This window comes from Trachypithecus francoisi, unplaced genomic scaffold (assembly GCF_009764315.1).
Source record: "Trachypithecus francoisi isolate TF-2019V2 unplaced genomic scaffold, Tfra_2.0 Contig01554, whole genome shotgun sequence".
Classification (NCBI taxonomy): Eukaryota; Metazoa; Chordata; class Mammalia; order Primates; family Cercopithecidae; genus Trachypithecus; species Trachypithecus francoisi.
Window position 1 is genome coordinate 950,222 of NW_022681439.1, and position 144,179 is coordinate 1,094,400.

Genomic DNA, 144,179 nt, shown 5'->3' on the forward strand with positions numbered 1-144,179 from the left:
AGAGTTTCTGTTACCAGGTGAATTTTCTCATGCCGTCGAACACAGATCGCTTCAGGTGGTCATCATTTTCTAACCCCCCTTCCAGTCCTTCCACACTCCCTTCCGACTTGGCAGCAGCAGCAGCATTTCCACCAGGTGACGGCCTTTGTCACTGCCAGTGCCACTGGGGGACACCGGCAGCCATGGGCAAAGGAAGCCCTGGGCATTTGAATTTGGCACAGAAGCTGCCACCATGTGTCAGGCACTCTGTATTCAAAGAGTGAAAGGAAAATAGAATCTCGGAATCCCAAACTCAGGATGGCAAAGGGAAACTTCAGCGTAGGAACTGAGTCACACAAAAACTACTGTTCCTTCTGTTCCCAGACAGCTGTAATTTCACCATCTCATGTCACCGCCTTATTTCCTCTACTCCCTCTTTAAACGTTAACTTTATCTTGTGTAAAATGAAGATTTACTGAGCTGGAGACAATGCATAATTGCTTTTTTCTTCTACTCCCTCTTTTCACAGGTAAAATGTAAATTCACTGAAGCTAATCAGAGCCTCACAAGAAGGTAATCATCTGCCTCACTGCCTACCCTCCCTATTTTCCCTCCTGCTTGCTCTTTCCCTTTTAAATACCAAAGTTCCCAAAACCCCTTTGGAAAAAGCACAGGCCACAGATGCTTCTGTGATCTGTGTTTTTTCCAGGAGTGTCCTTGACCTTGGCTAAATAAACCTCAAATCGATTGAGACCTGCCTCAGTCACCTTTTGGTTTACAAAAGTTCAATGAACCTGAAAGTTCTTTCAAAAAGCTCACAAAAGGGGGAAATTGCCTTAGAAGGGAACGACATATGTGATAAGTAATGCACTTCTAATTGTCACCACTGACACCTGCTTCTGTGTGGCCTGCTCAGAACTCGGTTTCTTGATGAAGAAAAACAAGGCCCAAATTGACGTGTGCTAATTGCACGAGCTTCACCAGGAGGAGGGAGGCAGTGGCATAGAGGGAGTCCTTGGGGTTGCTGGATGCAGCCGCAGGGCCAGCCACACCTCCCCCACGTGGGATGCACCTCTTGTAACACTTCTCTTTTGGAAATTCTAACTGCCTCGTGGTTTCCTCTGTACTGTTGGCAGAAGTGGCTTTGAATTCTGGGCACCCCACGGCTCTACCTGCCTTGTCAGGAGTCTTACAGTGAGGCCCTCCCTGTCTGAGGCAATCCCTTCTTCCCTGTATTGCTCTGTCGTCAGGGCAGGGCTCCTCTTGTTACAGTAGGTAGCCAGGCAGACATGAGCAGGGCAGAAGAAACCCCCCCAGCAACCATCAGGTGAGATGGTCAGGTGGTTGTTACACTGTCTTTCTAAAATAATAATTGGTTACAGCCGGTGCCAGGGAAAGGCAGGCTCCCAATAGATACAAAACACCTAAAACTGGTGATCAGCCGCTTTCAGGTAAGTGCTCAGGAGCTGGGTGAGTGGGCTCAAGCATGCGCTTTAAGAGGCAAAATGGCGGCGCTTAACTGGTATAGCACCTTCTAGGTACGTTCAACTAGTAAGGGAAGAAAACCTCAGGTGAGCATGTGCACAACTCCAGTAACACACTGCGCATGCGCCCCCTCCCAAGCGCTGGCAGGCCACTGCACATGTGGACAGCCCCCCCCAGGGGAAGAATCAGGGGAGGCCTCCGAAAAATGCCAACGTATAAAACCCCAGGTCAAAGGTCAAACTGTGCACCTGATCTCTCAGGCCGCCTGCTTGGCCCTCTTTCAAGTGTACTTCCTTTCGTTCCTGTTCTAAAGCTTTTTAATCAACTCCCTCCTGCCCTAAAACTTGCCTCGGTCTCTCCCGCTGTCTTATGCCCCTCAGTTGAATTCTTTCTTCTGAGGAGTCAAGAATTGAGGTTGCTGCAGACCTGTTATGGATTCACCGCTGTTAACACCCTGGCCTTGGTCCTTCCTTCTCTTCTCTTTGCCTTTTAAACAATATGGAGGACTAAATCCTCTGATGGGTACCTGAGGGGCCTGCTCTTCCAGTTTGCAAATAGGGCACCCTGGGGCAATATGTAGCAGGTGATGGTAGGACTTCTGCTAAAAGCCTTTGAAAGAAAAATCGGGGGAACTTCCAAACCTACCATAAATTTAACAGCTGTGACTTAGGAATATAGTGGATCATTGAAAAAAAAAAAGGAAAAGAAAAAGAAACTGATTTAAGAGAGCGGATATTCAAGAGTTACATCCTCAGCCTTAAAACAGAGGCAGTTTTAAAACAGGGACTCTTTCGGGGACCAATTACCAAACAGATGAGAGCTACCACCACCCACCTCCCACAGCTCCAACAGTACTACTAAGAACTAAAACAGTCATTCCTTAACTGACAGAATTAAAAGTAAAAACAAATGAACAAAATCAGAAATAATGAAGCTCTGGGAATACAACTGCTTAACCATTTCTTTGTATTTTTATTGATTTTTTTTTTTTTAATTTCTGCCCAGTTACGACAACGAAATGGGAAACCACAATTACAATTCACAAATCATGGCATGAAAAACAACACACACCCCATCAGGAATTACACCAAACCTTTCCTTTTTATTCATTCAAAAGAGAGTCCAATACACAAGTGTCAAATATGAGCACTGTCATTTTTTTTTTTTTTCTTAGAAGGGGGAAAAACATTTATTTTGGCAGTGCTTTGACAATTCCTGGAAGTGGTTTTGATACCACAAGTTGCAGGAATAGAACCCCTAACAAACTTGGACGGCATTTGTTTGAGAGGCAAGGGACGCCTTGCTTAGAAAACATTCCTCTTGTGCTTAGTGTAATCGCCTGTCGCCTCGGTGGGCCGCTGTGTCTTTCCAGGTGTTGAAAGAGAAAACAGAATTTCTTGCATAGACAGCGGAAGAGTCCTGTAGAGCACAGTGATTCTTCTGTCTCCAACCCTCCTCCCACCCTGAAACAAATTCTCAAGCTTCTCTGGAGCATCTTTGGGTCACATGACCCTCTATCATGGTGACCCTTTTGCTAAGACACGTGTGACACCAAGGTTTCTTCTGACACTGCTTCTCTAGGGTTCAGATGACAGCACAAAACATCACTTGTCAAAAATATTAGATATTATGAATGTGGGCATTTATGTTCATAACAGCAAATAATTTGCAGGGTGTGTCACCAAAAGGAGCATTTTCGTCATTTAATATGGTCCCTCGGGAGTTAGCCCAAACTCATACAAATAAGTCTTTTTCTAAAAACGGGTCAAAGTTGGTTAATTTGACAGTTGAGGAACTGTCTCATGCCAATTAAAAAACTCTTACTGCCCAACTATTCAATGGTCCAAAAAGCAAAGACATGTTACCATTCAGTTTTACACACATGCACACGCACACACAGACGCGCACACACACACGAGAACTGTGACAAAAGGATTCACCAGCTTAATCGTGTGACTGTGTTCTAAAAGAAAACAAAATCTCAAACTTCAGGTGTCCTAGTCAAGTACTAAAAAAATGCAAACACAGTCTGATCCCATTTGATTTTTATGATCACAATAAATCATTCTCTGAACTGTAGGTTCTGGAGTCAGTGAAATTAACGCCTGGGGCACAAAATATTCTACAAAAATCGGTGTGTGATTTCTAGCAGGGCAGCCGCTTGCTCGTTATTTTAAAAAACATGTTGAGACTGTGGCCTTCCAAGAGTCAATACTTTACAAAAGAAGTAAAAGAGTAGTGAGTACCAGCAACTCACTCTTCTTGTCTGACGATGGCGAGAAGCAGTTTTATACATTTTCAATCAACCCACGGAGGAGGCAAATGTAAACAGAGTTTTTTACACTCTCCGAAAAACGTGTTACTACTGTAGCATATGCTGTTTGGCCCAATTAAAAGGAGAATGGAGAGCAATTTGTTTGGTTTGCTTTTTAAGTTTTACCTCGTGAAGATTTTAAAACAAGGGTTTTACTAGTTCTTGGCAGGAGACTGTCCAATCAGAGGTTCTGTATTTATAAATATCCCATGTGGGATTATGCTCTCCAATGAGCATAACTGGAGTCGAAATTCACAACCTTAAGGTCTGACAGCCAGATGTGGAAGGTCTGCCAAGAGCTCTGCTAATAAGTAATATGTTTGCAAAGTGCTCTGCTAAGTAAGGTACTTATTAGGCAGAGCACTTTGCAAGATTCAGAACTGACTTCTGATTATCTTAAGCCATTAAAAGACTCAAGTTTTGCATGGACTTTTTGTCCTCTTTGGCCCCGAGCATGCCCCATCTCTGCCCAGCACTAGTAACGTGTGGAAAGCAAGGATTTCCCACCAGCATGCCCCATCATTTATATAGGCAGGGACCTTTATTGAAAAGAAGGGAAGGGACACGGTCTTAAATGCACATTTAAGGTTCTTTCTGATTATTGGCAATCTCTATGAACCAACACTTAATCCATGGGCTAACAGAGACTTTTTTTTTTTTTTTTTTTAAAGCTGAGGAGGATTAAAGAATAAAGAAAAACAAAAAAGTCTTATACTAAAATAAGAAATCAGCCCCATCTTGGCACAGTTCTCATGCAGAATATTGCACCCAGTGTGAACTAACGCTAGAAGCTTCAAACTGTATAAATTTAAATGTATTTGCATATTATAAAAATAAAGATAAACATATACATATTTTACAATAGTTATGGAACAGCAATGAACGTCAGTCGATCCCTCTTTCACATTTAACAGAACTGAAATCTGAGTGCTCTAAATACTGCCACCTGTACTGTAACTATGGCTTATATGTGCACGGAAAACAAAATCCCTGAGAAGCCATTCGACTTTTTTTTTTTTTTTTCTTTTCTTCAAGTAGCGCGCTCCTTGGAGGATCACAGTTCTGAGGTTCAGGTTGTAAAACATTTGCTCCATCTTCTCGCCCATGCTTCCCCCACTACCCCCTCCCTACCTCTTCCCCAGTCTTCCAAAAAGCATCCTGCAAGCACGCGTTGTCACTCAAGTCCACAGAACACGCTGGGGGGAGTGCAGAGGGTCTGCCAGGTGCAAAAAATGGTCCAGGTGTCCAGATGCTCTCTTTTCTCCATGGAAATTCCACAGCCACAAACATCACTGGTTTCTGTGCTTTTCACCAACGTTCTTCCTGTATGGGTGGACAAGAAGAAAGCACAGAGATGACAAAAAGGTACTGGACAATGCTACCCTCAATAAGAAAAGGAAGTGATGATAGAAATCTATTTTCTCACATTTTTTCATTTCTACTTCTAGGACTCATTATAAATATGTAAATGTCAGGCAACTAATGTCCCCACAAAGGAAAGAGTCATTTTAGCAGTCTATTTGCCAAACATTTCTGTTAGTGTGTTAAGCTCAGTTCAGCTATAAAGAGGGAACTGTACTAATTGGCTGTCACCACTTATTCCACTGTAATTTTATAACTTAACTAGACCTCTAACAACCCAAAACTCTAAACAAGGAACTGTTTCCTTTCAATCAACACACACAGTCACACATCGACACATACCAAATAATCTTCTAGGAGAAGGAATACATACTAAAAAGTAAGATGTCTGTCCACCTAAATGTACGATTTTACTTAAAATGTTATACATTAAGTTGTCCATGAAAATCTGGAGTCTGATCAATATAGAATGAAGAAACTACTGCAGCCTCAGCAAATACACAAAGCGGCATTCAGCTCTGATAAAATGGTTAGAGGAAAAATATCAAGTGTTTTTCTCATTTTTGCTTCCCTACAATGACATGTGATGGAATGTTTTGTAAAGTGGTTTTTGGTTTTTTTTTTTTTTAGCAACTTTTAATAAAATATACAAAGACATTGAAAGGAAAGGAAAAAGGAGCTATGATTCGTTTCCTCCAATCCCCCATCTCGTTAGGAGAGACACTGATTTCATGGACACTGATAATTCGGCATCTGCCTAAACACTTCTCCAGTCCATACAAAATTCAGTCATGGGCTCATTCAAGCATGATAATAATGACATCACCAAAACAAACAAAAACAAAAACCTCTCATTTACTAACTACATGCCAGGAATTAGGTTGTTCACTCTAGTGCATTATTTATCTTCACCTCCTAACAATCCCCCCATGTAAGCTCCGTCTTATCAGCATCTTACTAAGAAGGGAACTAAGGTTCCAAAAGGTGAAATAACTTCCCCAAGGGTGCACACTAGCGAGTGGCAGAGCCAGGCCTTTCACTAGGGTGATCTGACTCCAAAGCTAAAAGAGAAGTTGGGTATTTGGAGCCCTAGGGAAAAATTTCACATTTCTACGGCACTTTGCCACGATAATTTTTTTAATGCTTATTCATATAGTAAACTCCCAGAAGAGAGGGTTATGAAAACTGCCTCAAATTCAATTAATAATATAATCAACCTAACTGTAAGGACAGCAGTGTAATAACACACGTTTCAACCCCGCAGCTAACTTTGGTGGTGTGAGTTTTGGGTTCACGTAGAGCTGGGCTACATAAACATTTTCCCACCGAATCTAACAGACCTTCGGAAATGTAGACAGTCTGCTCCCCGGCCTACACGTAAGACTGAGAAACACAAGAATACCTAATCAAGTGCACCTAGAGGGAACATGCGACTGTTCAACCAGCTTGAAAATTGTTTCACATCTATGCCTTTTTCCACATTTGGGACCTAGAGAAAACCACCATCAAAATCACCAGCTTTCTCTGTTTCTCCCTACCTCTCTATCTCCATAAACTTGTCCTCCTCCTTCAAGACCCACCTCAAATACGACTGCCTAGAACTTTTTCTGATTCTTCCTGGTAGAGTTCTTTCTTCCCTGTGCTTACGGGACTCTGTTCATACGCCTATCATGGCAGGTACCATGTTTCAATTATAATTAGACTCTGACAAGTTTGCCTGGTTATGGCTTTGATTCCCATCTTCTCCAAAGAGGCTATTAGGTTCTGGAGGGCAGGATCTGATTTAGTGCTTTATGTATCCTCAACACCCGGCCCAATGCCTACTAGAGGATAATTACTCAACAAAGATCTGTTGAATGGATGGGTCAGATGTGATGAAAAAGCCACAGGTAAAAAGTAGCCAAGATACTATGAGATCATTACCAAAAGAGGTATATAAAAAGTACTGAGGAGAGCCAGGTGCAGCAGCTCATGCCTGTACTCCCAGTGCTTTTGGAAGACTGAGGCAGACGGATCACCTGAGATCAAGAGTTTGAGATCAGCCTGGCCAATATGGCAAAACCCTGTCTCTACTAAAAATGCAAAAATGAGCCGGGCATGGTGGTGCATGCCTGTAGTCCCAGCTACTTGGGGAGCTGAGGCAGGGGAATCGCTTGAACCCGGGAGGCGGAGGTTGCAGTGAACCAAGATTGTGCCACTACACCACAGCCTGGGTGACCAAGACTGTCTGAAACAAACAAACAAAAAAGTATCGAGGAGACATGAAGAACAGAGTGACTGGTTGCGGTGAGGGTGATTAGCGGCGGCTTCCCGGAGGAGCTGACCTATGACCTTGGCCTCAGCAACCAATGGGCCTTCACTGGTAGGAGAAGGGCAGCGGCCAGCCACGGGACTGAGAGGTAGCCAGGGCCTACCGTGGTTGACCTCCCACGGAAAGGGAGTGGCCTGTGTGTTGGCAGAGTGCCTGGGGTCTGATTGTACAGGACCTTGTGAGCCATGGCCAGGAGTTTGAACTCGAGCCTGTCATCACCAGGAAGCCATCCAAGGCTTTTCAAGAGGGAGAGACGTGATGGGGTCTGATGTTAGAAGATAATTAATGTTGGTTTGAAGGACAAAAAGATAAGAGAGTAGGCAGCCAGCTGAGATTCAGTCACAGGAACCTTGGTAGAGATGGGGGAAGTGGTGGCTGGGGGCGGTCAGGCCCTAGAAGGAAGCCCGAGGCTGGAGCTGAAGATATGGGTTAAATTCATTCATGTCAGGACACTGATGGGATGGGATAAAAGGTGTTGGAGAATTACTACACACAGGGAAGAAAGCAGAGGAAAGCATTGAGGCTCATGGACTCCTAGCTTGGGGCCGATGGTGCAAAGCTACGCCGTTGCCCAAGACAGGTCACAGATTGAGGAAGAACTTTGGGGAAGGCAGGCAGTACATTCAGTTGTACACCTGTGAAGCCTACAGGACATCCAGGGATGATGCCAGGTGAGACGCTGGAAACAAGAGGTCTGGAGTTGAAGGGAGGAGCCAGCCTGGGGGGCACCCAGCCCCCCAAGTCCTCCCAGGTTAGGGAATTGAAATCTGCCCTTCCAGGACGCAACAAAGAAATGATGACTCAAGGTACTGAGACGCTTAGGCTGAAACTGAAGCCATGGCATGTTGTATTAACCATGTCTTTTATTTTCTGTATTCTGGTGCTTTCCTATCCTGGGCCTTGCAGACTCTGGAGGGACTGTCTCTCCCAGGATTAGCCAATTCCTAGAGATGGTAAAACAACTTGCCCGGAGTACACTCTTAAAATACAAACCAACTAATCCTGAACCCACACCCGGAACACCTCCTTTACTGGCTCTCACACTGTAGGCCACCATCCACCTGCCCCTGAGCCAGGTGCCAGACGACTAAGGCAACCCCTCTGCCCCAGGGCCACTGAGATTATTCAAATGAGCCTGTCCTAGACCTGCCTACCTGGTCTTGCCCATTCCTCCCCTCGTGCCCCGAGTCCCTTCCTCTCCCGCCATGTGACCATCCCGGTACTTCCCCGTGTAGTTCCTGAATCTGTGGACCCACCTGATGTTTTATTTCTGCATAATAGTAAAATTTTTAAAAAATGACTTCCTTTTTTGAACAAGGATCTAAGATCACTGTCTATGCAATATCATAGTAAATTAAGCAAAAGAATCAAGTAGTTCCCTTCTTCCTAATTCCCATAAGCAACTTGATTCTAGAGAAGTATAAGGTTTGTCTAGGATTCCTGTTCTCTAAAGTCTCTTCATCCCAACACCCCCATATCCCCTCTAATCTCTCCAAGTCCTCAAGAGGGCCTTACCTATTTAAGAAATTCTCTCTGCTTCACGGAGACTTACCCTTAAAAATTGGTGCTCCTAAAGTCACAGTTTGGGTACAGTAAAAATGATGGCATAAGGAAAAGAAGCACTATCTTTTCCACTTAATTTTCCAAGAAAGTATGAAGATACCTAAGCAGAGAGGGAAAAATTCCAGTATCAATGTGGCTGATGGGAGACTAAATAATTAAAGAAACACAATTCCTCCCAGCTTGTTAAAACAGCAAGGCAAAGAGCTGTCTCACTCCTTACACAGAACAAAACAAATCAATGCAAATCAATGTGAAACGCCCCACAGGCAACGTCCACAAGCAGCCTTTTCTTACCAAACACCATCCCTTCCTCACCCTCTGTATCTTAAAATTCTGGGGTCAGTGAAAAATTCTCCATTGTGACGAATTCATCTCACACCATTGCTTTTTAAAAATATTTTATCAAGTTCATACTAATTTGTGTGCTATTAGACATACATGGCCTGTTTATTTGGTGATATAAAGGCTACAAACTTCATCCTGCTTTTTATGAAAGGCAACTGCAATTGGTCTTAAATGTCTTTATGTCAAAACGATGTTACTGCCGAAATTCCTGTGCAAAGTCATCACGGTACTTTTGAGAATAGTGACAAACAGCAAGTAACTGGAATTTAGTGGGGAACTTGCTTGAATGGGAACTCTACAGTATATAGGCAATAATCCAAGATTTTAAAAGGGAATTTTGAAATGCAATAACTCAGCCTTCCCCTCTATTATTATTAGTACTTCCTAAAAAGGGAGAAAGCTTAGCTCAACAATTTTCAAACCACCTCCACCTTTTTTTTTGGTAATTCTGTAACACACGATCTGCCAAAAATCAGAATGAACTTCCTTCTTCAGTCTCAGAACTCCCACCACTCCCCACATATCAGAGAACAGACAGATACGGAATCGCTGCAGGAGAAACGTCAACCATCAGGAAATGAGAGTGACACATGCCTACTTCCTGTACATTCAAGGGTCAGTCCATTAAGAAACCACATGTTAGAATGTGGGTCGCATTCCAGTAATGCCTCAAGGTAAAACATTTTCATACGATGACCTGTTGAATTTTCTTGGTCTTTTACACAAAAATCAGTAGATAAACTGGGTTATCTGGCAGGTTATCAAAGAGCCTTCAGTTTGGTGGAGGAGGGAGTTGCTCTAAAGCTCTTTGGAAGGAGAAAGAGAAGCATTCTGCAGGATCCCTACAAATGAAACGCAACCAGCAAGCTGTCATTTGTCCAGAGCTCACGTTCCCTGGGAATTGGAATATTCGGTCTCACCCTGAAGAGTAGCTGGACAGAGACAGGAATTCACAAATAAAAGCTTTAAAAGATTATGCGTTCTACCTGCTTCCTACCTTGCCCACCGGAAGTATATGTTTGCCCTGTGTTTTGACTCCTGATGTCAAGGCTCAGTACCCCTGAAATATCTAGGGTCTAATTAGGCTGCCATGAAGAAGTTCTAAAGGAGGAGCTCTCCAAGCAGCTCCAGCTCCTCTCCACCATCCAGGAAATAGGGGGCTGGCAGTGGGAGGAGCAAGACAAGCCACTGTCTTTAGACTGAACTGTGCCAAGGATAATGTGTTTATGAGAACCTCTTTAAAACCAGAAATCAGCTGGGTACAGTGGCTCATGCCTGTAATCCCAGCACTTTGGGAGGCCGAGGCGGGCAGATCATGAGGTCAGGAGATCGAGACCATCCTGGCTAACACGGTGAAACCCCGTCTCTACTAAAAATACAAAAATTAGTGGGGCATGGTGGCATGCGCCTGTAGTCCCAGCTACTCGGGGGCTAACAGGAGAATCACTTGAACCCATGGGGCAGAGGTTGCAGTGAGCCAAGATCACGCCACTGTACTCCAGCCTGGGTGAAGGAGTAACACTCTGTCCCAAAACAAAACAAAACAAAGCAAAAAGCAAACAAAAAACTGAGAAATCTGCTTCATACTAACACACCAGCCAGCAAAACCATTCCTGAAAGTGACACTAAAAATATTTATTGGCTGGGCATGTGGCTCACGCCTGTGATCCTAGCACTTTGGGAGGCCAAGGTGGGTGGATTACCTGAGGTCGGGAGTTCAAGACCAGCCTGGCCAACATGGTGAAATCCCGTCTCTACTAAGAATACAAAAAATAAAAAATTAGCCAGGTGCAGTGGCACGTGCCTGTAATCCCAGCTACTCTGGAGGCTGAGGCAAGAGAACTGCTCGAACCCAGGAGGTGGAGGTTGTGGTGAGCCGAGATCACGCCACTGCACTCCAGCCTGGGCTACAGAGTGAGACTTCATCTCAAAAAACAAAACAAAACAGAAAAACAACAAAAAAAACTTACTGACTGCATGAATTAGGTGTTGGATAAGACACAAGTTAACTGAAAATAGGCAGGAGATTTCTTTTCGGGGTGAAGAAAACGTTCTAAAATTAGATTGTGGTGATGGTTGTATAAATACAACTCTGTAAATACATCAGTAATCATTGCATGGGCGAGTTTTCTGGTATGGAACTTATACATCAATAAAGCTTTTAAAAATGTATCTGTCACAATCGGTATCCTTGAGGAGGTCAGAATTTTTCAGAGCAACCCAGGCAAATCTGCTACTAGGTGAATGTTCACCTCATCTTAAATGCAGATATCCTTGAAAATCAACTCAAGATATTCAAAGCATGGAAATTACTCACATTTCTATCTGATAATCAGCAAAGGGGACAAGAAGCCACACAGCTCCTCTTTCTCCCTGGAGGGGGAGGTGCAGAAGGCGAGGCATTTCATCCTGTTCCTGAAACCTCTTCCCAATGAAACGCTGGTGGAGACCTCAACCACCAATCCACTGAGACAAGTCATAAGAGTAAATCATGTTCTCAAAAAAAAAAAAAAAAAAAAAAAAAATTCACTACCTACTCCTTATTCTCTGTCTCTCCCCATGGGGGAATAAAACATGTAGAAATTTTTAAGAATTAGAAATAGAAAAGCTTGGAATTCATTTAAAAAGGCCAATCAGATAACAGTCATCTATGGTTTCTTCTTTATGAAGAAAGCATTGCAACACCTTTAGTCAAAGGCAGTTAAATGACAAGTCTCTGATTTGACCAATAAAGGAGAGGGGTAAACCAGTCAAAGAAGAGCTTGGAATGTCTTTTTAAAAACCATCCTAAGACCTAGATCAGCCACCTAAGCCCCACAGCGGCCAGCAATCACCTAGGGTGATGATTCTGGTGTACCTAGGAGCCTTCTGGTGGGCACCATCATCCCGACATGGTGACTGACAGCCATCCCATCACTCCCAATCCTCTCGTGATGTGAACAGTAAGTGATATGTTCACCTTATTTGAGAGTGGCAGGGACTGTGCTGAGGCTGAGAGCAGACAGCATGGACAGTTTTGCCTTTGGGCTGCAGAGCAGGTATTGACCACAGAGCAGTCTTAAGGCCCCACTGGCCAGGGAGCCCACCCTTAGAGGCATGGACTGGAAAACTGAGCCATCAGAAAGTCGTGTACACATGTTAGACTCATCTGGGTGGCTTCTTTTGTTTTTTAATGACTCATGCCTGGTCCCTTCCCTGAGAAATTCTAACTTAACATGTCTGATTAAGAAAGTCTGACCTTGGCCAGGCATGGTGGCTCATGCCTGTAATCCCAGCATTTTGGGAGGCTGAGGCAGGTGGATCACTTGAGGTTAGGAGTTTGAGAGCAGCCCAGCCAACATGGTGAAACCCCGTCTCTACCAAAAAAATACAAAAAATTAGCCAGATGTGGTAGCGTGCGCCTGTAGTCCTAGCTACTCAGGAGGCTGAGGCAGAAGAATCACTTGAACCTCATTGAGGTGGAGGTTGCAATGAGCTGAGATTGCACCACTGCACTCCAGCCTGGGTGACAGAATGAGACCCTTTGTCAAAAAAAAAAAAAAAAAAAAAAGCCTGACCTCTATGGTGACCTGCTTAAGTTACTTTGGCTGGAGTTCAAAGCCAGTGCAATAGCCCCGGACTTCCAATGTCTAGTGCCTACTGAGACCCCAAGTCTCAGGTTCAGGCCCAAGCTGTGTTGACTTAACTACCTTCTTTGCCAGCTATCCTCATGGATCACCCCAAATCTCCCGCTTCCAATCCACTGTCATCCGCCCATGAATGGGACCTTCCCTGGAGGCTGGTCCGGCCTCCACATGGTTTTGTTTTTGTTTTGTGTTCATGGATGTAAACTGTGGGTGCTTAAGGCTGCGAAGGTGGGGAAACACTGGGCAGCTTGAGCACAGGCTTCACATCTACGTGTGCTTTTCTATAAAGTCACACAAGAGATCATTTACCCCTTGCGGCTGCACTAAAATATGGTAATTTCCAAGAAACGTCTTGCCAAGAATATGAAACTTTCCTATTTGGAGAACATTCCTTCATTTAGAGTTGAGAATTATATTGCAAAGCTGTCATCCATTTCATGAGACTTTTCTTTTTTAACCTATTTCAAAATAAAATTATTCTGATCGCTAGGTCAAAAGTGGTTGAATCCCTCAAGAGGCTCCCTCAGCATCTAGATGCCTGCCGCCACGTACCGCAGTCTATCCAAGCCTTTAAGGCTGCTTGTTCGTTCGGGTTCAATACGCTGTTGAGAGAGAAGCTGCTAACATTTTTTTCAGGTTGGTATAAATGTGGTCTTTCTGTGGCAGTACAAGCAGCGCACGGGAAAACACTGATAAAACTGGCTCGGTGCTGGGAAGGTTTCTCGTACAAATGGATATTTTAACTCCTACCTCTATTGCACCTATTCGACGGCATGTGGCTATGGCAAAACAATAGGTTCATGTTTCTCTTGGCTCTGGAAAGTTTACGGCAATGCAAAGTATATTTAATTTTTGTTTCCTCTGTTTCATACCTTGCTGGTTCTGTAATATCCCCTTGAGCTTTAAGAACTTACAGAGTATTAAAAAAAAAAAAAAAGAGAGAGAGAGAGAAGAAAAAGAAAACACATAATATCCCCTTATCCATCCTCACCCAGGTGTATCTGAAAGAAAGGGACCAATGTGTATAATTTCAAAGAAATTAAAAAAAAAAAAAACAAATTTCTGTTGTTTGATAAGTTCAGGACAGGGGATTATTCTGGTTACTAGTAGGCTGGTGCAAAAGTAATTCCACAATTACTTTCTTCACAATTACTTTTGCACCAACCTAATAATAGTTATTAGTTAATAAAAGTAATTTCACAATTACTTTTGCACCAACCTAATAATGGTTACTCTGCAGTCCTATTTTAATATTTAAGAAGCACTTCAAGATTCACAATGTCTTAGGGTCAGTGATAAATTAAACTATGCACATGATAGTTAAATAGTACTCTGAACACAAGAGCATTAGATAAGAGTTTCCCTTGGGTGTTCAGTGATCTTTTCCAGCAAAGACAGATTAAGGATGTTCTATGTAATGAGTTTCCCAGTTTGGAGAAACGGGGCACTGAGCCGGGTGCCCCCTACTTCTACTGCAGCAGCTAATGAATGAGAATGCCACTGGGAACCCTCGCTTTGCAAGGAGCACACCAAAGGCAGGGCAGCTGCCATGTGAGGGGCAAGTCAAGGACACCTGTCACACTGCCTGGAATGCGGCCAGACAGCAAGTTTCCCAAGAGGAGATGACAGGTCACAATTCCCAAAGACACACTTTCCGACTTCCCTAAAAAAAAAAGGTTTAGATTCATCATTAAAAAATTCCATGTGGCCAGCTAGGAAGAAAAAGTCAAGTTTGCTGCATGGATATGAATACTGTGCTGGAGAAATCATGGTGCTGACATCACGCAGATAATGAGACCTGACCCGAGAAGACTGTGGCTGCTGCTTCTCAGGCTCTGAGGTAAACAGGCATCTCACCTCAGCTTAAAAGTGGCCTGTTTCTTAATACAAGCAAAACAAAACAAAAAACAAAAAAACACATACACAAAACCCAAACAAATAGGATGAGTGTTATCTAGAATAGTAACCTAATGTTTCATCCAAAATATACTTTGCATGTGTACATTCTCTGTCTTCAAGTCCATTTGGGGGCAAGGTGGTGGCAAATTGCACAGCCCTTGATTTTCAAGGACTGACTCAAAAATCAGAACCATGCAACAAAAAACAATCTATTACTGACTTTCTGCAGGCTGTGCTCATGGAATGGGCCTGCACTGTTTTTGGATGTGAGAGCCAACTTAATTCTTCAATGACAGAGTTAAGACTGCCCATCAAAACAATATGTTCTTTTGTAACCCCAGCACTTTGGGAGGCCAAGACGGATGGATCACGAGGTCAGGAGATCAAGATCATCCTGGCTAACACGGTGAAACCCTGTCTCTACTAAAAATACAAAAAAATTAGCTGGGCGTGGTGGTGGGCGTCTGTAGTCCCAGCTACTCGGGAGACTGAGGCAGGAGAATGGCGTGAACCCGGGAGGCGGAGCTTGCAGGGAGCCGAGATCGCGCCACTGCACTCCAGCCTGGGCGACAGAGCAAGACTCCGTCTCAAAAAAAAAAAAAAAAAAAAAAGTTATTTTTCGTTGCATATACCTGCAAATAAACTAAAAACCAATGAACTGTACACTTAGGTAAGTGAACTGTGGTATGTGAATGACATCTCAAAAAGGCTGTTAAAAAAATGTTCTGACTTTATTAAAAAAAAAAAAAAATCACAAAAAAGAGGAAATAAAAGTTCCTGTTTTGCTGCATAAGTCATGATGCTGATGTCACCCAGAAGAATTATGTCTGTTCAGGAGGACTTTGCAAAGTTTGTGCAAATGCAGTTTCACCTGGATTTTTGTTGTCATATCTACGGGGCCGGGATCAGGAGCCAGGTCGGGGGCCAGAGGGACTTTGGGAACTCACTTGGAACAGGGGCTGATCACAGTCGGCGTGGGTGGGTAAACCAAGGCAACATTCACTCGTTCGCTGCCGTTCTTGGGGCAAATGATCTCTGCCACTCCTTCTGGTCTGGGCTGACTCAGCAACTCCCCTGCAGGAGGAGAGAGAAAAATGTGTTACAGAGATGTGCCCTAAAAATGGGCTCACTTTACAAAGAAAGCACTGCTTGGGGATGGAAGCAGGGGGAGAAGGGCAGAGGTGAAGCAGCGAAGGGTCTGAGAACAAATGTGCAACCAAGAACAGCAGAACTGCCTGGGCACCGGCTCCAACGTGAACATTCTCCTCTGCGTCCTCGTGGAGAAAATTCTCGTGGTCATGGCAGGAAGGCCCACACTAGACAAAGACAGCATCTGTCACTGCTCTGCTCACCTTCCTTCTAACAGACTGACCCCAGGGATCTTTATCTAGATGTCACCGACTGAGCCAGAGTCCCCAGAGCCCACTGAAGCAAGGGTTGCCAAGGAGGTGTTCATAATTAGGATTTGGGGCAGATGGGACTCAAGCAGACCACAGCAACCGTTCAACAAAGCCCTGTATAAATGATCCGGAAACACAGCAGACTAAAGGTGTTAAAAAGGCAAACAGCCTAAGATGAGCCCAGCCTCCTCCGGGCAAGGGGACTGTCCTGATAGGTATGTGTGAAGTGGATGTAGCAACAACACTATGTAGACACATAATTAATCTAATGGATCACCACAGTACCTAAAGGAAGGCTATTACTCCGCATGCCCTGGATGTAACCTCCCTTCAACTAGATCACTAAGTCTCTAAAAGCAGTGATGACTTCCATTCTCTCATCCACATACCCAGGGCACCGTGCCCTTTCTCAGAGAGTACTCAAGAAACAGCTCCTGGCTGAAGATGGGACACGTTCTTGTTCAAACTGCCCTACTTATTAAACCCAGGAACAAAATTTTTTGTTGTTGTTTTTGAGACAGGGCCTTGCTTTGTCACCCAGGCTGAAGTGCAGTGGACTAATCATAGCTCGCTGCAGCCTCAATCTCCTAGGCTCAGTGATCCTCCCACCTCAGACTCCCGAGTAGCTGGGACCACAGGTATGCAGCACTACATCTGGCTAAATGTTAACCTTTTCCTTTATTTTTGTAGAGATGGCAGTCTCGATATGTTTCCCAGGCTGGTCTCAAACTTCTGGCCTCAAGCAATCCTCCCACCTCAGCCTCCCAAAGTGCTGGGATGACAAGTGTGAGCCACCATGTCTGGCTTCTAGAAAGTCAATTAACCAAATCAAGGATGTGAAATGTGCGCCAACTGGGGAAAGACACGACTGCAATTAAAACTTCAACTCTATGCACCAACCACTTCTACTGCTGACTTGAAATTCTAGAGACTCTAGGCCGGGCGCAATGGCTCATGCCTATAATCCCAGAACTTTGGGAGGCGGAGGCGGGTGGATCACAAGGTCAGGAATTTGAGACCAGCCTGGCCAATATGGTGAAACCCCATCTCTACTAAAAATACAAAAATTAGCCAGGCGTTGGGGGCAGGTGCCTGTAGTCCCAGCTACTCAGGAGGCTGAGGCAGGTGAATCGCTTCAACCTGGGAGGCGGAGGTTGCAGTGAGCTGAGATTGTGCCACTGCACTCCAGCCTGGGTGACAGAGTGAGAATCTGTCTCAAAAAAAGAAAGAAAGAAAAGAAAAGAAAAAAAGAAATTCTAGAGACTCCAAAGAACAGCAGTCCCCTCATCCCTGGGAGATGTGTTCCAAGCCCCCAGTGGGTGCCTGAAACTGAGGACAGTACCAAACACTATACAGGCTATGTTTCTGCCTATAAGTAGATACCTATGATAAAGTTTAATTTAAAAATTAAGCACTGTAAGAAATTAACAACAATAAATAGGACAATGATAATATACTGTATTAATAATTAAAGTTATATGAATATGGTCTCTCAAAATATATTATTATGCTGCATTCACATGTCTTTGGACCACAGTTGACTGCAGGTAACTGAAATCACAGAAAGTGAAACCATGGATAAGGGGACCACTGTATCTGCTGACATTTCATGATATGCAATTCCTTTGCCTCAAAGTACTGTATTTCCGGCTGGGCATGGTGGTTCACACCTCTAATCCCAGCACTTTGGGAGGCCGAGGTGAGTGGATAGCTTGAGCCCAGGAGTTTAAGACCAGCCTGGCCAACATGGTGAAACCCAGTCTCTACTAAAAATACAAAAATCAGCCAGGCATGGTGGCAGTTGCCTGTAATCCCAGCTATTCGGGAGTCTGAGGCATGAGAATCACTTGAACCGGGAAGGCAGAGGTTTCAGTGAACTGAGATGGGGCCACTGCACTCCAGCCTGGGTGACAGAATGAGACTCCGTCTCAAAAAGCAAATCAAAACAAAAATACCGTATTTCTAAATGTCTCATCCCCCGCAAAGCCCACACTGACAGCGCGTGCCCATGTCAGCACCGGGCTGGCAGTTTTAAATGTACACCTCGTTTAGTCTTCACAATGTTCCTAGGTGGGCTTATTCTCATTTTACAAATGAGGATGCTAATGCTCAGGGAGGTTACGCGACGTACCCAGAGTCAGGAGCTAACCAGTGGCAGACTTGGGATGTGAACTTGGGAACCCACTTCTGGGGCCCTTACTCTTTGCCCCCAGGCTAATGCCTCCTCCCAAAGCAGGGACTGCTTCTTTATGCCAGAACTTATCTTTCCTAAATGAGCAATCTAAAGACACTATTTTTAATTCATAAACTAAGCGGCATACTTTTATGAAAGACATTAATTTCCTGATGTGAACATTTTTATATAGTGTCACGCAATATTAACTGAATGTAATTTGAGTTCCTTAACCAAACTCCCGTAAACAGCAAACTGCTACGAAAGTTAATTTAGCATCATTAGCTTGTAGCATGGATATGTGGATATCAGAACTGTACTTCAAACACCAGCTAGGAAAAGATCCCAAATATAAAAATGCAAGCTCAAAATGTAAACGTTAAATGCTTATCAAAGTCATAAAATGAACCCAAGTAACAGCATGTTCCAGCTAGACTGGAACCTGGAAGGCGTCCAGTCCAAACATCAATTAATAAGTCAGAAGCTCGCTGAGTTTAACAGATTTGCTCCAAGTCCCACAGAGAGCTGCACGTCTGTAAACCAACCCACCCACCGTGCACCACAGGAGCTAGGACTCCAACGAGAAGGTGCTGTGGGCACCTCAGTCTCTTAACACGCTTACTTCTGGGGCTGCCCTCACCTAGCTCCTTGCCTGGTATTTTCAAGTCCTACTGTTGTCCTAAAATCATCCCCAGGGCTTGAACACAGATGGGGCCTCTTTGGTTCCCCGGAAAACTCTCTCCTGGTTGGAATTCCACACAGGCCCCAGCTCCACCTGCTTTTATCTGCCTAGTCACTCAGAATAACAACTGTGGATGGATGCCAAGACCCTGTCCTCAGCACCCATCCCTGGCGCCAGCCTGGTGCAGCGGGCTTCTTGGCTAGTATATCATAGCTTGCGGTGGTCAGATCATTTTGCCAGAGAATTTGAAATAATAGGCTGGGGGCGGTGGCTCATGCCTGTAATCCCAGCACTTTGGGAGGCCAAGGTGGGCGGATCACAAGGTCAGGAGATCGAGACTATCCTGACCAACATGGTAAAACGCCGTCTCTACTAAAAATACAAAAATTTAGTGGGGCGTGGGGGCCCACGCCTGTCGTCCCAGCTATTCAGGAGGCTAGGGCAGAAGAACTGCTTGAACCTGGGAGGTGGAGGTTGCAGTGACCCGAGATTGCAACACTGCACTCTAGCCTGGACAACAGAGTTAGACTCTGTCTCAGAAAAAAAAAAAAGAAGAAAGAATGTACAGCAGACTATTAAGCCTCAATTATCAACTCTAACTGTAGCCTAGACTCTCAGTGTCACACAGAGCCAGGTAACTGGTTTTGTTTGGGTCTTATCTCTAGCAGCACTGCCATCCATGGAAACAGAGCATGAAGGTGGAAGGCATTGAGAAGTTTCACACATGTGAAAAATTCACTTGATGTTAACAAATACTGAGCAACAAGAAGAACAGTCCATCATTTCCAGCACGTCTGTATACTCCAACAACCTACTACGCGGTGCCAGTATCCTTAGGATTTAAGAAATGTGCACAGTTCCTAGATTAAGAACATAAGAAAAACAGCTTTTTCCTTTCAAAATGATCTTAATTCAAATGTGAAGAATGGTTTATGTGTGTGCTATCTAGCAAAACAGAAGCTAATCATTCTCGCATTTAACACAAACTTGATCTTCAAAATAAAGTGATTACTTCACTGAGTAACTAACTACGGAGACCTTACTGTGTGTGAGGACTGAAGAAGATGCAGGGGTCTGAGAGTTTAGGGCACAGCCTCCACCATGGAGGATCCCAGTGTCCACAAGGGAGACCAGGTGTGCAAAGAACTGCAGTCCTGTACGATGAGGTCCCCAAGGAAATGTACATGAGATGCTGGAGGAGTCAGGAGAAAGAGAGATTCACACTGATTCACAGGATGGGGAAAGACTTCAGAGTGGGGAACACTCAGCCAAAGGACCCAGCAACTTTCGTTATCAGAATGGAGAACAATGCATGCATTGTACCTTACCATCATACTGTAATGTATGTCAAACTCCAAAATAAACCTAAGTTAACCCAGGAGGAAGAAAAGATGACCACAGCAGCAACTGACATTTAGCGAGCACTTTTTATCGGCTGATGGTGTATATGTACCATCCCAGTCTTCACGACAATACCAGAAGGTAGGGACAATCATTATACTCATTATAAACAGAAGAGGAAATTGAGGCTCAGATGCAAGAGGCAATTTGCCAATGGTCACAGGAAGAAGTGGCTGTGCTGAACTTCGACAGCAGGACTGACTAAACTCATCACTACCAGATATCCTGTGTCAAGGATATCGTGATGTTTACATTAGGTAATACATATACATGAAACATACTAAACACTGTATCTGGCACCTAGTAAGTTCTTGACACTATTACTGTAGTTACGAGAAGATTCTCTAAAGGCTCACTCTTCTAAATATGCAAAGAGTTCATACACGCACATGTGAGGACACAGCAAGAAGATGCCATATGTGAATCAGAAAGCCCTCACCAGATATCAGATCTGCTGGTGCCTTGATCTTGGACTTACCAACCTCTCACACTGTGAGAAATAGATTGCGGTTCCTTATAAGCTATCCAGTTATAAGTAATGAAGGGTAGGGTACGGAGCAGCTCCTTGGACGGTGGAGAAGCTTGCTGGGCTGCCCTAGGCCAGACTGTCCCTGATCAGCTGGCCAAAGCTAGCAGGCAGGCAACTGTCCTCTGGGTGCCAACAAAATTCCCTGGGAAGCTATCTTGGGGGGTGAGGGAGCAGGCTGTGCGGAAAGCAGCCTATAGAACTTTCTGGGAAACATGATGAGGCACCAGCTGTGGTCCCTGGAAGGCCACCCACATGGGATGCTGAATTCATGGGGAAGGCAGCTGGAACGCCCTAAAAGGGGCGGAGTTGCTGCTGAACCTGTGAGGGACCTACCCAAGGTATCCAGGCTATCGGTGGATTCAGCAACAATCCTCCTGCTGAGCCACTAACAAGTCAGCTGGGATACCCACAGGTATATTCCAGCACTAAGCCACATACACTCTTAGGTGGTTTTGGGGATTCAAAGAGTAGTTTCCCAAAACTGTAGGGATGCTGCATTCTTCCTATGAACAACGTTTGCTCTTGGCTCAATTACAGAGTCAGCCCTCCTTATCAGTGAGTTTTGCATCCATGGATTCAACCAACTGCAGGTCAAAAAAAAAATGTTTTTAAATTGTATCTGGGCTGGATGTGGTGGCTCATGCCTGTAATACCAGCACTTTGGGAGGCTGAGGGGTGGGGGCAGATCATTTGAGGTCAGGAGTTCAAGACCAGCCTGGCCAACATAGTGAAACCCCATCTCTACTAAAAATACGAAAATTAGCCAGGTGTGGTGGTAGGCACCTGTAATCCCAGCTACTTGGGAGGCTGAGGCAGGAGAATTGCTTGAATCTGAAAGGCGGAGGTTGCAGTGAGCCGAAATCGCGCCACTGCACTCCAGCCTGGGCAACGAAGCAAGACCCTGTCTCAAAAAAAAAAAAAGAAAAGAAAAGAAAAGAAATTCCATCTGTACTGAACATCTATAGACTTTTTTCTCATCATTACTCCCTAAACAATATAGTATAACAGCTATTTACAGAACATTTGTATTGTATTAGTTATTACAGGTAACCTAGAGATGATTTCAAGTATAAGGGAGAAGGCTGGGAGCAGTGGCTCATGCCTATAATCCCAGCACTTTGGGAGGCTGAGGCGGGCAAATCACCTGAAGTCACAAATTAGAGACCAGCCTAGCCAACCTGGTGGAACTCTGGCTCTACTAAAAATACAAAACTTAGCCGGGTAGCGTGGCACATGCCTGTAATCCCAGCTACTTGAGAGGCTGAGGCAGGAGAATCATTGGAACCCGGGAGGCAGAGGTTTCAGTAAGCTGAGATTATGCCATTGCATTCCAGCCTGGGCGACAGAGTGAGACTCTGTCAAAAAAAAAAAAAAAAAAAAAAATATATATATATATATATATATAATAAAGCATACGGGAGGATGTTTGTAGGTTATGTGCAATACCATGTCACTGGCTATCAGGGACCTGACCAATCAAAGACTTTGGTACCCATGGGTGTCCTGGAACCAATGGCCCACAGATATCATTCCTTTTCAAAACGACTCAAACTGATAGGGTCACTTGATAATTGAATATATCCTAAGGTATGGTTCCAACGACAGCTACAAAAACTTACACAATCAAAAATTATGACCCTCTCCTAGAACTGTGTTTTCATTTTCAGCACGTATCTCTGCAACTCTTCAAAATGTAGGAATCCACTGAGTTCTGCGCAATTTAACAATGTAAGGAAATTTCCATTTCCAGGCATTTGTGGAATTCTCAAGTACGGTTTTGATTCTGAATGCTGAGACTTCTTTAAAAATAAAAATTAAAAAAAAAAACCCAACACTCAGAAACACCTAGCTTCAGTGCCTTGAAGCTTTGGAAGCCATTTGTGAAGTCTTATCAGTCACAGAGTACAATCGGCAGGGCAAACCAGACCAGGCCAGTTGGGGCCTCTCAGAGATGCCCTTAAGTCAGAATGCCCTCAGCACCTATCTTCAGCGAGTATTCATGGCCTGGTCACTAGGCAACACCAAACAAACTCAATGTCAGCACTTGGCTTCCACTTCTTCCAAACATCCTCCAAAGTGGCGACGGTTATAGACAGAAGGAAGAAAAAAGGCCCCACTCTTGATTACTTCTGTGACTCACACAATGGTTCTCAGATTCTCCCAATGAATAACGCCAGGGAAGTCGTGCCAGGCCCACACGCTGGGCATGGATGATGGGCGCCTTTCAGTTTTCCTTTCATGGCAGGTACTCCACCTGGAGCCCATGAGCTCAGCTTTTCCTTGTTTAGCGCAAGTCCTGGCAGAAGACAATCGTCCTGACAGTAATGTTTGCTTGCTAATTACATAAAGCTTTTTAAAAATTATTTTTTTGGTTTGAAAGATAGGAGGGAGAAGGGGATGATTAAATGATCTCAGGTTTGCTAAACCAAGAAGAGCTGCATTTGGTCCAAGGGCCCCCTGAGGGATCATCAGTCAGGTCTCTCTGAGATCAAAAAGCTGTGGCCTCAGATCACAATGCCCCTTCCAATGCATCTGGCAAACGTTCAACCACAGAAAATCAAGGGGAAAAAACTGCTATTAAAATTACTTTTCAAATCTCTACCAGAGTTTAGTCTCTTTCCTCACATTACAAGCTTATACAGTTGACCCTTGAACAATCAACACCCCAAGCAGTCAAAAATCCATGTATCATTTCTGACTACCCCAAAACTCAACTACGAAAAGCCTACTGTTGACTGGAAGCCGTATCAATAATGTAATCAGTTGATTAGCAGATATTTTGTGTGTCACATATAGTATGTGCTGTATTCTCACAATAAAATAAGCTAGAAAAAAGAAAATACTATTAAGACAATCATGAGAAAGACAGAATATATTTACTATTCAGTAAGTGGAAGCAGACCATCATAAAGGTCTTCCTCATCAGTCTGTACATTGAGGAGGCTGGGGAGGAGGGGGAAGAGGAGGGGTTGGTCTCGTTGTCTCAGGGGTGGCACAGGTGGAAGAAAATCTTTCTGTAAGTGGAGCTGCATAGTTCACACTCGTGTGTGTTCAAGGGTCAAATGTACTTTCCTTTCCTAATAACCTTTTGTTCGGAGGGTTTTTTTGTTCTGTTTTTTGAGACGGAGTCTCGCTCTGTTGCCCAGGCTGGAGTGCAGTGGTATGATCTTGGCTCACTGCAACCTCCACCTCCCAAGTTCAAGCAATTCTCCTGCCTCAGACTCTCAAATAGCTGGGACTACAGGCGTGCACCACCATGCCTGGCTAATTTTTGTATTTTCAGTAGAGACAGGGTTTCGCCATGTTGGGCAGGCTGGTCTCTAACTCCTGTGACCTCAGGTGACCCGCCCACCTTGGCCTCCCAAAGTGCTGGGATTACAGGCCTCACTGAGCCACTGCACCAGCCTCTGGGGGTTTGTTTTGTTTAAAAACACTTCATACACATTCAATCCTCAGTAGCATTCTTCCCTACGTCTTCCTCATGCCTGCTTATTTGCAATTCCTCTTCCTCCTGCATTCTGTTTCTAACACCTGCAACAGAAGGAGAGGCCATCTCCCCTCCTCCAGGCCACTCCTCCTCCGGGACGCCCATCTGCTGCAAAAGCGTCAGGGTCTTGGCATCTCCAGAGTCCCTGGGGAGTTTCCTTCCCCAAGTGTCCATTACAACACTGGGATGACAGGCCAGGTGGAAACTTCAGGAGGATTCCACTTTGAAGTGTGAGGCTCTACCAGACACAAAATAAATATTCCTCAGGGCCAGAATAAACATCCAGGGCCAACAAGTGAACCTGGCTTACGTGGCAGGTATTAATATGTAGGAGAAATTTCCCCAGGGAGGTTGCAGGAGGCTGAGTCACCTACTAAGAAGGGCTTTATTTTTGGTTCTAAAAGACAGAACAATAGCAAAGTAAAATATTGTTCTATATCAAAGTTCTTTAAACTTACTGTTCTCAGCATCTTCATCAGTCCCAGATGAACCCTGATACTATACAAATTGCAGTAACACAAGAACAATAGATGATTTCTTTAGATTTTGTACGAGATTTCTCTGGAATTTCTGAAAATCCTAGAAAGGGGCCGGGTCCGGTGGCTCATGCTTGTAATCCCAGCACTTTGGGAGGTCAAGGCTGGCAGATCACTTGAGGTCAGGAGTTCAAGACCAGCCTGGCCAACATGTTGAAACCCCGTCTCTACTAAAAATACAAAAATTAGCCAGGTGAGGTGGTGCACAACTGTAATCCCAGCTACTTGGGAGGCTGAGGCAGAAGAATCTCTCTTGAACCCGGAGGCAAAGGTTGCAGAGAGCCGAGATGGTGCCACTGCACTCCAGCCTTGGGGACACAACCAGACTCTGTCTCAAAAAAAAAAAAAAAAAAAAAAAGAAAACCTACAAAGGAACCATGGGCTATCACCTGAAGCTTAAATGAGGTGGTTTGATGATGTTGGGGGATATAGAAAAATCATTCCTCAAAATATGGCACCTGAGTGCACTGGGCGCTTTCGAAAGCTGAGCAGCCTCAGAAATAAGCCTCAGAATGAAGGTCCCTCTAACCTCGTCTTGTGCCTCCCCAAACCCCAAGGGCAGGGACTATTTCTCAAATGTCCTTATCTGACCAAGAAAGCTTACCAAAAGAAACATAAAAGCTTTCTAAGGCCTCCCTGGAATCTCATTATCTCAGGAAAAAAGCCTGACGAATGTGACCACACCTGACAGACTTTTTCCCGAGATAAGGTCTGCCTCTCAGGCCCATTCAGATTCCAAAGAGAATCGCTTACAAGTTCATTTCGGTCTCTGTGGTCCATTCATTCTCCCTAATCATCACTTACTGCCTCTCAAAAGAACTGTCTACATTCTCATCTCTTCCCCCCACTATGAAAAAGGGTATAGCTTTTGTATCCTACTGTGATTCCCCTTGAATGTTAATAAATTTATTTGCCTTAGTAACCTTCTTATTCTTATTAATTTGCCTTTCATCAGTTGATTTTCACTGAACCTTCTGAGAGCAAAGGGAAAGTTTTCCCTGCACCCCCTACAATGAAAAGAAAGCATCTGCGTGGATGGCGCGCACACTTAAAACCTCCCCATCCACAAGAAGTGGCCAGGGCTGGTGTGAAAGGTTGAGACTAATCCATGGACGTGAATTAATAGTGGGACATACTGTGAGAAGCTGAAACTTCCGAGGTCAACATTGCAAAGGAGAGCTAAGGAATTCTACAACATTATTCTCTTAGTAACAATAAAAAAAAAAAAGTAAAATGAACTTGAACTTGTCATTCATCTGTATGTATCACTATATATAGTGATATATTTAGATATACAGTGGTCCCCATAATCTGTGGTTTTTGCTTTCAAAGGTTTCAGCTACCAGTCATCAATCTGAATCTGAAAACATTAAATGAAAAACTCCAGAAATAAACAATCATCAGTTTTAAATCTAGCACTGTTCTGAGTAGCATGATGAAATTTCGAGCTGTCCAGCTCCACACCCCCCAGCACCGTGAACCCTCCTTCACCCAGGGTCCCCACACTGTAGCTGCTCCCCTGGGAACCCTGCTTCGCCCAGTGTCCCCACACTGTAGACACTCCCCCCCGCCCACCCCCCGCTTATCACTTAGGCACTTTCTCGGTTATCAGATCCATTGTCAAAGTGTTGCAGTGCTTAATATATCACCCTTATTTTACTTCATAATGGCCCCAAAGTGCAAGAGTAGTGACGCTGGTGATTTGCATCTGCCAAAGAGAAGCTGTTAAGTGCTTTAGTAAAAAGCTGAAAGGTCTTGACTTAATAAGGAGACAAAAAAAATTGCATGCTGAAATTACTACATCTACAGTGAGAATGAATCTTCTATCTGTGAAACTGTGAAAAAGGAAAAATAAATCCGTGCTAGTTTTGCTGCTGCACCTCAAACTACAAAAGGTGTGGTTATAGCACCTGCTAAGTGCTTAGTTAAAATGAAAAAGGTGTGACATTTGTGGGCGAAAGACATGACAGGAAACATTTTCCAACTGATGGCAACTGATACCATTTGTGGTTTCAGGTAACCAATGGGGGGCTTGGAAAGTATCCCTCGCAGATAAGGGTTGGGGGAACAACTCTATAGCAAGAGTCCCCAGCGCTGGGGCCATGGACTTGGTACAGGTCCATGGGCAGCACAGAAGGAAGTGAGTGGCAAGTGAGCAGGCAAAGCTTCATCTGTTTACAGCCACTCCCCATTGCTCAAATTACCGCCCGAGCTCCATCTCTTGTCAGATCAGGGCAGCATTAGACTCTCATAGGAGCGGGCAAACCCTATTGTGAAGTGCATACATGAGGGATCTAGGTTGCACGCTTCTTATAAGAATCTAACGCTTAATGATTGGTCACTCCCATCACCGCGAGATAGGACCAACTAGACGCAGGAAAACAAGCTCAGGGCTCCCACTGATTACACATTATAGTGAGCTGTATAATTATTTCATTATCTCTTACAATGTAATAATAATAGAAATAAAGTGCACTATAAATGTAATGCCCTTGAGTCATGGTGAAACCATCCCACCAACCCCAGTCTGTGGTGCCAAACAAGGTTGGAGACAGCTGCTCTATGGTGATACAGACATACAGTGAGATGCGCACACACCCTGTTGTTTGTTGCTCTATAATGGCCCTACATGTAAGTATGACCTTAAGAAAACGTGCACAAGGACTTACACTATCCTCTCCTCACTGACCCTTAAAAGGTCTGACACCACTGGACCCAAGTCAAAGCCGTCTCTTCCTGCCACTCACTCGTCCCACCACGCCTCCCTGCAGATGCGTGTGCCACCTGGCTCCATTTTGCTCGCTAAGGGTTTATATAAATACAAATCCACCCAAGAAAGGAAAACTATTTCCCCTTTTGCTGCTCTGGATAAAGTTCCAGCAGACTTGGCTAAGGATGAGACAAGCTTCACAGATCAAAGAGAGCTGGGGAGAGGGAGACGGGGAGGAGCAGAGCCCAAACCTAGCTCAACCCTCTCCTCTCACAAAACGCATGTCAAGATTATAAAAAGCCCACAGTGCTGCACTGAAGTGCTTTCAAAAGGTTACTCTTCATTTTGATAGCCTGCCACCTACTTCTTACTGGAAAATGGTTCCAGGCTCAGAGAAGTTACTGCAGACGGCATAAAAGCATTCAGATGACAACGTTCTCCTCCCAATATTCATTTTCCTTTCAACAGAAAATAAGAGGAGAGGAACCTTTATGACCTGAAATTATAAACACTAGCCCCCAAGGACCTTATCAAAATCCACCTGACTTTGAAGTACTAAGGGGAATCATGTGAAGTCCTTACTAATGATCAGAGGCCAGGCTGGGCGCGGTGGCTCACGCCTGTAACCCCAGCACTTTGGGAGGCCGAGGCCGGCAGACTGCTTGAGAGCAGAAGTTTGAGACCAGCCTGGCCGACGTGGTAAAACCCCATCTCTACTAAAAACACAAAAAATCAGCCAGGCATGGTGGCAGGCGCCTGTAATCTCAACTACTCAGGAGGCTGAGGCAGGAGAATCGCTTGAACCCGGGAGGTGGAGGTTGCGGTGAGCCTAGACCATGCCACCGAACTACAGCCTGGGTGACAAAGCAAGACCGTCTTGGGGAAGAAAAAAAAATGACGAGAAGCCATATAGTGTCAACTCTTGAACAACAAAGGTTTGACCCATGCAGGTTCATTTACAGGAGAATTTTCTTCCACCTTTGCCACCTCCTGAGAGAGCAAGTCCAACCCCTCCTCTTCCTCCTCCTCAGCCTACTCAATATGAAGACGATGAGGATGATGATCTTTATGAAGATCCACTTCCACTGAATGGTAAATACATTTTCTCTTCCTATGATTTTCTAAACAACATGTTCTCTCCCCAGCTTCGTTTATTGTAAGAGCACAGTATATAATATATATAACATACGAAATACATGTTGATCGACTATCGATGTTATCCGTTAAGGCTTCCAGTCAACAATAGGCTATCAGTAGTTAAGTCAAGGAGTCAAATGTTAAATGTGGATGTGATTCCATGGGAGCGGGGTAGTCAATGGCCCTGAACCCCGAGTTGTTCAAGGGTCAACTGTACTTGCTTCTTGTCTCCTAACATTTCTGCAAGTTCATTTTTCTCCAAGGAAGGGAGCAAGGAGGAGGAGTGAAGGTTGTGGCTGGGAGGTCTGATAGAGTTGAGTCCTCCCTGAAGGGTCCTAGGAGACAAGAGAAAACCCACAGGCTTGGAGCCGGACCTACAGGACCTTGAGGCCAGAAGGAACCTTGAAATGGCTCAACTTCCTCCTTTTGCTCATGAATAATATCTCGCGCATGCGGAAACATCTCCCACAGCACTACAGGGAGAGGATTCCAGCTGGAATGCTCTCTTAACACCAGCTTTTCTTTATCTACTCCCCTACCCAAATGTCATCTGCAGAATAAAATCCAGCCGGGACTTGAGGCCATTTGAAACTCACAGCGTCTATGATGACAGGAAAAGCACTAAATTGCATGACTATTTTAAACCCAGCACTCCTAAGCCTCTTCAACCTCTGAAAAATTGTAATTGCAAACCAGAATAATTTTTTTTTTCTTTGAGACAGGGTCTTGCTTTGTTGCCCAGGCTGGAGTGCAGTGGCGCAATCATAGCTCACTGCAGTCTCAGCCTCCCAAGTAACTGGGACCACAGGCACACACCACCATACCTAATTTTTTTATTTTTATTTTTTGTAGAGATGAGGTCTTGCCATGTTGCCCAGGCTGCTCTCAGACTCCTGATCTCAAGTGACCCTCCCACCACAGCCTCCTGAAGCGCTGGGATTGCCGGCATGAGCTGCCATGCCTGGCCAATGCCAGCGTTATTCTCCTTTGGGTAACTAATGTCCACCTGATGCATATTAGCTAATGCTGCGTCTCCTCTGCAGGGACGTAAGCTCCACAAGAGCAGGATTTTCCTTGATCACTGCTGAATCCCAAGCATCCAGAACAGTGCCAGGCACACTGCAGGCCCTAGATATACGTTGAAGAACTAAATTCACCCATCCCTGAATCCATGCGTTGGTGTATAAACACAGAGGTCTCTCAAGTGCCCTCAGGTGTGTGGTTCAGAATCTGACACTGGTGTGCGCAGGGTTAGGCTGTGGGGGCCAGAGTCCACACTCTTCTTCCACAGGGTACACAAGTGCCCGGCTAGGAAGCTTCCAGACTTCCCTGGGCAGTACCACCTTCTCCACATGCCATCCAAGGGCAAACAAAAAACCCCCAAGCCAGAAGCACTCCAGGATGTGGTCACCCTGCTCTGCTGTCTTACCAGATCCAGATTAATTGATCTTTTTAAAACTAAAGAGAAAACCACAACAAAGCCAAGTTCCCTTTGAGGCGATTCTAATGCCAACCTCTTATAATATTTTCTCAATTGTGAGGATTACATGGCTCAGGGATGCTTTAGGGGAAGCCCGTAAGTGTAGTGCAAAATGTCCTCTTCTGAATCATAGTTGCAAATGGCTTCCTTTGAGAGGGGGAAGGCAGAGATACGAAGAATCATTTAGTGGTTTGGGGGTGTGGGGTAGGGGGAGACTGAAGCTGGAGTAAGATCTTAGCATCCCCCGTTTTGTCCCCCCGTCTCGGTTACTTAGACGGGCTGGTCAGTACCCTGCTGGGTCGCAGGGCGGTGGCACATCTCTGGACATCTTTCTTTCTGCAGTTCTCTCCTCTGGGTCGGCTATCTAGGCCACCCTCCTGGCACCACAGCCTGGAAACTCTCAAGACAGTAAGCTGGGGCAAAAACAGGGCTTGCCTCCTTCATTTCTCATAGCTCTGGATCACTGTCCTTTGCTGCCTGATGCTCATGGTCTTGGAAATCATTACTTCATATATTTGACTGGGGTTTTTGCCCTAGGTGTGTGAATACGGTTCCTGACACCGCCTTGGCGGGAAGGGGTAGTGTGGCTACAGTCATGTTTTGCTTTTGCTTTGTGCTTGTTTTTGTCATAGGTTTTGTAGTGCTTGATACAGTGAATAAAACATAGTCAGGCACTGTCTAATGACTTCTTTTTTGCTTTTTTGAGATAGAGTCTTGCTGTCACCCAGGCTGGAGTACAATGCAGTGATCTCAGCTCACTGCAACCTCCACCTCCCGGGTTCAAGTGATTCTCCGGCCTCAGCCTCCTGAGTAGCTGGGGTTACAGGTGTAGGCCCAGCTAATGGTTGTATTTTTAGTAGGGACGGGGTTTCACCATGTTGGCCAGGATGGTCTCAAACTCCTGACCTCAAGTGATCCGTCCACCTCAGCCTCCCAAAGTGTTGGGATTACAGGCATGAGCTACTGCACCTGGCCTTCATATAATGACTTTTTGATCAATGGTGGACCCCACATTTATAAGGGTGGTCCCATAATATTATAAAAGAGCTGAAACATTCTTATCACCTAGTGATGTCGTAGAGCAATGCATTATTCTCGTGTTTGCAGTGATGCTGGTGTAAACAACCTACTTCACTGCCAGTCATAAAATGCTAGCACATAGAATTATGTACAGTATATAATAACAAACGACTATGTTACTGGATTATGTGCTTTCTATACGATACTTTTAATCATTCTTTTAGGGTATACTCCTACTTATTAAAAAAAAAAAAAAAACTACTGTAAAACGGCCTCAGGCAGGTCTTCCGGGAGGTGTTCCAGAAGAAGGCATTGTTATTACGGCCTATGACAGCTCCATCACCGTCACTGTCCCTGAAGGTCTTCCAGGGGGACAAGATGTGGAAGTGGAAGACAGTGACACTGATGATCCTGACCCCGTGCAGTCTTAGGCTAATGTGTGTGTGTCTTCATTTTAACAAAAAAGTTTTAAAAGTTAAAAAACTATAAAATTTAAATAGGAAAAACACATACAATAAGGATATAAAGAAACAAAATATTTTTGTACAGCTGTACAATGTTTGTATTTTAAGCTAAGTGTTATTGTAAGAATCAAAAAGTTTAAAATATTAAAAGTTTTTAAAGAAAAAAGTAGTAGTAAGCTAAGGTTAATTTACTATTAAAAAATAAAGATTTAATAAATTGGATGTAGCCTAAATGTACAGTGTTGAAGTCTACAGCAGTAGTAATGTCCTGGGCCTTCATATTTACTCACACTGACTCACCCACAGCAACTTCCATTCCTTCAAGCTCCATTTATAGCAAGTGCCCTACACAGGCGTATACCACATCTTTTAGTTTTTGTTGTTTTTTTTTTTTTTTTTGAGACAGAGTATTACTCTGTTGCCCATACTGGAGTGCAGGGGCATGACCTCGGCTCACTGCAACTTTCACTTCCCAGGTTCAAGCAATTCTTGTGCCTCAGCTTCCCAAGTAGCTGGGATTACAGGTGTGTGCCACCACGCCCAGCTAATTTTTTTACTTTTAGTAGAGACAGGGTTTCACCATGTTGACCAGGCTGGTCTCAAACTCCTGACTTCAAGTGATCTGCCCATCTCGGCCTCCCACAGAGCTCGAATTACAGGCATGAGCCACCATTTTTTATCGTTATACTGTATTTTGACTGTACCATTTCTATGTTTAGATACAAAAATACTTATCATTCTGTTACAATGGTCTACAATATTCAGTATAGCCACATGCTGTACAGGTCTCTAGACCAAGAGCAACAGGCTAGACCCTACAGTCTGGGTGCGTAGTAGGCTAGACCCTACCGCCTGGGTGCGTAGTAGGCTAGACCCTACCGCCTGGGTGCGTAGTAGGCTAGACCCTACCGCCTGGGTGCGTAGTAGGCTAGACCCTACCGCCTGGTGCGTAGTAGGCTAGACCCTACCGCCTGGGTGCGTAGTAGGCTAGACCCTACCGCCTGGGTGCGTAGTAGGCTAGACCCTACCGCCTGGGTGCGTAGTAGGCTAGACCCTACCGCCTGGGTGCGTAGTAGGCTAGACCCTACCGCCTGGGTGCGTAGTAGGCTAGACCCTACCGCCTGGGTATGTAGTAGGCTAGACCATCTAGGTTTGTGTAAGTGCACTCTGTGATGTTCACACAATGACACAAGCGCCCAAGGGTGTGTTTCTCAGAACATATCCAAATTGTTAAGCAAGGAATGACTGTAGTTTCTTTTTAAATGGTAAGCCTGTCATCAAAGTTAAAAAAGTTAAGCTCTTCCAAAATGCTGAATGAAAAGACAAGTCATGGACTGGGAGAAAATATTTGCAAAGTATATATCTGATAAAAAGACCCGTGTGCCAAATATGTTAAGAACTCTCAAAATTTAAGAAAATAAATAAAAGAATTTTGTTTAATGGGTAAAGTTCTAACAGGCACCAAAGAAGGTAAACTGATGATAAACAAGAGCATGAAAAGACACTCAATGTGATGCATACTGGGGAGCTGTAAATTAAAACCACCTGACATACTACTTCATGCCTGCTAGAATTTCTTTTATTTTCTTTTTTTCTTATTTTAGGTTCCAGGATACATGTACAGGATGTGCAGGTTTGTTACATGGATAAACGTGTGCTATGGCAGTTTGCTGCACAGATCAACCCGTCATCTAGGCATTAAGTCCAGCATCCATTAGCTATTCTTCTCGATGCTCTCCCTCTCCCACCACCCCCTACACAGGCCCCAGTGCGTGCTGTCCTCCTCCCTGTGTCCATGTATTCTCATTGTTCACCTCCCACATATAAATGAGAACATGCAGTGTTTGGCTTTCTGTTCCTGTGTTAGTTTGCCAAGGATAATGGCTTCCATCTCCATCCATGTCCCTGCAAAGGACATGATCTTGTTCCTTTTTATGGTTACGTAGTATTTCATGGTGTATATGTACCACATTTTCTTTATCCAGTCTATCACTGATGGGCATTTGGGTTGATTCCACGTCTTTCTTTTTGTGAACAGTGATGCGATGAACATACACATGCATGTATCTTTATAACAGAATGATTTATATTTCTTTAAGTATATACCCAGTAATGGAATTGCTGGGTCAAACGGTATTTCTGGTTCTAGGTCTTTGAGGAAGTGCCACACTGTTTTCCACAATGGTTGAACTAATTTACCTTCCCATCAATAGTGTAAAAGCATTCCTATTTCTCCACAACCTCGCCAGCGTCTGTTGTTTCTTTTTTTTTCTTTCTTTTTTTTTTTTTGAGACGGAGTCTTGCTCTGTCGCCCAGGCTGGAGTGCAGTGGCCGGATCTCAGCTCACTGCAAGCTCCGCCTCCCGGGTTTACGCCATTCTCCTGCCTCAGCCTCCGGAGTAGCTGGGACTACAGGCGCCCGCCACCTCGCCCGGCTAGTTTTTGTATTTTTAGTAGAGATGGGGTTTCACCGTGTTAGCCAGGATGGTCTCGATCTCCTGACCTCGTGATCCGCCCGTCTCGGCCTCCCAAAGTGCTGGGATTACAGGCTTGAGCCACCGCGCCTGTTTCTTAACTTTTTAATAATTGCCATTCCGACTGGTGTGAGACGGTATCTCATTGCGGTTTTGATTCGCATTTCTCTAATGATCAGTGATGTTGAGCTTTTTTTCATGTTTCTTGCACGCCTACTAGAATTTCTAAAATGAAAAACACTCAGCATAATCAAGTGTTGGTGAGGATGTGGGGGAACTGGAACTCTCCTACACTGTGGGTGACATTTCCTGAAAAGTTGAAACATACACCTACCATGTCACCCAGCTATGCCACTCCTCGATATTCACCCAACAGACAAGAAACTATACATCCATACAAAGACTTGTAGCAGCCTCATCTGAAGTAGTCAAAAACTAGAAACTCCCTCATTTGAAGCAATACAAGTGTCCGTTAAAAGGTCGGCAGATAAACAAATTGTGGTGTATTCATACAATAGACTACTATCCAGGAAGAAAAAGGAATGAGCCATGGATCTAAACGCCAACATCGATGACCTGGAAATAACTATGCTGAGTAAAAGAAGCCAGACCAAAAACAGAGTACATACTGGATGAGTCCATTAAACAAAACTCTAGAAAATGCAAGCTAACCTGGAGTGACACGGAGCAGATCAGTGGTTGCCGGGGGTGAGGATGGGAGCCAGGAAGGAATGGAAGTGAGCAAGGAGTGAGGGTGATGGATATGTTCATCATGGGGTCTGTGGTGACGATTTTATGGGTGTATGTATATCTGAAAATGTATCAAATTGGACACTTAACTATGCATTTTTCTGTGTGCCAGTTACATCTCAATTACAAACAAACAAAAACACAAAACCCTATGGTTAACCCAACACCTAAACTATCACTAAGAAATATCAACTGGGGTTATGGCATGACCATCCTCCCCAAGAAAACAAAATACTTGACAGGGTCTGAGAGGGACAAATTTCACTGACCATATCCCATGAGTTTCATGCTAAAGAATCAGGGAATCTCACAGATCGAATGCACACACAGGCAGAAATGCCATATAAGCATGCAACTTTTTGCGAAATATTTATGATGATTTCATTTGTGCCTCACTGTACTGTTTGTAAAAAAAAGTCCCTATGAGATGAAATTCAAGCTGAAGCTATATGCAAACATGTAGAAAGTTCTAATATTAATAATACTAGATACTATCTAATAATAATGGTAGATGACACTACCTACCAATGGTTATTACATCAGTAGGTCAAAGTAGTTAAAGATAATTGATGGTTATAAGCTTTGAAGGAGTAGCAATAGCGTGGAAACACACCTACTGAGTGAAGGACCCATATGTAAGAGCTGACCTTTAGGGAAAGGTAAGTCAAGGTTAACATACTCTTACCCATCTCTAATCAACTAAAGACATATATAAGCTTGGCTTCTTTCTCCTTTTCTTCTTCAACCTCAGGAAATGACTCCCTACCTGTTTACAAGGTTCAGAGAACTATAACTTAAAAGTGAGACACAAGCTTTCATTCATCCAACATATCCCCCTCCAAACGTCAGAGACGCCAAGGCTAAGGGTAATTAGAGATCAGGATACTCTCTGGCTGCTTTCAGTATAGAAGCACACAACAATCTAGTGGCAGACTCTGAAAATTAGCTCCAAAGAGCACCATCCTCTCCCCATCTAGACTGGATATTATAACACTTCGGATAAAATGAGTAACTACCATCATAATCTCTATCAGCTATGAGAAAATTTACCCTGGCTTTTATGAAAGGAAAAAAAAAAAAGCACTTGGTTTCTTGAGCTGAGAAATTACATCCAAGCTCTTTGTTAATTTACGTCCATTTTTTCAGAGGTAATTCGTTTAATAAAGCCATTTGAAATAAAAAGTATGGGCAGTCGCCAACCTACACATACTTGACTTTCAAAAATAATAAATGGCCTCATTCCTCCTCGCAGTGCTCTCTCTCTCTGAGGCTTTCAACAACTCCACCTAAGAGGCTGCCTATTGCCCTGTATCCTTGGCCACAGCCCCAGCGTTGCTGCAGCCTTGAGTGCTGCTGCAGTGCCCCTGGACTCCATCCCAGCCCACTGATGGGGGGCTCTCGCCCCTCCTGTTCTCCTCGCTGTGGCTCTAACCCAGCAGTCCCCAACCTTTTTGGCACTAGGAATCAATTTCATGGAAGATGATTTTTCCAGGGACAGTGGGGGAGGGGGGTAGTTTCTGGATGAAGCTCTTCCACCTCAGATCATCAGGCATTAGCTTCTCACAAGGAGTGCATGGATCCCTAGCATGCAGAATTCACAACACAGTTCACGCTCCTGTGAGAATCGAGTGCTGCTGCTGATCTGACAGGAGGCGGAGCTCAGGTGGTAATTCGAGCGATGGGGAGTGGCTATGAATACAGATGAAATTGCTCACTCCTGCCCTGCAGCCCAGTTCCTAACCGACCATGAACTGGTACGGGTCTGTGGCCCAGGGATTGAGCACCCCCTTGAGCTAGACCTTTAGCTCTAGCCTGTACCTATCCATACATTCTCACCTATGCATCCCCTTACGGACTGAGAACACCAAGAAATCATGGCCACCCATACACCATACTCTTTCAGAATATTCTAAGTTATGTGGGCTTTGTGGGTCCACCTTGAAACCTAACCAGCTTTCAGAGCATCACACTTTGGGGCTGGCTCTTCTCATTTAAAGTCAGTAGACTCCGAAGAGTTTCCGGAACACAGCCCTTTGTGGTTAAAGACAATCCACAGAATCCAACAGTAAATTTTCTCTGCACACCCCACAAACTTATTAAAAGCGGCTTCTTAAGCACAAGCAAAGTCACACACCACAAGTCAACCTCAGGTGAAACTGGTCTTCCACCTAGTTCATGGTTCATGCATCCCCAGATCCTTCACAATGCAAGAGTTATAGAGATTTCTATTTGTCTACGAGGAAGAGAAGGAGAAGGACTGTAAAAAGCACGAATACTTTCATGAAATCTGAAAGTTGACTCTGCCATTTATCCACTGGATAACCCTGCAGAACTGACTTAGCCTCTTGAGCCTCATTGTACTCATCTGTGAACTGCAGATAGTAAATGCTAAATATGGACCTTAGAGGAATGCTATCAGACTTCAACGATACTTGCAACTGACTTAACCCTAGACCTGGCACATAAAGCGACTCACTCAATGTTGATGTCCTTCCTCACACCCTTGTTACCCTGAAATATAAAAACCAAAATTTCAGCAAAAATAACTTCTGGAAAGAGAGGTGTCTATGAGAGAAGCAACAGGCAAGGGCCCTGACTTTCCCACTTCCTTCTCTAAAGTCTCTGTCGCTATCATTATATTTTATCCCATTTCCAACGCAGACCTTGTTCTATAAAGAATGGCTAGCACTTTCACCTGTTTCTGAAGAAGTGTATTCTTTGTAGCCCCTTTTTGGAGATAAAGTATTCCGCTTCAAGGTATTGATTCCATGGATATACTAACACGTGTCAAAGAATACAATCTCAAGTCTTTAGTGTTGTTTCTAGAGTAAAACACTGAAAACCATCAAAATGCTCATCAATAGAAGCTGGCTAAATAAAGTCGGCTTATACAATGGAATATCATGCGGCCAGTAAAAAAGATCAAACAGCTCTCTATATACCAGTATTCCGCAGTATATATATTTAACTTTTAAAAAGCATACAAAACACTGTTTCTATTCTACTACCATTTTTGGGTGGGAAACTTTCTTTCCCTACTTATATACATGCAAATATATACATTATATATAAACAAATCTCTAGATTTTTTAAAACACAGAGCATTTCTTTAAGAATACCCAAGAATCTGGCCAAAGTGGCTGCCTCCAGGAAGGGAAATACATGGCTGTGGACAGAACAGACAACTGTCTTTTCCCCACAGAGTTTTCTGTACCTTTTGAGTCACCCTGGCTGGAGTGTGGTGGTGCGATCACAGCTCACTGCAGCCTCAGCCTCTCAGGCTCAGGCAATCCTTCTGCCTCCGCCTCCCCAGTTTCTGGGACCACAGGTGCGCACCACCATGCCCAGCTGACTTTTTCTATTTTTGATAGAGATGGAGTCTTTACATTACCCAGGCTGGTCTCAAACTCCTGAGTTCAAACTATCCTCCCACCTCGGCCTCCCAAAGTGTTGGGACTGCAGGCATGAGCCACCACACCCAGTCTATATAGACTATCTACGAAACACACAACTTAAAATAATCTATCCCAGTGTAAATCTGGTTTTTGTTCTGATTTTTTCCCCCAGAAGAGCTCTCTCACATTTAAAAAGTCTTTCTCTAGATTTATTTAATTATAAAAATTAATAGTGCTGGTTTGAATAAGTAAATAAATATAAAGATGTGTAAAGAAAAGGATATAATCCTTTCCCTTACTCCCCCTTCCCAAGTCCCCAGCGTTAGACTGCTGTGTGCCCTTCCCTATACCTTTTTCCAAAAGCGCATGCACACATCAGGAATTTTTTGTGTTGATTTCTTTTCTTCCAAGCAGAATCATGCCATAAGCGTAACTGCAACAATTCTCTTCTTTCATCTGACAGTATATTATCTGATGGTCAAGTTAGCGTGAGAACAGTATTTGGTTCCAATTCCTTTATTCACTTGATCTCAATGTCTTTATCTTCCCCACCCTGGCTCTCCGCCCGCGCTCACCCAAACAATTTTACTTAAGTGGACTAATATCATAAATTATTTTTTTCCATGGAATCCCCCATTTCCTAATCAATCTCCTCACATCCCCTTGAGGAAGTGAGTCTACACGTCCATGTTCCCATCCGGCGGTCTTTCAGAGGCCCTCCCACTTGGGGCTGGCTCCCGCTCTGAGATTATCTCTGGTCAGGATGGGAAAAACTCCAGGGATGCCTCGGGAAAATCTCTAGCCGCCTGGCCAGGCAGTTAAAGGTGGCCTTGACCAAGTGCAAAGTGTGGTTCCAGGACAAAGCTGTGGTGCCATGTGCACCGTGGAATTAAATGATCTAAGTGGAGAAGCCACTGGATGCTTTGAACAAACCCACATCACACATTTGATGAAGAAAAAATAGCAGCAGTGAGAGAGAGAAGCTCTCAAGCAAGACCTGGCAAGGCTTCTAATTTCAGTGTCCTTCCTACCCCTCTTCCTTTAAAAGCCAACAGCGACGAGAGCCTACAGGAGTCCGCACAGGGAAGTGGGGAGGTCTCTGGGTCTCAGTTCCACAAACATTCCCCCCTGCCTGTCCCAGGGGTCTGCAGGCCCAGCCGCCACTCCCTGCGAGTCCTTGGGTGTGAGAGGGAGCAGCTGCCAGATGGAAACGGAATGAACTGCCTGCCGGGGGATTAGCAGCTTCTGTGCAAAGCTTACGGGATGCCTCTAAGGCCCCTGTAGCAGGAGGTCAAAGAATCTTAACAAGGAGGAGGGAAGTGGAAATACAAGGTCACTTACTACTAAGTCTTGGTTCTTGGATTTCATCACGCTGAATTTTATGGAATGCAAGTAAGTATGTATGAAGATCGGCACGGAGAATAGCACAGAAGCAGTCACCTCCCTCCCAAATTTGCTTACAATTCTTATGTCCATACAAAGTTGTTACTAATGCCAGAGGTTATGAAAATACAAGTCAATCATCACTGATGAATCACACTCTGATTTATGCCAGAGCTTCACATTTTCTTAAAAGGCGGGGGTGCTTTTTAAATATCGCACAAAAAAGCCAGCAATGTTTAAATCTTCCTTTGATGTTGCTACACAGACTTGATCTATATTAAATCCTCCTCTGCCCCCAAGCATGCAAAGATGTTAGCAGATACTATACAGGTTTTCCATCAAGGTTTTGTTGGGTTTACTAAGCATAGGAACATATGGACATCTGAGGAATTCACTGATTAACTTTGGATAAGCCCGCATCAAAAGGAGAACATCGCAGTGCTGGCTTTGGGGACTGGCTCCAGTTCTGCCACCTCCTAGCGGCGGGTCCCTCGGCAAACAGCTCTGACAGCTCTAGGCCTGAGTTTGCACATATCTAAGGGCGAGGTCACTGCATGCCTCATAAGACTGTGGTGAAACCTGCACGAGAAGCTAGGCTATACACAAGTGTGTAGCATGAGGCCTTGAGACCCTGGCCACACACAAGACAAGGACCGTCCACCCAGCCACGGGCAGCCAATTCCTCTGTGTGGCAGCACCAGGCAGGCTAAGAGGAGCTGAAGCAGGCGGATCAGACTGCTCCTTGGGGATTTGAAATTGGGGTGAGAGACAGAATTAGTCTGTGGTGGGGGACTGAAGCCAAGAGAGGCTGGAGCGGTTGTTTGGATTGTGCGCAGCTGCAGAGGAAGCTGGTCTGTGGGGAGAGGAAAATGGAGCAAGTCCTCAGGGAGAGGGTGAGATGGCACTGAGATGTGACCATGCCTGAGGCAGAGGCACAGAGATGGGGGCAGGGGATGGAGCAGGAGACAGGGGACCAAGTCGGGGGATTGAGATGGAGACAGGGACCCAAGTTATGGGGTCTGAGATGGGGACAGGGACCAAGTCAGGGGGACTGAGATGGGGACAGGGAACCAAGTCAGGGGATCTGAGATGGGGATAGGGACCAAGTCAGGGGGAATGAGACGGACACAGGGACCAAGTCGGGGGAACTGAGAAGGGGACAGGGACCAATTCAGGGGAATGATGGGGACAGGGACCAAGTCAGGGGAACTGAAAACCAGAAAATCAGGACAGGAGGTACCGACAGGCTCGTGGCGGGGAGGGTGGGTAACAGAGCCAGGCGTGGGATCCCGCACAGAGGACACAGAGAGAAGACCGGGAAGGAGAGACAGAGGGACCCAGATCAGTCTGAACTCCAGTCCACACAGAGATTCTCTTTCCCATCCTTGGAATCTGGGGATAGCCGCCTCCTGACTGTCCTTTCAATTAGCTCAAGAGCTCTGACTAGAACACAGTAACTACAAACCGTTTTCCTCAGGGGTATCCATTTTTCTCATTAACTGTAAATGTGTGTTTGCCAGTTATTCTGTGGCTCTGACAAATTATTATAAAAACAGCTTCTGAAACTTTGGCTTTAAGACAAATAATGTTTTTCTCTGTATCCAGAGAAATGTACTGTGAAGGCCCAGTGGGCATCGCTGCCAGACCAGAAAGAGCAAGGAGCGGGACACGGAGCCCCGCGCTCCGATCTGGTGCTGCGCTAACTCCCTGCCAGTTCCCCAAACACCGAGAGTCCTCCGGGCCTCGCCCCTTCTACTGCGAAACGAAGAGACTGAACTGGTTTATCTCTAGGGTGTCTTCCTGCTTTAAATAGTCTGTTCCAGCTTAAAATACTGTAAAAACATATTTCCTACTTAATTTTCTAGGCTTCATAAAACTCCTCACAAATTTAGCATGAAGTAGAACGATCTCCTAAATAGGGGACATAAACACGTCCTTGGTTCTCCCAGGCTACCCTGCCACCAGTTCCCTAATTCTCCATCTTCAGCCTTTGACACAGGTCATGAACCCACAGGGCACGGAGAAAAGCATCATCTGTGAAATTTCAACAGACCCGCGGTGGCTGTCCTCCACCTCCGACGCAGCACAGAAGATAGTGAGGGCTGGAAAAAGAAAAAGACTCTCCACTAGAGATGTGCCTGTCTCCCCAGGCTTCAAAGATCTCAGCCGCGTCGTGCATAATGTATGAGTGAGCGCTCACATAAAAGGCCTGGCACTCAGTTCTCTATCACAGCACATTTCCCTACAGGGAAGAAAACAACGGTACACTGTATAAAAATAGGAGAGATTTAATTTTGTGCATAAATGAACATGCTTTTCATTCCCTACTTAGCAAAAACAGTTCCCTCTAGGAGCTCAGGCTACCTGCCTGCGAGCCAGCACTAAATCTATGCATCTGTACAGCTCTCTGTTCTGACACCTGACCAGCGGGGTCCTCTATGCTCCCATGAGAAGCCAATAAACAGGCAAACTCCATAATAAGGCCACCTTCTCAGGGGCTCTGCGGGGAGCGGGATGCCTGGAGGCCAACCTCTCCTTACCTTCCATCATCTAAGCATCTGTTAGAAATGCAGGCCTGCCTCCCTCCCAGCACACAGGGTACCCCGGAGTCCTTACCCACTCCAGCACAAGAAAACCAGCCCTCACTTAGCCTCAGAAAAGATCCAGGCTCCCTTAAATGGCCTGGAACACTACAGGCCATTTCAGAGTCTTCTGGCTCAGATGCAGTGCTGGGGTGAGGGCTTAAAGGGCAATGAAAGTCTTTCTCTCTCACACACACACACACACACACACACACACAAACACACACACACACACACGGAGACACACACCCCTTTCTGCTCCATCAGAAGAAGAAAATGATTCTTGCCAATATCTATGATAAGGTCACTCATATAACATGAGATCCTGCTCTCCAATCTCACCAACTGAAGAGAGACAGATCATCTCTAAAAGATGAGCCATTTGTAGTCCAGATGGGTTTAGCAGTCAGAAGCCAGGCAAGGAATCAAGAGTAAGACAGGGTATCCATCAATTCTGAAGTTCAAGGAAAGAAAATAGATTAGAGAAGAGGTAAGCACGCTGGAGGCGAGGCCCCAAGGAACCCAGGAAGGAGGTGTGCACAGCGATCAGACCCTGGAGGAAGGCTGCACTGGCCTCCCGGGGACAGACTTGCTTCTTCCAGTCGGATGTGCTTCTCTGCCCCCAGCCCACACTGAGCATTTGCAAGTTCCCAGGCTAGACTCCTAGGGGACCTGCTTTCACCAGGGAAGGGAATAGAGGCAGTAGCTAAGTCAACGCAATCTCATGCTGTCCTAGAGATTCTGCAAAATGCAGAGCTCCCCTCACAAAAGTGTAAAGGGACAGAAGACTGTATCAGCTTGCTAAGGCTATCATAACACAGGGTTACAGGCTGGAGGACTTAAAGAAAAGCGTTTTTTTGTTTGTTTGTTTTGTTTTTTGAGATGGAGTCCCACTCTGTTGCCCAGGCTGGAGTGCAGTGGCGCAATCTCGGCTCACTGCAACCTCCACCTCCCTGGTTCAAGCAATTCTCCTGCCTCAGCCTCCTGAGTAGCTGGGACTACAGGTGCCCACCATCACACCCGGCTAATTTTTGTGTTTGTAGCAGAGACGAAGTTTCACCATGTTGGCCAGGCTGGTCTTGAACTCCTGATCTCAAGTGATCCACCTACCTCAGCCTCCCAAAGTGCTGGGATTACGGGTGTGAGCCACCGTGCCCGGCCTAAGAACAGGTATTTATTTTCTCACAATTCTGGAGGCTGGAAGTCCAAGATCAAGGTGCTGGCAGGGTTGATTTCTTCTGAGGCCGCTCTCCTCCACTTGCAGGCGGCTGCCTTCTCCCTGTGTCTTCACATGGCCTTCCCTCTGTGGATGTCTGGGTTCAAATTTCCTCTTCTTGTAAGAACCCCAGTCATACTGGATTAGGGCCCAACCTAATGACCTCATTGAACCATAATTACCTCTTTAAAGACCCTAACTCCAAATACAGTCACCTTCTGGGAATTAAGATTTCCACATATAAATTTTAGAGGGAACACAATTCAGCCACAACAAAGGCTAAAAAAGAACCTGTTTAAAATGCTGGATGTCTTTTCTTGCTAAAGGAGGTGACTGTTAGTTCTCTCCTTCAGCTCCTGGAGATTGTGTAATCAACTGGAGGAGGCTCAGAGGTAAAAGGAGCCTAAGATATTATCTATTCTAGCCTCTCATTTTGTAGTTGAGGCTGAAGTCCACAGAGGTTAAGTGACCTGGTTCTGAGTAACTGGTTGGACAGCTGTACCCAAGAGGTTCTGATAATGGATTGTTGTCAGCTTCCTATCAACTTCCTTCCTTTAAAGTTAACACATATTCGTTGTTGTTTTTTGTTTGTTTGTTTGTTTGTTTTAATTGCAGGAAAGAACACTATAAAGTGAAAAATAAATGTCCACCTTCCTCCTGACAGTCTATTCCCCAGAGGTAACTACTGTCACCCATTTCTCAGGCGACTTCCAGAAATACTGCATGCAAACACAAAGTGTGTGGTGTGTGTGTGTGTTGCACACTGCTAGGTGCCTACCCAATATCCCTTCTCCTCTTCTTCCATATTCACAGAACTCTGGATTGTGTGTCAGGGAAGAACACGTGCCTAATCAAAATTTTTGCCTTGACAGATTCCCTGAAGGTCTGGATAGCCATGGGACAGCTCTAGCCAGTAAATGTAAGCAGAAGTTGGGTCAGGCATGGTGGCTCACGCCTGTAATCCCAGCACTTTGAGAGGCCCAGGAGGGTAGATCACTCGAGGTCACGAGTTCAAGACCTGCCTGGCCAACACGGTGAAACCTCATCTCTACTAAAAATACAAAAATTAGCCAAGCGTGGTGGTGGGCACCTGTAGTCCCAGTTACTCGGGAGGCTGAGGCAGGAGAATCGCTTGAACCCAGAAGGTGGAGGCTGCAGTGGGCCAAGATCACGCCACTACACTCCAGCCTGGGTGACAGAGTGAGGCTCTGTCTAAAAAAAAAATAAAAAATAAAAAAAAATTAAAAAATGAAGTTGGTTGGACATTTCTGGAAATATTTTGGGCTTTCTGATTCCAGCTTCTTATTTTCCTCCTTACATCTTTTTTCCACCAGAAATGCAGATGTGAGGTCTGGTACAGTACAGCCATCTTGCGGCCATGAGGACAGAGGCCCACATGATTAGTACTGTAGAGCAGAAAGATGGCACCTAAGGCAGGGATGGCATAGTGAGACCCTGTCCTAACCCTGCACCACTGATATATGCAGATGTCTTGCTGTATAAGGGAAATATGTCCCCTTCATTTTTGTTAATTTATAGCTAATATCTTCCTGGCATCCTGTATATCTTTTTAATTTTTTAACATAATATCCTCCTATGCATAGTGATTTGCTTTTCCATTTAGTATCCTGAATCTTTCCTAGTTAGTACATAGAGAATTGTGCCATTTTTAACACTACACTATATTTTGTTGGACACCTACAGAAGGTCATATAGGCTGCCTCTATTTTTTGCTAGTATAAATGCTGTTATTACAAATATCTGTGTAGTTATTTTTGTGTACTTGCTCGAAAACATTTACAGGGTCATTAGTGGAATTACTGAGTCTAAGAATATGAACCTTTTAAATTCTGGTCTAAGAATATTATAGAAATGCCCTTCAACAACACTGGTCAACTCAATACGTCTGTTTTCTCAGACTTTCACCAGCACGGTGGGTACTATCAAACTGAAGCACAGCCAATCTCACAGGTGAAAACAATGAGATCTCTTTATTTTCCTTTGTATTTTTAAACAAAGTGAGGTTTACTATGTTTTCACACGCTCACTTCTAGCAATGAACATTGGTTTAACGATTCCATTTTTCATTTTTCCTATTGATGTCTAAGACTTCTTTCCAGATGACAGGAATTAGCTCTGACACATAGGCGGTAAATACTTTTCTCCAATATATTCCTTGTTTTTTGACCTTATTTATGGAATTTTTGCCCAACAGAACTTTACAATTTTCTCATGAAATTTTTCTTTTAGGAAAGTTAGTCTTTTGCTTTACAGCTTCTGTGTTTTGTGACACACTTGGGGGGGAAAAGTCTTCTGTCTCCATTCCAAGATATATTTAAAATCTACTCATGTTTCTTCTAATCATTTTTATGATTTCATTATTTAAGTCTAAATCTTTCAGCCAATTTAATTTCTTTAAAGAGATTTTCTTTGCTACGTAGTTTATTTTTCTCTAAGGAATGTTGGAGGGACCCCAGCTGCCTTTTTTTTCTAACAGCTCTTCAGCTGTCCTCAACCACATTTACTGATGAATTTACTTCCCCCGGTGACTAGGAATCCCACCTTCTCCTGATCTGGAGGCACCGTGTGGAGCAGCCTGCACCTGCCAGGACTCTGACATATGCCCTGCCTTCATGAACATTTCAGTGAATGATGCGGATGCAAATATACAAGGGAACTCGTCAATCATCTGTCTGGCTTACAACCAAGAGAATAGAATTAACAGGATGAAACCAGAGATTAAAAAACATCTCAAAAGCCTAGAGCAACAGGAACTGTTTAACAAGATAATGTCTAATAGGATATAGTTCGAGCTTACACTTAGGTGTGGTGAAATCAAAAGCTTCAGATACAGAAGAGAAATAGTGGGGAGGCAGAACACATGCCAAGGCCTCCTTGGGACGCTGCCAGTAGCTCTGACCTAGGGCTGTCTGAAGCTGCAGTGCTCTCAGATGGCCTTCAAAGATGCAGTCCATACTGTCTCTTAGGCCATTTTCACAGAAAGAAGGTAACAGTGTGGGCCCTAGCCCACATTGCTTACACCACTACCTAGAGCCTGCAATTCAGTTTCAGACACGACCGGTTAAGGGGAATATCAACTAGACCACTCGAGAGAGGAAAAACACAAAAGCTAAGGGCATTTAAAACAATATCACGTGAAGAAGGCATAACTGGAGATGCCCGCTGCCCACGAAGCATGACACTCTGTAATGCGGGCAAGGCCCATGCCACCTTTACCTGTGCATTCCTCATGGCGTGCATAGCCTGGAAAGAGCTGGCCCCTAGGAAGTAAGCGTGGAGCAAAAGGAGAGAACTGAGGGGACAGGATTTGCTGCTTTAGATTTCTGAGGGAGATTCCTTACAGCCTGGGGCCGAGCTCTGATCCTGCCCCTAGCTCAGTCCTTCATGTCTTTCCTTTAGGCTCTGTCAATCTGCTGAGAGCACCCCCGCCTCCCTCTTCCAGGCCTTCCGTCCATCTTCCTTTACTCCAGCCAGCAGCCTTTTTCCTGCAATGCAAATCTATTCGCCCCACCCTCCCACATTCAAGCGAACTCCTTGGACCTTGCAGAATGGGCCCTTTGTGATCCAGCCCCCTGCCGACTTTCCAGCTCCTTGCTACTTTAACATAAGGAAATCAGACTTTTCAGGGACCCCAACACGTCACCTCTCATGCCTCTGCAAAGCTCTTCTCTGGGTCTGGCGTGCCCTCCCAGAACCCCTTCCCCATCCTGAGTCTCACAGATTCCAACTCAGTATGGGTACCGGGCTGCACCCCCACCTGGAGGCCTTCTCCAGCACCCTTCTCTGTGCAGCTCAGCACCCTGGACATCATCTTCTTCACTGCATTTCTCACACTGTGCTCCAGTTCATTCATGGACATCTCTATATCAGATTTTGAGATCTGTCCAGCGCCATGGCCCATGCCTGTAATCAGAGTACGTTGGGAGGCCTAGGTGGGTAGATCACTTGAGGTTAGGAGTTCAAGACCAGCCTGGCCAACATGGCGAAACCCCATCTCTACTAAAAATACAAAAATTAGCCAAGTAAGGTGGCAGGCACCTGTAATCCCAGCTACTCTGGAGGCTGAAGCAGGAGAATCGCTTGAACCCAGGAGGCGGAGGTTGCAGTGAGCCAAGATCGCGCCACTGCACTCCAGCCTGGGTGACAGAGTGAGACTCTGTCTCAAATAAACAAACAAAAGATTGTGAGATCTTTGAGAAAGGAGATTGCGTGGGGTATCCTCAATGCCTGACACACTGGCAGGACCAATGGGTGACAGCAGGTTACACTAGAAGGTAGAGCAAGATACATTTCAGATAAATACAGAAAAGAGATGAACAGAACTATCCACAAATGGAACAGACTGTCTCACATGAGGTCACCTTCAGAGGTGTCCAGAGGTCAGATGGTCTGCTGGGAAGACCATACAGAGGAGTCTTCACTGTTCAACTAGAACAGTGCTTCTCAGCCTTGCTTTAGAGTGTACCTGCTTCGGCAGGTCTGGGGAGTGGCCTGGGATTCTGCATTCCTAGTATTCTCCCAGGAGACAGCAAAGCTGCTAGTCTAGGGACCACATTGGAAACACAGGGGGCTAGATGACCTCTAATTTCTCTCCAATCCTGAGATCTGTCCCAGGACACAGATATGAGAGGTGGCCCCACACCTCTGACCTGGGGAGCCATTAACTAAGGAGAAAGCATTGCTTCGAGTTCTGTATCAGGAAACGCCAAGCAAAAGGCCCAAGGAAGGAATGCCTGTTAAAAACTCCTAAAATAAACTAGAGTCTGGTTCTACATCAGGATGTTCCTGAAGCATTTTAACTAAAAGAAAACTGAGTTATTATTAAGTGCCAGCCACTGTTTTTATCAAATAATTTGGCTTTCAGTATTGTTTTTTTCAGCTATTTTAAAACCTGAATCAGGGCAGAGAGTACAAGTAAAAGAGAAAATCACTCATAATCCATCTAAAATTACAGGTTATAAAATTTAAATAGGACACTAGTGGGGGCTATTCTAGAGTTCTCTGGACCAACCTTCTAATTTTACAGGAGAGGAAACACGTGCCCGAAGTCACCAAAGCTGGCCCTAAAGCAAGGAATCCTGTCCTACGCATTTCTCTTTGAGATGGAGTCTCGCTCTTTCTCCCAGGCTGCTGTGCAGTGGCGCGATCTCGGCTCACTGCCACCTCTGCCTCCAGGGTTCAAGTAATTCACATGCCTCAGCCTCCCGAGTAGCTGGGATGACAGCACCACCATGCCTGGCTAACTATTGTATTTTTAGTAGAGGCAGAGTTTTGTCATGTTGGCAGGCTGGTCTCGAACTCCTGACCTCAGGTGATCTGCCCACCTCAGCCTCCCAAGTGCTGGGATTACAGGCATGAGCCACTGCACCCAGCCAATATTCTCAGTATACTTTTCCTTCCTTTAAAGTCAGCTTGCTCTTTGTCTTAGTCTGCTCAGGTTGCTATACCAAAATACTACAGATTGGGTAGTTTAAACTATAGGAAAGTAGTTTCTCACAGTCTAGAGGCTGGGAAGTTCGAGATCAGGGTGCCTGCATGGTTGGTTTCTGATGAGGGCCTCTTCCTGGCTTGTAGAATGCTGCCTTCCTGCTATGCCCTCACACGGCAGAGAGAGACAGTGGGCTCTTTGGGGTCTCTTCCCATAAGGACACTAATTCCCCTGAATCAGCATCCACCCTTATGATCTCATTTAACCTTAATACCCCCTTATAGACTCTATCTCCAATATACATTGGGGGTTGGGGCTTCACCATATAATTTGGGAGTCACAAATCAGTCCCAAGCAATGCCAACTTTGAAAAATGATACTCTTACTTCATTTTTCCATTATGGGTAGAATAATGCATTTGATAAAAAGTTTGATCAAATAAACCCAACTTAAAAATACACTTTCTTGTCTACAGCCATACTACCTGATCTTGAAAGCTAAGCAGCGTAGGGCCTGGTTAGTGCTTGGACGGGAAAAATACATCTCCATAACTACCTGATTTCAAAATTTACCACAAAGCTACAAGAATCAAGGTAATGTGAACAGACATACAGATCAATGGGACATTCAGAAATAGACAAACACATAAATGGTCAATTTTTTTTTTGAGACAGTCTCACTGTGTCACCCAGGCTGGAGTGGTGCAATCTCAGCTCACTGCAACCTCCGCCTCCTGGGTTCAAGAGATTCTCGTGCCTCAGCCTCCTGAGTAGCTGGGATTACAGGCATGCGCCACCACGCCCATCTAACTTTTGTATTTTTAGTAGTGATGGGGTTTCACCATGTTAGCCAGGCTGGTCTCAAACTCCTGACCTCAAGTGATGCACCTGCCTGCCTCAGCCTCCCAAACAGCTGGGATTATAGGTATGAGCCACCACCCCCAGCCATCACTGATTTTTGACAAGAGCCCAGGCAATTTAAAGGAGAAAGAATAGCTTTTTTTCAACAAACGGTGCTAAAACAACTGGGTATCTGTATGGAAAAGAAAATAAACCTCAACCCTTACTTCAAGGCACGCGTGCACACGCGCACACGCACACATACACACATGCACCAAAGTAACTTGAAATGAATCCTAGACCTAAATGCAAAAGCCAAGATTACAAACTTCTAGGTGAAGATCTTCTTAACCTTGAGAGCGAAAGAAAGAAAGAAAAAAAAAGTACTAACCAGAAGACTCTGACAAATTGAAATGTTAAACTCTTGCTCTTCAAAAGACACTTGAAGAAAATAAAAAAGCAAGCCACCAACTGGGAGAACATTTGTAATACATCCATGAGGAAAAGGACTTGTTTCTAGAATGTATTTAAAAACTCATACGGCTCAATGGTAAGATGACAAGCAACCCAATTAAAAATGGGCAGAAATTAGAACAAGACGCTTCACACATTCACACACACAAACACACATACACACACAGCCAATAACCACACAAATGGCACAATGAGCAAAGATGCTCATCATTAGCTATCAGGGAAACGCAAACAGAAACCTTACTAAGATATACGACATAACCACTAGAATGCCTACAATGAAAATGACTGACAGTACTAAGTACCGATGAACATGTGGAGCAACCAGAATTTTCTTTTCTTTCTTTTCTTTATTCTATCTTTCTTTTTTGTTGTTGTTGTTTTTTGTTTGTTTGTTTGTTTGTTTAAGACAGAGTCTGTCTCTCTCTCACCCTGGCTGGAGAATGGTGGCTCAATCACAGCTCACTGTTGCTTTGAACCCCTAGGCTCAAGCGTTCCTCCCACTTCAGCCTCCTGAGTAGCCGGGACTACAGGCACACGCCATTACTCCAGGTTAAGTTTTTACTTTTAATTTTTTGTTGAGGCAAGGTCTCTTTTTGTTGCTCGGGCTAAGAATTTTCACATACTCTTAGTGGAAGTGTGTATTAGCCCATTCTTACACTGCTATAAAGAAATATATGAGAACAGGTAATTTATAAAGAAAAGAGGCTTCATTGCCTCACAGTTTTGCAGGCTTTACAAAAAGCATGGAAATACCTGCTTCTAGGGAGGCCTCAAGGAGCTTTGACTCATCACGGAGGGCAAAGGGCGAGCAGGGGTCTTACATGGCAGGAGCAGGAGGAAGAAAGAGAGACGGAGGTGCCACACACTTTTAAACAACCAGATCCCATGAGAATTCACTATTGTGACAACAGCACCAAAGGGGGATCGGTGCTACACAATTAGAGACCGCCCCCCAATCCAATCATCTCCCACCAGGCCCCGCCTTCAGCCCTGGGGATTGCATTTCAACAGGAGATTTGTGTGGGGACACAGATCCAAACCATATTAGAATGTCATGGTACAAACACTCTGGAAAAGTCTGGCAGTTTCCTATAAAGCTAGACATGGGCTGAGTGCAGTGGCTCATGCTGTAATCCTAACATATGGAGAGGCTGAGGCGGGAGAATCGCTTGAGGCCGGGAGTTCACGACCAGCCTGGGCAACATAGGGAGACCCTATCTCTACAAAAAATTTAAAAATTAGCCAGACATGGTGGTGCATGCCTGAAGTCCCAGCTCCTCAGGAGGCTGAGGTAGGAAGACTGCTTAAAGCCAGGAGTTCAAGGCTGCAGTGAGCCACGATTGCACGACCATACTCTAGCCTATGTGACAGAACAAGACCCTGTCTCTAAGAATAAATAAATTAAATTAACAAATAAATAAAAAGCTAGACATGCACTTTCCACATGACCTAGCAATTCTAATCTTAGAGCAAGGACAATCGATGCTTACGCAAAGCCTTACATGTGTATGTTCACAGTGGTTATTCACACTGCCAAAAAAATGAAAAGAACCCAAATGTTCCATCAAATGAATGAACATATTGCAGTATTTCCTAAAATGGAATACTACTCAACAGGAAAAAGAAACAGGCTACACTTTGGGAAGCTGAGGTGGGCAGATCACTTGAGGTCAGGAGTTCAAGACCCACCTGGCCAACATGGTGAAACCCTGTCTCTACTAAAAATGCAAAAACTAGCTGGGCGTGGTGGTGCATGTCTATAATCCCAGCTACTCAGGAGGTTGAGGCACGAGAATCGCTTGAACCCGCGAGGCAGAGGCTGCTGCAGTGAGCTGAGATTGTGACACTGTACTCCAGACTGGGCAATAGAGTGAAACTCTGTCTTTTAAAAAAAAAAAAAAAAGGAACAGACTACTGTCATGTGCACCATAATGACATTTTATACTATGGTGGTCCCATAAGATTATAATGGAGTGGAAAAATTTCTATCATGGAGTGACATCATAGCTGCCATAACTCAATTTTTTAATTTAGTGTTGCCTAAGTGTTCAATGTTTACAAAGCCTACAGTAGTGTGCAGTAATGTACTAGGCCTTCACATTCACTCATGACTCATTCACTGACTCACCCAGAGACACTTCTAGTACGCAGGCTCCATTCATGAGACGCGTCCTATACAAGTGCACTATTTTTTGTTTTGTAAACTGTATTTTGACAGTCCCTCTTCTATGTTCAGATTTGAGATACAAATACATTGTGTTATAATTGCCTGTTCCTCACAGTAACATGCTGCACAGGTTTGGATTCTAGGAGCAACAGGCTTGACCATATAGCCTAGGTGCATAACAGGCTGTAACATCTAGGTTTGTGTGGGTCCACTCTATGATGTTCATACAACAATGAAATTGCCTAATGACACATTTCTCAGTATCCCCATCATTAAGGGACACATGCCCATTCATGTAACAACATAAGTAAATCTCCAAAACATTATGCTAAATAGAAGAAGCCAGACCTGTGGTTCCTCAACTGTGCACAAAATCACCCCAGAGCCCCCAGTGAACTCACAGACACGCCACTGAATATTTTAACTTTTTGAGGGAAACAGCCTAATTGTGGGACACCATGTAAGCCACTTTTAATGAGTTATCTGGATCTAATGGAACTGGTAGGTACCCCTTTTAACTTTCAACACCATGAAAAAATTATGGATTCTAAAAGTGCTATGAACCAAGCAAGTTTGGAAACCTCTAAACCAGATATTAAAAAGTACATACTAAATGACTGAATATATATGAAGTTATCCCAGAGGCAAACCTGATTCACATGGATAGAAAGCAGATGAGTGGCTGTTCGAGGGTGAGCATTACGGGAGCGAAGGTACATTTGGGATAATGGAAATGCTCTCTATCTTGATTGGGAGTGAATGCATGTCAAACCCATAGAATCTATCATACACTTAAAAAAATAGGTGCGTTTTTACTGTATATAAATTATACCTTAATAAAGTGTATTTAGAAATAAAATACTTCAAGAAAAGTTTAAAACATACATTCCTAAAAAATATCCTATCCCATGGGTCTTGAGCATCCTTCTAGATGGTGGGCATCCCAGAGCAGAATTATGAGATGCCTACCATGCAGCCGCCATCACGGTGACTACAAGATATCATAGCTCACACTCAGGAAACATATGTTCACTAATTCCCTGATTTTCCTCACCAGGAAGATGTTTCCACAAGGAAATGAAAATTGAAACTAAATTCCAAACTTGCTATATAATGATCTTTTATGAGAACAATTTTTTCAACAACTTGTCAGCACTTATTAATATTTATAAAGCTTTTCTCTCTCACTCTCTCAGGATTCTTGCCACTGAATATGGTTTCAAATTAAAATTTTAAAAGATCCTTTACTGTGTAAGAGTATTTGGGACCCCAATTATAACACACAGAAGACTCAATATTCAGACCCACTTCTCATGTATGGAAATGAAACTTTTCATGGCCTCTTGTGATTATTTAGAACAAAATTTGGCAAAAGAGGGCCTGCTGCCTGTTCTTGTAAATAAAGTTTTATTGGAACTTAATCACAGCCAGTCATTTACATATTATCTATGATTGGTTTCCAAGATGGTGCAATTCTGATAATCAGTGCTACTACAATGGCACAGGTAGGTGGTTGCCAGACAGACTGTGGCCTGCAAAGCAAGAAATAATTACCATCTAGCCCTTCACAGAAAAAGTTTGCTGAACTCCAATCTATAATATATCTGTTGACCTAAAACAACATGCTGAACCATGCAAGACAAAGAGGAAAGAAAAGGAGAAAACCAAACACCTCAATGATGTTATTTCTTTTTAAAACACAACTGAACAATTACGTAAAGGCTGTGTATGTGGGAAAAGTATACTGTTTCAAATGCAAATTTCAGGCAATGCTGTTGCTTCTGACAAAATAATAGTTTGAATAGCCTCCGGTTCTGGGTGGTATCCCACTCAAAAAGTCTGCTTCCGTGAGTTGTAATTATCAATGGCTCTTGGCCTCTTAGAAAAAGCACCCAGCTTTCCTTTTTGTTGTTTTCTTTTTTAGAGACAGAGTCTTGTTCTGTTGCCCAGGCTGGAGTGCAATGGCATTATCAGAACTCATCGTAGCCTCGAACTTCTGGGCTCAAGTGATCCTCCTGCCTCAGCCTCCCAAGAAGCTGGGGACCAGAGGGGTCTACCACCACACTCAGCCAATTTTGTTTTTTCTGTGGAGGCAGGGTCTTGCTATGTTGCCCAGGTTAGTCTCAAACCCCTGGCCTGAAGTGATCTGCCTCAGTCTCCCCAAAGTGTTGGGATTAAATGCATGAGCCACCTCGTCCAGCCACTCAGTTTTTCCTTTTAAACACTTCCTGGCATCTCAGTTCATCTCTATCCATGAACTCAAGGTTGGGGAGAACAGATGAAGTAGAGCTAAATAACTTTTTTCATTTCCTTTCTACTCACAAGGGTCTCAAAATTCTGATTCCCTTTCCCATCTGAATTTTGCCATTTTTTTCTCTAAGTTAACTAACCTTTCTTCTTTCCTTTTTGTTCCCCTGCAGTAATAGTCATCTTGCTCTTTACTTAAAACGACTCTTTTTTTTTTTTTTTTTTTGAGACGGAGTCTCGCTCTGCCGCCCAGGCTGGAGTGCAGTGGCCGGGTCTCAGCTCACTGCAAGCTCCGCCTCCTGGGTTTACGCCATTCTCCTGCCTCAGCCTCCCAAGCAGCTGGGACTACAGGCGCCCGCCATGTCGCCCGGCTAGTTTTTTGTATTTTTTAGTAGAGACGGGGTTTCACCATGTTAGCCAGGATGGTCTCGATCTCCTGACCTCGTGATCCGCCCGTCTCGGCCTCCCAAAGTGCTGGGATTACAGGCTTGAGCCACCGCGCCCGGCCAAAACGACTCTTTAAAGACATCTTTTTAAAGACATATAAGCCTCATTCTGTCTCATGCATAATGTCATGACCAAAACACAGTTTCACACAAAAAAGATTTTAAGTATTTTTATAGAAGCTGAACTGGATCGGGACATGCAACGGGGGAACTTGTGACTTTGGCAAAACATAATAACTAGGCTCGGTGCCCACAAATATTTATTTAGCATTTTGAAATATGAACTATTCTAAATATGTAATTAGCAGCTAGATGTTCATACCACTGCAGTTCTGAAATGATGATACAAATGTTTTGCTGAGTTGAGCAAGATCTTTATATATTCTTAGAGCAGAAGAACAAAATAGTTATCTTTGCTGGGCTTTCAAGTCCAAAGATTTTAAAAAGCAATGCAGCAAAGGAGTTGAACAGACATTACTCCAAAGAAGAACATCCAGTAAGTACATAAGAAGATGCTCGGCCGGGCGTGGTGGCTCACGCCTGTAATCCCAGCACTTTGGGAGGCCGAGGTGGGCGGATCACTTGAGATCAGGAGTTTGAAACCAGCCTGGCCAACATGGTGCAACCCCGTCTCTACTAAAAACACAAAAATTAGGCGGGCATGGTAGCGCACACCTGTATTCTCAGCTACTCGAGAGGCTGAGGCACAAAAATCATTTGAACCCAGAACGCGGAGGCTGCAGTGAGCCAAGATCGTGCTACTGCACTCCAGCCTAGGTGACAGAGTAAGACCTCATCTCGAGTAAAAAAAAAAAAAAAAAAAAGGATGCTCAACACCACCTATCATTAGGGAAATGCAAATTTAAAACACAATGAGATGCCACTGCATACCCATTAGGATGGTTACTATGAAAAAAGTAAATAAGTGTTGGCTAGGATGTAGAGAAACTGGAACTCTTGTGCACTGTGGCTGGGAATGTAAAACGGCACAAGCTCTATGGAAAACAGTATTATGGCTGCTCAATAAAATCAGTGGAATGATTTAACACCATACGACCCACCAATTCCATCCCTACATGTTTACTCAGGAGAAACAATGACATGTCCAACACACAAAGACTTTTACATGCATGTTCATAACAATTTTATTTACAATCACCCCAAACCGGAAGCAGCCTCTATGTCTATCAGCTGGTGAATGGATAAACAAACTGGTATATTCGGCAATAAGAGGGATGAAGTACTGACCCGTGCAACAGCTCAAGAGTGAATGTCAAAAACATGACACTAAGTGAAAAGGTCGGAAAAAGACTGCCTGTTAGGGTTCCTGTGAAGCTCTAGACAAGGCAAATCGAATCTATAGTGATAAAAAGCCCATCAGTGGTTGCCTGAGGCTGGCAGGAGGGAGGCCTGGCTGGGAAGAGGCAGGAAGGAACCCCAGGACGGAGTAGAAGGGTCTATATTGTTGATTGTGATGGTAACTATCTAAATCTGTCACAACTCACCCAAACGTACAGTTAAAATGGTACGTTTTATTGTATGTAAACTATACATCGTTAAAAAATTGTTACATTATCCTGCTGTGCTCTCATACTGAAAGATGAAAAGACACAAAGCTGCCCTTCTTCCCCCTATACCCCACACGTCCTAATAAGCCTCACATAAAATTCCATATATCAGCTGGGCACAGTGGCTCATGCCTGTAATCCCAGCACTTTGAGAGGCCGAGGCAGGCAGATCACCTGAGGTCAGGAGTTCGAGACCAGCCTGGCCAACATGGCAAAACCCTGTCTCTACTAAAAATACAAAAATTATCTGGGCATGGAGGCGGGTGCCTGTAATTCCAGCTATTCGGGAGGCTGAGGCAGGAGAATCAGTTGAACCTGGGAGGCGGAGGTTGCAGTGAGTCGAGATGGCACCACTGCACTCCAACCTGGGCAACAGGGCAAGACCCTCCCTAAAAAAAAAAAAAAAATTTTGCCGTATCTTCAACCTTCTCTTCTCCCTTCCTATCAGTTATTTTCATATTTTAAAGGACTTTCTCTGATCCAACACGATGACAACTAAGCAAAGGGATGTACCATTTTATAATACACGCAGGGTCTCTTTGCTCCACTCTACACATGTGAAAGACTTTAATTCAAGTACAAGTTACTGCTCAGAAAGACAAATGCTATTAAAAAATGAGAATAATATTGACAAACTAGACCACTAAAATTTATGAGAACAATAAACGCATTTCCTGCAGGAACTATCTATTCTGGACATTACTTAGTATTATAATTCTACCTCTTAAGAAAATTAGGCCGGGCGTGGTGGCTCAAGCCTGTAATCCCAGCACTTTGGGAGGCCGAGACGGGCGGATCACGAGGTCAGGAGATCGAGACCATCCTGGCTAACACGGTGAAACCCCGTCTCTACTAAAAAAATACAAAAAAAAGAGCCGAGCGAGGTGGCGGGCGCCTGTAGTCCAGCTACTTGGGAGGCTGAGGCAGGAGAATGGCGTGAACCTGGGAAGTGGAGCTTGCAGTGAGCTGAGATCCGGCCACTGCACTCCAGCCTGGGCGACAGAGCCAGACTCCGCCTCAAAAAAAAAAAAAAAAAAAGAAAAGAAAATTAAACCTGGGGAAGAGAGAATTAAAAACAAAAAGGGACTATGAAAGACTTGATGCAAAAACTGACTGAGAAAGAGAAAAATAAAGTTATTTTTCTTCTTAACAGTATGCAAAGGCTCTAATTTCTCCACATCTTAATCCAACATATGTAATGTAAAGACATTATTTGTCTTTTTGTGAAGAAAATGTGCTATCTATATAAAAAGCTGTCAAACTGTAAAGTGTTCCATATTTGAAAGCTATCCTCATTAAAGAGCCAGACTGTCCCTTTAACCAGACGGTCCCTTTAACAAATATCACAGAAAGAAAGAACACTGGGCTGGAAATGAGATATCCTACTTCTGGTCCCAAATCTACCAATTATGAATTTAGTGACTGTGGGTAAGTAACCACTTGCCTTAACCCTCCATTTCTTATGTCCACCAATCCATGCCCTCCTCATCTCATAAGCTTGCTCTGCAGATCTGATGATGGCATATAAACAAATGGAAAATCACCAAGCCGCTCTCAATAAAAGAGAGCAGTATTATTAATTCTCAGTATTATTTATTCCTGAGTCTGGCTGAAATAATGTAATATATTATTGATTACATATATCAATGGAACACCATCATGATATCCTTGTAACACAAGCCCAAAGAGTAACAATCACCTAGCTGAATCCAGCTGTTTCTAAGAAACAAAGAATATCTCATTTCATTTAGTATTACAGTGGAAGATCCAGAACCTACCATGCCTGGACTGTCTCAGATGAGCATTTCCAGGGCTTTGATAACAAGTCAAGATAAACACAATAATTGGAGGAAAAAGGACAAAAAAATTGATACAGACTCACTAGTATTTGAATGCATTCTCTTAATTCTGGTAAATGGAGATATATATACACACATATACACATACATACATATATATATAATACATATACACACACAATTTTTACAGTGTAACTCAGTGTTTTTAAAGAATTGTTATCCATCAAAAGATATATCCAAGCACCTACTGTTCCAACCCCACTGCCATTACCTTGTTATTTGGAAGACTGCAGGGACACAACAAAATGCTCATTCATTACTGGCCAGGCGCGGTGGCTCACACCTGTCATCCCAGCACTGTGGGAGGCCGAGGCAGGTGGATCACTTGAGGTCAGGAATTTGAGACCAGCCTGGCCAACATGGCAGAACTCTGTGTCTACTAAAGATACAAAAATTAGCCAGGTATCGTAGCACACACCTGTGGTCCCAGCTACTCAGGAGGCTGAGGCATGAGAATCACTTGAACCCAGGAGACGGAGGTTGCAGTGAGCCCAAGATTGTGCCACAGCCCTCTAGCCTGAGCAACAGAGCAAGACTCCATCTCAACACACACACACACACAAAAAGATGGTTCATTACCATCTGGAACATCTTGTTCAAATCTCAAGGACTTGGCAGCCATGATGGTGCTGGTCATTCATGGACCCTACCTGGTGATGACGTATCATCAGACTCGGCACACTGTACACGAGAGCAAAAGTATCCTTCAACTGTTCCGAAGCACAATCTTTTAAGATGGATGATCACTTCTTCAACACTCCTTTAGGAACAAGTCCGCTAGTTCGATGCCGTTGGTTCTTAGAATCCCTGTCCCCCTAAATCTCACACCTCACTACACTTCTAGTCTAATTCTATGTACCTGGATGCCTAACTTAGTGATTTGCCTTGCCTAAAAAGATGGTGTAGAAGGTACCACTTTTTAAAGTACTACAGGATTCCTGCTTCTAAATATCTTATAAATCCTTTTGTAAAATGATACACTTCTTACACAAAAGTATATTCTCATATTGGATTTGTTTTAAACAAGGCACAAAAACTTTGACATTGTATGTAAAACTATAAGCCCCATCACATGTAATATTTTAAATGTCTTCATTTAACCTTAAATAAGTAAAAAATAATAAAATGTAGGGCAATTACCAAGTGCCTTAATAAAGGTCAAGCTAAATATGTAACATCTTCTTCACATATTCTTTAAGATATCCTTAATGTGCTAAAAATACTGATGGCAGGCTGTACTTCAAGATTTCTTTTTGGATCGGGCATGGTGGCTCACACCTGTAATCCCAGCACTTTGGGAGGCCAAGGCGGGAGGATCACCTGAGGTCAGGAGTTTAAGACCATCCTGGCCAACACAGTGAAACCCCATCTCTACTAAAAACACAAAAATGAGCTGGGCATGGTGGCACAGGCCTGTAATCCCAGCTACTTGGGAGGCTGAGGCAGGAGAATCGCTTGAACTCGGGAGACAGAGTGAGCCGGGAATGAGCCACTGCACTCCAGCCTGGGCGACAGATCAAGCCTTCATCTCAAAAAAAAAAAAAAAAAAAAAAGACTTCTTTTTGTTGTTTGCTGGGAACGGAGCCACCACATGCATAACACTCATTCCCCTCAAGCAAACATGCTGAATGTAAGAGGCCTTGGGAGCTGGCAATTGCTTGGTCAGACAGTCGAGTGGAGGACTTTTATCTGAAACGTGACAATGGCAAGGCCAAAAGGGAGTTAAGTAGCTCCTTCCAGGCTGCAGAGAGACTGAACAGGAATAAGAAGCCAGCCCCTGCTTCTACTCTTCACTGCTCCACGAAGCCTTCCTGACCCCATGTACACCACACCCCACTGGTACGAGAGTGTGGGTTGAACCAGACAAAAAGACTTGATCTTCCTGCTCGTATCCCAGAATAAACCACCCTATGTTGCTTCATAATTTTAGGAAATACGCCATCCTACTTTGGCAACCCTATGTGAGATTTTCTGCATTTAAAGAAAGAGGGATGTGTGTTCTGCATTAGCTCCAGAAATAAAAACCCCTACTCAGTCTCAGCAAGGCGTGCAGTTAAAAATAATCAGGGCCGGTATCTCTACGGTGAAAGAATGAAATGGAGAGCCAAGCAATGTGGGAGGCTGAGTGCCAACAAGGCTGTGCCTTTAAAATAATCTAAGTAATCAGACTGCCTGCTGCAGGTTTCCAAGGGAAGTCCTGAAAGAAGCTGCACAACCCACCCTACCTTATTCCAGAGAGACTGTAACTTGACATGTCTGATTTTCTTTTTTTTTTTTTTTTTTTTCTTGAAATGGAATTTCACTCTGTCGCCCCGGCTGGAGTACAGTGAAGCAATCTCAGCTCACTGCAAGCTCCGCCCCCCGGGTTCAAGCGACTCTCCTGCCTCAGCCTCCCAAGTAGCTGGGATTACAGGTACCCACCACCACATCCAGCTAATTTTTGTATTTTTAGTAGAGACGGGGTTTCACCATGTTGGCCAGGCTGATCTTGAACTCCTGACTTCAAGTGATCCATCCACCTCAGCCTCCCAAAGTGCTGGGATTATAACAGGCGTGAGCCACCGTGCCTGACCCCACGTCTGATTTTGAATGCTAACACTTCCTCAGTACACAGTAACTCACAACATCAAAGTGACGCAGGAGGCACGCGTAAATCGCACTAGAAGCCGCGTCCATACAGCCTTGCTATCAAGTGTGGTCTGCACCAGCAGCACTGGCAGGAGCTGGTAAGGAAAGGAGAGCCTCAGCCCCTGCCCCCATCTCTGGACTCAGCATCATTCATTTTGAGCGAGGTGCCCAGGTGATTGGACAGCACGTTACAGCTGGAGAAGCAATACCCTAATCCTGGTAACCCATGCACCATCACAGAGAAATCCCAGATACTGCCTCCTCTTCCTTCCCACCTGATGCTGCAGGACACATGGACGGATGCTCACAGAGCTCCCTGTGATCTCTTCAGTTTCTCATTTGGGCCTTGGCAATTTGCATTTACAAATCAGCATGGTTTGAACTAATAGGAAAACAAAAGGGTAGTATCTGGTTTAGCATCTAAGAAAGCAAGAGGGTCAGGTGCTGTGACTCACACCTGTAATCCCAACATTTTGGGAGGCTCAGGTGAGCAAATCACTTGAGGCCAGGAGTTCGAGACCAGCCTCGGCAACATAGCAAGACCCCCCATCTCTACAAAAAATTTAAAGACTCGCAGATATGGTGTTGTGCACCTTCAGTCCCAGCTACTCAGGAGGCTGAAGCAGGAGGATAGATTGAGCCCAGGAGGTCAAGTCCATAGTAAGTGGTGGTCACGCCATTGTACTCCAGCCTGGGCGAAAGAGTGGGACTCCATCTCAAAAATAAATAAACAAATAAATAAAACGAAAGTGAGAGAGAAAGCAGGGTCTATCTGGGAGAGAGAAAGAAGAAAGTGAAAGGCGAGCGGTTCCAGTGTAGAAGAAGCAGGTCAGAAGAGAGGGCAGAGGTTCATTTCTCCCCACACTTCATCCTGCACCTGCTCCCATAAACACCAGCAAACTCATCCCTATCTAACAGGCTGGAAAGGAAGGAGTCACATTTCTCTTAAACTTAACTTTTATACTAAGGTCCAAAAATGGAAAGGTAGAAATTGAAGAATTAATTGCCTCTGTTTTATCATTAACCAAAGCAGAATTACCTGCCTAAAGAGGACAAAATATAAAAGAAGTGGCAGAATCCTATTTTATAAGTGATTGTGGGATCAATTTAAGTAATTAACAATCCACTGTTCTCTGGGAGTCTACCTACATGGGTGTCATGCTGAAAGGCATGGAGACACAGATTCTAATCCTTGGGAAAAGAATGACAGGTGGAGAAGAAAGAACTCTGAAGTCAGCAAGCCCAGAATGTACTGTAAGCCCTTCTACTACTAACCTAGCAGGGAAACTGTGGGCAGTTTTTCAGGCTCAACTTTGTCATCCAAAGAAACGGGAAAAAATCAGTCAACGTTGTCTCCAAAGGTCCTTCCATACGAGCCCTAAAAACTGTATGATTCTAAGTCACAATTGTTGTCTCGATATTACTACTTCTCTTTAAAAAGGGAAAAATGACCCACAGATAGTCTCACCAGATGCAGGCTTCAAACGTGTCATTTGCTCATTTCAGGAAATAGTCCAGACTTCTTCCAAACATGACTCTATTCACACTTAGCCACTCTTGTTGACAAAAATACAAATATGCCTAGGCGTATACACAGCACACCTGTCATTGTCTAAAGTGAGCCTGACTCTTGCACCAGCTTCTTATCTGAAAAGATCTAAAAACGACACAACTGGCGTGCTCTAATTCTGCAGAGGCAGGGCTGGCTTCTTCCACCTTCTCTGGCATAAACGGGAGGCTCCTGCAAGGTAAGCTCTCCGCTTCAGACGCCTCCTTCTCAGACAATCTCCCATGCACCACCCATCACTCTCTGTCCCCTGATCCTTTCTTACATCTCCTCAAAGCTTAAATCATACATTGGCATATTGGATTACTGACGAAAGGTTCCTCTTCCCCAACTTGATTTTCAACTCCTAGAGAGAAGGGGTGTTACCTGGCACTACGACTACATCAAAACAGTGTCTGGCACAGAGGCCATAACCACTGGCCAAATAAGCAAATTTAAGTTCTAATACTGGTCAGTGAGGTTGTTGCTGTATTTTTAAAAAGAAGGCCCAAAACTATCAGCATGACAAAGCAATCCTAGGATGAAGATATGAACAAGAGCAACAAAAAAAGAAGAAAAAAAAGAACTCATTTTTGTTGGAGTAAGAGGAAAACTAAGACGACCTATAAAATGGATTAAGATCTAACTACCCTCAGTATTCTGAATGCACATGTGTTTTTTCCCTTTAGAGTTAGGAACAGAAATTTAAACTGACCCTCTGTCATTCATATGCAAAGAGGGTAAAATCAAGTGGAATTTTACGTTCTGCTTCAACTGCCATTCCTTTTCAGATTTAATCAGCTAAACAAATAATGGTAGTTTTCTAGGTTAGTTCATATAAAAGTCAGAAACAGTCCTATGAACACTTAAAAACTTTTTTTAAAAGGTGCTCTCATCATCAATACCAACATTGGCAAGATTACAACTGATGTATCTGTGAAGCAGCAGAAAATCATATTCCAATTTTTAGTAATATTAGTATATATATCACAGAGCACATCAGGTAGTGAAAGCCAAGCCTGGGTGCACACTTATCTAGAGGCAGACCCAGGAACAGAAGATTGTGAGTGGCATCTGTAAGGCTGCCGAAACAGGTTCTCAATGAGACACTTCGAGTTTCATTAAATGGCCTTTGACAAGACCCTCCTGCTGGGGGGCCCATGGCAGGCTCCTGGGAATGCTTCTTCCTCAGTGGTCTTTTCTAGTCTTTATCCTGAATTTTCCTTTCTTTGACTTAATATTTCCCTATCTTAAGACTAGTGTTAATACTCTGAGATTTGTTAACAAAAGCACACTTATCCCTATAGAAAAGCATAGTGAAGACTTAATGAGCCAATAATAGCTTTTCATAACAACCACAATAAAAAACTAAACAGGTCCCACACCCAATTTTAATTTTCCCCACAAAATCTGCTCCTCTCCCTAGCCTTCCCAGTTCAATAAACAGTAACTCCATCTTTCTGGTTGCCAGGCCAAAAACCGTTGTCTTTACCTCTTTCTCACATAACCCAGAATAAATCCATAAACAACCCCTTCAGCTTGATCCTCCAAACAGATCTAGAAAATGGGCCGGGCGCAGAGGCTAATGCCTGTATTCCCAGCACTTTCAGAGGCCAAGGCAGGCAGATCACTTGAGGTCAGGAGGTTGAGACCAGATGGACAACATGGCAAAACCCTGTCTCTACTAAAAATACAAAAATTTGCTGGACATGGTGGCATGCATCGGTAATCCCAGCTACTCAGGAGGGTAAGGCAGGAGAATCACTTGAACCTGGGAGGTGGAGGCTGCAGTGAGCTGAGATCAGGCTCAACTGACAGAGCCAGACTATGTCTCAAAAAAAGGGGTGGGGGGAGAAGGAGAATGAGAAGGAGGAAGAGGGGAAGGAGGAGTGGAAGGAGGAGGGGAAGGAGAAGGAGGAGGATGAGAAAGAGGAGGAGGAGGAGGAGGAGAAGAAAATGACCACTAGTCACCAGCTCCACTGCTACTATGCAAGTCCAAGGTACCCGTGTTCCTTGCCCGAACTATTGCTGAAGTCTCCTGCCTTACCTCCCTGGCTTCACCCTTACCTATTCACCACACACTCTCCAGGATCTTTTAAAACTAGTTCATTTAACATGTTCTCAGCTCAAAGTTCCCAACCCTCACGGGATCTCCCTCTGCTGCTGGCACCTCTCTGATCTCTTTTCTCCTTCTCCCCCTGCTTGCAGCCTTCCTGTCGTGCCTCAAACAAACCAAGAACACAGCTGTCTCGGGGCCTCTGCACTTGTTCTCCCTTCCTCAAATGCTCTTCCCTCACACAACAAGACTGCTCTTTCCCTTATTTCATTCATGGTTCTGCTCAATTATCCCTCGCAGACAGGTTTTCCTTGGCTGCTTTATCTAAAATAGCACCCACCCACCCCTGCCCATCATTCTGTCTCTCATCACAAGTATGAAAAACCCATAAAAACAATGACTTTGTGCAGTGTCTACGATGACCTTTGATACACTGCATTCAACCAATGCTTGTAGAGTGAAGGAATAAACTTACTATGCATCTACTATATGCCAGACACAATAAATATTTGTTGAATGAATAAATGAATGAGTGAATTCCAATATCCCTCCTCCAAACACACTCAGCAAAACAACTGTCTTAGATTTTTCAGAGGAATCACCAAAATGAGGCTAACATCAATGAGATTTTTTTTTAATTGGCAGGAAGAACGGAGACACAGGTACTTGTATATACTGACTAGTTAGAAATATCTTTTTTTTTCTTTTGAGAGACAGAGTTTCGCTCTTGTCACCCAGGCTGGAGTACAAAGGCTTGATCTCGGCTCACTGCAACCTCCACCTCCCAGGTTCAAGTGATTCTCCTGCCTCAGCCTCCTGAGTAGCTGGGATTACAGGCATGTGCCACCGCACCCAGCTAATTTTTGTATTTTTAGTAGAGATGGGGTTTCACCATGTTGGCCAGGCTGGTCTCAAACTAGATCTACCTGCCTTGGCCTCTCAGAGTGTTAGAATTACAGTTGTGAGCCACCACACCCAGCCAGAAATATCTTAAGAAACAAAGAAGCAGGCAGGATCTACTCAGAAGCAGGTAGGATCTACTTGAAAAAAGACAGAATGAAAATTCATTATCGATAAGACAGCTGGTGGTTATACACTAATAAATAAAAGCAGCCTATGCTTAGAATTGTCAACTACCAACGACCTGATGAAGACATCTCATGACAGATGTACAAAACAATTTTGCAGTAAACTCCCTGCACATTCTGGGCCTTCAAAAATGTGTATGGACTAAAATCCATTTTCTCATAAACAGTGATGGAAAGGTTTCTATTCCCAACCACTTCAGACAGCAGGCGTTTAAAGTCCATTCATTCATTTAGGGACGCTCAGCTTAGTCTAATCAATACCTGGTATAGCCCATGTTGCTGAATAACCTCAATTTCACACCACAGTTATGCTTAAGAAAAAGATTTGTAAATATTGAAAGAGGCAGTATACTTGCTATGATGCACATAGGTAATATTAAAAGCACTATCCAAACATCCTTCCCTGTTAGGGGATATTTTCCCCATCCTAGGATAAAAGGTGAGAAAAAACAAAGCACAGCCTAGACACTGGCTTGCAGCTGAACTGCTGGGACAATAATGTGGGATGGTTGCTTTCCACCCGGCCCGCCCAGGGCTGCACTGGCTAATCCCTTTGCTCCTCTGTCCCTCGTAGCCAAGCTCCCAGGGTGTCCCACCTGACACCACAGGGTTTGCAGTTGCCACCTGCATCCTGCTGTTCTCATCTCTTTAATCATTTCTACAACATTTATCATAATAGCCTCCTCCGAGTCTTCAAAGAAGGGATTATGACTCCAATTTACACACCGCTGAACCCGTGATAGCCATTTGGAGGGACCGCCTCTACTTTCCATTTTATAAAGGGCCAGTCAGGCCTAAAGAGGAAGGGGGGGGGAAAAAGCCATGCCATCCCATTTCATTTTCTTCTCCATTGCAGGCAAAGGAATAAAAGTGAAAGCCATTAACACAAAGAGACACATGTATACGGCAAACAGCTCAGGCAGAACTCAAAAACCCCTGATCATTTAACTGGAAAATGAAGTAAAAATACTTCATAAGATAAAGACAAGCCCTTTTACTACTAACGGAGCGGGGCAATTACTAATGTTTTTTTAAACAACCAGATCTTGCAAGAGGTAGTTATTTTTAAACCATAAATCAAGAACTCAACGGAGAATGGACAAAGATTTTGGTCCTTACATCAGGACGTGTTTTTTAAAGCAAACAAATGAAACGCACAGACTGCTATGGCAAGCCATTGGCCCACAGACTACGTAACACAAATGAATTTAATAGCCACAGAACCGCTTTTATCAAACAGTGGAAAGCCAGCTTCCGTTCTCAAAACTGGTGTTTTTAAAAAGTGATTAAGTCAAATTACCTTTTTTCTTCTGAAGGTAGGAAGGGGGATTTACTTCTGAATTCAAAACACTATTATACTTCCTTTTTCCTTAAATTGCTAAGTGATTGAATCGACCCCTTCCTCCTAGTAGCAGGGTAAAGGTACACAATGCAAAGAAGAGCTCTGCAGCAATTAGTTCTTTTTTATTTTTTCTTGGAGACATAGTCTCGCTCTATTGCCCAGGCTGGAGTACAATGGTGCGATCTCAGCTCACTGCAACCTCTGCCTCCCAGGTTCAAGCGATTCTCCTGCCTCAGCCCCCCGAATAGCTGGGACTACAGGCGTGCGCCACCACACCCAGCTAATTTTTGTATTTTTAGTAGAGATGAGGTTTTGCCATGTTGGCCAGACTGCTCTTGAACCCCTGGCCTCAAGTGACCTGCCTGCCTCGGCCTCCTGAAGTGCTGAGATTAAGGGTGTGAGCCACTGCACCCGGTCTTGCAGCAATTAATTCTGAAAGTTATCAGATCACTGATTTTCTGCCTTCACCAGCCCACATATGCATAATGTGTGTGCGCTTACACGTGTATGTATTCTGTGTAAGAAAAATGTGGGGTTATTATAAAGATATTTACCAGCTGCACATTAGACTTTCATAGCTACAGTCCTGTTCAGTCCAACTGTGGCCCCAAAGAGCCTCCCCTGGGCTGAAAATGCATTTTGTGTCTCCTGGTCAAGAAAAGAGCAGTCTCAGTGGATACTTCATTGTGGTCAAGGGAAACTATGCTTTTGTATAAATAAACTATTTCTTTGTCTAAACTGCAAACAGGTAAGGGTAGATAAGCTTTATTTTCTAGCAAGGGCAAAAGTTATCTCCTTTCCCTTTCTCTCAGAGGGAACGAAATCCTGAAGACGGTTCATGGCTCAAAGCCCTAATTGCCTGGTATGACCCAGGGAAAATTCCATTTTGAGAAAATGTACTTTCCTTTAAATATTCTGAGACAGAAAGCAACCCGGTCTCTGAAGAAGCTGATAGACTTTCTCAGGATGGTAGAAACTTTCAGGAAAGCAAAGGAATTTAATGAAGCCTCACGGAGAGTTTGAAATCTTTACCTTACATAGCACTGATGGCTAATACTATGCTTGTTCTAATGAAGGTAATTTTGTATGATTCTTGACTAGGTTTGAGACTACGAAAACCAAAAATCAGTGTGTATACCTTTAAATCTAGAGGCAACTGACAGCTATTTAACTAGTTAACATTTACTCTCACCTATACCCCTTGTAAACCATTAGCTCTCAGCTACACCCCTTGGTAAATGTTAACAGTTAAAGTTCTCTTTCATTCATTAAAATCCAAACAGCTTAACATGTCTGTGATAATACACACTAATAATTTCCCACTTTTTATAAAATGTTTAATAGCAATATAAGTCTCACTGATACCCAATCTGAAAAAACTTTCCATGTTAAGAGAGATAGATTGCTGTGCTGATAGTAGAATTTTAAAATTGGAATCGACTTTAGAGATCATTTCATCCATTTCCTCATTTTAAAGATTAGGAGACAGAACCAGAGACTCTGAAATGTCCAAAGTCACAGAGTTTATTAATAGAAATAAAATCAGAACACCCAGGGCCAGGTGCAGTGGCTCACGCCTGTAATCCCAGCACTTTGGGAGGCCGAGGCAGGTGGATCACTAAGGTCAGGAGTTTAGAGACCACCCTGGCCAACATGGCAAAACCCTGTCTCTACTAAAATCCCAAAAATTAGCTGGGTGTGGTGGCGCATGCCTATAATCAGGAGGCTGAAGCAGGAGAATTGCTTGAACCCAGGAGGCAAAGGTTGCAGTGAGTGGAGATCACGTCATTACATTCCAGCCTGGGCAACAAGAGTGAAACTCCATTTCAAAAAAAAATCAGAACACCCAGAAAGATCAGGCCAGCACTGTTATACATCAGTTCAACTAACCCTTCAACACTCACGTAATCTCAGCTGTCTCTTCTCTTTCCTCATCTCCAGCCAGCAGGTTCCATACTAACCCGATAGCTCCATCCACGGTGCCACCATGGACACTAATCACCTCCGCCTGCTCTGTTCTTCCTCAGTGGATCTCCTCGACTTTATCACCCAAAAGTCTTACATAGGGTCATGTATGTAAGTGTGCCTCAAGAGCTTAGGAGAAAATCCCAAGGCTAGATGAATTACAGAAGATGAAAAATACAAGTTTTCTTTCTCTTAACTCTTGGTGGTTTTCGGATGCTGTATCTTACCAAAAAGAATGTGCACATTTCATTTGTCCTACAGTTAATTTAGTCTTGGGTGTCTTATAAATAGAAACTAGATTTTGTGGTTGATCCCAAATATTAACACTGAGTGTTCCTCCAGCATTTAATATGCACACAATTTCTGCCATTTCGATGAGTCCCTACAAGTCAGTAGGACACTAGGCTTTGCACAAACATAAAACGAACAGTCAGCAAATAACTGTCTCAGAAATGCATGGATAAGTTCAGGGAAATACCACAAAACGCAAAACAGCCTCTTCAAACTCTACGTGTGGAGTTGTATCTAAATCAACAAGTTTACTTGGGAGCTTAAATTCATCTTACCACGTAGTACAACAAAATGGAGTTTCCAGATACTATTTAAAAACCAGGACTAGAAAGTTTATGGTTCTTATCTACCGTTGCAAAACAAAACTGGAAACAAATCCTATTCTTTCATATAATACCCCTTCCTCTTGCCTTGTTTTTGTCTTTCCATTCACTGAGTAACACTTTTAACTAAAGAATGTACTTAAAATAAGAACAAATACAGGACGTTAATCCAACCAAAACACTTAAAGTAATAGTAAACTAAGGTACATGGAAAAAGAGGAAGTTTTGATGCCTCCCACAAAATAAAGACTTCCTGGCAGGTGAGACTTGAAAAGCAATCATAGGCCGGGCGCGGTGGCTCAAGCCTGTAATCCCAGCACTTTGGGAGGCCGAGACGGGCGGATCACGAGGTCAGGAGATCGAGACCATCCTGGCTAACACGGTGAAACCCCGTCTCTACTAAAAAAAAAAAAATACAAAAAACTAGCCGGGCGTGGTGGCGGGCGCCTGTAGTCCCAGCTACTCGGGAGGCTGAGGCAGGAGAATGGCGTGAACCCGGGAGGCGGAGCTTGCAGTGAGCTGAGATCCGGCCACTGCACTCCAGCCCAGGCGGCAGAGCGAGACTCCGTCTCAAAAAAAAAAAAAAAAGAAAAGCAATCATAGTGTTCTCCATTCTCTTGGTGATAGAAAATGTTTTCTCTAGACAAAGTTGAAGCTTAAGTGTAAATTTCAGATCACCAGGCAGATCCCTAATAAGGACTGAGAGCTCCCTGAGGAACAGCGATGCCAAGCCCAGTTTTGGGACATAGGGAGTGGGTGGTGGAATTCCGGCTTCCATTCAAAGGAGACCCCTCTCCAGCACCATGGGAGTCGCACCCTTAGCAGATATTCTGTCCTCCAGAGAGCTGAGGTTTCAGGAGTCCAGGTAAGGCACAAATGTCATTAGCATGACTACTTAAAACACACCACAATAGCCGGGTGCAGTGACTCACACCTGTAATCACATTTGGGAAGCCAAGGCGGGCAGATCATTTGAGGTCAGGAGTTCGAGACCAGCCTGTGCAACATGGTGAAACCGCATCTCTACTAAAAATACAAAAATTAGCTGGGTGTGGTGGCATGCACCTGTAATCCCAGCTACTTGGGAGGCTAAGGCAAGAGAATCGCTTGAACCTGGGAGGCGGAGGCTGCAGTAAACTGAGATCACGCCACTCCAGCTTAGGCAACAAAGCGAGACTCTGTCTCAAATACACACACACACACACACACACACACACCCGCAAGAGGGTTTATACCTGGTGCCTGCTGGTTTCAGCCACTCTTAAACCAATGGGAGCATTTTATTATTTTATTTCTTTGCAAAATAATGGCTCCTGGGGACACCATCGCCCTTCATGAACGCTGAGATTCTGACTTCCATGGCCATTTGCCGTTGATGCTTTTAATAACTATGCATTGATTCCATTCTGAAGTCCAGAGAAAAAGCTTTCTAGTTTTGCCTTCCCTAATAGGGCACAGCCCACAGAAAGCTTCCCACCATGCAAAGCTCTAGCTTGGCGGACATCAGAACAGAGTCCGGTAAACAGTTTCTTATATTAGGCTCTCGTTGTTGTTAGCCCCGGTGAGTCAAATGTACATTCTGGGAGAAGGGTATGAGTCCTCACTTCTACATACTTCAACTCAGAGGTGATTACATTCCATTTTCATACATTTTATACATTTATACCCAGAGGTATTTCAGAGTCTTACTTCGTGGCTGGGAAGGTGGCCTAAAAATCCAGTATAACCCAGAGGAAGCAGGAGGTCCTAATTCTGTTCTCAGCAGCAACTGTTTGACTCAGCCCGTGTGTCTGCCCTCAAGTCCCTGACTCTGCCCCCTACAGGCTCCATTTCTCCTACTATACAGACGAGGCTCCATTTCTCCTACTATACAGACGAGGCTCCATTTCTCCTACTATACAGACGAGGCTCCATTTCTCCTACTATACAGACGAGGCTCCATTTCTCCTACTATACAGACGAGGCTCCATTTCTCCTACTATACAGACGAGGCTCTTGCCATCCACTCAGGCTTATTTACTTGCACTGTGTACATACACACCAACTCACACACACACTCACGCACCCCACAAAAAAAAACGGGAGGCTTAAAAGACCCCATGTTGTCACAGTTTGCTCTGAAGCTACTCCCTCCAGCTCAACAGGCAACCAGCTCCTGTCCTACCTGCCCCTTTCTACCTTTCAGGAATAAAAACAAACCACCAGAAATAGCAGAGAAGGCAGAAGGGAACCAGGATCTGACACCTCATTACAGTTCCATAAACCCAGACAATTATTTTTGTTAGTTAACCTGGACAATCGCACAAGATGTCTGCTCATTCTTAAAAAAAAAACATGCACAACTTAGATTGCAAGTGCCTGGCACGTACAAGGCAAACAGTGTGGGCACACCCATTAGTTCAGGTCCTAGCTACATATTTACATTTGAGATGGAGTCTCGCTCTATCACCCAGGCTGGAGTGCAATAGTGCAATCTCGGCTCACTGTAACCTCCATCTCCCAGGTTCAAGTGATTCTCCTGTCTCAGCCTCCTGAATAGCTGGGATTACAGGTGTGCGCCACCACTCCTGGCGAATTTTGTGTTTTTAGTAGAGACAGGGTTTCTCCCATGTTGGGTAGGCTAGTCTTGAACTCCTGACCTCAAGTGATCCACCTACCTCGGCCTCCCAAAGTGCTAGGAGCCACCGCTCCTGGCTTAGCTACATATTTCTATTGTCAAGGTTATCTAGTTGTTGTAGGTTAAATGGTCCGTATTCACTAACACACTGGTAAAGGAGGGTAATTACTATTTCCAATTTCCATTTTGCATTCCATACAAGAGACCAACCAACTCCATGAACACCTTGATTTGTCTTAGTTGTGTTCTCATTACACTGATTTAGGAGCAAAAAATCGTTTCTGAGTCATGGGCATTGTATAGGGTTGCCCAATTTACAAAATAAAAATACAGGCTGGGTGCGGAAGCTCCCACCTGTAATCCTAGCATTTTGGGAGGCCAAGGTGGGAGGATCACTTGAGGTCAGGAGTTCAAGACCAGCCTGGCCAACGTGGCAAAACCCCATGTTTACTAAAAATATAAAAGTTAGCCAGGTGTGGTAGTGCATGCCTCTAGTCCCAGCAACTTGGCAGGCCAAGGCATGAGAATCACTTGAACCTGGGAGGTGGAGGTTGCAGTGAGCCAAGATCACACCACTGCATGCCAGCCTGGGTGACAGAGGGAGATTCTGTCTCAAAAAAAAAAAAAAAAAAAGAGAGAAGAAAGAGAAAAATATGTATTATGACTAATTAAATCAGAATATCACATGGAACATATGTAGACTAAAAATTATTCATTCCTTATGTGAAATTCGGATGTAACAATAGATGTATGCATAAGACCCACCCATAATCAACACTTTATGTTTATCTGAAATTCAGATTTAACTGGCTATACTGTTTTTTTTTGGTTTTGGGTTTTTTGGGTTTTTTGTTTGTTTGTCTGTTTGTTTGATAGATACAGGATCTCACTCTGTGCCCCATGCTGGAGAGCAGTGGTACTACCACAGCTCACTGCAGCCTCCATTGATAGATACAGGATCTCACTCTGTGCCCCATGCTGGAGTGCAGTGGTACTACCACAGCTCACTGCAGCCTCCATCTCCTGGGCTCAAGTGATTCTCCCATCTCAGCCTGTCAAGAAGCTGGGACCACAGTCGTGTGCCCCCCACTAATTATTTTTTATTTCTTGTTGAGAGAGGTCTAGCCATGCCACCCAGGCTGGTCTCAAACTCCTGGGTTCAGGGTCAGGGGATCCACCCGCCTCGGCCTCCCAGAGTGCTGGGATCACAGGTGTGAGCCACCACACTCAGCCAATATCCTGTATTTTATCTGGCAATCTTAAACACTGTAGTAGGACAAGGGGGAAACAGATGAATTAAGACATGGTATCTTACCACAGGAGCTCATTGTCTGGTGAAAGAGCCAGATCTGAACTAGAATCATTCAATGGAGGATGAGAGGCATTGACCAAGCGCTTTCAAGAACACATGGAAGGAGCAATTAAATCCTAACTGAGATGCACATTAATGTCTCTATCCTGCACAATGAAAATGAACATTATAGAATTTTTTCTATCAGTCTCTATATCCCACAGATTCTTTAATCCTGATTCATGAACTTGCTAAAGTGTTTTCAGCCAGGCACGGTGGCTCACACCTGTAATCCTGGTACTTTGGGAGGCCGAGGCGGGTGGATCACTTGAGGTCAGGAATTCAAGACCAGCCTGGCCAACACGGCAAAATCCCCTCTCTACTAAAAATACAAAAATTAGCCAGGCGTAGTGGCGGGAGCCTGTAGTCCCAGTTACTTGGGAGGCTGAGGCAGGAGAAGCACTTGAACCTGGGAGGCTGACGCTGCAGTGAGCCGAGATCACACCACTGCGCTCCAGCTTGGGCAAGAGAGTGAGACTCCGTCTCAAAAAAAAAAAGGAGAATTATGCTTTCTGCCGTTATTTGCACCTGAAGCAAGTTACTGACAAGATAATGTGAAGGGGGTTAGAAAACACTGGCCATAACAGATTCAAAAACACAGATGAGAAAAGACGCTGAGTTATTTCAATGCCAAATAAGCCTCCTCACTTTTGTGCTTTGAGAGCAAGTGGGGACTGAAAGTTTACCTGTTTCAGAACTCCAGTTTAGAAGACAGCCTTCCCCATTTCTGCTGAGATGAGGGATTCCCCATGAACTCCTTACATGCACAGTTCTGAAAGTAAGATCTGGGGCCCATATTTGGAAAACAAACTCTCTAGCTCTTTTTGCACCAGCAGCCAAAGGAGCTGGGCAAGGTACAAGAGTCACTGGTCAGGTGGGGTCAAGTCAGGACAGTGCTGGAGAGACGTCGCAAGCTCACTCAAGTGTCTTTCTCGCGGCACTGGGGCAAGCACTATCCGTACAGCCTGGCACAGAAACAGCACTTGTCCAGAAGACACTCCTGAAGCTACTGCATTTCCCCTTATTTCAAGATCAAAGGAAGTAGGAGACAGAAAAGAAAAGAAGCAAGGGAGGTAAGGGGTGGTGTGTACATATTTCCTGTTGGAATTCCTCTGGCGTATAAAAAAGACAGCCTGACCACTGCCAAATGTATCCGGTGAGGCTCTGGGATCCACTGGTGGGAAACACTGAATATATTTAATATCCAAGACAATAATTCAAAGACTTTAAATTGGGAAATTAGCTTAACAGTATTTTACTTATAAGGTCCTACATTTCAATACTAAAAATACTGACACTTTAAAACGTAAAATTGGTCTTTTATTCCTAGACTATTCATCTTTGCATTCCCAGCACAGAGCATCATCACGGCACTTAGCAGACCCCCATGACGTCCGATCAATTAATGAGTTAATGGATGGTTCAAGGCCATGAGCCAGATTCTCTGTCATCGGCGTTTACTGCTGCACACGGGAAACCTTGCAGTGTATACACTGCCCTAAAAGCCACTAGGATTCTCTAGATTAGAAAGATAAATATATTCTAATTCTCATCTTTCAAACTTGCTCAAAACCTGACACTTTTACATCAGGAAAGTTAAAAAAGAAAAAAAAAAGATCCCAAAAAAGTCAGCCTGTTCATAATTTTGTTTTGGAGGCAGTGCAGAAGAAAACATCCTAGAGAGGCACTGCCAAATTCTAAAAAGTCTTCGAATGCCAGAAACAGCTTCAGTCCCTTAAGCAAAGTGGGAGGGGAAAAATTAAAAGCAATAAATTCAAATAAATTCAAATTCAAAGCAATAAAGATTTAAACAGAAAGTTCATGAGAGATCAGTAAATTCCACATGTGGCCCTATTGTTTAATTATGAAACTGCCAATGTAACTTTCAATGGTTAACCAACACAGCACAAGTTCGCTCCTAATTTAATATCCCTTTCGGATTTCTGACTCCATAATGAGACATCTTCCAGGCCAAAACATGCCAAATTTTTCTACCCTGAAACAAACCTGTGAATTTTCTGGGCTTAGGTCCTTTCTTTTTTCCTCCATTCGGCCACTGAAATAATAATTCTAATTAAAAATGAGTTCAGGCCCGGCGCAGTGGCTCACACCTGTAATCCCAGCACTATGGGAGGCCCACACAGGTGGATCACAAGGTCAGAAGTTCGAGACCAGCCTGACCAATAAGGTGAAACCCCCGTCTCTACCAAATAATATATATAAATTAGCCAGGCGTGGTGGTGAGCACCTGTAGTCTCAGCTGCTCAGGAGGCTGAGGCAGGAGAATCGCTTGAACCTGGGAGGCAGAGGTTGCAGTGAGCCGAGATCGCACCACTGCACTCCAGCCTGGGCGACAGAGCGAGACTCCGTCTCAAAAAAAAAAAAAAAAAAAAACACTTTTGTTTGTAAACTCAGTAGATATATAACTGTCCTACAGTGACACTGACAAGTTAACTTTTAAAATACCTAAAAAGCAAGTTTCCCTGTAGAGTTGGGCAAATTCCATCTGCTGACTGCCCACTTGTTGACACATTTTGCTATCAGGAACCCAACACCACCAATTTTGGGGAAACCTTTTTCTAAACACATGAGAAAATCCCAGATGATTCAAATAGCTGACTGAACAAAACAAAATGCTCTAAGACAATGACTGGTGTTCACTGATCTGGGTCATCTGCCTGCCTCCATGCCTGACAGCCTTTGACCTATCCCAAAGCAACAGCCATCTGTCTAGTATCTGAACACAAACTGGGGCAGAGCACTGGGGGTATGCAAGGCAGGGAGTAGTTAAGGAGCCAGGAAGGGAAGGAAGGAAATTGTTTAGTGAGTACCCACTACATGCCAAGCATTGTCTTAGGCACTTGTATATGCATTATTTTATTCCGTCCTTACAACAGCTCTATGACACAAATTTTGCTTTTTTAAAACTAAGCAAGTCCCAGATATTTCCATGTCATCAAAATCTAAATATATAACATTATTACCCTTTGAAAATTTTAATAAATGAAAGAAAATTTAAATTTAGTATTTAAAATTCTATTAAATATAAAAAACTCTATTAAATGGCCCATCCAGTTTTGGCGGCTAGGAAGGTTCAATAAGAGTGATTTATTTTACTGAGACCTGGAGGAACAGATGAGACCTATGTTACTGAAAACGATTATGCAATGCTATGATTACAACTATATTAAAAATATGCCTTTTAGGTGATACTCTCTTGATTGTGGTGATGGCCTCACTGGTATACACATGTCAAAACTGACCAAACTGTATACTTGAAATGTGTGCAGTTCACTGTATGACAAATGCACCTCAATACAGCTATGTAAAAAGCGAAAATAGACAGTCCTCCCTCAGTCTACATGGGGGGTTTGGTTCTAGGGCCCCCATCCCCAGCATACCAAAATCTATGCAGAAAGTCCTGAAGTTGGCCCTCGGAAGCTGCATACGAGATGAGTCAGCCCTCCGTATGCACAGGCGGCGTACAGGTGGACCCATGCAGTTCAAATCTATGTTGTTCAAGGATCAACAACACTCAAGATTCAGACCAAAATAGAAATGAAGAAAGTGAAACTATCCATAACAAGGATAAAGCATTCTCAGTCAAAAAAAGACTATATAGATGAACATAAGCTAGATATCTCTGTTTTATATTTCTCAACATATTTTCTGCACAACACCAGCTCCAGGGGATGTTACTTCTTACACATGCACGCGCGCACACACACACATAAAGATTCTTCAGTCAGTAAGTTTGAAAAATGCTTGGTTAAACAAAGCTCACCATGGCTGGGTGTGGTGGCTCATGCCTGTAATCCCAGCACTTTGGGAGGCTGAGATGGAAGGATCCCTTGAGGTCAGGAGTTCGAGACCAGCCTGGCCAGCATGGTGAAACCCTGTCTCTACAAAAATTACATGGGCATAGTGGCACATGCCTGTAGTCCCAGCTACTCGGGAGGCTGAGGCAGGAGAATCACTGGAAGTAGTGAGCCAAGATCACACCACTGCACTTCAGCCTGGATGACAGAGTAAGACTCTGTGCCCCTCACGCCAAAAAAAAGCTCAACGTGCTTCCTAACTGTGGAACTTCTCAGAGGCCTTCTCATACACTAAGATACTTGGTGCTGTTCAAAGACAGCTTAATAAAATACAGTTGATCCTTTAACAACACGGGTGTGAACTGTGCAGGTCTATTTATATAAGTTTTCTTCCACCTCTGCCATGCCTGAGACAGCAAGACCAGCCTCTCCTCTTCTTCCTCCTCCTCAGTCAACTCAATTTTAACACGACAAGGATGAAGACCTTTACTGATGATTTACTTCCATTTAAGGAATAGTAAATATATTTCCTCTTCCTTATGGTTTTCTTAATAACATTTTCTTCACTCTAGTTTACTACATTGTAAGAATACAGCACATAATATATATAATATACAAAACATGTGTTATTGACTGTTAATGCTATCAGTAAGGCTTCTAGTCAACAGTAGGCTATTAGTAGTTAAGTTTTGCAAAGTCAAAAATTATACTCAGATATTCAACTGCATGGGGGGTCGGTGGCCCCAATGCCTGCATTGTTCAAGGGTCAACTGTATTTTTTACTAATTTTAAGTGACATCTGGTATTAACCCCATTTTCAGGTAAGTGGCAGTTCAAACAAATTAAAATAACTTGCCCACCAGGACTGCATACCTTAGGTGGAGGATTAAGAATCTGAAACCACATTTGGCTGGTTCCAAAGCCTGTATTCTCTCCCACTGTCCCACAGTGCCACAAAAAAATGGAAATAATTAATTTGGGTCTGCCTGCTCCCTCTCAGGGCTGCAAATCCTTCATCAAGAGCAAAGGTATGGTCAGAGGGAGCACACGCAGGCCTGAGATTCCACAGAAAGAGCACAGAACAAAAGATGGAAATCCCTCCCACTCACACGACAGTCCTTCTTGGGTATACTCTCTTTGGTGGCAGACGCCCAAAGACAAGACTGTGCTACGTGTCAACAGTCTCATCTGATTGCTAGGGTAGGTCCATTCCATGTAAAAATAACAACATCCCCTGCCTTCTCAGTCCCCTGTACTTAATTACCAGAAAAAGAGGAGGAGAAAATATGCCAGTTAGGAAACTTCAAGAACGCCCTCTGTTCCTTTCCATTTTGCTGGGATGCATCTCTACTAGAAGCCTGAGAAAATATGGCATCAAGGTGACCAACCTACATACACTTGTACCAGATTCTCTAGAATGTGTCTTCAGGAATTACCCAGGGCTCTTCCTGTGGTGCTGAGTGTGGCTCTGCCAACGTCACAGCAAATAGGAGGCTTAAGGATGAAGTGACAGCCGCTTTCTCAAATGAAACACCGTAACATCATCCAGACCATCTCACGTCGGACTGAGGGCTCCATGCATTTACCAATAACTAAACGAGAGTCAGTGCGAGGTCATCCACTGAGTAATGCCAAACTACAAGACCTTTTCTTCTCTTGAAAAAGGGCTGAGAGAGATGTTTGCTCTTGGCAGACTGTTCTCATTTTCATGCAAATTAAATCACTGGTCTCATTTCCATTTCTTCTGGGCTCATACGCATACATATTTACGTACACATACATGTACAAACCTACAACCACTTATTTCATCATTATAAAAGCCCAAATACCTTATTATAATCACTGCAATGGACATGACAAGAACTGGGAGTTCTATTTCACAGTCTCTATTAGCAATTATGACAAAGTCTACACACACCTTTTAATTTCACCTCTTAACGTTTCCTGGGCTGAGGTAATATGAAACTCATCTTTACATTCACCCACTGTAGTTTGAAGTAGAACACCTGAAAAGTGGTAGAGATATATAAAACATCTACCGAACTGAATAAAAGCAAAACAAAACATGTAATTTAAAATAGAACACTGAGGTCTTCTGTCTTACAAAATCCTTGAAACTTAACAATCGAGATGTGACCACTGCCAAGTCTTTCCAATGAATTAAAAAGCAAACAAAATTTCTACTATACTTATGCCACGTGAAATTGCTGCTTTTGTAGGTCAAGCATGATTGGATATCAACAATTTCATGTGGTTCAGTCTAAGAGAATATAATCAATCACACAAACTAAGGTAGAAAATCTGGATATATCTCCAACAATATTCCACTTACCAAAATATTCATATACAAAGGATATAATCACAAGGCACATACCAAATTAGTGTGAAAAGGACACGTTTCAGGACATCAAAGGAAATCGTTTAATCAAAACTTTTTTTTAAATTAATAAGATATAATAAAGATATTTTACATGTAATAAAATTCACCAATTTTAAATGTAGAACTTGATGTATTTTGACAGATATATGTAGTCTTGCAACCTCCACTACAATCATGAGGTAGAATATTCCCATCACCACAAAAAGGTTCTCTTGTACCCCTTTGCAGTAAATCCCTTCCCCACACCACCAGCCCCGGACCTGCTTTCTGACACTGTATCAGTTTTGCCTTTTCTAGAATTTCACATAAATGGACTCACACAATATGTACTCATGTCTGGCTTATTTTACTCAGCATAAGGCTTTTGAGAGTCATCCATGTCACTTTATCAGTAGTTCATCTCTTTTCCTTGCTACATTGCATACCACAATATGTTTATCCATGCACCAGACAAGTTGTTTCCAGTATGTGGCAATTGTGGAAAAAGCTGTTAGGAACATTTGTGTGTCTTTTTAAAACTTATTTTCATTTCCCTTGGGTGAATTAACTGGGAATGAAATTGCTGAGTTAGCTAGTAAACATATGTTTAACTTTATATGAAACTAGCAAACTGTTTCCCCAAATGCTGTATCATTTTCCACTCCCAAGAACAGTGTAGGAAAGCTCCAGTTGTCACAGCTCCTCACCAACACTTGGTATGGTAAGTCTTTTTCATCTTAGCCATTCTAGAGAACAGGGAGTAGTATCTCCTAGTGGTTTAATTTACATTTCTCTAATGATTAATGATGCTTACATCTTATACTTACCTGCCATTCATATATCATATTTTGGAAAATCTCTATTCAAATATTTTACTCATGTGTAACCGAGTTGTCTCAACTATAAGAGTAGTTTTTTTTTTAAATCAGATATACATTTTTCAAATATTTTCTCCTAGACTATAGATTGCCTCTTCATTTTCTTCACAGATCTTTTGAAGACCCAAAGTTTTTAATTTAAATTAAGTAAAAAAAAAAAAAATCTTACACAGTTCCTATGCTAAAAAGAAAAAATATCTGCTGTTAAGGGGTGGAGGTGATGAATAGGCAGAGCGCAGAGGATTTTCAGGGCAGTGAAACTTTTCTGTATGATACTATAATGGTGGATACATCTAATTACATATTTGTCCAAACTCCTAGAACACCAAGCGGGAACCCTACCTCGTGTGAACTACTGGACTTCGGGTGACAACGTTGTGTCAATGTAGGTTCACTGATTATAATCAGTCCCACTCGGGCTGGGGATGCTACTAACGGGGGAGGCTGCGCATGTGTGGAGGCAGGGAACAGACGGGCAATCTCATGCCTTCCGTGCAATTTTGCTGCGAACCTAAAACTCCTCTAAAACATACAGTCTATTTAACAATAAAAACCTGTGCCCCTCTGAAGGTCACTAAGAGTTTCTCCGACGCTTCCTTGGTAAGACTGTGTAGTTTCAGCACTTACATTTAGATCTCCTACCTATTTCAAGTTAATTTGTGTATCTGGTACAAGGAATGACTCAAGGTTCATTTTTATTAATACAATTATCTGATTGTTTTGGCACCACTGAGGAAAAGAAAATATTCTTTTCCTCATTGAATTATATTTATACCTTTGTCCATAATCAACTGGCCATGTATGTGTGGGTCTATTCTGTGTCATCAATCTATCTGTCTATACTTACACCAATACTACACTGTCTTGATTACTATAGCCTGAAAGTAAGCACTGAAATCAGGCAGTGTACCTTAGAATACACTACTGATTTTTAAATAATTTAGTAACTGTGAGACAATTCACCCCCAATGGATGCATCACAGGACCTCAAACTAATGCTGTTACTCCCTCCATTCCTTTTTTCTCTGTAAATTAACAGTGGCTCCTTGCACACATGCCAGTGGGACTTCAAAGGCCTCCATCTATCTCCTGCTTAGATGGAGCATAAAGAATTCCTGCCCAGTTGACCTCATCCAGAATGGACTCTTACCTATATTACTACCACGTATGTTCTTCTCTTGTTCCACTAGCCACAACCCCTTGTACCCGTGGTCTCTAGTCTTTAGATTTTTCCAGACCGTATCATTACAAGGTTTCTAACCTCTATTTTGATCATCTGATTTCTACCTATTTGGACTGCCTCAGAGAATCATTTCCCTAACATACTGGTCCTTAACCCAGACCATGGCCTGTTCCACTCAGAGTCTGGCCCTTACCTCTAACTGAAACCCACCCTATCATCTCACAGAACTAACATATTAATATAATATATTAATACTATAAATTACTAACATATTAATAATGAGCTTAGAAATTGACCCTCCCTATCTTAAAACTTAAGAAAGTTACATTTGTTTTATCTGAATTCCTTTCTCAGAAAACCAACCATCAGGTCTCCCAGATATCAAGGAGCTGAAACTCACCACACCATTGCATTTGGACAAGGAGGCGCCAGACCCTTCACCCATTATGGCTGCCTCAGTGGCCACCAGCTTCCTGTGGACCAACTCCTCTTCCTTACACCTCCCTAATTCCTGTTTACCGGTATGTGGTTACATTGCCTTCCCACTATATAAGCCTCCAGTTTTAGTCGGTCAGGGAGATGGATTTGAGACTGAGTTCCCATCTCCATGGCTGCAGTACCCGATTCAAGCCTTCTTCCCCCGCAACACTCATCTCAGTGATTGGCTTTCTGTGAGGCAAGCAGCAGGACCTAAACCAAATCTCCGGTGTTTTGGTAACATAAACACAGAAGAGTAAATTAAAAAACAAAGCCATTTTCTACGCCTATGCTCAACCAAATCTGCTGCTACTGGCCACGAGGGCTGTCCACTGCACAACTCACGGGTGCCTTTGCAACAAAATGGCCCTGCCCTGCTCCTCCTCCTCTTTGTCCACCCTCCCACATTAGTAGACACAATATCTTACTATCAGAATCACCAAGTAAAAATATTTTTAATGTTTCTTGGAGCAAATTCATATCCTAAATATTCTTATGTTAACCTTGATGTGTTTCAGACAAGTCAAAATGCAATCTACAAATAACTGTTTCAGTGAGATCACTTTTTAATTTATTTCTCCTAAAATCCTCATATATTTATATCATCTTATAGAACCACAATGAGCATAAAATTAGTTACTCTCTTCCTATAATTTGTACCAGTTATCTACCAGACAGTTTTGAAATTTATCATGTAAACTGAATTTTCCTGTTGGATGCCAGGACAAAAGTCCTTGAACTTGGGGTCACTTGGCAGTCATTTTATCTTTAAACTCACACCTACAGGCACTAGGGAAAAAAGGAAAGGGAAGGGAGAGAGGGACAGAGAGAGGACTCAGATAAGACGATATCATAAAGTTATATAACATGGTGCTGAAATTGTCTCATCCAAAAAGTTACTTGAGATTTCTTTTGGCTTTAGGTATGAACCACATATTAGTTACCAGAAAGGATATCTAGTTTCCAACAAATCAATTAGGAATCCATCTAGATTAAAAAACAAATCAAAAACATGTTTCAGGCCAGGTGTGGTGGCTCACACCTGTAATCCCAGCACTTTGGGAGGGCAAGGTGGGTGGATCACTTGAGGTCAGGGTTTCAAGACCAGCCTGGCCAACATGGTGAAATCCCATCTCTACTAAAAATACAAAAAGTTAGCCGGACATGGTGGCATGCACCTGTAATCCCAGTTACTTGGGAGGCTGAGGCAGGAGAATCGCTTGAACCCAGGAGCTGGAGGTTGCAGTGAGCCAAGATTGTGCTACTGTACTCAACCCAGGATGACAGAGTGAGACTCTGTCTCAAAAAAAAAAAAAAAGTTTCACTCTCAAGATGACAGGCTGAGAAATTATTTCCCCATAAAAACATAGCTCCACTTAGTTTAAGAAACAAAACTCAAAAGGCAAAAATCAGAAACTCCTGGATACAATAATCAAAAATGGGAAGAGAGACACAAGGTACAGAGGATGGAGAGGAAGGAGACTAGGAGGTACTACCCTAATTCGATGAAAGCTAAACACAACCAGGGACTCCTCCCAGGACAGCCCTGGTGAAGTGGAATCACATAGAAAAGCAACAGATGACACGTGACATGAATTACTCTCCAGAAAACTTCATTTTAGGAAGTGGCTGTGAAGTACAATTTTATATCACTCAGCTGTCATATCCTAGTCTACTCAAGGTGAGGCTCCTATCACTTCTTTGAAATTTCTAGTAATGATGATCTGAATTGAGTTGCCACTATTCAATCAGGTAGCCACTTAGTCCAATTATTTCTGGTTCCCAAATTTGACATGTAGTGTCTTAGAAGAATTTAATGTTCATAGTCCAATAAGGTCAGAAGCCTGGTTTATGTAAAACAAGTGGTGTCTAGTATTTTTCTCAGGAAGGCAGAAAAACTAGGGCAGGGATTATCCCGGCTACAGAATGACTGTCCTCCGCACCCCTCCTTATTCAGGCGGCTTGGTTCTCCTGACGTGAGAGCCACGGGAAAAGTGCCAAAGCATATGCCAACCTCAAGCAGAGGTGAGGACAGAGAAGCTGAAATCCTGCTTTCCCTGGGGACTTGGCCGGGCAGTTTTTGGAAAGCTTTACTCCTAGCTGAAGTGGTTTTATTATTCTCTTTCTCTAAGCAGGCGGACTAAAGAAGAGGGCCTGGGAACCTAGAAGCACTTCTTTTTACCATTGGTCCAGTAAACTCAGTGCCATTCTGCCTGCTGAAAGCTCTCTAACTGACCCCTGTTTTACCAGACGATCAAACTCAGACACTGAATGGGAACCTAGAACAGGGATCTATGGTGACTTAGCAAGGATAACTTTTTTTTTTTTTTTTTTTTTTTGAGACAGGATCTCACTGTCCTCTAGGCTGGAGTACAGTGGCGTAATCTCAGCTCACTGAGGCCTCTGCCTCCCCAGCTCAAACCATCCTTCCACCTCAGCCTCCCCAGTGGCTGGAACTACAGGCATCCACCACCATGCCCAGCTATTTTTTTTATTTTTTGTAGAAATGGGATTTTGCCATGTTGCCCAGGCTGGTCTTGAATTCCTGGGCTCAAGCAATCCTCCCACCTCAATCTCCCAAAGTTTTGGGATTACAGGCATGAGCCACTGCAGCCAGCCAGTAAGCATCACTGTTATCCTTAGTAAAAAGGATCCATGATACAAAATGGCCACTGAGTCCCTTCTCTCTCCCCAGTCTCTTACACATTCTCATAAACAGTGATTGACTCACTTATTTTCTGCAGAAGAAAGAACGGCATGAATGGGATGGAAACTGTTCATGTGACTACTTGGATATCTCTCATCTTGTGAACCAGTCTAATAAGCAATTACCTCGAGGAATCTGAAAATAAAATCATATGAATTCATGAATCAAGAAAGAACAGCGTACTTGCATAATTAGCTTTCTTTAGAGAAGGGGGAAATACATATCTGATACAAGACAATTTTTAAGGTATAATCCCATCATTTGCAAGTCACTAACAATAAATTTGAAGGTGACAGTGGGGAAAAAAAAGAAAGAGAAAGAGAGATGGGTTGGTATGATCTATTTTTAGCTTACGGTTCAGGTACACATAATATATTAACAAAATTTCTGATACTGCTAAGGTGAATTAATACAGATTAAAGGAAACAAGATAATAAAGCAGATGGATTGAGCTCTTCAAGTCTGTGCTAGTAGGAAATGCAATTAAACACAGGCTGTGGTTTTATTAAAATCACAACAGTCATTAGCATATGCAAATCCACTAAATCATTCACCATATAAACTTTTTGCTACATTTTTACCACAAAAGTTAAAAATACACCCTCACATTCTTGAAAGTATGCTTCTTACGGTTCCTAAGATACCAAAAATAAAATAAAACATGCCTAAAATAGCCTAAAATTAAAAGGAGGCCCACAGCTACTTCCCTATAGTGTGTCGCATAGAAAATTATTTTTATAAAAACAATGTTTCCACTCTTTTATTATTAATCCAACCCCAGGATTTTAAAAGTATGCAAAGTATTATTACACATCAATAGGTTAATAATTCAAACATTATAAATTGCTATACTTTTTCAGTAACAGGTTAAAAACCCTGGGATTTGAGGGAAAGACCATTTGTTTAACCCCATCCTTTACTCTCAACATGCCTTTCCTACCACTGATAAATGGAACTCGAGTTTCTTCACAGCCCCACTCAGTTGGAAGGATCCTCTTTCTCGTCTGAACTCCCATGGCACTCTGTCCAGATACTTTTTGCCATTTATTATAGTAAGTGGTATAGTGCACAAGCCTGATCCATTTTCTAGACCAAGTTCCCCACGCACAGACTCTGAGGGTGATTCAGCTGCATCTCCCAGGTGCTTATCCCTTGCGGCAAGGCCAGAAATTCCTACCGAATGAATCTAGAATCAATGAATACATATCCTGACAAATAGCTACTTACACGTAAATTCTAGATGTTATCTCATTTCTCTACATTGCATGAGCATTGTGTTGCATCTTTCAGCTATATTATAGACAAACGAAGTTAATGATTATTCTTGCAAAGATGTGAAGATTTTTTTTTAAATCTAGTATGAGCTAAAAGCCATAATTAATCACTGAGAAGGACAGCCTCAACATTTTTAAACTGACTGTAAACTGATTGCCTAGTGTCACTCTGCTAATACACTGGAAACAGCCCTTGGTAGACAGATGTGCCCTTCCAAACAGTAGGCCTGGGCTCATCTCAATTTGTAGCTACTCCCAACTACTCGGATCTTTGCCTTGGATCGGCCCAACAAATGATCACCTTATGGAAGATGAGGCCGCTCACAAACCCACAATGAAATACACAGGTTGGCCCTTTCTAATGAGTCAGTCATGACACCTGTGTCTGGGAGGCTCCTCTCATAAAGTTGGTAGTAACCTTCACATCGAAAAAAGTTATAAATGACAACGCAATGTTACAACTGGCTTCCACCCGTGGTCATCACTACTTCACATGTAAACAGTACCTCTGATATCTCACTCAGATTCTAAAGAAATCTTTGCCAGGGGAGGAGAAAAAGGGAGAGGAAAAAGAAGACATTCTCTGCTGTGTTTCGTATTTCTTAATCCTCTCTAGTTTCATCTAGAGTCTAGAGAAAGTCAGTGAGAAAAAAAAAGATCATGGGCATGTTCCTAACCATTTATTTCAAATTTTTTTTTATTACTAGGTGGAAAAGTAGTTAAGAGCTCTGCAAAGCAGGTGCAGAGAGGAGGAGAAGGAAGGCAAAAAGAGAGCCGCTTTCGAGGTGCATGAACCAAGAAGAGTCGCTGCCTGCTCTGTACTATTACGCAGCTGTTAATGCCACAAGGCTGCTCCTCCCACCCTCCCCAAAGTTGATAATGAAAAATCAAAGTACAAACAGAAGCAATGCACAGAACAGGACAGCAAAACCCGATCATCCTGCACCAACCACATCTCTTTAATGCATTTGCTTTGACCTCTTCTTTGACAAGCACTACCACTGAAAATAGCTAGAACAAAAGCTGATTCGTTATGCACGGCCATAAAGAACTCCAGGGCAGGCCACATACATAATTCATGAAGGCAAGCACGCGGCAATCAGCATCATTTATCTTTGTAGTATTTTAAAACAGTGACAGGTTACTAGATATTTATGAACTATCTTATTTCTACGAGACCCTTCCAAATTTAAGAAATAAAGAACCTTATTCCTCTGCAAATGGCATTACTGACAAACCTAAGACTATAAATCTCCTGGAATTCACTTGGTATCTATCGTAAGAGGGTGGCTACAAGACCCTAATAAACCAATTAAGCTAGCAGCCAACCCACATCAGTCCTGCTGAAATTAATCTTACCAAATCACTTCTGCTTCCTGTTTTCTAAAACATGCCGCAGTCTTCTTCCCACTGTGGTTAAAATTTTGCCTGAAACATACACTCAAATCAGTCATGCTTTCTGTCTGATGGATGAGAAAACTGAAACCTGGGAAGGTTCAAGATCTCAGAGCTAGGAGGAGGCCCAGGACTCTGCCTTACTAACATCCGGGACTCAATTGCCTTCATCCCCAAGGACCTACCCGGGGGCCTCCATCGTTTATTATTGTCTGAATCACCTCTAAGTGGCCCCTCTGACTCCATTCTTACTCCATTGAAATCCATCTTCTTCCACACTGCTGCCCTGAGCATGCTGACAAAATGGAAATTTGACATTTCCCCATTTGACCCTTCAATATTTCCCTCTCACCCTCTGAAAAACACCAACAGGCTTTCATTTAGCTTAACATCGAGCTGCCAAAAGTTCCTTCTGGTGAAAAAGTGTTAGCTAGTGACTAGGTAGGCTACAAAGTAGTTACACAGGGTATGTATGTACAGTGGCTCAACCTGTAATCCCAGCACTCTGGGAGGACAAGGTGGGGCAGACCACTTAAGCACAGGAGTTCAAGACCAGCCTAGGCAACATAGTGAGACCCCGTCTCTACAAAAAAAACAAAAACAAAAAATTGGCCAGGCACGGTGGCGCACGCCTACAGTCGCAGCTAACTTGGGAGGCCAGGGTGGGAGGATAGCTTGAGCCCAGGAACTTGAGGCTGTGGTAAGCTGAAATCGCGCCACCTCACTCCAGCCTGAATGACAGAGCAAGACTCTGTCTCCTAGTAAAAAAAAAAAAAAAAACAAAACAGGTTTAAAAAGAAAACAAAAATATTTACAGATGTGCATCAATAAATGACTAGTTAGGCTCCCAGTAATTTGTACAGCCCATCGCACGTCAGAGGCCCTGGTGTTACAGAAAGTCCCTAAGCATCACCTCCGCTGGAGACCTGCCATCCGTCTACCCACCCCATCCACACACACCTGGATCAAGACGGATTCCATCCCACAGGCCCCTCCTAGCCCCGGGAAATCTTTTTCTTTTTCTCCTGGAATTTATTACACAGCCCTGCTAGTCTCTGCTTACTGTCCACATTGCTTCCTTGGACTGCACCTTCCCAGGATCAGGGCCTTGCTCCCCTCCCATGCTCTGCCCCATGGCTGGTCACTGCCAGTCCCCGGCAAATGTTTATAGTCCAGTACTGCAATGTTAAAAGCAAGCATGTGCATTTCACACAAGGAGTCCTTACTTTTTTTTTTTTTTTTGTGACAGGAGTGTCGCTCTGTTGCCCAGGCTGGAGTGCAATGGCGCAATCTCAGCTCATCACTGCAACCTCTGCCTCCCGCGGTTATTCTGTTTTTCATTCAAATAACTACCCATTTTTAATGGGTGACAAGCTATTACCTTCCTGAGAAGCAGCACAGGGTGACAGCAAAGACCACAGGTTCCTGAGGACAGCCTCGACTCTGCTACATGCTGTGTTACCCTGGCCACATGACTTTGCCCTCCTCTGTGTCCCCGCTCCTCATCTGTAAACCAGGATGATGGTAATCAGAGCTAATTTACTGAGCCCTTATTATATGGTAAAAACTACTTGCAGCTGGGCGTGGTGGCTCACACCTGTAATCCCAGCACTTTGGGAGGCCAAGGTGGATGGATCACTTGAGGTTACGAGTTTGAGACCACCCTCATCAACATGGTGAAACTCCGTTTCTACTAAAACTACAAAAATTAGCTGGGCGTGGTGGCACAAGCCTGTAATCCCAGCTACTCATGATGCTGAGGCACAAGAATCACTTGAACCAGGGAGGTGGAGGCTGTAGTGAGCCAAGATTACTCCACTGCACTCCAGCCTGGCGACAGAGTGATCACAAACAGACAAACACAAAACTACTTGGGGACCTGACCTCCATTCATTCCTTTCCCCCTCACAGCCTCTAAGCAGACTCTGACAGCCGCAGCAAATGCTTAGGAATTGTTAGAATTATTCCTTCCTACTTATAGAAGAAATTGAGGCCCAGGGAGGTCAAGGGGCTTCCCAGAGGTCCAGGCCCCCGACTTCCTAATCCACTGCCTTTAATTTCATCCAAGGCTCAGATGCATGGGCTCAGACGGATGAATGGCATTCAAGAAGTGTCTGGGAGAGGTTAACATACTGCTGATCAAAGATGCAAGGCCTCTTTCCCTAATGCTGGTTTAACATAAAGCAAGTAAGCTGCATGGCAATATTCATCTCCAGCTAGAGCTAAGGTGACACTTGTTCTGTCACCCTCCCTAGGAAACCATTATCAACTCCCTGAGATGAAAATCTGCCCCATTCCAGAAATGAGCTACATCAAAGGAGGGAGAAGGAGGGAAGGAAGAGGAGATAAGGCAAAAAGTTACTCACACTTTGAATAACACATGCCTGGATGGCAAGCATTATAAAATGATCTGTGTAACATAAGCTTCTGCGTCCTTGGGAGGCAAGAGAGCATGTGATTGTGCACTGATGTGAACAAAGCCACCGACGCACCACCAGATTCTTCAAAAGCAAATATTTGTCTATGACCAAAGAATCGGGATTCTTTTCTAACAAAGAACAATGTACACCATTCTAATTCCCGATTCTTCCTTCTGCTTTACAGTGGGTTATGATCTCGATGGAAATCCCCCCATGAATAAATGTGTCTGCAATCACAAATGGCCCTATAAATCAGAAGATTTATGAACTGTAAAAGGGGATGGCAGGAGGATTCCAACCTTGCAGCTTCCTTCATGTGGACCACCTGGGGCCAGATGCACCGCAGTTTATCAGTTCCTGGAAACAGTCATCTGGCTTTTCTTTTTAGCTAAGCAAGAAAATGTTATCAGTCCTGGTAATCAACAAGATGCAATCATCCCTGCTATTTGGGTAAGCTTTTAATGCTGCACCACATTACACAGAGGAGGCTCAGATGCATAGGCTCGCTTGCAAGAACAGTGTTCAAGAAGTGTCTGGAAGAGGTTAACACACAGCTGATAAGCTCTGTCTGGGTGCAGTGAAGCCTGGCCCAACAGCCCCTAAGGCAAATTCCTGAAGGGACCAAATAGAAAATGAGTGGATTTTCCCTATCCCAAGGGAAAAAATAAAAATAAAAAAGCGACGGGAACAATACAGTAACCAGGGAAAAGCACAGAGCATGCACATGTGTGTTTTTCTTGGGGAGGGGGAAATGCATACATTTCAGAGGCTTAACAAATACATTCAAAGGAACACCTGCTCCATCCCAGACAGGCAGCAGAACATGGCGCAAGAGTGAGACGGAGACAACCACACAGTGCCACTCACGAGCCATCTGGGGTGAGTGGTGGCAGGGAAGGGGACAGATGCACCCTACAGGGCTTTGCATCCCAGTTCTTATTACTGTACCTTCAGCACAAAACAGCCCAGCTCTAGGCAAGCCAGTGAGCCATTTTTGGTATCATAGCGTTCTTTTGGAAAATTCACATTTCTATTTTTAGTTCTTCCACTTGCAATTCATAAGCAACAGCCCTCCTGAATCAAAGGCACCTCAGCTATGCCACGAGTCAAAAGAATTCCAGCGAATATATTTTTTAATAGCATGTTCAGGGAAAATGTGACCAGCTCTGTTCGGCCATACTGTCTGCATTGACTTGGCAGTTAGCATGAGATGAAGGATTTTAAAGACCAAACACTTCAATGAGCCCTGTAAAAAAAAACTCCCAAGAACCTGACTGGGGACTTTGTTAGCTTCAAGTAAATATATATGCCGTTAAGTACGTTTTAAACACAGAAGCAACTATAACAGGATTTAATTGCTTACTGGTTTTTTTTTGTTTTTTTTTTACAGGTCAAACACATTTTAGTGTGCTGGGTTAGACCCACTCTCTTCATCACATGTTGGGCAGATTTTTGTTTAGAAAACAGATGGGACAGAAAGGCAGATGCAATGTTTTGAGTCAGTGAGATACAGTTCACTCTTAATTATTCTTCACTGATTTCTTACATGGACAGAACATCATTCTTGCTGCCACTGTTTTGTTTTGATCAGAGGTATGTTTATCTGTAAACATGTACAATTTGTAATTATTGCTATGTCTAAACACTGCATCACGTGTCATGGCTGAATTAAGCTGTGAAACGCATAATTATGCTGAAGACAATGGTGTTCTAATATGCATCACCAAAGTCAATTTTAAAAAAGTACCTTGTTTCAAATCACAAAGTGAAGCCTTCATAACCCTCGAGGCTTTTTTAAGGTCCCACCACTTTGATTTAGGGATTTGTCTTTTTCTAATTGCATCTCAAGAGTGTTCCAAGCATAGAGAGGGATTATTAACCCTGAAGGAAATAAAACTGAGTATTTCTTAAACCTCTGGAAGGTGGAGAACATACTTAGCTTAAGAATCTGGAAAGGGTCAAAGGTCTGTCAGTATAGGTGTGACTAAACAGTACATCCATTGGTAGAATACTATGCTATATTGGTAGAATATACTATAACATTCTAACACACACACACACACACACACACACACACACACACATATAATCTTCTATAACAGGGTTATAACTGTTCATATGGAGGCATCTCAAAAATATATTTTGAAGTGATCGAATGCGAGGTGCAGAACAATGAGTACAGCATGATCTCGTTCCTGTTAAAATATATGCAAATACATGCTTTATTTTCCCTGGAAGAAATCAGCAAGAAACATTTTACAGAGGGGACAGTTTGGGGAGGGGTTATCAAAAAGGGGCCTTTGCTAATGAATCTACCATCCAGATATGGATAGCACTTTATTTTCTTTATTTCTTTGTTCCTTATTTAGTTAAAGTCGTAAGGGTGAAGAATCACTATGTGATTCCTGCTGTCACCTTTGTATTTAGAAAACTGTTATAAGGTTTTTTTTTTTTTAAGCTCTAGAAGAAATCACAGTGGAAGCTATTACTATACCGAATGAAATTTAAAACTTCAAAACATCAAAGGTTTTTAATGCAGAAAGGGAAACAAGCTAGAAAAAAAAATGCCTTTAAGTATGACAGACAAAAGGTTACTATCTTTCATATATGAAAAGTTAATATAAACAGATAAAACACTGTGATTGAAAAAAAAAAAAAAAAACCAGCCAGATGATGCCAAAAGATCTTATCAGAGGATTCAGAAAAGAAGCAACACAATTAGGCCACATTTATACAAGAAAATGTTCACATCCACCAGTGAAAGTCTTTAGTCACCAGTGACATATTGTTTTCCATTAAATGTTAGTGCATTTTATAGATGATACCCAATGCTGAGGAGGTACAGTGACAAAAATCTTGCATCTGACGTACCCACCCTCAGGGGAAGCAACATAAACGTGTATTGAGATTTAATGACATTCTTTATCTTTGACTCAATGACTCTTCTTCAGGGATTACTGCCCAAATAAAAAAGAGTTTTTATAAAGAAATACAGTCATCAGAGAATCACTCACAAAAAAAACTGGGAACAAGAGCACAAATGATTGGATAAACAAAAAGAACACAAGGTTAAAAAAACAAAGGTGAAAAATCACCTTGATGTACTATTATGCAAACATTTTTAATTACTGTATAAATACTAATCACAGGAAATTATATTCATGTTAGCCTAAGTTTAAAAATTGATATTGGAATTATTTATACAATTATAACTACATATTTTAAAAACCTAAGCTTAAGGAGGAAACAAAGCTAAAAGACACAGAGTAAAATGTGTAGTGATTACTTTAGACACCCACCATAAGAAACCTTTTTTTTCTTCTACCCTCCAAATTTTTTATTTTTTTTTGAGTCAGTCTTGCTCTGTCACCCAGGCTGGAGTACAGTGGCATGATCTCAGCTCACTGCAACCTCTGCCTCCTGGGTTCAAGTGATTCTCCTGCCTCAGCCTACTGAGTAGTTGGGATTCCAGGTGCACGCCAACACGCTCAGCTAATTTTTGCATTTTTTTAGTAGAGACAGGATTTCACCATGTGAGGCTGGTCTCGAACTCCTGACCTCATGATCCACCCACCTCGGCCTCCCAAAGTGCTGGGGGATTACAGGTGTGAGCCACCATGCCCAGCCTGTAAGTTTTTATAAAGAGGAAAAAGTATTTTTGAAAGAGTATAAGGTGTTCATATGAACAGAGATCATACTGTATTCCACCTCTTCTATGAAGAAAATAGTTTTTATCCACAAACTTATCACTCTTCTAAATGTATGTTTAGATTCTTGTACCTTCTGGAATGGTGGAAACAGCAGCAAACTTCTATTGAGCTCTTGCCAGGTGTCAAGCATTGTTCTAAGCATTTAACACATATAACTCAATCCTCAGGACCAACACAAACTATTATGATGCCTAAAGTCACACAACTAAGAAGCAGTGGCACAAGGTAGAGCCCAGCAGTCTACCGCAAGAGCTCTTGCAAGTAACCACCATATTATAATGCTTCAATTAGAAAACACCACCAAATCCCAACTGTTTCAAGTCAAACTATAAAGCAAATAGAAACAAAATATAAACTAACACTTAAAAATATCTTGTCCTTCCCTAGGATTTGGTTAAATGTAACTGATGAAGCTTGATAAGTTGGCAGGCAAGGGAAGACAAACTCAAATGACAATAAGATGCAAGAAACCACTGTCGGCCGGGTGTGGTGGCGCATGCCTGTAATCCCAGCACTTTGAGAGGCTGAGGCAGGCGGATTGCCTGAGGTCAGGAGTTCGAGAGCAGCGTGGCCAACATGGTGAAACCCCATTTCTATTAAAAATACAAAAATTAGCCGGGCATAGTGGTGCATGCCTGTAGTCCCAGCTACTTGGGAGGCTGAGGTAGGAAAATCGCTTGAACCTGGGACGTGGAGGTTTCAGTGAACCAAGATTCAGACACTGCACTCTAGCCTGCATGACAGAGTGAGATTCAGTCAAAAAAAAAGAAAAAAGAAAAAAAAAAAGAAAAAGAAAAAAAAAGAAACCACTGTTACAGCATGGTAAGTAGTGTCCAACAAATGAAGTGCATAAGACATGGTGGTCCAGGGCTGGGCATAGTGGCAAACACCTGTAATCCCCACACTTTGAGAGGCCAAGGTGAGTGGATTGCTGGAGCCCAGGAGTTCGAGACCAGCCCAGGCAACGTGGCAAAATCCTGTCTCTACAAAAAATACAAAAACTAACTGGGCATGGTGGCATGTGCCTGTAGTCCCAACTACTGGGGAGGCTGAGGTGGGAGGATCACCAGAACCCAGAAGGTCAAGGCTGCAGTGAGCTGTGATTGTGCCACTGCACACTCCAGCCTGGGTGACAAGGTAAGACCCAGGCTCAAAAAACAAAAACAAAAAAACTATGGTGTTCCATTAATGCAAATTTAATAAAAATGGCATTTTCAGTCAGTGAGTAGTGTCGCACACAGAAAAGCATAAAATACATATAGTGAAACTTAAACAGCCCACAATAAAATGGTTATTGTGTCAGATCCGAATTTGCCTTCACTGCAGGGTCTATTAGGGTAAGATTTAGAGCAAGGAAAATCGATGTTCTGGGATACATTCCTAGGGATTATAGAGGCACGCGGCTCTCTGGCTAACATTAGAATGAATAACCAACGCTCCTCCTCTCCCTCTACTCTGACATAGTGCAAGTGACCAGTAGCACGCTTAGACATGGCTCTGCAGAGCAGGTGTTCTGTCAGCTTAACAATAACTTGATTATTAGTCTGAGCAAATCATGTGAAACGACCCTTCCGTTTTCCCAGCCATAAATCTCTTCCAGGGTCTCAAGAGAGCCCAGCCCGATGCCAAAGGGACAGGCTAGAACAATGCTTCCAAAACTCTAGTTGATGGGCCAGTAGGTCACTGGCAAGTGTCTACCAGTCCATGAATGTCATTTAAACAAAGAAACCTCTCCCTTATTATAATCTCTAAATGCAAAACACATCTGCGCACACATGCCCACCCCTAGGCCCGCTGAAGTCTTTGTCTGCTCCCTGCCTTTTAAATGGCATTCTAACTTGAAATGCTACACCTCCCTTCTTCAGGTGGTTAACTGGAAATCATCCTCTGACACTCAACTGCAGTGTGGCCTTTCCAGGAACCTTTTTCTGAGACCCCTGATGGAGCTCTCCCCACCTTACCTTTACCTGACCATGACCTCCGCTGAGCTATGCACGGGCAGCTCCCATGCAGTACCAGACCCTGTCTGCCCAGAACTTAGAATATGAAGTGAGAGGAGGTGAGCTGGTGTATTCTGGAAATCAATGGCAACCTGAGACCAACACGACGGTGGGTCAGAGCAGAGGTTCGGGGCTGATACCCCAGAGTTCTCTAACTCGGGGGGAATTCACTTAATTTCTAAATGTCAACTTCTCCTTCTAAAAACAAAGACAGTACTAATACCTACTTCCCAGGGTGCTGTGGGGATTAAATGAGATCACCATGAGGAGGCACTTAGCACCCTCTGCGACATGAGAAAATGTCAACACTGTCACCTCTTCTATTATTCTCCAAAAACAGGGAGACTGATACGATGATTAAAACAATAACCTTTATGACATGAAAAACAAGAATCATATGAAAACAATAATAAAGTTGGTGAGTCAAACAACAGCACCCGGGGAAATATTTTTCTGATTTTATATTTCCCTTTCCATTACCTTTTTAAAAATTCCTTCTTTAAAAAGAAAGGAAAACAGGAGGGAAGGAAGGACAGAAAGAGTGAGGAGTAAGAGAGGAAGGCTTATTCTATAGGCCTAAAATTCACTACTACTATAACCTAGTACTAATACAATGTTAATAGCATAGACTTCATTTTAGGAATAAGGAGGATCTAAGAAAATTAAACTCTTTAATTTCCTCAACATTTAATATGCTAATAGTAGAAAAGTGCTTCATCAAAGCATCTCTCAGCAAAGAAATCCAGCAGTCATATATTTTTATTATGATGGTATGCACTTTAATGGATGCTATCTTTAGAGTCAGCGTTCATATAATCTCTGGTGTTTGGAAATGACTGATTATTTGAATCCTTCCCCAAATGGGAGCAAGTCTATAAATGACAAAAAAGGTAAGGACTACTGCCAGGCAAGGTGATTCGTGCCTGTAATTCCAGCACTTTGGGAGGCCAAGACAGGAGGATCACTTGAGGTCAGGAGTTTGAGACCAGCCTGGCCAACATGGTGAAACCCCGTCTCTATTAAAAATACAAAAAAAGTTAGCCGGGAATGGTGGCACGCGCTTATAGTCCCAGCTACTTGGGAGGCTGAGGCAGGAGAATCACTTGAACCAAGGAGGCAGAAGTTGCAGTGAGCCAAGATCGCACCACTGCACTCCAGCCTGGGCAACAGAGCAAGACTCCCGTCTCAAAAAAAAAAAAACTGCAAGGACTCCTGAAGAAGAGGCATTTCTTTTCCTCGGAAAGGCTGATCAGTTTGGGAAGTTTTTAGAAAGCCTGATGTACACTGAATTTTCTTTTTCCAGCATCCTTACAAGTTCTGCCTGAGATTTCTCGCAAACAAATAATCCAAACTGAAAGTCAACTCAAAAGAATGACTTGAGCATTACTTTCCACCTACTCATACACATGAGGGAAATTCAAAGCCGTAGCCTGCTTTGCTCAGTGGGATCACATTTTTTTTCTGGAAAAATCAAAAGCCACGTTTCCCCCCAAAATAATTTTCAAATATGCAAATGATTTTCTCCATATGAGGTCAGATTCCATATTTACAAGAATCAACGACATTAACCAAAATCCCAACACAGTTCCCCATGCCCTAGATCATGTATTTTATGTATTAGTTTGTACTGAACTAGAACTCCTAGTTCAGTACAAACTTCTGTATAGAACAGGTATTCAACAGTGATTGATGACACTTATCCGTCTAATTCGGTAATCATCTAAATTTGTATTACTACCGCCATCACCACGCGCTGCCACCCTACCTTCAATTGGGTCTTGCCAGTCATTCCAGGAGCTAAACTTAAAATTTATGTTTAAAAAAAGCTCTAGGCAGAAGACAGGAATTACACAACATTTATTTGTACTTCTCTTCTATGTGTTCTTTACAGAGCCCATGTATATCAGCCCCTCATTAAATCACATAAACCCCAGAACAGACTAGGAGGCCTGGATGCCCTCCTTTCTGTCCTCTCATGCACACTAAGGATCCCCACAACCAAGTCAAAGATCTCCAATCAACACTGCATCTTCAGGCCTACCCCCAAAACCCCTACTCTTCTTAAGTCATACGTTGGAAAGAAAGTTGCTACAAAGCCTGGCAAAAGAATTCCCAGTCAATTGGCCCCAGGAAGAATGCCACCAACATCTGCCCCACCCCTCCAAAGGTGCTTGGCTGACATGTGGCAGGTGCACAACACTGGGAATGTACTAAATTACATGGAATAAAGTTCACTTTAAAATGACTTTTTCATATTATGTGACTTTCACTCAATAGGAGGAGGAGGAGGAAGATGAGGAAGAAGAGCAGCATCAGTCATCAGGACTTGACTCATTAAAGCCACATCACCCAAAAAGCAGAATGGCACACGCAAAACAGAAACCTCCAGACAGCAGTCTTCATATGACTCCAGTTTCCCCGCCTCCTCACCCTTCTCCCAAGTGTGTTTGCTCAGATTTGCAAAAGTGAAGGAAACCATTGCAATAGGCTGGGTGCCGGGGACTGCCGGTCTAGGGCAGGACATCCCTTCCTTTTTTTCCCCAGATGGAGTCTTGCTTTGTCGCCCAGGTTGGAGCATAGTGGCACGATCTCAGCTCACTGAAACCTCCGCTTCCTGTGTTCAAGTCATTCTCCTGCCTCAGCCTCTCGAGTAGCTGGGATTACAGGCACACGCCACCACACCTGGCTAATTTTTGTATTTTTAGTAGAGATGACGATCCGTCACATTGGCCAGGTTGTTCTCGAACTCCTGACCTCAAGTGATCCACCCTCCTCGGCCTCCCAAAATGCTAGGATTATAGGTGTAAGCCACCACGCCCAACCCATCCCTTCCTAAAATGGGTGAAACAGGCTCCAAACTCACAATGTCCCTGCAAGCCCACCACCAGTAACCCAGTGCCTCTGTCTTCCTCTGCCCACAGTCTTCCCCTGCTGCAACATGAACTTTTTAGACTCTTTGCTTCTATAAACGTAGAGCAAAAGAAAACAACTTGTTGGTGATAGCTTTTCATTACGTTTACTCTTTTAATAAACAAAGCCCCAGTATTTTCAGCTAAGGGATTGAGGAAGGAAAAATGTTTTGAAACATTTAGTGCCAAAAACAAAAATAACTCAGAATGTTTCCTTCTTGCTCTCCACGAATAAGTCGGCCCTGCTGGCAGTGGAATCTGGGAATTGTTACCCATGCTGCCACCCTCATATAGAGTACACAGGCGATCACCTCTGCATTACGCCAGTCACTCTTCTATGGCCTTCCAGGAACTCACACCAGCAGGTGTGACCTGTCCACACTTCTGGGAACCACTGAAAGCATCTTCCTTCCTGCACCTATTCCACCTCCACCACCAGACCTCACGCTCCTCACCATCTGTATGCTTCCCATATAGAGGCTAATGTCAAGGGAGGGTTGGGGCTCGGTTAGGAGTAGTTGGGGACGCGCGCAGTGGCTCACACCTGTAATCCTAGCACTTTGGGAGGCTGAGGCAGGCGGATCACCTGCAGTCAGGAGTTTGAGACCAGCCTGGTCAGCATGGTGAAGCCCTGTCTCTACTAAAAATACAAAAATTAGTCAGGCCTAGTGACAGTTGCCTGTAATTCCAGCTACTCGAGAGGCTGAGACAGGAGAATCACTTGAACTTAGGCAGGATAATTGAGCCACTGCACTCCGACCTGGTGACAGAGTGAGGTTCCGTCTCAAAATAAAAGAAAGAAAGCAGCAGCCAGGGAACCATCAGCTTTGGGAGGTTGGAGTGTTCACTGCCTCAAGGTCAGGTGGTAGAAGGCATTCCATGGCCAGCTCCTACATTAAATGCACAATTGCATCCTGCTGCTAAGTGCCCCTTGCCCACTCTTCCCCCATTTCTGTAAGAATTAATGGATAGATATGGAGGACAGGAATGTGTACACCAGAAAAACCATATGGGAAAATGACACTGGTTTCCTTTAAAATGCATGCTTTAAGATAAAGAACATCATAGGCCAGGCATGGTGGCTCACGCCTGTAATTTCAGCACTTTGGGAGGCCAAGGCGGGCAGGCCACCTGAAGTCAGGAGTTTGAGACCAGCCTTGCTAACACAGAGAAACCCCCGTCTCTACTTAAAAAACATATAAAAATTACCTGGGGATAGTGATGCGTGCCTGTAATCACAGCTACTCGGGAGGCTGGGGCAGGAGAATCACCTGAACGTGGGAGGTGGAGGTTACAGTGAGCTCAGATAGTGGCACTGCACTCCAGCCTGGGCGACAGAGCAAGACTCAGTCTCAAAACAAACAAAAACAAACAAAACCATCAACAACTGAAAAAGCATTTGCCAGGCATCAGTTAAGAATCAGCCATGCCTGGTGGCACCTGTAGTCCCAGCTACTCGGGAGGCTGAGGCAGGAGAATCGCTTGAACCTGGGAGGTGGAGGTTGCAGTGAGCTGAGATGGCGCCATCGCACCCCAGCCTGGGAGACAGAGTGAGACTGTCTCAAAAAAAATAAATAAAATAAAATAAACACGAGAGTTTCCTGAGTTCTTTCAAAACAACCAACCGGCTCTGAGCCCCTTCTACCTGCTCAGCCCTGTGCCAGGCACTGCACAGAGTCCTGGATCATCACACGAAACGTGAGAACGCAGAGAGGACAGTATGTACCCGTGCAGTGATGCTGCCACTCCTAACATATGAGAGGGTCTTTAGAGTTCAACGACACATCATCACAGGTGTTCTGTGGTTGTCTGAGATGCACGTCAGTCACTCTGGGTTCTACACACTGCACAGACTTCAAAAGCCAAGCCGGGGAGGGACAAGCTTCGTTCATGCTAGAGCAGCCTTGGAGAAGGCAGGCCAAACAGGGGTTCCTAATCTCTCCCTGCTGAAGTGAAGGCTGCCAGCCCCGAGAACAAGGTAAACCTGACAATCATCCCCCAGCAACTAATGTTGCAATCAGAAAAGCTGAACCAGGCTGGGTGCAGTGGCTCATGCCCGTAATCCCAGCACTTTGGGAGGCCGAGGAGGGAGGATCATCTGAGGTAAGGAGTTTGAGACCTGGCCAACATGGTGAAACCCTGTGTCTACTAAAAATACAGAAGTTAGCCAGGCATGGTGGTACACACCTGTAGTCCCAGCTACTCAGGAGGCTGGGGCAGGAGGATCACTTGAACCCAGGAGGTGGAGGTTGCAGTGAGCCGTGACTGTGCCACTGCACTCCAGCCTGGGCGACAGAGCAAGACTCCATCTGAAAACAAAAACAAAAGGAAAAGAAAAGCTGAACCAGAGAGGCCTGGGACCTGACTGGGTCTGCCCCAAGCTGACCCTACCTGATGTGCTTTCCACAGAGACTGGAAACACAAAGCAGATCTCCATCCCCCGCTGGGGATGGACTGGGACGCCAAGCCTGTCAGGGACAAGACAGGGCAGTACTAGGCCTGCACCTGCCCGCTGGCTTTCAAAACAAAACAAAGCAAAACAAAATCAAAAGGCATTCTGATGCCCTAATGGATGGATGGTCAGGTGTCCTTAATTAAAAAGAGCTCCCATGGGCCGGGGGCGGTGGCTCACGCCCGCAATCCCAACACTCTGGGAGGCCAAGGCGGGTGGATCACGTGAGGTCAGGAATTCAACACTAGCCTGGTCAACATGGTGAAATCTCATTTCTACTAAAAATACAAAAATTAGCTGGGTGTAGTGGTACATGCCTGTAATCCCAGCTACTCAGGAGGCTGAGGCAGGAGAATCACTTGAACCCAGGAGGTAGAGGTTACAGTGAGCCTAGACAGCACCACTATACTCCAGCCTGGGCAACAGAGCAAGACTCAGTCTCAAACAAAAAAAAGGTGGGGGAGGGGCTCCCATGGATAGAACCAAGTTAATGGGTAGATGAGAAGACAACCAGAAACGTCCAATTCCAGCTTTCCCCACTCATTCCAATCCTACATTACAGAGCTAAAGCCCCTCACCTAAAGCCCCTCACCTCTTCACAGACAAGGGGGAATAACTTCAGAGTATGACATAAAATATCTATTAAATTAAAAATGCTGGCCGGGCGCGGTGGCTCAAGCCTGTAATCCCAGCACTTTGGGAGGCCGAGACGGGCGGATCACGAGGTCAGGAGATCGAGACCATCCTGGCTAACACGGTGAAACCCCGTCTCTACTAAAAAAATACAAAAAATTAGCCGGGCGAGATGGCGGGCGCCTGTAGTCCCAGCTACTCGGGAGGCTGAGGCGAGAGAATGGCGTAAACCCGGGAGGCGGAGCTTGCAGTGAGCTGAGATCCGGCCACTGCACTCCAGCCTGGGCGACAGAGCGAGACTCCGTCTCAAAAAAAAAAAAAAAAAAAAAAAAATGCTGGTTGGGTATGGTGGCTCACATCTCTAATCCCAATACTCTGGGAGGCTGAGAAGGGAGGACCACTTGAGGCCAGGAGATCAAGAGCAGCTTGGGCAACATAGCAAGGCCCTATCCTATTTCACAAAAAAAAAAAAAAAAAATTTAAAGAAAAAGTACTTTAGGAAATTCTAAACCACTTGTGCGGGGATGGACTTGAGAACCTATTCCAGGGTTTAAAGAAAAGGCACCCAACACTTAAAATAATTCAAATACTCCAAAGGCCTTTCTAGCCTTCTAGAATTCTATTCTGCACGGTATTTGTTTATCCTAGTATCTGATTAAGGTTTTGATTTTTACATAAAACAAAGTCTCAGGGAGTTCAGAGGTCTGGTCATAAAAAGAAAAGCCAAGAAGCATCAATATTAATAAAGCTTAACGAAAGAGATATTGAATAACCTTTGTGAAATTAAAAACAATGACTAATTCAATCCAAACAACTAGGTCATGCTTGAATTCCAGTAATTCTAAAACTTAGATATAATAAGGCAAGAATTTCGCTCTGCTTCAGTGGTCAAAATGAAGGACCCATTCAAGGGTAAGACCAGTCATAGAGGCACAATGGGAATGCTGGAGGAACACTGTGAGGGGGAGGGAGTTGGGAAGCGAAACAAAGCCAGATAATCATTACAGTACTACCTGGGACTTTCACTGAGTGTGTAAATAACAAAGAAAAAGAGATCGTTCTCAAGCCGGACATGGTGGCTCATGCCTATAATCCCAGCACTTTGGGAGGCTGAGGCAGGTAGACTTTGAGACCAGCCTGAGCAATACAATGAAACCCCGTCTCTACAAAAAAAAAAAAAAAAAAAAAAAAAAAAACAAAAAATTAGCCAGGCATTGTAGGGTGTTTCTGGAGTCCCAGCTACTCAGGAGACTGAGGTAGGAGGATCATCACCTGAGCCCAAGAGGTCGAGGCTGCAGTAAGCCATTATTGCCCTAGCGCACTCCAACCTCGGTGACAGAGTGAGACCCTGTCTCAAAAAAAAAAAAAAGATATTTCTCACAAAAGACCAAACTATCATTCAGCAAACATCTGAGAGGTTCTGAAGAGGCTATAAAGTCTGGGGTGTGTCTCTGGCTCAGAAGAAGCAAGTGAACAACCTAATCAAAGCGATATCATGACCCACCCAAACACCAACAAAACAAGTCAAATATGCTGAGTGTTGTCAGAGAGGTACACTCCGTCTGCAAGAAACTGAAGGACAGAACACATCTGGCAGGAGATATAGAAAGGCATCAAGTTACTGAGTAAATGAAAGACAGTAAAGCTAAAGAAAGCCACAAAACTAATTCTATCTACTGATTTGGGCTGCTTCCTCATTATTTTTTTAAAATGACCTTAAATAATTTGGAGAGTAGGATATTTAGTGAAAATCTGCAGTCAATGCAAGTTCGACTCACTAAGACACACTCTTCCAATTCAACACCACACAGTATTCACTCATCTGCTTAAAAGGAATATCAAAGCACTCGAATCTTGCTGCAGGCCTATGTTCTAACCACCACATCCTAATATATCATCGCTCAACTTCAACGGTATCAACTTTTCCAGTTTAGAGGTCATATTGGTAGAACAGAATAAAAGCATAAGCAAATACCCCACAAGAAGAAACTTGCTCTAAGACAAGTACACAGGACCAAGTAATGAGAAGGAAAACAGCAAAAGGAAGGGAATCCTGGCTACCAGCTACAGGCAGCAAGTCTGCAAAAACGAAAGGGTACCTGCAGGAAGCAGGTAAAGACTTTCTTTTTGGAGACAGGGTCTTGCTCTGTCGCCCAGGCTGGAGCGCAGTGGCACAGTCTCAGCTCTCTGCAACCTCTGCCTCCCAAGTTCAAGGGATTCTCATGCCTCATTCTTCCCAGTAGCCACCACGCCCAGCTAATTTTTTTGTATTTTTTGTAGAGATGGGGTTTCACCAGGTTGATCAGGCTAGGATGCTGGCCAGGATGGAGAAAGCAAGTCAAGGTTTTCATGGTGACATTTAGGCTTCATCACAGGCCATCTCTGAGTTTCCAAAAGAATCTCCTGTCACTCAACCCATTTGTCTTAAGTAAGATGTCTTAAAAAGATAATCACGTTGTCAGATTACCTATTTAAAATAAGACAAATAGGTCATCTCTCTGAAAATGTGATTTATTTTTACAAAAAACTTTGAAACTAGTGATTGCTGGCTATGCATTTTCCAATCATTTCTTTTTTTTTTTTTTTTTAAGAGATAGGGTCAGAGTGCAAAGCTCACTGCAGCCTCAAACTCCCATGCTCAAGTGATTGTCCCACTTCAACCTCCGGACTAGCTGGGACCACAAGTGTGCACGCTCAGCTGATTTTTATTTTTTATTTTTTGTAGAGACGGAGTCTGGCTACATTGCCCAGGCTGGTCTCGAACCCCTGGAGTCAAGTGATCCTCCTGCCTCAGCCTCCCAAAGCAAAGGGATTATAGCCGTGAGTCACCGCACACGGTCCATTACTTTTCTTGTATAAACCAAAATAAGAAAAGAGACATTTATCATTATACTTCCTATGGTCAACTACCGTAGGGCAGCTCAGACCAGAAAATCCAACAGGACAAGGCCAAAATAGGCTTTTCACATAAAAATATTTTAAAAGATATTAGTGCAAATTTACTTTTTTCTGTATAAAATCAAGGGAGACAGTAATTTACTATTTACTCTTATTTTAACATCCCAAGAAAATTCAAAGTCCATCCCAGCACTTTGGGAGGCCGAGACGGGCGGATCACGAGGTCAGGAGATCGAGACCATCCTGGCTAACATGGTGAAACCCCGTCTCTACTAAAAATACAAAAAACTAGCCGGGCGAGGTGGCGGGCGCCTGTAGTCCCAGCTACTCTGGAGGCTGAGGCAGGAGAATGGCGTGAACCCGGGAGGCGGAGCTTGCAGTGAGCCGAGATTGCGCCACTGCACTCCAGTCTGGGCGACAGAGCGAGACTCTGCCTCAAAAAAAAAAAAAAAAAAAAAAAAAAAAAAAAAAAAAAAAGAAAATTCAAAGTCCAGCTTTTTCAGCATTGCATATAAAATTGTTATAGTTTATAGGGCAACTTGACACTTTTATAAAACATAAAAGTAACCAATTTTTAATGTCCCCAAAAGCAAAATGACTTCTTAAAAAGACAAAGGTGGCCAAGCGTAGTGGCTCACGCCTGTAATCCAAGCACTTTGGAAGACTGAGGTGGGTGGATCACCTGAGGTCAGGAGTTCAAGACCAGCTGGGCAACCCGGCGAAATCCCCGTCTCTACTAAAAATACAAAAATTAGCTGGGTGTGGTGGCGCATGCCTCTAATCCTAGCTACCTGGGAGGCTGAGGCAGGAGAATCGCTTGAATCCCAAGAGGTGGAGGTTGCAGTGAGCCAAGATCACGCCACTGCACTGCAGCCTGGGCAAGAAAGCAAGACTCTATCTCAAAAAACAAACAAAAAAACACGAAAAGACAAAGGCTACCAATAGATTCAAAGGGTTTCTGCTGAATTAATATATATTTTAATAATCTAGGTATTCAATGAATCTATTTTTAATGTATGCTCTACTTAAACACTCAACATAATTCTGTTCCTACATCTAGCTTTTATTTCTAACTCATTATTTTAACTCTCACCAAGTCTTTTGCAACTGTAACAATTACTAACAAATGATGGCAATCACAGAAAAAAACAGAAGAGGAAAATGTTTTTTGCATCTTCTTAATGTAATGAAAAATGTACTATAACCACCTGTTCTACTATTCTATGCCCTTTGCTACTTTTGAAAAACAACACAATTCAAAAAAAATCAGACTATAAATAAAACAAAAATATTTACCGATACTTATATGTATATATTTTATAATTGTGTTCTAAAAACAACTGATGATTTATTCCTATTCAATATGTAATTTTACACTTTTTCAATCATTTGTTTTCCACGTTGAAAACAAATCTCTTCCTTATAGCCTGGATTGCCAAACCAGGTGTGCCTCATTTGAAAGGCAAATAGACAAAACAACAAGACAAGGGGATTGTTTCTGCATCTCAGTACAAGCTTGTCTGTGGAATTTATGACTCGTAAAAATCAAACATAAAGAGCTGAGGTTAGAAAACAAAAAACAAAAACCTCCAGTCTCATTCCTTACTCCTCAAAGTTCTTAGAAGATCTTCACTTGCTCAATACCCTATGTCTCTCCTTTTGTTGTTAATAACATTCGTTTTAATTACTTTGGTTTAAGAATGGCGTCAGGTAGCTCCTTCAGTAAACTACCCTGTGAATGTGTAACTCCCAGTCCCTTTATTCAATTTGGTATCACAATAAAGAAGTATCTTGCTTCCATGAATAACACACATTGACAAATATAAAACCAACTAAGAGTCTACCAAGTCATGGAGTGTGACAAGATTCCAGATAAACATACAGAATGGACAGCTCAGTTGACTGGTAACTGAATACAGTGGCTTTTTTCATGCTGAAGAATTAAATTCCACCTAGATCTAGGGCAACGGAAAGATGTCACCTTCGGAAATATTGGTATTCAATTCCTTCCTGATACTATTACCAGCTGCATTCTCGTTGTCCCCCTCTGACCAGGACAAAGATCAGAGTGGGAGCAGTCTTGCATTTCGTCACCCCTCTGACCAGGACAAAGATCAGAGTGGGAGCAGTCTTCCATTTCGTCACCCCTCCGTGTCCCCTGGGGGTGAGGACCCAGGTGAGAAATGTGTAAGGATGCTATTGTTCTATCTGCTTTGTGCTTAGGACACTTGGAATGTTGTTAACCAAGCCCGCTCCACAAAAAACGAAACACAGCAACAACAACAACAACAACAACAGTTGTGTAAAGAACTACAACAGATGAGGAAATGGACATGCTCCCAGCTAAAAACTACTTTGATACCAATTAACCGGGCTCAAAAAAAAAAAAAAAAAAAAAAAAATCCCATACAAGTAAAAGGCAAAACTTCTGGAGACAGTAAAAAGATCTGTGGTTGCCAGGGTCGAGGGGAATGCATTGGCAGAGGACAGAGGATTTTTAAGGCAGTAAAACTACTCTGTACGATACTACAATGGAGGATACAGGTCATTGGACATCTGTCCAAACCCACAGAATGCCCGACACAAAGAGTAAACCCGGTGTCAACTATGAACTGTGGCTGATACTGAGGTGTCACTGCAGGTTTATCAACTGAAACAAATGGACCGCTCTGGCGGGAGATGCTGATGTTGGTGAAGCCACACGTGTGGGGAAGGGGATATATGGGAAATCTCTGCACCTTCTGTTCAGTTTTGCTATAAACTTAAAACTGCTCTAAGGGAAAAAAAAAAAAAAAAAAAAAAACTTCAAAAACAATACCAGACAACTAGTCCTGGAATTCTTCCACTTGCTTATGACGGTTTAAAAAAGAAAACAAAAAAAAGCCTACTGGAAAACACTGCCCAGAAAACTCTCAGCTTTCTGTCCCTTCCATCTCAATTATTAAGCACCCAGAAAGCTTCATTTGCTTAACACTTACCAAAAAAACAAACCTTAAGATGTCTATAAAGCTCGAAACTGCCAGGAAATTCCCGAGGAAACGCCCCTCAAAGATTTCAGTCATCTATCTTCCATGCCCCAGTGGGCGGAGGCGAGCAGCAGCCCCAGGATTTAGTCATGCGTTACAGTCTGAAATTTTTGTCTTTAGTCATCCATCGTTCACTCCAATTACAAAAGATCTTCTCTGGAATTTCTTAAGAAAAGTGAGCAGCGATTTTTACTTTCTAATTACACACTCTGAATGTAAGCAGAGTGCTTAAATGCTTGAGGCAATGGATACCCCATTTTCCATGATGTGATTTCTATGCATTGCAAGCCTGGATCGAACATCTCACGGACCGCACAAATACACACACCCAGGTACCTACAAACATTTAAGTTTTTTTAAAAATTGTGACACTGGATACTTGAAACTCAAACTCATCTATCCGTTTGAGATGTGTGTAATCAACACTTCAGCTAAGGCTCAGTAAGAAGCTAACATCAGACACTGCCCAGCATCTGTTTAATCACCTGAAATTTCCTTCTACCAAATGTGGGCTACATCGACAAGAGGGGAAAGGAGATGGCAAATGTTGCGGCTGAAACCCATTTGGGAAGTCCAAGTCTGTTAGGAGAGGATGACACTTGTGCCTGCATTTCGTAATGCTCAGGTACTTACTGCCTTTTGCTCGTCTCCAGATCTCCCTGTTTTCCTTACGCAGCTTTCCTGGAGAACCCGTGAAGTTAAATAAACATTCTGCCAAATGAGAACTAAGTATCTCCAAGAACCCCGCCCCTCTCTCTGCTTACCTGGAAAAGCATGTGGGTTGGGCGATCCTCTCTTAAGGCACTTAGAACAGAGAATGTGCACGGTGTAGTGCAGTCCAGGCCATTCCTGAAGTAGGACATTCAGTTCCTCCACTAAGGGGGTTATGGCTTGCCATGCGGTCCATATATTTGGTAGTGATGCATGGCTAGCAATGGACAGGGTGTCTGGCTGCAGGACTCCCTTGGCAGGTCTGTAACTCACCACCACAGGAACTTTCCCTCTGTAGGCAAAGATCTGAAATTTACCATCCGACCTGTGCACCACGTGACTGTTGATCTGGACACTGTACCGTGCAAACAACCCCCGTGGAAAGGTAAAAGGAAAGCTATATTCAATCTGCAACTGCTCGGCCACAAAAGACTGCCCAGCTAGGTTGGTCCCATTAATCCAGGCTTCTGCATGGGGCACCTCGTTCTGCACATAGCATGGGAACTTGTACCAAGCTGTGGACCCATTCAAAGGCTTTCCCTTGGGTTTATTGAGGCAGTAACAGAGTCCCATCTTTTCCAGCAGCTCCAGCAACAGCTGCAAGTCCTGCTGGGCCTGGACATGAGGCTTAAGCAGCAACCGAATCACATGAGCTGGCAAGAGCCCATGCAACAGAAAGCCCTCCACATATTGATGGAGCTGGGTGGCCCGGAGCATTTCCTGGCTCGGGGTAGGCAGCGCCACAGGCGGGGAGCTCTCCCCCTCCGCCTTGCCCTCTCCACTGGTCCCTAGGAGCAGCTTACGCAGCAGCAAGGAGGGATCCCTCTGGAAGAAGACATTGAGGATGTCGATGAGGCGGGTGAGGTTGTGGAAGACGTGCTCCTTGAGGGCCGGACTGTCCTCAAAGTAAAGTAGCTTGCCGCTCTCATGCAGGTAGGAGAGGGCACTCTGCAGTCGGTCCTCGGTCAGACCCGCCTGCAGGCCCAGGCGCGCCGAGTCCCACCAGCTTAGCCACAGTCTCTGGGCCTGAGGTGGCTGGAAATGCAGTTCCTCCAGCACCTGCCAGGATCGAGGCAGTACTCTGTGTAAGTTGGGGAAGATTTCTCGATGCTCAGCAACTGACAGCAACTTGTCCCGAAGGCGTTGTAAGTGGCGTGGGTCCCTGCAGCTTACAGGCAACACCGGGGAGAGGATCTGCAGCCGGTGGTTGAGCAGGTATTGAAAATGGGCCTTGCGCCGGCGAAGGTTCTTGTCCGAAACGCCGTAGTAGGCTGCGTGGGGGCTGGCAGAGCGTAGCTCGAAGTCCCGGGCCAGTGCCTCATCCACCACCTGGGCCAAGCGGCTCAGCCCCTCCGCGTCGTGCTTCTCCTGCAGGGCGATCTGGCGGTGAATGTCCAGACACTTCTCCTCCAGCTCGCGCTCCCCGCACAGGTCCGCGTGGGTGCCCACGATGCACACCACCGCGTGGGGCACTCTCGCCCCGACCCGATGCAAGAAGGAGCCCACGGTGGTGGGAAAGCGGCGAGGCTCATAGGTGGCCAAGTTGACCACCAGCACGTATAGGGCGCCTGGGGACAGGAAGAAGGGCTGGATCACCTCGTAACTTTCATCCCCAGCTAAGTCATACACGATGAACCGCAGTCCCCGGGAGGCATCGGCCGTCCAGCTGGTCACTTCGATGCCCTTGCTCACAGGGGGAGGTGATGGTGGGTAGCACTTCTCCTTGTCCCCTCCTCCTGGACATCCCTCCACTCTCTCCTCAGTGAGGCAGTGGCGCAGCAAAGTCTTTCCTGCAGCCTTATGTCCCATCAGGAGCAGCTTGAGCCGGGGCTGCACTGCCGGCTGGGAATGAGCCAGTTCCTTCTGGTAGGCTGCGATGTAGGGGATCCCCTTCATGCAGACCTCGTAGGGTGGCTGGATCAGTGGGTTGTCCTTGATCTTCCACAAGCCCACCCGGGAGAGCTGGCCAAAGTTGTCGGGCAGCACCGCGATCTGGTTCCCCTGCAGCACGAGCTCCTCCAGGCCGGTCAGCTCCACGATGGAGTCCGGCAGGTAGCGGATGCGGTTATTATCCAGCCACAGGGTGAGAAGCCGGCCCAGGCCCGAGATAAGGGATGGCACCGAGGTGAGCTGGTTGCGACTAAGATAGAGCTCCTCCAGACCAGCCAGGGGCAGCAGTGCGGCAGGGAACTCCTCCAAGAGGTTGGAAGAGAGGTTGAGCATTTTGAGCCGCTGTAGGCGGCTGAACTGGGCGGGCAGAGCCTGCAGTCCGTTGTTGTCTAGCATGAGGCTCTCCAAACTGGCCAGCTCGCAGAAGCCGGCGGGCAGCGTGCCAAGCTCAGCCCCGCTCAGCCAGAGAATCTTGAGGGCACACAGGGCACTGATATCCTCAGGCAGGCCTCGCAGTCGGTTGCTGGACACGTCCAGCTCCTCCAGGGCCGCCAGCTGCAGCAGCTGTCGGGGGAAGGCAGTGAGCTGGTTGTGATCCACGTCCAGGGTGCGCAGGCGGGAGAGGCAGGAGAGGGAGTCGGGCAGGTGCGTCAGCCGGTTAAAGCTGACGTCCAGCTCCTCCAGGTGGGCGAGGGCGCCCAGCTGGGCGGGCAGGGCGGGCAGCTGGTTGTGGCTGAGGTTGAGCTTCCGCAGCTCCCTCAGAGCACTCACCACCTCCGCGCCCAGCGCGGTCAGCCGGTTGTGGCTCACGTCCAGCTCGGTGAGGTGGTGGCCGAGCTCGGCCACCGCCGGGGGCAGCCGGGCGAAACGGTTCCTGCGCAGCACCAGGACGCGCAGGCTGCCCAGCGCCGACCCCAGCCCCTCGGGTACCTCCTCCAGACCGTTGTTCCCCAGGTTCAGCGCCTCAATGTCTCCGAGGTTGGCCGGCAGCACGAGCTGGGGGGAGGCGGGGGACTCGAGCGCGTCGGCCCCGGGGCAGGCCCCGGCGGCGCTGAGCGTGAGCTGGCGCAGGTTGCTCCGCAGCTTCCTGGCACGCAGGGCGGCGTCCCGCCACAGCCTCGCCGTCTTCAGGTTGCCACTGTCCATCCCAGCCATGGCGGGGCCCCGGGCCGACAGCCTCACGCGGTCGCGGGAGCCCGCAGCTACATGCCGCGCCGCGCCCCGGGCCCTCCCGCTCTTGGCGGCCAGCGGCCGCGGGTCCTAGCGCAGCCAGTGGCCGAGCGCCCGCGGCTGGGGGGCGGCGGCGGCGGCGGCTACGCGAGCGGCTCTGGGGGGCGCCGAGCGCGTGCAGGGCAGCTCGCATTCTCCCTGCGGCCGGGCCATGGGCGCGCCGGGCAGCAGGGCCGCCGCCCGCGCGCCGCGGAGGATGCCTGCTCCTCCTCCCTCTCCGCCTGCCGCGCGGCGCCTCGGGGTGCCCGGCTCCGGCCCCGCTACCCTCGCAGCCGCGGCCCCGCGGCCGGCAGCGGCGTCGCCTCCTCGAGCTCCTGGGGGAGGGCGGCGCTCGGCCCGGCGGCAGGCATGCTGCGGGCGCAGGGCCGGGGCGCAGCCGCGGGGAGGGGGCGGCGGCGCCTCCTTGTCTCCGTTTCCCCGGGCTCGGGCGGGAGCGCGGGCGCCGCGTCCCCGGCGCTGGGAGGGCGCGATTGGGAAGCGGCAGCGCCGCCCGCCTGAGCGGCCCCCACGTGACCGGCGGAGACGCCGCGTTTTCCCGGCACCGCCCCGGGGGCGGGAGCTGCGGAGGGCGCCGGGTGCGGGGACGGGGGCGCGGGGCGGGGGACGGGAGCGCGGGGCGGGGGACGGGAGCGCGCCCCGGACCGCGCTGTGGGGGGTGGTCGTCCCCGCAACGGCTGTGGAGCTTCCGGGTTCTCCTAGTGGTTTCGCCCGCGCCTGGCTCTTTGTTGGCCCCCAGTGTCTAAGAATTTCTTTTTCTTGTTCTCTAATGCGTCGGATTTGCCGGCTTCCCTTACTCATCCTTTACCTGCTCACCTGCCACTCGGCCTGCATCCATGCCGTAGTGGAACTGGCAGAACTCGGGAGCCCTGGGTATCATCATAGGAGCTTAAGACAAGAGTGTGGTTAAACAAAAGCAGAATAGGCAACCATTCATTCATTTGGTAACTATTTCCTGAGGCCCTATTTCGTGTTGAACATGAGACAGGAGTAATGCAGGGTGGTCAGAGGAGTAAAAAAAATTCCAGGCAGCAGTTTCATTTGACTCGAGTCTATGGGCTGATAAGACCCTGAAAACCAGAGTGTGTACCAGGCAGGCTAAGACTGGCTGGACGCAACGTGGTCCTGGATTTGACTTAGGTTTCTCCTAAGACTTCATTATATGCTCTGTAACATCCTAAATCACACCAGTGCCATGACAGTTACGGAGACACCCATATTTGAAGTAAAAATGGGTGGCACCACAGTCCCGAAAAATCTCCACCCTTTTCCAGGAATTTTCATGAGTATTTCACCCCTTGGTTAAATAGAAACCCATAGAGGTAGCAGCCCCAAGCCCCGTTTGCGTGACCCTCTCTTGAGTATACCCACAATCCTTTTTCCTGAGTGTGTACTTTTCCCTTTGCAATAAATCTCCATATTGTCACTATTTTCTGAGTTGTCTTTGAACTCATTCTCTGGATAGTGTCAAGAGCCTGGACATTGGCTGACGTCAGGGTCACACTGGCGTTCGAGGATCTCCCTCAGCCCACCCGTATCAAACCTACTAAAACACAGGTTTTAACCCCCCTGAGGAAGGCTTTTGAGCAGGTGGCCCGCCAGCCTAAAGGAGGGTTGTTAAGATGGCGGGGACACAAGGTGTTTTCTCTGGGGTATCCCATTTATCTTCACAACAACCCTGTGAAACAAATACTATGTCCCCAGTAATGCAGTACATGTTGCTCTGTGGATTCAAGAAAACAGCTATTTCAGGAAACACTCACAGTCCAAAGCTATAATGCTTACTTTTCTTGCTGTTAGGAAATGTTTCTTTGAGCTCACATCTATGCTAAGTCAATAATTTCTCCCGAACTTATGAAAGCCTGGAAACCCACCAGTACTCCAAATGTCACCCCCATCATTCCCTTCAGGTTGGTTGGTAAGGAAGCAAGTAGTTTTCAGGGACCGAAAACTGCATTTAATTGATTAAAGGCACCACTTGACCCACTGCAGCTCTACCCGACATGCGCTGTGGCTGTCCTTTGGGTACCCATATTTGGTGCAGTAACGTGAGAAGTTTGTGTTTCCAAAGAGAGCACCTGAACATCTGAGGCTGGAAATCCACCCCAGTGATGGTTATCAGGCTGCAGGCACTACATGCTGTAACTGGAGGATGTTCCCCAGTTCTGGGTCCCAAGGCTCTGACACCACAGGTGAAATGTGAGTAAGTGAACAGCAGAGCTGATCTGTGTTCACTCTGAAGGACTTCCCGAGAGTTCAAATGGCTCAGGGTAGCCCTACCCACACATTCCCTCCCAGAGACAGTCAGAAATTTACAAGAAATATTCTGTTTTATCTAGGCTGACCTTTTTTTTCCTCCACAGAGGAGGAAATGGGCTCAAAGTGACTTCTCAATCAGCCAGCAAGGTAGAGGCAGGACTGCTAACTCCCCATGTGGAAGGTATTCCCCTGTGATTATCACCTCTACTCACACTGTTCTTGAGCCAGACCCCAAATTCTCCATCCTGCAGCTCCTTCTAACACAAATTTGAACTCAGCCTGGGTAAGGAGACGAGTAGGCATCACATCGCTATCCTACACCACCTTACATGATTATATCTCAGTAACTGCTAACTCTTCCTCTTTAGAAGCCATCAGAAAATTATACTTCCTTCTGCAGAAGCTGGAATCAATTGAAAAAATGAAAATTGTGCTTGCTTCAGCCGCACATATACTAAAATTGGAATAATATAGAAAGGATTAAGCATGGCCCCTGTGCAAAGATGACATGCAATTCATGGTGTTCATTTTTTAAATAATATTTTTATTTAAAAAATTATTTTAAAAAAGAAAAATGGCCAGACATGGTGGCTCATGCCTGTAATCTCAGCACTTTGGGAGGCTGAGGTGGTGGATCACTTGAGGTTGGGAGCTCGAGACCAGCCTGGCCAACATGTGAAAACCCTGTCTCTACTAAAAATACAAAAATTAACCAGGCGTGGTGGTGTGCACCTGTAGCTCCCCCAGCTACTCAGGAGGCTGAGGCACGAGAGTTGCTTGAAACCAGAAGGCGGAGGTTGCAGTGAGCCAAGATCACACCACTGCACTTCAGCCTGGGTGACAGAGTGAAACTTTGTCTCTAAAGAAAATTATACTTTACTTTCTTTCTAATTTTTTTTTTTTTTTTTTTTTTTTTTTTTGGAGATGCGGTCTTGCCTTGTTGCCCAGACTGGACTCAAACTCCTGGGCTCAAGCAGTCCTCTTGCCTCTGCCTCCTGAGTAGCTGGGATTATAGGCATAAGCCACCCTGACCAGCTTATACTTCCATTTTAAATGTCCTTGGAAAACTGTACTCTTCCTTTGTCAGGAGAACATCTATAATTTGCTTTATCTGATAAAAAGAACTGGATAGGACCCTGTGCTAGGGCCTCAGCCCACACTGAAACCCCAAAGCCTGGTGTGAATAAGTCTGCTGCAGGGGACAATTCTTTGTGAGCCTGTCAGCTGCTGCAGTCAGTATGGTAGGAACCCTCATAAGAATTCTTGTCTATGAGTTATTGGAAAGTCAGCATGTGGACGGGCACAGGGGCATATGCCTGTAATCCCAGCACTTCCAGAGGCTGAAGCAAGCAGATCATTTGAGCTCAGGAGTTCGAGGCCAGCCTGTGCAACAAGGCAAGACGTCACCTCTACAAAAATTACAAAAATGAGTAGGGCATGGTGGCTCACACCTGTAGTCCCAGCTACTCAGGAGGCTGAGGTGGGAAGATCACTTGAGCCGGGGAAGTGGAGGCTGCAATGAGCCAAGACTGTACCACTGCACTCCAGCCTGGGAAACAGAGTGAGACTCTGTCTCAAAATACAACACAACACAACAAAAGAAAGTCAGTATGCTAAAAACTAGAAAGTTAAATGATAAAAGATAACTCAATGATAAAAAAGAACTCTATGAAAAGATGTTGTGTTCCATATAGCTTTAAAAATTTTTTTCTTTGTACTTTCTGCTTTCAAAGAAACTGCTTCGTAAAGAACTATAGAAATGATTCATGGGCTGGGTGCAGTGGCTCATACCTGTAATCCCAGCAGTTTGGGAGGCCAAGGTGGGTGGATCATGAGGTCGGGAGTTCGAGACCAGCCTGGCCAACATGGTGAAACCTCGTCTCTACTAAAAATACAAAAATTAGCTGGGCGTAGTGGTGGGCGCCTGCCTGTAGTCCCAGCTACGCAGGAGGCTGAGGCAGGAGAATCACTTGGACCCGGGAGGCAGAGGTCACAGTGAGCCAAGATCATGCCACTGCACTCCAGCCTGGGCAACAGAGCAAGACTCCATCTCGGAAAGAAAAAAAAAAAAGAAAGAAATGATTCATGAAAGTATCATCTTTTTTGTTTTTTCACTGAGGCAGGGTCTGGTTATGTTACCCGGGCTGGTCTCAAACTCCTGTGCCCAAGTGATCCTCCCAAGTATCAACCCAGGCAAGGATTCCTGCCATGGGCACCTAACCTGGACCTCCTCTCACCATGCTGTACCCCTGTGCTTAAGTTTCTGATGGGCCAAGGGGGTATATCCCCTGCACCTTCTAGAACACACAGGACCCTGAATTCCCAATGCAAATAGCGTCAAGCCTGGATGGGGACTATGGAGAGTCTCCCATAGTCATTCAGAAGAAGTTGTTGAGGTGGGCATTCCTGAGCCTGGGGGTTGTGCAGGAGCTTCACCTCAGCTGTGTGCCCACAAAGTTTCTCTCTGTGCTGGATGAAACCCAGGCTAGGGCGAGGAGTGTGAGTGTGCCACATCTGTCAGAGTGATGTGACACATTTAGATATGTAGGCATGTGGCATGTGGGCCTTCACATGCACCCTTTCCCCAGGCCCTGCAAAGGATAAGCGTGGCTCTGTGAATGGTAAGGTTTTTCTAAAAGCAAAAACAACAACAACATTGTTTGGAGAAGTGGAACTCTATTCTAAGTTTTCTTGCCTTAGAGGTCTATCCAGTGTCATGGAGCTAATCTGTAAACGTTCCAAAACCTTTTCAGGTGAAGCCTTTTAATGTATCCTGTTTTCTGACTCTTAGATTGTTTTCTCTTTCGTTGCTGCCTTATGATAGCCAGAACATTCCATCAACATTGACTTTCTCCCAGAATCTAGACCCTCTCTGCAAGGGCAGAGTCATTTAGGAGAGTGGAGATTACATGGAAAGAGGTTGTGTATTGAGTGAGGCCTTAAAACATGGCTGTTTAGAGGGGAGAATCCCAGATGCTCCAGATAAGTGTCTTTTTGTCAAGAACAGTCTGGATTGACCATGTGTGCTGGCTCACGCCTGTAATCGCAACGCTTTGGGAGGTAGAGGTGGGCAGATCACTTGAGGTCAGGAGTTCAAGACCAGCCTGGCCAACATGGTGACACCCCGTCTCTACTAAAAATACAAAAATAAATAAATAAACAAACAGACTAGCCAGACGTGGTGGTACACTCCTGTAATACCAGCTACTCCAGAGGCTGAGGCAGGAGGATTGCTTGAACCCAGGAGGCGGAGGTCACAGTGAGCCAAGATCATGCCACTGCACTCCAGCCTGGGCAACAGAGCGAGACTGTGTCTCAAAAAAAAAAAAAAAAAGTCTGAATGGAAGTGGGCAAGAGTACTTTGTTCCTGTCCTTTGCTCTATCAACAAGCCCCAAGTAAGCTTTCATCCTGGTTTCTTTTGCTCTGTCTTCAGCATATTCAATCAACCTTCTTCCATCTTGACGGATTTCTCTCGACCTTGCTAATGCCGTAGCTGCTGTCTGACTACTTCACTTCCTTTCTCTGTCAAATATCTTCCATCATTGGTCTATGCTAGTTTGACTCCTCTCCCCTGGCTCCCTCCTTGGACCAGTACAGGAAACTGGTTTCCATCCCCACCATGCCATCAGCCTTTCCGTCTAAAATGTCAATTCCCCCTTTCTCCTTCCTTGACCTCCCATCACTGAAAATGTTAAACAACTTCCTTTGGAAACTTTCTCCTTTCTTGGCCTATAGGATATTTGGTGTCACTTTAAGGTTTGAGTTTTCAAAAAGAGTCCCTGTAAAGGCTAATTATTTCCTTCTAGGGATCAAGTTTGCAGTTAGAATAAGTGCCACCAAAGGAAGCACTGTAACCGCATGGGCAGAGTGGCCAGGATTTGCCCAGATAACGATGGCTTCTTAGGAGGACATTTAGTCAGTGCTTTTTCCACTTATATTTATATTATTCTATTTCTATTAAAGATGCATTTTGAAAATCATATGAGTGCTCTTTTCCATTGAATTTTAATTTTATCTATCACAATTTAATCAAGTCTTGATTTTAAGGTGACAAAATGTTCTAATATGCACAAGACTGAGGGGTTTCTCAGGATAGGAGACGTTCTGTTCTTAAAATTGGGGTAATCCTAGGAAGCTAGTACAATTTGTTAACTGACTTGGTCTTTAAAACAAACCCTTTAACTTACTCTCCCTTTTTACCCTTCAGGAGTTCAGAAAGCACAGCTTCCAGGAAATGTAACACTTTTTCAGCTGCTTTAGTTCTGATGTAGACTTTGGTTCTGATTTCATTTACCTAGCTGTTCACTACCTTAGAAGACAGGATATTCACGGGCTGGAGGTTCCAGCGGACTTTGGAGTATGAAAATTACCTGTCTAGTCTTGAAAGAAAAGTCGGCAATTGCTTAACCCTTCCACGCAAATGAGACCCAGGGCTGGGTTACAACATCTCATGAGAAAATGAACCGAGTTTTCGAAAATGAACTGCGTTTTTCTCCTTGAAGTCTGGAGAAGCTGAGGATATGCTGCCTGTGTCATGAAAAGGGGCAAAGGGCTTCCCACATTTCTCCTTTCTTGTAATTTTAGATCACATTTTACTTTAAATAAATGACAGCAACAACAATGCTTCCTCCTATGTGGCTAAAGGTAACTAAGAAAATCTTACCTGTGTGATTTTAATTAGGCCACACCCTTCTTGGCTTGTCTTTGGAGGAGACAGAAATGGAAAAAGTCAAGGGAAAAACAGAAAGAGGAAAAGGAAGAGATATTTATTTATTTATGTATTTATTTATTTGAGACAGAATCTCGCTCTGTTGGCCAGGCTGGAGTGCAGTGCCGTGATCTAGGTTCATTGCAATATCTGCCTCCCCGGTTAAAGCGATTCTCCTGCCTCAGCCTACCTACTAGCTGGTACTACAAGCACACACCATCAAGTCCGGCTAATTTTGGTATTTTTAGTAGAGACGGGATTTCACCATGTTGGCCAAGCTGGTCTCGAACTCCTGACCTCAAGTGATCCACCCACCTCAGCCTCCCAACGTGCTGGGGATTACAGGTGTGAGCCACTGCACCCGACCAGAAAGAGATATCCCTTTGAAAGGTGTTAGGCTTAGTCCAAAGCAGGGAATTAGAAATAAAGTCTTAAAAATTGACATCAAACACTTTTGCCAAAGAAAGTCTTGGTGATCATGGCATTCTCTCCTGCCACTGGGCATTGCTCACTGAGAAATCTCAGAATAATCACCAGTCATAACAGCTAACATCTCTTAAAAGTTTTCTATGCACCCAGGCACTGCACTGTGTTCTTTTCATGCAATATTTCATTTAATCTTCACAACAGCCCTGAATAGTAGGTTCCGTTAGTCTCATTTACAGATGGAGAAAAATGAAAGCAGAGCTATTGAGTGGCAAAATTCACTCAAAACAAGGCAAACTGTAAAATTCATGTATTTAATCACTGTGCTAATTCTTGGGGGGTTGGGAGAGTGGAGAAAATCGGTTCTTAACTGACTGGAAGCAGACTGTGTATTTTAAGCTGTAGAGAAGAGGGAAAGAGGTACCAGCTGGAGACAGGGCTGCCACCCAGTCTTCAGTAGAAATTGAACTGAGCTCTTACAAAATTGAAGAATATTATATTGGGCAATCCAAAGCTCTAAACAAAGTGTCCCCAACTACAAAAACTGGGCTTAACAACTATTCTTAAATGTCACCGCAGGAAACCAACAGAATGTCTATGCTAGTTGTAGATCAGCTGTGTTTGTTCAATTTGCTAGTTTTACACAGAAACGGTTTAATACCAATGTCCGTAAATCTACACTCCAGTTAGAGGATGTTTCAGACTTCATATTTTGACTTCATTTTTTGAAAAAAGATGGAAGATGAATTTATTAAGCTCAGATTAGGTACAAAGAATCTGACCTCTTTTGTTTGGATTTTTAAAAATTTTATTTAAAAAATATTTAAAACATACCTCACCCCTCTTTCCCAAATTTAATAAAGCTGCGTTGGACTCACCATCTGATTTGAAAGCAAGCCAGTTCCGATCAGCAATGGCTAAGAAGGCTGAGACTTGCCACTTAACTACAAGCATGGAGCATAAAGTATGTGTTCAAGACACTGACTCCTCCAGAGAGCAGAGGCAAAACTATACCCAGACGACTGTTGTTTTTTCTTTCCCTTGCTCTCCAGAAAACTCATTTATCTTGGAATGAGCAACATTACATTTAACATTGGATCTCTTTGTGTTTCCAGGTCAAGTGGGAACACATATGCTCCCTCCTGGGGAAAATAAACTGCAATGTATTTTTAGCATCCGTCGAAAGCACTTTCAGCTGAAGATATTCCACAGGACCCAGGTCATTTCATTGCAAGCCAAAGGATTTGCCTCGACGTCACCTAGAATTCCAGAACTTCTCCTGGGGGTCCTGAAGCAGCAGTGTCCCCTCCCAACCCCCAACTGCTCACCCAATTCTGGAGCAAACATGCTCTTTCTGAGAAAAACAAGGAAAATTAGTCCAGTGAAAGATAAATGGGAAACATCTGTGAAATAGTCATGACACATGAGGCTAACTGTAGCATACTTGGCATTTTGAAATGAAGCATGTCCAGGAGGAGGGAAGAAGGAGAATGGGTTGCAGAGAGGATGCCCTTATCATCCCCCGCTTCATGTTTCTTGCTAAAGGCAAGCGTTGGACCCGGAGCCACTCTATTGTGGGGCTTTTCAAAAGGGGCCTACATTAGTCCGTTTTCATGCTGCTGGTAAAGACGTACCTGAGACTGGGAAGAAGAAGAGGTTTAATGAACTCACAGTTCCACGTGACTGGGGAAGCCTTCACCGTCATGGCAGAAGGCAAGGAGGAGCAAGTCACGTCTTATGTGGATGGCAGTAGGCAAAAATAGAGAGCTTGTGCAGGGGAACTCCCCTTTATAAAACCATCAGATATCACGAGACTTATTCACTGTCACAAGAACAGTATGGGATTCAATTACCTCCCACCAGGTCCCTCCCATAGCATGTGGGAATTCAAGTTGAGATTTGGGTGGGGACACAGTCAAACCCTATCAGGGCCTGTATGGTGCCTCAGTGAAAGGGAGAGCAAGGCATCACTCTCCACAGACCCAACCATGCTCCTAGGCATGGTGAGTGAAGCTCAGGTGCTTTCGTCTTCCATGCCACCTTCCAACTGTGTGTGTGCAGAACAGAAGCTGTGTAGCCCTGGGAGTGGAATTTCAGTTACCAGTCTGAGCTATCATGAGATGCAGTCACAGTGAGACAAATGGTTTAAGACCTTGCTTCCACCCACAAGGTTTTGAAATATTTTCCATGTTTAAAAATAAATGTACTAGGCCGGGCACGGTGGCTCAAGCCTGTAATCCCAGCACTTTGGGAGGCCGAGACGGGCGGATCACGAGGTCAGGAGATCAAGACCATCCTGGTCAACACGGTGAAACCCCGTCTCTACTAAAAATACAAAAAACTAGCCGGGCGAGGTGGCGGCGCCTGTAGTCCCAGCTACTTGGAGGCTGAGGCAGGAGAATGGCGGGAACCCGGGAGGCGGAGCTTGCAGTGAGCTGAGAACCGGCCACTGCACTCCAGCCTGGGCGACAGAGCAAGACTCCGTCTCAAAAAAAATAAAAAATGAAAAAAATGAAAAAACTAAATGTACCAGTACTTACTTTTTACATAAAACCCAGGGATATTGTGCCCTCCTTTTTGAACATCAGTTCCAAAATTTCAGAAAAATCGACCATGATGTAACACATATTATAAAGCGTAGCATTGAAAACATAACGTCTGGCCCAGCATGGTGGCTCATGCCTGTAATCTAAGCACTTTGGGAGGCCAAGGTGGGTAAGTCACTTCAGGTCAGGAGTTTGAGACCCGCCTGGCCAACATGGCGAAATCTCGTCTCTACAAAAAATACAAAAATTAGCTGGACGTGATGGCCAGAGCCTGTAATCCCAGCTACTCAGGAGGTTGAGGCATAAGGGTTGCAGTCAGCCAAGATCACGCCACTGCACTCCAGCCTAAGAAACACAGAGAGACTCTGTCTCAAAAAAAACTAAGGGGGGGAAAAAAAAAAAAGAAAATGTAAAAGTCCTACTAAATGAGTATTATTATTAATAATAATATTATTATTATTGAAGACAGACTAAACTTTGACTTTTTTTCTTTTCTTGCCCAAATTCCTACCCTAAGCCTGGGGAGTCATGGCCTACAAACCATCAAGTCTCATCAGAGAGGTTCTATTTAACCCTGTATAATGTGGCCTGCCTTCCAACCTGAGTCTGGCGTAACATCACATAACAAGGAAGTAAATCAAAATATTTTAACCCCAAATATATTTCCTTGCCATACCTTGAAATTGTCCTGCACAGTCGTCTCTTGTGGGGAAAAAATCTGCATTCTACAGAGAATCCCTTTTCCATTTTTCCAGACCTCTTTCTGGATCCAGGAGCGAATAAACTAAGAAAGAGTCTAGCACCCTTTAAAGTTCAGTAAGAAACATTTACAGTGTATTCCCTGTGAAGCCTGCTACCTGATGCCTTCCTCTGCACAGGGAAAACTTTGGTCACCATAATCCTTTATTTTAACCCAGACATTTCCTTTCTATTGATCCCAGGTCTTTAGATACACGCAACAAATTGTCAACCAGAAAAATTTAAAATCTACCTATAGCCTGGAAGCCCCAGCCCCGCTTTGAGTTGTCCCGCCTTTCTGACCCAAACCAACACACATCTTAAATGTATTTGATTGGCTGGGTGAGGTGGCTCATGCCTGTAATCCCAGCACTTCGGGAGGCTGAGGTGGGCTGATCACTTGAGGTTAGGAGTTTGAGACCAGCCTGGCCAACGTGATGAAACCTCATCTCTATTAAAACTACAAAAATTAGCCAGGCCTAGTAGCACGTGCCCGTAGTCCCAGTTACTCTGGAGGCTGAGGCAGGAGAATCGCTTGAATCCGGGAGGCAGAGGTTGCAGTGAGCCAAGACCGTGCCACTGCACTCCAGTATGGGCGACAGAGTGAGACTCTGTCTCAAAAAAACAAACAAAAAAGAGTTTGATTGATGTCTTATGTCTCCCAAAAATGTATAAACCAAGCTGTGCCCCACACCAAGGGCACATGTTCTCAGGACCTCCTGAGGTCTGTGTCACCGACCATGGTCACTCATATTGGGATCCGATTAAAATATTTCTTCAAATATTTTAGAGTTTTTTTTTGTTTGTTTTTTGAGACGGAGTCTCGCTCTGTCGCCCAGGCTGGAGTGCAGTGGCCAGATCTCAGCTCACTGCAAGCTCTGCCTCCCGGGTTCACGCCATTCTCCTGCCTCAGCCTCCCGAGTAGCTGGGACTACAGGCGCCGCCACCTCGCCGGCTAGTTTTTTGTATTTTTTAGTAGAGACAGGGTTTCACCGTATTAGCCAGGATGGTCTCGATCTCCTGACCTCGTGATTCGCCCGTCTCGGCCTCCCAAAGTGCTGGGATTACAGGCTTGAGCCACCGCGCCCGGCCCAAATATTTTAGAGTTTGACTTTTTTCATCAACATTATGAGGCCATGTATTTACTAAAAGCCAGGAAAACCAAAGTTATCATTTATTTCTGATACCAATGACTCTTATAGCAAAAACTTTTCTGCAAAACAAAACAAGAAAACCTAATTCTCTATCTACTCTCAATGTCATCCTATGAAATAGTGAGAGGCCTTGAAATAATGCCTGTAATCCCAGCACTTTGGGAGGCCGAGACGGGCGGATCACGAGGTCAGGAGATCAAGACCATCCTGGCTAATACGGTGAAACCCCGTCTCTACTAAAAAAAAAAAATACAAAAAACTAGCCGGGCGCGTTGGCGGGCGCCTGTAGTCCCAGCTACTTGGGAGGCTGAGGCAGGAGAATGGCGGGAACCCGGGAGGCGGAGCTTGCAGTGAGCTGAGATCCGGCCACTGCACTCCAGCCTGGGCGACAGAGCGAGACTCCGTCTCAAAAAAAAAAAAAAAAAAAAAAAAAAAAGAAAGAATGCCATAAGGGACTATGGTGTATAATACTGTAAGCATCACCATTGGTCATATGTTCATTACTAACCCCACAAATATTTATGTAAGGCCCTGGCTAAACTGCCTGGACTTGAGACAACTTAAGAAGACTTCTATCTTTGTTCTCTCCCTCAAAGCGTACCATAAAGCATTTATCCACTATTGATTAAGGTGCTCTTCCAAAGCTGTGGTCCTCTGATAAGTTCACAAGATACAGTCTATTTCAAAATTCTCTGATTTGATGGAAATAGCCAACAGACCCCTCTGTCTGGTTTCTTTGTCCCCTAACTACAGTGGCTGCTCTGGTATTAAAGAACAATTTTAGGAAGCCCTTCCCTTTCTCTGTAAGATAATATTGTTCCATTGTTCCATTGGCTTGGTGGATCTTGAATACAATGATGTTAACATTTAATTTATATTTTCAAAACAATACTTGGAATATTAAGTTTAGGTACTAGAGGTTTGGTTTTGTTCTAGTCTGGAACACTGAATTCATTATTATTTTTCTTAGTTGGGCTTATTTTAATAAGTTCTTATTAGCAAGTTTAATATGTTGTGCCAATTAAATGAAAATATCCTCCAATATTATTTTGAAAAATTATAGAAGCCTTATCCTAGCAGCTTAGGACATAATCATATGTCCCTGCTGCTTATCGTGACTGTGTCACAGGCTGTGTCTCTGCAGAGCAACTGGATTTAACTGGAATCAAACTCAGGTTTCCTCTTAAATTTTAGTGTTCACTTTCTTTCAGATGATGTTCTTAAAATGGATAGTTTATTTTTAAATATCCTCATGTGTAACATTAAATCTGACAAAGGATTCTAGGACATGATTTTTAAAATACAGTTGGTGCCATGTAAAGCTTTTTTCTATCTGTGTAAATTCACAATGATTCTTGAACTGCTCCCTGTCTCCCCGAGTAGTGGGCTGTCAGGAGCCATTTGTGCATGTGACCCCATATCCTTGCCTTCGAATAATTAGACCTGAGGTAGGTGCTTAATTGAAACGGGGCCAAAGTCTCTTTCTTAGGAATTTGGACTTGGTCACGCCTGTAATCCTAGCACTTTGGGAGGCCAAGGCGGGTGGATTGCCTGAGCTCAGGAGTTCAAGACCAGCCTGGGCAACAGGGTGAAACCCCGTCTCTACTAAAATACAAAAAATTTAGCTGTGCATGGTAGCTGGCGCCTGTAGTAATCCCAGCTACTCAGGAGGTCGAGACAGGAGAATCACTTGAACTCAGGAGGCGGAGGTTGCAGTAAGCCAAGATTGCGCCACTGCACTCCAGCCTGGACAACCAAGCGAGACTCCATCTCAAAAAAAAAAAAAAAAGCATGAAATTTGGACTTGGGGTTGAGAGAAGGAAAGTCAGTCTTTCTCTGGGCCTAGATGGTAAATTTGGAAGCATGAGCAGCCAACTCCAGACTATTAAGGGGACTTAGGAGCAGAGAAAAGTCTGTCCACCAAGAAAGAAGATGGCAAATATGAGAGGCCACGTTTCTTGGGTTTCCAATAACATTTTGCTTTCTTGACTGGTATTCTTGAATCCTAGCTCCTCTCCCTGCCTTCAAGACTTACAGTAAATCTCCCACTTTTGCTAGAGTGCCTTTGAATTGGTTTCTCTTCTTTAAAACCCAAAGAATCTTAACATAGAAATTTTTATCTGGAAGTGAGTTTACAAGTTACAATCCATTAAAGAAAATTGTTATATCAAAGCAGGTGGGGTGAGAAGTGGATAGTCCTCTAACCAAGAAACAGTATGTTTTCATGTGTGCGGTTCTTGCAGACTTTCAAGGAAGTACAGTAAGAGCAAGAAAGAGACTTCAGGCCAAGCTTGCCTCGCTGAAAGAAGACGAAGAAAAATAGAGTAAGAATACAGTTATGGGCCGGGCGCAGTGGCTCACGCCTGTAATCCCAGCACTTTGGGAGGCCGAGGTGGGCAGATCACAAGGTCAGGAGATCGAGACCATCCTGGCTAACACGGTGAAACCCCGTCTCTACTAAAAATACAAAAAATTAGCTGGGTGTAGTGGCGGGCGCCTGTAGTCCCAGCTACTTGGGAAGCTGAGGCAGGAGAATGGTGTGAACCCGTGAAGCGGAGTTTGCAGTGAGCTGAGATCGCGCCACTGCACTCCAGCCTGGGCGACAGAGCAAGACTCCGTCTCAAAAAAAAAAAAAAAAAAGAATACAGTTATGTACCAGAAGCCTTTCTGATAACAGCCAGCCATCTAATCTTGCTCAAAGTTAATCTAAAGAGCATCTGTAAGGGCCAGTCATGGTGGCCCATGCTTGTAATCCCAGCACTTTGAGAGGCCAAGGTGTGTAGATCTCGAGTTCAAGAGTTCAAGCCCAGACTAGGCAACATAGCGAAATCCCATCTGTACAAAAAATACAAAAGTTAGCTGGGTGTGGTGGCAGGCACCTGTAGCCCCAGCTACTCGGGAGGCTGAGACGTGAGAGTTGCCTGAGCCTGGGAGGCAGAGGTTCACTACACTCCAACTTGGGTAACAGAGCGAGAGACTCTGTCTCAAAAGATGCACATCTATGAGGACAGTAACCGTGCTAATTACGCATCATGCTTAGTATAAGGACAGTAACCGTGCTAATTACGCGTCGTGCTTAGTATAAGGACAGTAACCGTGCTAATTACGCGTCGTGCTTAGTATAAGGACAGTAACCGTGCTAATTACGCGTCGTGCTTAGTATAAGGACAGTAACCGTGCTAATTACGCGTCGTGCTTAGTATAAGGACAGTAACCGTGCTAATTACGCGTCGTGCTTAGTATAAGGACAGTAACCGTGCTAATTACGCGTCGTGCTTAGTATAAGGACAGTAACCGTGCTAATTACGCGTCGTGCTTAGTATAAGGACAGTAACCGTGCTAATTACGCATCGTGCTTAGTATAAGGACAGTAACCGTGCTAATTACGCATCGTGCTTAGTAGCAACCGGATCCTTTATTGGAACCACTTTTGAAACTAAAATTGGGGTATTTATAGGGAAAATGTATAACATTTATCATTAGAATGAGAATATCTGATAGAAACCAGAGGACCTAAGGACTCCAGCTTCAAAACTTCTGCTTTGATTCCCAAAACCCTGCATGTGTCTGTTTCATTCCATTCATCCCATCAGATAAACACGCTGAGACCTGTCCCCTTGTAAAGCAAATCAGCTTTACAACAGCTTTGCAACTTGGGGGCACAGGTGACATTTCATGATTTATTAGAAAAAAAAAGTGCCATCATAAGTTAAAGAAAATGATAGAGAAAATATTTTCAGTACATACGACATAGGGTTTATGGTAAAAATAGATAAGGAGTTCCTACCAATCAATTTGCAAAAGATGAGTACCATAAAACAAAAATAGTCAAAACAATTTGCATTAGGAGAAATGCAAATAGCTAGTAAACGTATCTTTAGGAGTTTAACTTTCCAGAGTAATCAAACTAATGCAAATTAAAATAGGATACCATATTTAGTCTGTCAAGTTGGAATCAATTGTTAAACATCCAATATTAATCAGAGAATAGGCAAAAGGAACACTATCAAATACTGCAGCTAGAGGTGCAATTTGGTAGAACGGTATAGAGAACATTTAATAATATACAGCAAAAACCTAAGAAAATGTTCCACTCTTGGGAATTATTTTGCTTTTAGAAATTTCTGCTAGCCAAAAAGCTGAGATAAATTTAAAAGTTTTCTAAAAAGGCCAGGCATGGTGGCTCACACCTGTGATTCCAGCACTTTGGGAGGCTGAAGTGGGTGGATTACTTGAGGCCAGGGGTTCAAGACCAGCCTGGCCAACATGGAGAAACCCCATCTCTACTAAATTAAAAATTATGAAAAAATTTTTTTTAATTCTAAAGAAATAGAGATGCACCCAAAGTTCTACACACAAGGATGTATAGGGGGAAACTGAAAACACTCTGAATTTCCAAATGATTCAATAAATGTTGACATGGATATACGATGGAATCCATGTAGCTATTAAAAACTGTTTTCCAAGAAAATTTAATAACTTTTAAAAATACTTATGCTGTTATATTTGTGGAAAAGATCAAACTACAGTACTTCATATAAACATGACGGCACTTTGATAAATAAAATAAATCTATATGTAATTATATATGTGTGTGTAAATATGTATTCATAAGGAAAACCCTGAAAATGTATGCTTTAGATTATGAGTAGTTGTTACTTCTGCTTACTGAAATTACAGCAATTTTCTTTTCTTTCTTATTTTTAAAATTTCCTATAATACATATGATCTTTAGCAGAATAACTTATATATCCAAAGAAATTCATGCAAAAATATACATATTGTAATAGTTAATGTTATATTTCTATATCTCAATTTATGATTGAGAGCAAGTATGTTCACAAGGAAATCCCCCTCTTTCCTGGAATATCACTCTGTGCTTCCTTATTGGCCATAACACAATCCTTATCCAGCATGTGCAGTTTCTCCAAGTTAATTGCATGAGACTCATAAAATTGGGGATTTTTAAATACATTTCAACAATGTCAGGAATCTGGTTGCTTACTATTTCAGTACAAAACATTTCCAGAACTCTCACTTCTAGCTGAAAACAAAAAAAAAAAAACACTGAAGCAGATGAAGTTCTGCAAATGCTGTTTTTGCTTAACTTTAATCCTGTTAAAGAGACTCTTCTGCCCCACCCCCCCTTTTTATAAACACCCTACTTCTCTACCCTTCCTCCCCTGTGTAGAGCTGATCTTTGGACAATAGGCAAACGTGTGTAGGAGTCAAGCTTAACAGCAGGTAAAGAGACCAAGAGCACCACAGGGAATTCAGCCTGAGAGAAGAGTCTGGGCTAGTGGCCCGTATTATACTCTAGTTTGCCTTTACCTGGCGTTTGCATGGAAGATGGTGCTTGATGTCTTGTCCAAGTGATACAAACATGCTACCAGAAGACCCCACATGTGAGAATTTGAGGTATCATCAAAGACTGGGTAAGGAGGTACATCGGGTGCAATGGTACCTCTCACATTGATCATCTGAGTTAGGTGAAGTTTCGTAATCAAGCGATAGAAAAAGCCGCATTGTAATTACAGTGAAATCTCTACCCTCCCTCACTCTATGGCCATGGGCAAGTTGCATAGCCACCATGACTGTCAATTCCACCAACTATAAAAGGAAGCAGTTGAATTACATCAGACTCTTTTTTTTTTGTAGATGGAGTCTCACTCTGTCGTCCAGGCTGGAGTGAAGTAGTGCGATCTTGGCTCAATGCAACCTCCGCCTCCTGGTTCAAGCAATTCTCCTGCCTCAGCCCCCCGTGTAGCTGGGACTACAGGTACTCACCACCATGCCTGGCTAATTTTTGTATTTTTAGTACAGATGATGTTTCACCATGTTGGCCAGGCTGGTCTCAAACTCCCGACCTCAAGTGATCCACCTGCCTTGGTCTCCCACAGTGCTGGGATTATAGATGTACATCGGATTCTTAATTTGGAGTCTGATGATGGGCATCAGAAGGTCCATGAACAGGTAAAATTATCAGAAAATAATATGCATTTTTCTAGGAAAAAGATTCATAGCTTACATCAGATTCTCAATTCATGAACCCAAGAGAGACTATGACCCACTGAATTACAGAACCTTCAAATTCTATTCGAGATCAACATTCCAGGATTCTCCACTGGTGTATATTTTGGATAGAACTTTTACTTGATTAGAAAACTTTATTTGATTGTATCTCAGCTTTCTGGATAACAAAAACTTTTAAAATAAAATAAATAAATAAATAGAAAGCTTTATTTTATACCATGTTTAGGTTTATTCAGACTTCAAATAGGTGAGGCCAGACTCCAGGGTGAAGTGAAAATTATATTTCCTCTCTCATCTATAAGGAATTTTGCTACAAAAGGGGTTTGAAAATGTATGGGTACACAAGAGCTACAAAATACAGAAAATGCATTAAAAGAGTTAAACATCTGTTATATTTCATGTCAGTGAAGGATATTTTGCAATTGTGGGAAATTAGACACAGTTTACTGCTTTTGTTCATCCAATTAAAATATTCTAAATTTAATGTGCGTTAAGGATAGTTATACACAGTGTTATCAGTTCTTGCAGACTTTCAAGGAAGTACAGTAAGAGCAAGAAAGAGAGAGACTTCAGGCCAAGCTTGCCTCGCTGAAAGAAGATGAAGGAAAATAGAGTAAGAATACAGTTATGTACCAGAAGCCTTTCTGATCACAGTCACCTTTCTAATCTTGCTCAAAGTTAATCTAAAAAGCATCTATAAGGGCCAGTCGCAGTGGCCGATGCCTGTAATCCCAGCACCTTGAGAGGCCAAGGTGTGTGGATCACCTGAATTCAAGAATTCAAGCCCAGACTGGGCAACATGGCGAAATCCCATCTGTACGAAAAATACAAAAATTATATGATCCTGATGCTGACCTTAGCACAGTAGTTTTGAAACAGAGTCTCACTCTGTTGCCCAGGCTGGAGTGCAGTGGCTCCATCAAAGCTCACTGCATCCTCAAGCTCCCCAGGCTCACGTGATTTTCCTACTTCAGCCTCCTGGGTAGCTGGGACTACACATGCATGCCACCATCCCTGGCTAAATTTTGTACTTTTTGTAGAGATGGGGTTTTACCGTGTTGACCAGGCTGGTCTCAAACAATCCACCTGCCTCAGCTTCCCAAATTGTTGGAATTATAATTGTGAGCCACCACACCTGGCCAGCATAGTATTTTTTATTTTTTTCTTTTTTGAGACAGTCTTGCTCTGTCATGCAGGCTGGAGTGCAGTGGCGTGATCTCAGCTCACTGCAACCTCCACCTCCCAGGTTCAAGCAATTCTCCTGCTTCCACCTCCCTAGTAGTTGGGACTACAGGTGTGTGCCACCGTGCCTGGCTAAGTTTTTTGTATTTTTAGTAGAGATGGGTTTTCACAATGTTGGCCATGCTGGTCTCGAACTCCTGACCTCATGATCTGCCCACCTCAGCCTCCCAAAGTGCTGGGATTACAAGCATGAGCCACCACGTCTGGCCTCAGCATGGTATTTTTACGGAGTAGGTTGTGCTACAGAGAAGACCCTGTGTCAAGAAAAGAATAGGTTGGGAAGATGTGGGGGAATGTTACAGAACTATAATTCCAAGATTCCTAACCCCATCAATATGTAAATAATATAGCTATAATGAATTCAGAATCTCTGGATTTTCATTCCCTGCTTGACATTAATCATGTAACGCATCTATTCACGTCGGTCTCTCTGACATTTACCTATTCTTTCAAGAGACCACATTAAAAGCAACTAAATGATGATACAGACGTTTAACATCTTGCAACTTTAGAAGCTAGCTAGAGATGTGCTGGGAAATTCTGTATGGAAGGAGCACTCTGGGAGCGTCTTTGACAGGGGCCGCTGAAGCATGGTGCTAGATAACAACCCTGTTTTTTGACCAGCCTCGCTGAGCATGCACAGCTCATCTCCCAGGTTTTGGGTGATCTGCAATGACGTCAGTGTGCAACAGAAACACCATATCCACAGAACAAAACAATAGACCGGCCCTGCAACTGTGGACCACAGTCCGTTTTTATTTTAAAGTGGTTAACCTTGGATTGTTAGAGCTCTTATAAAAGTCTTACAAAAGGTGAAATTTGGTCATTTAATCTTTACATTGCTCATCTCTTTAGCTTTTTGAAAAATATTGCTACCATGTGTTTTTATGTAGTTTTGTCCCCCCCCAAATTTAGTCAATTTGCAAATTAAGATGAAAATAAAACAAGTAAAAAGAATAAGACATTGCAAGGCTGCGGTTGGTGGATCACTTGAGGTCAGGAGCTCGAGACCCGCCTGTCCAACATGGTGTAACCCTGTCTCAACTAAAAATACAAAAATTAGCCAGGTGTGGGGGTGTGAGCCTGTAATCACAGATACTGGGGAGGCTGAGGCATGAGAATCATTTGAACTTGGGAGGTGGAGGTTGCAGTGAGCCGAGATAGCACCACTACACTCCAGCGTGGGTGGCGGAGTGAGACTCAGTCTCAAAAAAAAAAAAAAAACAACAACAATGAGACGATTGGATAAAAACAAAATCCAGTATATTCGTGCAATGGGATATTATTCAGCCATAAAACGGAGGGAAATTCTGATATATGCTATAACGTGGGGGGATCTTGAAGATGTGATGCTAAGTGAAACAAGCCAGTCACAAAAGATCAAATATTGTCAAATATTGTATGAGTTCACTAATGTGGGATACCTAGAGGAGTGAAATTCAGAGCCAGAAAGCAGAATGTTGACTGTCACACTGCTGAGGGAGTTGGGTGGGTGGGGGAATGGGGAGTTACTGTTTAATGTGTGCAGAGTTTCAGTTTGGGAAGATGAAGACTCTCTGGTGATGGATGGTGGTGGTGATCGCATGACAATATGAATGAAATTAATGTCACTGAACTTTACACTTAACAATGGTTAAAATCGTAACTCTTATGTTGTGTATATTTTATCACAATTTTTAAAATCCACTGAATTGTAAAACAAACAAACAAACAAAAGGCTAGGCATGGTGGTGTCCGCCTGTAATAGGTGCCTGCTTCCTCTTCCCCTTCCACCATGATTGTTTCCTGAGGTCTCCCCAGAAGCTGAGCAGATGCCAGAATCATGCTTCCTGTACAACCTGGGGAATGAGTCAACTAAACCTCTTTTCTTTGTAAATTACCCCAGTCCCAAGTATTTCTTTATAGCAATGCGAGAACCAGCTAATGCGGAAAATTGGTACCAGGGATCAATAGGATCCCTACTCTTACTTTGTCTACCTCTCTGTTTCTTTACCCATCTCCTATCTCCTCCCTCCATGCACTTACCACTACCTGGTATGTTTGTTTGTTGTCTTCTTTCCCTATAAGACTATAACCTCACGAGGAAGGAAATTTGATTGTTTTATTCACCACTGACTTTTAACCTAGGCCGTGGCATATGGTAGGTCACAAATGAATATTTGTTGCATCAGTGAATAAAGTGTTAAAAAGGCACTAACATTAAAGAGATTCTAACTTCTAGCTAGAACAATGAACTTCACTCATATCTTTAGCAACCTCCTCCTTGGGAACTTTCATGGAGTTTAATTACTTGTACTTTTCATCTTCAAAGTGCATGTAAATGATTATTTTACTCCATGACACAGACGCTAATGCTGCATTTTATAGTTGGAAAAACTAAAGCATAGATGAACTAAATCCCTAAAGATCAATGAGTGAGTCAATGTCAGAGCCAGATTAATAGGAGAATTTGGGATATTTAATTCTGAGCAACTGATTCCCCAAAGCCATTTAGCTATATTTTGTGCTTGTTACAACTCATTTAAAAGCATTTACGATTCCTCAATTTAAAAGCCTTTCAAGTGAGGAATTGGTTTGTTGTGACAGCAGGTGATTCAGTTGCTGTAAACGCTCATTCAGGAACTCATTCCTCAATCTAGATACAGTAATTCACAAAGCAAGCTAATGCTCTCCTACTAATCTCTCTGCCTCCAGTTCTTTGTTTTGCCAGGCATCCTTTAGAAAGACCAGAATGTCTTTCTAAATCCCAAATCAGGCCAGGCAGGGTGACTCATGCCTATAATTCCAGCACTCTGGGAGGCCAAAGTGGGTGGGTCAATTCGGGCCAGAAGTTTGTGACCAGCCTGGGCAACATGGTGAAACCTCATCTCTACTAAAAAAAAAAAAAAAAAAAAAAGCTGGTTGTGGCGGCATGCACCTGTGATCCCAGTTACTTGGGAGGCTGAGGCGGGAGGATTGCTTGGCCTGGGAGGCAGAGATTGTAGTGAATCAAGATTGCACCACTATACCCTAGGTTGGGCGACAGAGCAAGACCCTGTCTCAAAAAAAAAAAAAAAAAAACCCAATCTGACTGCGCCACACCCTAAACACACGTGTGTAAAAGTTGCATAAAGGGTTAACAGAAGCAGAGTTCTTCCTTTAGAAGGTAAAATGTGTCAAGAAAATTGACTCCGTAGAAATGAAATGAATACATGCTGAGTGAGAGCTCAGTAAATATCTAGGACTATGAATAACTACATCCAAGGCATTATGACGTTTGTCTGGATAAAATATGTTGAATTTGCTTCTAAAATTCAGGTACTCTAATAGATTCGTTTTTCTGCTACTGGAAATATTAAGGAACGACATTAGGTCAAAATTTGCATTTGCTTCCTATCATGTAGAAACTGTAGCAAAATAAATAGCATCACAAAACTAACATTTTATTGAATTCATTTGAAAGAGCTATAGTCACCTCACTAATCTCACTGAATTAAATTATCTTGTTACTTATTTATATAAGGAAAAAAGAGCAAGTAAACGTAAGTGAATAAAATGTGAATTTTTAAAAATAGTAAGTTGCAGCTGGGTGCGGTGGCTCATGCCTGTAATCCCAGCACTTTGGGAGCGTGAGGTGGAGGGATTACCAGAGGTCAGGAGTTCGAGACCAGACTGTCCAACATGGTGAAACCCTGTCTCTACTGAAAATACAAAAATTAGCCGGGCGTAGTGGCACACACCTGTAATCCCAGCTACTCAGGAGATTGAGGCAGGAGAATTGCTTGAGCCTGGGAGATGGAGGTTACGGGGAGCCCAGATCATGCCACTGCACTCCATCCTGGCTGACAGAGCGAGACTCTGTCTCAAAAAAAAAAGTAGGTTACTGTTTTAGCAGAAATACACGGTCTGTAAATAATTTAGCAGTTAGTAGTTTCATTAATGTTCATTCCTCATTTTGTTTTAAAATGGATTGTGCCACCCCGCGTCTATTACAAATGGGGGGGGGAACCGTTTGTGTCATGTCTGCAAGAGAGATTCTCAAAGTCTAATTTAATGTTTAATTATTCAAATGTTACTAGAAAGTATGACCCCAGAATTCTGTATGCAATCTCATTTTTCATTAGGAATTCTCTTTTAAAATGCAGACATCTCAAAAAAAAAAAAAAAAAAAAGGTGGGGGGTCGGAGCTGGGCACCATGGCTGATACCTGTAATCCCAGCACTCTGAGCGGCCTAGGTGGGCCGATCACTGGAGGTCAGGAGTTCGAGACCAGCCTGGTCAACCTGGCAAAACCCTGTCTGTACCAAAAACACAAAATTTAGCTGGGTGTGGTGATGCGTTCCTGTAATCCCAGCTACTCAGGAGGCTGAGGCAGGAGAATCACTTGAACCCAGGAGGTGGAGTCTGCAGTGAGCCAAGATCATGCCACTATACTCCAGCCTGGGTGACGGGGTGAGACTCTGTATAAAAAATGGTAATAGTAATAATAATCATCATCATCATATGAGGACAGTGCTTCTCAACTATGGCTGCACTTTGGAATCACCTGGAAACTTTATAAATAGTGATCCCTGGATTCCACTTGCTAAGATGTGAGTGTATTTGATCTAAGGAGTGGCCTGGGCATTGTGATTTTTTTAAAGCAGCGTCCGAAATGCAACCAAGATGGAGATCCTTGAAGAAGAGGCTCAGTCCATGGAAGACCCTACACAAGACCTGAGAATGGAATCTAAGAAGGACCCAAAGCCAGAGAACCCTGAATATAATGGTTTCTAGATTTCTCTTAATTCTAGGTGTTGTAAACAATTTTCAATAATGCCATTAGTAATATCTTACTGTATTCTTCAATGCTGGGGCTATTTCTCAAAAGGATCTAGTTTTCAGAATCTAGGATTTAAGTTAAATTGGGCTAAGATGAACAGGATGTCAAAATAATGAAAACTTTTATATTAGGCCGGGCACAGTGGCTCATGCCTATGATCCCAGCACTTTGCCTATGATTCCAGCACTTTTGGAGGCTGAGGCATGAGGATCACTGAAGCCCAGCCTGGGCAACATAGCAAGATGCCGTAGTTCAACCTTTGCATCTTGCTGGGTGCTTCCAGAACCCTGATCGCCTGAATCCCTTCCTTGACTGGCAGTGGGTGTTGGGTCCTTGTCACTTGATTACTTAAGGTCCTTTAAAGTGTTGCTTTCCCCATCCTTGCTCCAGGCTGTTGGGCTTACATTCGGTATAAGTTCTCAGAAGCAAGGAGGTTGGTGTCATCATTCATCGCCCCTATTCAAACACTCCCTTAATAATTCCTCCTGTTTCGTCAGGCTCATTGGGTGTTGCCCATAAAAACAGTTTGGCTTTTGTAATCACAATTAGAGCAGGCAGCATGACTAATCAGTCAGTTCACTGCATCTCTTGTTATCTCCTGTGAAGTGAGTCAGTTTCAACTTTGGCTTTGTGCTCATGTGTCACTCCCTGCTCTCCGATGTTCAAGTCTATGTTGGTTCCAGACTCTGTTTTACTTAACCTGTTTGTTTTCTTTCTAAAAACATATTCTGTATTCCCTTCCAAGCATGGAGCTAACTTCACAGGAATTTGGGAAAATTCTGATAATTCCAGCCCATACACAGAATGCCCAGGACAAGAAAGACCCTATTCTCTGAGGAATTGTATCAAGAATACAAGTTGTTTAAGTCAGCATGCACGTGTTGAAAGTTTACAATATGCCAGGTACTTTCGTATATTATTCTATTAAAACTAAGCAGTATATGGCCAGGTGCAGTGGCTCACACCTGTAATCCCAGCACTTTGGGAGGCCGAGGCGGGTGAATCACAGGAGATCTGGAGTTCGAGACCAGCCTGGCCAACATGGCGAAACCCCATCTCTACTAAAAATACAAAAATTGGCTGGGTGTGGTGGCAGGCACCTGTAGTTCCAGCTACTCAGGAGGCTGAGGCAGGAGAATTGCTTGAACCTGGGAGGTGGAGGCTGCAGTGAGCTGAGATCATGCCACTGCACTCCAGCCTGGGCAACAGAGCAAGACTCCATCTGAAAAAAAAAGAAAAGCAGTATATGCAGTATATGTTACCGCAGTTTTAGGTTTACAGAAAAATTGGGAAGACAGTACAGAGTTTCCATATATGCCACACTCAAGTTCCCCATTATTAACCTCCTACATTAGTATGATACATTTGTTATAATTAATGCAATGCTATATGAATATTGATATGTTATGATTAACTAACATCTACACTTCATTTGTATTGCCTTATTTTTTACCTGTTGTCCTTTTTCTGTTCTGGAATCCATCCCAGACACAACATGACATTCTTGTCATCCATATCCTTAGGTTCTTCTTGGCTGTGACAGATTCTCAGAATTACTTTCTTTTTCATAAGCTGGACAGTTCTGAGGATTATTGGACAGGTATTTTGTAGCATGTCCCTCATTGACATTTGTCTAATGTGTTTCCCATTAGACTGGAGTTAAGTATTGGTGAGAGCAAGATCCCTGAGGCCGAATGCCATTTTCATCACATCCTGCCAAGGGTACAGACTATCAGCATGGCTTATAACTGCTGCTGTTACCTTGATCACCCGGCTGAGATAGTGTTAGTCAGATTTCTCTGCTGTAAAGTGACCTCCTCCCCCGCCAACCCTTCTGTTCTGTGCTCTTTGGAAGGAAGTTGCTATGTATGGCATAGGTAGGACTTATAGCCCTTCTCTTTAAGACAGAGGATTTACATAAATTATTGGAAGTTCTTATTTAGTCATTTATTTATATCTACGTGGACTCAAGGATTTTTTTTAAATGCTTTGAGTTATAATTTAATTCCCTTCCCTTTCCTTCCTTCCTTCCTCTCCCTCTCCCTCTTTCTCTTTCTTTCTCTTGCTTTCTTGCTTTTTTTTTCCAGCTTTGGCCATGCTGCAAGCTCTTTCAGTTGACTTCTCTGTACCTGTGACATACCCCTTTGTGTGTGTGTGTGTGTGTGTGTTTGAGCACTTCCTTAATTTCTGGCTCTACAGGATATTTCAGACATCTTGTATATTTTCTCCTCCACTCATAGAATCAGCCATTTCTCCAAGAAGCCCTGGTTCCTTTTATTGCAAAATGGTACTAAATGGCAAGATCTAGGTGGTAGATATGGTTGTTGCTGTGGGGAAGTCTTTGCTTCTCAGCTGAAAGAGAAAGGAAATATATGTGCATATACTAACCCATGTATTTACATATATCCATAAACATTTCTGTGGGTGACCATTTATAGCTATATCAAGCTAAATATGCATTCATAGGGATGTCCTAACTCTATTCCATTACCTCATGGATCATTCTAGCCTCTCTCCCTTCTATCAACAGTGAGAAGTCTGGCTCTGACCATCAATCATCATTTACTTAAGACCTCCTGGCCTCAAGTGATCTGCCCAACTCAGCCTCCCAAAGTGCTGGGATTACAGGCGTGAACCACTATGCCTGACCTGAATTTTAGCTGAATTTCTATGAAAGGGTTGGTTTTTTCTTCTTGGTGCTTTTGACACAACGCTCATTTCCTTCCTTTGCCACTTCCTTTGCTGCTGTTATCGCCTCCATCTTTTTTCAGCCTCCACAGCTGCCAGCCATCGCTAACAGAAGTAAGGGATGAAGCCTTAGCAACTTCATTAGACATTATGAGGTGGGAGGGCACAGCTGGATAGCCAGGTGGTGATGGAGAGAGGGAGGGAGGGAGACAGGGAGGGAGAGAGGGATGGAGGGAGGGATGGAGGGAGGGAGGGAGGGAGGGATGGATGGATGGTGGATAGATGGACAAAAAATGTATCAGTAAATAGGTGCTGACTCATCCAAGATATTAATACAGCAAGGGGAAAGAAACATGGATGATGGGACAGGATTTACAGGTGACCATTAGTCAACTGTAATTTATATCAGTTGGGATATAGATTACACACCTCTGACTAGTCTGTGCCTTTTCATTGAGCTATGTACAAATCAATCATCAAAATGATATTGTCATCCAGTGACAGTTGGCAATTTAAAAACAAACCCATGTCCACTTTCCAAATCTGACCTGATCTCTGGACAATAGTGGATGCGTGTCATTATATATTTGTCAAAACTCATAGATTGGGCTGACTGCAGTGGCTTACATCCGTAATCCCAGCACTTTGGAAAGCCAAGGCAGGCAGATTGCTTGAGTCCAGGAGTTCAAGACCAGCCTGGGTAACACGGTGAAATTCCATCTCTACTACTAATAAAAAACAAAACAAAAACCCATACGTTGTGCAATATCAAGAGTAAATCGTAGTCATAATGACATCTCAATGTAAGTTCATTGATTGTGATAAATGTAGTATTATTGTGGTGTTGGATGTTGATAGCTATGATAGGATGTTAAGGCTATGGCATGTGTGGGCAAAAGGGGTACATGGGAACTCTCTGCACTTTCCACTCAATTTTGCTATGAACCTAAAACTGCCCTAAAAAATAACTTTCATTAACATCTAGGCTGGGCGCAATGGTTCACACCTGTAATCCCAGTATTTTGGGAGGCTAAGATGGGCAGATCACCTGAGGTCATGAGTTTAAGACTAGCCTGGCCAACACAATAAAACCCATCTCTACGAAAAATACAAAAATTAGCCGAGTGTGGTGGCACACGCCTGTAATCCCAGCTACTCGAGAGGCTGAGGCAGGAGAACTGCTTGAACCTGGGAGGTGGAGGTTGCAGTGAGCAGCGATCACTGCACTCCAGCCTGGACAACAGAATGAGACTTGATCTCAAAATAATAATAATAATAATAATAATAAAGCTAAAGATTTCCCTAAAATATGAGCTGATCAAGAGTTTAAGATTCTTGAAAGAAGAAAATGGCATGGTGAAAGGAAAGGGAGTTTTGCAAACTCATTCATCTAAATTTGAATCCTAGCTCTGCCACTTAATAGCTATGTGACCATGGGCAAATTAATTGCTGTTATTTATATTAAATTGATATTAAAATGTTAAAGTATTAAATATAATTTATTAAAGTCATACATAAATGACATTCTCTATTAATATTTAAAATGATATATGACAAAACTCATACAATGTGATAGCACCAACAGTAAACCTGAATGAACGCACATTTACAAATCATTCATGAGGTCAAAAGATCCCAGGATGGAATGTGGACTGCAGTAAAACGATCTAACTGTATTACAAAAGTATGAAACCACCTCACTGAAAAAGTGGAGGGAAGAGATGTTAACCTAAGTAACTGTGGAAATGAGCGGAGTCTGACAGACTAAAGCAAAAGAAATTGTCCATAAACACTGCTGTAGTTAGAAGTGGAATACGAGACTTCCACCAAGTATCTGTAGAGGAGGGGTGCCTTTCTCCTCATCTCTCTCCTTTCCTACTGGGTAGAAGGAGAACTGATATGGCTTGGCTCTGTGTGCCCACCCAAATCTCATCTTGAATTGTAATCCCCACGTGTCAAGGTAGGGACCTGGTGGGAGGTGATTGGATCATGGCGGTGGTTTCCCCCCTGCTGTTCTCATGATAGTGAGTTCTAACAAGATCTGATAGTTTTATAAGTGTTTGGCAGTTACTCCCTCACTCTCTCTCTTTCCTGCCACGTTGTGGAGAAGGTATTTGTTTCTCCTTCACCTTCTGCTATGATTGTAAGTTTCTTGAGGCCTCCCCAGCCATGCAGAACAGTGAGCTAATTAAACTTCTTTCCTTTATAAATTACCCAGTCTCAAGTATTTCTTCTTCTTCTTTTTCTTTCTTTCTTTTTTTCTTTTCTTTTCTTTTTTTTTTTTTTGCTCTGTTCCCCAGGCTGGAGTGCAATGGGAAAATCTCAGCTCACTACAACCTCCACCTCCTGGGTTCAAGCAATTCTCCTGCCTCAGCCTCCTGAGTGGCTGGGATTACAGGCATGCGCCACCACGCCCCACTAATTTTTGTATTTTTAGTAGAGGAGGGGTTTTGCCATGTTGGCCAGGCTGGTCTGGAACTCCTGACCTCAGGTGATCTGCCCGCCTCAGCCTCCCACAGTGCTAGGATTACAGACCACCGTGCCCAGCTGGGTGTTTCTTTATAGCAGTCAGAAAACTGACTAATACAAGGACAGGTGCCTGACATGGAAGGAGCATCCATCTTGGACTACATGGAGTGAAACGCAAGGGTTGAAGACGATGAAACGAGAAGATGGAAGGCCCCATCTTCTTCTCATGATGGTGGTGCCCTTTTGCCAGCTGAATCTATGTGGAACAAAAAGTCAACTTCTACCTTGTTTAACCCACTCTGATTTGGGGTTTTCTGTCACTCACAGATCAATCTAATCCTAACTGATATAAATTTTAGTTATGTCTTTTTCTCCCTGCCTTTTATCTCTCTAACAACTCCTGCATCCCTTAAAAAATGAGGCTATGTAACTGTTCATGATATAACTCTCCTTGTGGGATATCCTAAGGTATTCTTAAGCACCTCATTCTAGTCAATAAAAGCAGGGCATGAAGCCGACTCTCCCTCACAAAAAGATTATGCCCTTACATGGAATAATAATTGATAATAAGTAGCATAATTTTTATAAACTCATTATCTTTACAAAAGAGAATTTTTTTAATGAGCTTTCAAACAACAGTATAAATTTAGCTTTTGTTTCCTTTATATAAAAATTACACACTTACTGAATTTTGGGAGAAATGCCAAGAAGTATGACCTATTAACATGTAAAGGAACACAAATTGCTTTGGTTTAGAAGGTGGTAAGTACGGGGTTTGCATTAGTCCGTTTTCACGCTGCTGACAAAGACATACCCGAGACTGGGAAGAAAAAGAGGTTTAATTGAACTTACAGTTCCACATGGCTGGGGAGGCCTCAGAATCATGGCAGAAGGCGAGAGGCACTTATTAAGTGACAGCAGTTAGAGAAAATGAGGAGAAAGAAAAAGTAGAAGCCCCGGATAAACCCATCAGATCTCATGAGACTTATTCACTATCACAAGAATAGCACAGGAAGGACTAGCCCCCCAAGATTCAATCACCTCCCCCTAGGTCCCTCCCACAACACATGGGAATTCTGGGAGATACAATTCAAGTTGAGATTTGGGTAGGGGGACAGCCAAACCATATCATTCTGCTCCTGGCCCCTCCAAACCTCATGTCCTCAAATTTAAATACCAATCATGTGTTCCCAACAGTCCCCCAAAGTCTGAATTCATTTCAGCATTAACCCGAAAGTACACAGTCCAAAGTCTCATCTAGGCAAGGCAAGTCCCTTCCGCCTATGAGCCTGTAAAATCAAAAGCAAGCTAGTTACTTCCTAGATACAATTGGAGTATAGGTACTGGATAAAATACAGCCATTCCAAATGGGAGAAATTGGCTAAAACAAAGGGGTTATAGAGTCCATGCAAGTCTGAAATCCAGCAGGGCAGTCAAATCTTAGAGCTCCAAAAGGATCTCCTTTGACTCCAGGTCTCACATCCAGGTCATGCTGATGCGAGAGGTGGGTTCCCATGGTCTTGGGCAGCTCCACTCTTTTGGCTTTGCAGGGTACAGTCTCCCTCCCGGCTGTTTTCATGGGCTGGCACTGAGTGTCTGCGGCTTTTCCAGGCACACGGTGCAAGCTGTCAGAGGACCTACCATTTGGGGTCTGAAGGACAGTGGCCCTCTTCTCACAGCTCCACTAGACAGTACCCCAATAGAGACTCTGTGTGGGGGCTCCCACCCCACATTTCCCTTCCGCGCTGCCCTAGCAGAGGTTCTCCACGAGGGTCCTGCCCTGCAGCAAACTTCTGCTTGGGCTTCCAGATGTTTCCATACATCCTCTGAAATCTAGGTGGAGGTTCCCAAACCTCAATTCTTGACTTCTGTGCACCTACAGGCTCAAAACCATGTAGAAGCTGCCAAGGCTTGGGGCTTCCACCCTCTGAAGCCACAGCCTGAGTTCTATGTTGGCCCCTTTCAGTCACTGCTGGAGCAGCTGGGACACAGGGCACCAAGTCCTTAGGCTACATACAGCATGAGGGCCCTCGGCCTACCCCACAAAATCACTTTTTCCTTCTGGGCTTCCGGGCCTGTGGTGGGAGGGGCTGCCAAGAAAGTCTCTGACATGGCCTGGAGGCATTTTCCCCATGGTCTTGGGGATTAACACCAGGCTCCTTGCTACTTATGCAAATTTCTGCAGCTGGCTTGAATTTCTCCCCAGAAAATGGGATTTTCTTTTCTATTGCATTGTCAGGCTGCAAACTTTCCAAACTTCTATGCTGTGTTTCCTTTTTAAAACTGAATGCTTTTAACGGCACCCACGTCACCTCTTGAATGCTTTGCTTCTTGGAACTTTTCTCTGCCAGATACCCTAAATCATCACTCTCAAGCTCAAAGTTCCACAAATCTCTAGGGCAGGGGCAAAATGCTGCCAGTTTCTTTGTTAAAACATAACAAAAGTCACCTTTACTCCAGTTCCCAACAAGTTCCTCATCTCCATCTGAGGCCACCTCAGCCTAGACCTTATTGTTCATATCACCATCAGCATTTTCATCAAAGCCATTCTACAAACCTCTAGGAAGTTCCAAACTTTCCCACATTTTCCTGTCTTCTTCTGAGCCCTCCAAACTGTTCCATTCTCTGCCTGTTACCCAGTTCCAAAATTGCTTCCACATTTTTGGGTATATTTTCAGCAACACCCCACTCTACTGGTACCAATTTACTGTATTAACCTGTTTTCACGTTGCTGACAAAAACACACCAGAGACTGGGAAGAAAAAGAGGTGTAATCGAACTTACAGTTAGTTCCACATGGCTGTGGAGGCCTCAGAATCACAGTGGGAGGCAAATGGCACTTCTTACATGGCAGCAGCAAGAATAAATGAGGAAGAAGCAAAAGTGGAAACCCCTGAAAAACCCATCAGATCCGGTGAGACTTACTATCACAGAATAGCATGGGAAAGACTGTCCGCCATAATTCAATTACCTCTCCCTGGGTCCCTCCCACATCATGGGGAATTCTGGGAGCTACAATTCAAGTTAAGATTTGAGTGGGAGCACAGCCAAACCATATCAGGGTCTAAAACAATGAAAATATTGACAAAATAGTTATTTATGAATGGCATGTTGTTTTTCATTTAAGTATTGTAACAAATAGGTGCTAATATCTCTCCATCTCTCTCTCTTCCCTGCCACCCTTCC

The 144,179-nt window shown here is 44.0% G+C and overlaps 1 protein-coding gene, 1 long non-coding RNA gene and 1 other non-coding gene across 9 annotated transcripts; 2 read left to right on the plus strand and 1 right to left on the minus strand.

The window, feature by feature from the left end:
- Nucleotides 1-2,416: 2,416 nt before the first annotated feature.
- MFHAS1 (malignant fibrous histiocytoma amplified sequence 1) lies at nt 2,417-112,413 on the minus strand. 6 transcript variants are annotated; one of them, XR_004428616.1, is made up of 5 exons: nt 108,865-111,997; nt 15,832-15,958; nt 11,677-11,855; nt 9,004-9,114; nt 2,417-5,101 (listed from the first exon to the last, which is right to left on the minus strand). XR_004428616.1 is itself a non-coding variant. In XM_033176771.1 (3 exons), exons 1-3 carry the CDS (start codon nt 111,854-111,856, stop codon nt 5,068-5,070), a joined length of 3,153 nt encoding a protein of 1,050 aa, XP_033032662.1. In that variant the 5' UTR covers nt 111,857-112,413; the 3' UTR covers nt 2,417-5,067. The 6 variants fall into 6 exon arrangements, 2 of the variants coding, with proteins under 2 accessions (XP_033032662.1, XP_033032663.1); XR_004428614.1 differs by lacking the exon at nt 11,677-11,855; XR_004428619.1 differs by lacking the exon at nt 9,004-9,114 and having other exon boundaries at nt 4,990-5,101.
- Nucleotides 80,583-82,644, plus strand: LOC117062940. 2 transcript variants are annotated; one of them, XR_004428636.1, is made up of 4 exons: nt 80,583-80,859; nt 81,338-81,616; nt 82,056-82,181; nt 82,554-82,644. It is a non-coding gene; the product is annotated as an uncharacterized LOC117062940 (long non-coding RNA). The 2 variants fall into 2 exon arrangements; XR_004428635.1 differs by having other exon boundaries at nt 81,338-81,405.
- Nucleotides 112,414-114,617: 2,204 nt separating the features above from the next.
- Nucleotides 114,618-114,720, plus strand: LOC117063543. Its single transcript, XR_004428982.1, has one exon. It is a non-coding gene; the product is annotated as a U6 spliceosomal RNA (small nuclear RNA).
- The last annotated feature ends 29,459 nt before the right edge of the window (nt 114,721-144,179 follow it).

What these genes read in the sequence shown, in the direction of transcription:
- MFHAS1 (XM_033176771.1), bottom strand. Translation starts at nt 111,856, where the DNA reads ATGGCTGGGATGGACAGTGGCAACCTGAAGACGGCGAGGCTGTGGCGG. An exon ending in CAACCCACATGCTTTTCCAG is followed by an intron (nt 15,959 to 108,864) that starts GTAAGCAGAGAG and finishes CTCCTCCTGCAG; the next exon opens with GGGAGTTGCTGAGTCAGCCC. An exon ending in GTGATCAGCCCCTGTTCCAA is followed by an intron (nt 5,102 to 15,831) that starts GTGAGTTCCCAA and finishes CCACCCATACAG; the next exon opens with GAAGAACGTTGGTGAAAAGC.